This window comes from Populus alba, chromosome 14 (assembly GCF_005239225.2).
Source record: "Populus alba chromosome 14, ASM523922v2, whole genome shotgun sequence".
Lineage (NCBI taxonomy): Eukaryota > Viridiplantae > Streptophyta > Magnoliopsida > Malpighiales > Salicaceae > Populus > Populus alba.
The window spans coordinates 1213300-1349948 of NC_133297.1; the positions used below are offsets into that span (position 1 = coordinate 1213300).

Consider the following 136649-nt stretch of genomic DNA (forward strand, 5'->3'; position numbering starts at 1 on the left):
AGTTCCAAAAACTTCAATTTAACCACACAACATAACTTATTAGCATCAGAGCACTTCCAAACTCAAAATAAAGAAATTAAAACAAACAAGAGAAGCCATGATAGTATCTCCCAAAATCTTCAAGAAAAACTAGAAAGAAAATGTAACGCCTGTAAATAATCTTCCAGTCACGCTCCTCACCATTCAGCTGCAATCATCAAGCTCCTGGCCCCGGTTCTCCTACACATGTAAAATGTAGAATTATCAATGTGATAATTTATTTTTTTCTTTTAGAATAAAAATAAAAAATAAAATAAAAACTAGCAACATAAGAAAAGAAAAAATTTATACACATGTTAATAATTTTCCATGAATATTTTCTTGATGCTGAAAAATATTGTTTGTCATAATTCAAATTCAAAAATAAATCAAACTGAAAATAAAAGCATTAAGTTGTTGTCAAGTAAATCTTATTTTTAATTTTAAAGTCATCTCAAGAAATTAATTACAATTTCAATAATTTAATAGTGAAAATTATTTTTAATGTTTTGAAAGGAACAATCAAAATTACTGTCAAATAAAACGGGAATTACTTGAATTAAAAAGATTCTTTTTCAAAAAAAAAAAAAAACTATACGACCCAAATCTGGAAAAATAATATACTTTTTAGTTTTTAGAGAAATTGTTTTAATAGATATATTTTTTGATATGGGATCTTTGCATGATTATCATATTTATTAAATCTAAATCATTAAATCCAAATTGAACAATCATGATTTGGTATACATTAAAAATTATGTAAAATCATTAACCCTATCCTTAATACACCCATTAATCATAATCTAAATATAATTATTGTACTTTATTAATAATTAAATTTTCATAAAAAAAGGAATAAAAATAACTATTTGAATGAACTAAATGGAATAAAGAAAGAAGATTTTTTCCTTTCCTATTTTTTGTTTTGTTTTTCATATGAATGAAATAGTGTGATTTTCTCGAAAGGTATAAAAAGTTCACTGAATTCTAAAAAATTAACACCAAAATATAGGAAAATTTCCAATCGTCAACGCACACACTTGGACCAAAACTTTTGCATAAAAACTTGAATATTCTTCGTACACATGTTATTCATTTTCCATTTCTTGCATGGCTAGCACAGTCACGGTATAATCATAAACCGTGTAATCCCTCAAGGTTTCATGACCTAATTGGTTATTATATTGCTAATCCAATTACCTTGATCTTAATTACCTTTTCACATATTTCTTTGCCCTGATCTCCTTGCCATCTATATAATGATTCACCTCCTATCAACCTTCCCTTGTCTCGCGGCTCTACACCATATAAGAAACCCAGAGGGCAACCTTCAGCCGAAAGGATGTCTAAGCTTACAGCCCTTTTCACCATAGCCCTTCTCCTCAGCTTTACGCTTACTTGTGCTGCTCGTCCTCAGCCGGTGCCAGTCCTATCCGATGAACCTCTGGTGAAAACCTAACTTGGTCTTTATGTTTCTCAGTCATCATGTCAGTCACCATTTTTATTTGTATTGATAGACTCTAATTATACGTTTCTTAATTTGTTGTGATTTTGGACACTTGTTTTTAATGTGATACGTAGGATGTCATGGCAGATGAGGCTGCGGTTGTTGAGAGCTGTGAAGGACTAGGGGTAGAGGCATGCTTGGCGAGAAGGACACTCGCAGCTCAAGTGGATTATATCTACACACAGAAGCATAATCCATGAGCAAGCTATAGTGTAATTGTAAAATCAATAAAGATGGAAGTTGAAGTACATCTGCTGGTGATGATATATTAAGAAATATATCCTACTTCCTGCTATTTGTATTACAGTCTCAAAATTTTACTTCATTGTGTTTACTTTTCTCTGTGATCAACTCTGTTACGAGGAATTAATTCATTACCAGAATCAGAACAAGTATATAAATCAAAGCTATATTTTAGCATCACAGTGTGCAATCTATGTGTAATTTCTTGCTACTACCGATCTGTGGTTGGAAAAGGGCTAATGGCTGCTGAGAATTAAAGTTTCATGACGATTACATGTTTGGGAAAGCAGATAAAAACATAAATTGTTTCGGTAAGACTTGTGTCACCCCTATGTGTTGGAAAATTCCAAGCAAATATGTCCTAAACAAGTTTTAAAACCTAACTCGACTATCAACTCGATGATTCACTGGCATAAAGCCTAGCCTAGGTTAGATTTTGCTTTGAATAAGTTTTTTTTTTTTTATCAAAACAATGTTTTTAAAAAAAAAAACAAGAAGAAGAAAACACCTTTAAAAACGATGTCTTCCAAGGATTCTTGGAAAAAAAATATATAGCTTGGGCTGACCGCCTAACCCATGTATCGACCTGTGTCCATATAAACGACTGTGGTGCCTTCAATTTCCAATCCCACAATTCCAAAGCATACAGAGAGTCTTGAGTCTTTCGTGTTTTTTAGATATGATAAAGGAAGCTTCATAGAATATTATGAGAGAGCAATGACCACTTTCTTCTTTAGAAGAAAGGTAAGCAGGCTCTTTTAGCACAGGTTTTGGGTGTTCTCGGGCCAATGAAAGCAACAAGTGCTCGCAAATGATTTGCACTTATTCCAGAATTCACACAGCTTGCAATGCTAATTCCTATCAGGTCAGCGCGATCACATTATCTTTTGTAGTAGAGAACACTCTTTCCACAATCCATATCTATTTGTAGCAAAAGTTGAAAGCAGGGTGTAAAACACGGAAGTAAAGTTTCAGCAGAACTTACAGGTGTTCCAATCAGCTTCAATTATCACTTTCAAGTGCAGCTTAAAATAACACCAGCAGCTATGTTTGAACTTCTACTTTTCTTGTAGATGTCTGACAGCGTCAACCAGTAACAATAACAAAATCTGCATTAGCAGAATATAATGGATTGCTGTAAGAATCACTTAATTACCTTCTCTCGACTGTGTTAATGGGGTAGCAAATAGCATCAATAACTACCCGTTTGAACCCATCAGGACTATTCCACTAAAACTCAGGATCAATGGAGGGGTAAAAGGTAGTAAAATCACCCATTCGAGGGTAATTCTCTGCCCGGAATGAATGCCTTTTTTTTTTTTTCTCTAGAGTGAAATAGAGGGAGTCTAAATTAGTTTAGACTTGCGCTTCTTTCAAGAAGAAATACAAATAGACGAGCTTAAAATTGCGTTTAGTTAATGTGTCAAAATGAAAATGATAGAGATAGTAGAGATAAAAAAAACCTATCTCCCAATTTTTTTTGTTTTAAAAATATATAAATTCACTCTAAAATTATCCCGCATACAAATTTATTTTATATTCCTCTAACAAAACATGTTTATATCCTTTTTGTATCTGTTACTTCTATCCCAGGATACTAGGATACTAATCAAACACAAACACAAACACAAACACAAATACTCCATTGGGGACGCAGAAAAAAAACTGCAAGTCCGAATACACAGCAGAACAGAAGATGAACATACATACCTGAACTTCTCTGTTGCAGTAACTTCCTAACCACAGGAAATCAACAGATCACTCACTACTTCTATCCTCGGGAAATGATCCAGCCACCAAGTTCATCTCAGCATGCTTGATCTTATTTAACACAGGTAACTTGCTGTAACTCTATTGGTATAGTATGAAGGGGAGAAAGTAAAGGCTTTTTAGCAGTTCCTAACACCCCATCTCTCACTCTCTTCACGTTAAGAAATTTATTCTATTTTCTTCACAGCAATGGTCAAGGAATTAGCATAGTTTGCATAGACTATGTAAACAAAATGCATGGAACTGTGGCTTCCATGTATCAACATAAAACCAGGCACATTGAAGGTGAATGTTCAAGTGTCAGAAAGTATGATTGTAATTTGATGCATCAAATCTGATTTCTTTTTATTGATCCTTTTTTTTTTCAAAAAAGAAGGGCAATTCCATTATAAGAAGCTATCAAATTTAATAGAAGAGTGCAAAGAATTGAGGCTAAAATCACCATCACAATGAGTATGCTCACTTTAATAACATTTTAACCAACAGGTACAAAGATATACATACAAGACCACTCTATTTCCACAAGAAGAGCTACTTCATGAGGGGAGGAAGAGCCCTGTCAGTTTAAGCAGGTAAGAGAACCCTAGTGCCACCCAGAACATGTAAATACAAGGCAAGGCATACAGTAACAATAATAGAGGACTTAGCCCCAACATATCTGACTACTTCGAGTCCCCTGTCTACTATCTCTTCCTGAACCACATTGAGACTTCTCTTCACCCCATCTGACATCTTCCATAGCATGAATTCCACAATACACCTTATCGTTTCAAACGTCACCCTCCCAGTCACATCAAACACAAATTTCCTATTACTTGGCACTGACAAAGTAGATGAAACCTTTCCAACCCATCCATCACTTCGAACCCCGTCAAAAAAGTTTCCATCTTTAATACATGCTTCTCGATTGAGAAACTCATCTTTTGTCGCACTCAGTACTTCACCCTGTTCGACAATTGAACAGGTGGAACCCGATTTTTCACTCGAACTTGTGGTCAACACTTGGTGAGATGTTTTCACAAGCGTTTCCACAGCACCATTACAGAGAGAAATCAAAACGTCCTTCACATTGTTTTGATGCTTTGGATTTGTCAAGCCAGCGAAAAGTTCATCATAAGAATTGATCTTCAACGTCTTATCCAGATAAACAGCAACCGCCGAGCTCACAAACTTCTGTATGCAATCAGCAATGAGCTCCCGAAACCGATCATCACAAACCACACCAACCCATCCAGGCACATCCGACAAACTCGACCCCATTTGACCCCCACCACTCGAATAAAACCCCAAAACCAAATTCCTCGCAAAACTACCAACCACAACAGAAACAAACCCAGCTCCTTCATTGGAAAACAACCTCTCCATCACCTTATCAGAAAAATTCAAATTCCCAGAACCTAACCCTACTGTGTTACCATCTTCAGACTCCAAATTATACCCTCGCAAAACTCCAATGGTCAAAGCCTGAGTAACTCTCATCAAAGACTCAGAAAACTCATCCGATTTCGCAATCTTGGAAATTTGCTTTAAACTATTAGGGATTTTATCCGAATCAGATTGCAAAAACTCCTTCAAATCCTTGGAGACAATACTAATGGTCTCCGTGGAATCAGAAACCATTTCGGCAATAGAAATCAAAGCCCCCATTAGTTTCATAAATCTCCTCTTTTTCCTTACCACAGCAGGCAAATTATACAACCTGTAAAACCCATAGCCAGATACACCAAAAACTGCTAGCAGAATTAACAATTTTTTTTTCCTCCTAGAAAAGTGGAAACCACTTTTCACCAATTCAAGATCCATCGCTTCCGCAGAGGGAACCCGAGGGCTTGAATTGTGAAACAGGGGAGAGGATAATGAGCCCAAAGATACAGACCGAGATGGTAGTTTATATAACCGAGGAATCTAGGGTTTGTTTTGGTCTCTTATTAATGCTTTTAAGCGTTGTTGCAGATATTTTGCCATTGGTAGTTGAATCAGTAAAAGATGAGTAAATAAAACCGTACGAAAATGGATGAAGTTAGTTGCACATAAGAAATTGAGACAGCTGCAAGAAATTAATAAAGGAGTTCTTTATAGTTACGCTAATAATTATTTTTTAAAGTATATATTAAAATAATATTTTTTTATTTTTAAAATTTTATTTTTGATATATTTTTTATATTTTTATTAAAACAATATTATTTTATTTTTATTTTTTCTAGATATTGACTTGACCTGTATAAATTTAAAAAAGTTTTATTTGGTTTACTAGTTATTAAAAACTTAATCAAATTATTTGTAGTTTACAAATCAATATTTTATTATATTTAATTAAAAATTTAACCAAGATTTAATTTGAATTATGTATTTCTTGAATGAACTTGTGAAGCAAAATAAATTTAACAAAACTAAAAAAATAAAAATATATATTTAATATTATGATAATAGTTTAAATAATAAGTTCTTGAAAAACTATAAATTATAGTTTTGTGACGATAAATATTTCAAGAAAAAGTTTTAAATGAAAGTAATGCAAAACCAAATAATTTTAAAATTATAATTAAATTAAAACATAATTTTAATTATATCTCATCACACTAACGTGTTCCGAGGAACCTGGATTTGATTACACGGGTGAGGGAAGAGAGAGGGCAAGTGTGGCAACAGAACAGACAAAAAGGGAGTCGATGTGTAATGGGAGCTGATTGGCTGGTTAGGGTAGACTTTGAATCTGTTGAGGATTTTTTTATTCCTTTTCTTTTGTGGAGTCGTGGGAGGTGCTTATGTTTAGATTATTGATGAACAAGTTTCGGGTTAAAGAAATGATTTGCCACGCTGTCAGATCCTATGGTGCATCAGGCTATCAAATGGAATCAATCGCGTTGGCAAGATTAATGAAAATAAAATAGAGAAAAAGTATTGGGTTTGGACTGTTGACTTTGGACGATTTCCACGGCAAATTTATTATTATGAAGCCATCATCACACCGTTGTTGTTGTTGATGTGTTATCAATAGGATTTATACTCCCAACTACCAACTCCTTTGTCTTTCCTGTACCGTTTGTGTTTGATAAATGTTTTATAAAACACAATTTTAAGTGAGAGAGATAGTTTTTGTTCTTGAATGTTTTTTTAGAAATTTTTAGCATTGAAAGAAATTGATATTTTTTTAGTTTTTTTCAATAATTTTAATGTGTTTATGTTGAAAATTAATAATATATATATTTTTAAATATTTTTAAACAAAAAAAATATTTTGTGTTACATTACCGGATACGCAATTAGTGAGTTATAAAATCTTGTTTGAGTAGGATTTTATTTTGGATTGATTATTTTTTTTTATTAAAATGATATTGGTTCAGACATTTTTAAAAAAATTGATTCATCATTTTCTTATCAAAAAAAAATTAAAAAAAAATCATTAACAATAATCAAAAGAGAAATTAAAAGATTAAAAGATGAATGTAGACCAAGATATTTAACAACACAAGACATTAATTCAATTATGTTTATTGAACTTGTTTCATTTAAATTGATAAAAGATAAGTCCACACCTTAAAAAACTCATGACCTAAAAGATAAATGCAAATGAAACTAACTAAATAAACCTACGTCATAAAAAAATATATTATGCAAGGCCAAACACATCAACAATATTAATTTTAAAATAAATATTTTTATTTTAAAAAATTAAAGCTAATTTGTTCAAAACAAGAAAAAATATATAAAAGAATTAGAATAATAGCCTGGGAAATCAAACACAAACAAAGCAATTCAAAATATATATTCAAAGACCGTGACCTAGGCCATGCAAAGATCATGCAAAGTCGATTTCCCAACAAATGATCAAATATTGAAAGATGAAATAAAAAAAAAATTCAACTGCACAAAAGGATCCAAAATAAAAAAAAAATAATAAAAAAAAACCCATTAATTAGAGGGCGAATAAGAATTTTCAATTGAAGGTTGAATTGAATTGAAAAATAGTTTTAACAAAAGGAAAAACAAATCAAAAGAATGAGAGTTAAACTGGAAAAAAAAAAAAACACAACAAAAACTTTGATTGAAAGATGAAATTAAAAGTAAAAAAAACTTTAACAAAAGGGTCAGGGAAAAAAATTAAAATAAAAAAATAAGGATCGAAATGAAAACAAAAATATAAGAAAATGTAATTGAAGGACTAAATTGAAAAACAAAAACTTCTATAAAAGGAATAAGAGCTTAAAAGAATGAGGACTGAAAAAAAAAAATGAGAAATCGTAATTAAAGGACTAAATTGAAAAAAAAAACTTTATAAAAAAAATAATAATGAAATGATAAATTAAAAGAATGAGACCAAAATTGAAAACAAAAAATAAAGAGGACAATTGTGTATTTGACCAATTGAGAGAAAGAAAAGAAGGGGGAAAAAAACATACGACCACCAGCGATAATTCGATCACCATACATCGTCACGTGTTAAATCATGTGGAAGAAGATATGGTGGCGCATTCAGAGAGACGACGAAAGACTATATTTGGCCATCGAGTGGCGTCACATATGTTGCCTAAAAGGTATAGACGACACACACTTGTTAGCACGTATTGCACTTGTGTTAGCAGCTTTTGTGATTTAATTATTAAAAAAATAGTGTGAAAATGCCGCCTAAAAAATGTAGATGACACACAAGTGTTAGCGCGTATTGCACACACTATCAGCTTTTGTGATTTAAATATTTAAAAGATAATGTGAAAATACCAACACCCCCAATGAACCTGGTAATTTCAAAAATTACATACTTCCAATGTACATAAATAATGGAAAAACCAAAACAACCATTGTCCAGCAGCTCAATATTTTTTTTATTCTAATAGCAAAGAAGTATTTTTATTGTTAAAAAACTAAATAAAAATTAAGAAAATACTCAGTCAACAACTCGATATTTTATTGATTCATAATGATAAAAACATATTTATATTTAAAAAATTAGAAAAGACACCATCATTCCCGAATAATATTTCAATGACCAATATACTAATGAAACAGATGAAATCACCCTGCCCCCTAGACTTAAATTTTTTTTCACTCTTGCTGCATTGAAATTCCTACGCACTTTAGAGTTTCTGTTGATATTTATATTGAATTTGTAAATTTTTCCACATTTATTTATTCGGGTATAGCATATACTTTTATGAATATGAGGAACTCTGTCAATTAACTCGTAGTCTGAGAAGTGATGTATTCAACCTTCTTCCATTTCTAGGTCACCTTCTTCCATTTCTAGGATATCTCATATTCAACCTTCTTCCTTGTTGCGAAAAAGAAATCAACAGGAATTTAACAACACATTGCAAATTCTTCGATTAAATTTCAAAAACGTTCGAAAGTGCTAACCACCAACTCTTATGTTTTTGGTTTTTTTGTTGTAGCATTGCCTTGGTAAACGATTGACATTAAAGAACAATTAAACCATAATTTGATTTCATATTAGATCAGAATGCAGGCGGAAGGATGAAGTCTCTCCGAGTGTGCGTGCGTGCGTGTTTTAAGTCATTTAAAATTACAGCTCGAACTGTTTATATTACATCGGAAAAGGAAGGGGGGAATGGGCAGATTTCATCAACAAGAAGCATTCTTTTCCATTGCTGAGTCATTTTTAGTTTATAAAACGATATGTTTACAATCATCTCAAAATCAATCAACAAATCATTTCTCTCTATAAAAACCGATTCAAACAACCATCATGTACAGAAAGAGCACCAAACAAGAAGCATCATAGAAGCCCTCCCACCCCCCTCCCCTATATGGTTCACATATATGCAGTGAGTTGTCCACGTTCTCAGCCCCGGTGTTCATACCAGATGACTTCACAGTTTCATCTAGAACCCAATCAGCAAAGCTTACGCCAAGCTGAAGCATGAAATAGTTTTATGTTGTTTTAGTATCAGTACCTTCTGAAACTCTCTTAGATTTTACTGGTATGCTGCTGCTGGCATCATCTTCAAGATCGCTAAAAGAGATGTCTTCTTCATTCCCCACAGGAATTATGGTCTTGTAACCACCCAAGTCAGAATCTTCCTCATTTAGCCAGTCATCCTCGTCCTCTTCGTAGTTTGGAACCACTGTTCTCAAAGATGAACCAATCAGCTGCACATCCTTATCCTCAGTTTTTATCACTGTTTTCTCTTCAATAGCAGACTTATCAACAAAGTGCATCTCCGTACTCACAATTGGGTGCTTCACAGTCTCATAATCTGTTGTCATGATAGTGGTCTGTGCAAAATCAAATGTCCTGGCATGCTCAAAATCTTCATGCAGAGCATTATCACCATCTTTTACACGAGCAATTCCAAACCAGTCAGGATCTGGCTTGGTTTGCTTATGCAGCTCCTGCATCCACATTGCTCTAGCTTCCATTACCTGCAAGTAGTGGGTGTATGCTTGTAACTACAGAGCTTGTGGATTTCAAATATCTCAGGACAACTATGCTAATGCCTAATGCCCATAGAATAACATCAATCATTAAATAAAAATGCAGCAACATTTCTCCACAGCTGCACAACGAAAACATTCCCTTTTATTAAAAAGCTATTGCAGCATATGGCAACCTATCCAGGTTGATCTTCCCCGTGTCATTTGCAAGACCAAAAATTTAACCAATTACCAATAAAACCAATAAATCCTGAGAACTTGATATGAAATGCACTATTAATTTGCCAAAAATAATAACATAATCTTCCTCTTACCTTTCCCTTAAGGAGCAAGGTCATACGTTTTTTCTCTCGCTGTACTTCATAAATTCCCTGTCCCCTTCAAATACATATCTATACATATACTGGATACAACTGCCAGCATACCTAATCATCTCAAAATGTTGCACCAGCATACAACAGAAGATAACAATTTACTTCGAAAGTGTTCCCAAGACTCCACCCAGCTATACTTGGAAGAAACAATCACAGCTCACAAGTATCACCGATGTGTTTATTAATGTATTCATACATTTCACTAGATTGAAGCTTCAGTGCACCAAATTTATACCACCCAATGGAGACTCAATGATTGATCTTATTTGACATGCTCGTAGATGAAGAAGTAACATTGAAGATACACTGGAGCAAAATATACAAGGATTGCATTTCTAAACACTGATATTCAACAGATTTCTATTATGCAATAAGTAAAACCATGAAAACATAAATCGATGATCATTTTGTCAAATTCTCTCGTAAGAACATGAGAAAAAAATTGGAAGAAATATTAATTTTTATTTTATTTTCAATAGAAGCAACTAGATTGGAGGTCTGATCTTATTCATTGATAAAGGATGTGCATGCAATAGGGAAAAAAAGTTTCACAAGGTCAACAAGTATGAAGTCATATTGATCCTACATATGGAGGAGTCGAGAAATATTTAAGTTGAGAAGTTTTCAATTAATTTGATTGAATAGTGGAAATTTGTAACCTATGTTACAAATTTTCAACCAAAACTAAAGTGATGACTTGAGTTCATAAGGAATTAGAAACTTAACCGGACTAAAAAAATATTACCTGAGCTGTGGACAAAATTTCTGCATCATGCTTGTGGAGTCTAGAATGCAGAAGAACAAAGTAAACTTTCCAGAAGTAACTCTCAGTCATATGGCAAGGGCAAAGTTCAATTCTGAGAGCAGCTAGTCTGGGAGCAAATCGTTCAATAGCCAAAGCATGCTTTCGTTGAGTATCAGACAAGTCAAAATCTAAAACAAGGTGAAAAAAGAAGACTATATTATAGATGTGCATGTAGCATAAATCACATAAGCAGAGATCAAGCAGACTATCACTAAATAAATATAAATCAAGTATAAACACATCAAAAGTAACAATTAAGCACACATAAAGTGACAAGATGGAACTTAGCCACCAAGTTATGATTGAAACATGTGAAAAACCATTCTAAATGAATTTGAGGCAATTGAACCACATATTCAATGTACGTGATCATATTCGAACAGCAGAATTCTTACTACAGAACCACTAATTCTGAGTCGTGCAATGTTTTGATATGATTCAAATTACAGACAATGTTAAAAAAGATGACAACAAAGCACTGCTTGCTTCGACATTCCATACAGCACAATCAAATACACAACCAGACCCATTTATTAACAAATTTTCCACATACAGTTCAAATTACAGATAATGCTAAATAAGATGACAACCAAGCACTGCATGCTTCGAAGTTCCATACGGCAGAATTGAACACACAACCAAGCCCATTAGTTAGCTAATACTCCACTTACCAAACAAATTCCATTACTTGTTTTCGTACACGAATCGAATCCACACAAAAAGATATAACTCATCTGTTCCATGCCCGAACTTTCAATTAGAACCCTCTCTTACTGCCAAGAACCAACTTCTTACTGAGGCAATAATACATGAGCAATGCCACCTCTAATGAGAACTCAATCTAAGTCCATAGGGCATCACCATTTGCAGCACATTTAGCACAAGAGTATAGCATTATGCAAAGAGAGATATATAATCCAATTAACAACTAGTAATGCTCCAATAATTAATCACAAAAACACAAAGCAAATAAAATAAAATAAATGAAATAAAAAAACACTGAAACCCACCATCTAAGTCCTCTTCTTCATCAAGAGGAAAATCCAACCAAGTTTCTGGATGCATAGCGATATTCCTCGCAAATGCCAAAACCTCATCGGTAATCCCTACCGCTCCTTCTAGCTCCCAATCGTCATCATCACCGTCCTCGCCTCCAAAGTCCTCCGTCTCCAATTCCTCCAAATTCTCTCCTCCAAGATTTTCTCTCCCATTTTCCTCCGATCCAAACGGAAAATAATTGGACGCCATTTTCGACATGTTCCTAAACCTTCCTCCGATCTCGGAAAAATCGTGCCCGGTCCTCGAATCAGACGGCTCTCTTTCCTCGCAAGATGATGCGGATCGATCGGAGGGCTGTGATTGGTCCAAATTAGAGACTGACTGATCCGGTGGAGGCGCGAGAAAAGAGGCAACACCCCAAAGTTGACGCGTTAGGGTTTGCTTCAATTCTGTAAGATCCTCCTTAACGCCTCTACGCTCTTCTTCTTCTTCTTCGACCTCTGATTCCTGCACTTGCACTTCGTTGTTGATTCCATTTTCTCTTCGTCTTTCTTCTTCATTACGCTCTACTGGTGAGGAGTTGTTAGGAGTTTTAGATGCGACATCGTTTTCAGAATGGTCGTCTTCATCGTCGAGTCTAAGGGATGTAGCGATAGAGCGAGCCAGCCATGACATGGCTTTGGTTTGGGGAGGAGGGGAGAGGGGAGAGGGGTGAGAAAGTGATTGGTGGAAAGGTAAGGGGTCGTTTTAAAATTAAAAGTTTGGTTGGGGGGAACCTAGTGCTTCAATCGTTCTCTCTTACATCCAAATAGATTTTCTCACGATGGAAGGGAATTTCCTTTATTTCGTCGTAAGAAAAGTGGAGTTTTTTTTTTTTTCTTTCAAAATAACACATAAAACATGTGCTTTCAAAACAAGATTCACTTTTAATTAGTTAGCATAAGAGATAATAAGTAGAATTTATTTATTTTTTAAATTTAAAATAGCTTTTAAAAAAATTACTAAAACTGCCCCTCTGTATTTCTATATTTTTAAGAAGTTTTGGGTATCCATATCTTATTTTTTTAATATTTTATTTTTATTATGCTACTTTGAAGATAAAAACTCAAGAGAAATGGTCCTTATATGTTGACTATTAATATTTTATGCCTCGGGTAGTGAATGAGGCTGGAAACATTTAATTTATATTAAAAAAGAATTAATTGAAACGAGTTGAATCAAAGGAATTAAATAGATGAATTCTATTTGGTTTTATTTGGAATTAATTTATCTCAAAGGAGTTAATTGAAATCTAACTATTCCTTCTCAGTTTGATTTCTCAATCAACATTCTAAATTAATTTTGGGTTAATTTTTATAGATATTTTTATAAGAATATATCGGGTCAATATTTTGGCTTCTCAAGTCAATTTGTATAAGGCTCCGTTTGTTTGCAGTAAAGTGGTTTCCTTTTGGAAAGTGAATTTCGGGGAAAGTGGTTTCCTGGAAAGTGAATTCCGGGAAAGTATTTTCCGTTGTTTGGTAGTGTTATGGAAAATGAACTGGAAAACATTTTCCAGTGTTTGGTTGTGTTATGGAAAATGAACTGGAAAATAATTTATTAATAAATTAATTTTTTTTTCAAGTTTATCTAATATATATAAAATATTTAATCACTTACAATAAAAAAATGAAATCTAAAAAGTATAATGATGATTTTTTTTTATTATATCCTATATTCATACATAGCTTATTTTATAAAATATAACTATATATATCATATCATATTATAGAGAAATAAGCTTGTGAAATATTTTTTATGTAAAACCTATTAATATATTTTTTTTAATTTTAAAAGCTTAAAATAAGTTTTTTTTTTTCATATGAAGAAAGCCAAATTAATTTATGGTAAGAGTTATATATTTGGGTTTTTTTTATATATATAATTTTTTTTTAAAAAGATAAATACATACAAAAATATTTATTGTCTAGTGCATAGCTTATTCTACATTCAACACTCAAACATTATATAATTCTTAAAGAAATATAAGCTTACCATTTTCAATTGCTATTACTGTCAAAATATTCAATTGTAGTTATTAATTCCAATTCTTTTATTCCCACTGGATTTGGTTTCCCTCCCGGTTTTCCCTTTCATTCCCCTCATTTCCCCTTTAATTTCTCCTCTTATTCGGTTTCCCCTCTTTCATTTCCCCTTTCATTCCCCTCATTCCACTGTCAATCGATTTCCCCTCATTTCCCCCTCATTCCACTGTCAATCGATTTCCCCTCATTTCCCCTCATTCCTCCAATTTGTCGCCAAAACACATGAACACTAACAGACAAAACATAGCATACTGAAAATGATCAACTACACGAACAGGGTCCCCAGACTTGGACAACAACTTAAATTGGTTCATCAAGATATTCAACACCCATTTACGAGCATGGCCAAACGCCTTAATCCGCGAAGAATGGAGGATTTCTGATGTGAGGTTTCGACGGAGGAGGCGCCAAGTAGGACTGTAGAATGAAGAGCTGATGTTATGCTGATTGCTGCCAAGCACTCTGCTTGTAGCAGGAGCAGGTGGGCGGTTAGCAAAAACTGCCCCTTTCTGGATCAAAGCAATGTAAGCAAGGGAGCGATCGGCTATAAAGATGGCGGGGCGAGAGCCCATGTGGAGGGTGACCATCAAGGATCTGCTCCTCAGTCCCAGTTCTCCCCCCCGACAGTTTCCCCTCTCTTTGTTCTCTTTGTTCGAGAAACAAGATAGGACTGGTTGGGGCCGAATGTGCAAGAAAAATTTTGTTTTTAATGGCTTGCTTGCTTGTGATAAATTTGGTTGGGTTTTTTTGTGAGATTGTTTGAATGTGACGAGGAGATGAAAAATCAAACTGGGTATGAGAAAAAAATTGAGAGGTAGCTTACCCAACAATGATGGATTGTTTGCGCAACAAATACAAATACAGAGAAATTGTTTTCTTTGGAACAGGCAACAAATAAACAATATCAAGGTTTTTTTTGTTATAATTCTTTCAACTGTTTTCGGACACAGAGAGGAGGAGAGGGGAAGATGTGTTTTATCCATAAAGGAAAGTGTTTTCCTTTTGAGAAAGAAAGGAAAACACTTTCCTGCGGGTAAGAGGAATTTATTTGTTGACCGGAATTCACTTTCCTTTGACTGACATTCTAAATGGTTCCCAAACATGGGAAAATGAGGAAACTGAATTCCTGGAATTCAGTTTCCTTGAAACAAACAAGGCATAAATATCAATTATTCAATGCTCACCTCTATCCATGCGTTCAGGGTGTTACTTCTTCTTCTTTAAACTTTTTCCCTTGTACTCAAACCACATTCCTCTCTATCAGATCTTAAGCAAACCTCTTGTTACTTACATTATTACTGCTGCCAGCAATAATTATATTTTGTTTATTTTTATATTTTAAAAAAATTATTATTTTTATTTAATTTATTTTTAATATTTTCAAAACATTTTAATGTATTAATATAAAAACTAATTTTAAAAAAATAAAAAATATTTTAAAAAATAATTATAATTTAATTACCTTCTACTTGCCGACTTGTAGTGAAGTAAAAAAGTGATATATAGTATTTTTTAAAAAAAATTATGGTGATATATAATTTAATTACCTTCTACTTGCCGACTTGTACTTGCAATCAATGCATGGTGGCTTGATTTTATCCTGTATGTATTGGATATAATATATAATATAATATTTATGAAGCCAAAACTTGGGCAGGCTACAATCGGTCCTCGTGGTCACATGCTGGGCTTACTTACTTATCTGGGTTACTTTGTATGGCTTATACCACTGCCTGGGTCATGGATGGTACGAAGGGGCCTGAGCCTAAGAAAACAAGAATACATACGACAATTTAAAGGTCACACCCGCCACCTCTGTATTGTCACAAGATAAAAGATAAAAGGAGTGTTTATAAATGTGACAGTGCTAATATTTAAAAAACATGGTTTAAATCATGTTTCCGGACACTGTCAAAAAAAAAAGATTCTAACCCGACTTAAAATCATGAGTTTATTAGATCAACTCATGAATTAATAAATAATGTGTTATTTATTAAAAATACTTTATATATATATATATATAAATTAAAAAAAAAAAAAAACATACTTTGAAGACAAAATTCATCGACAACAGGCGTGGACAGGTAATCTGAACTTGCCTACTCCTGTTTATCGCAGCAAAGGATAACATTTAAGTTCAGCACGCAAGGTGGTGACCACAAGCTCTGTATGTACGTTGTCACAGTGTTTACTAGTAGACAGGCTAGAGGGTTTGAGATTTATTGTGTAAAACAATGTTTTTTCACATTTTATTAACCTGACGACCTTCTTGGTGTGAAGCTTGAATATAATAATTATCGTCCACCTAGAAAGAGTTAAGACTCCAACTAAACTCGAGACACAATACAACTAATCCTCGTGGGATCATGCTCTTGCTTGTCAATAATACATTTTTAAAGCTCACACACCTACATATCGACAATTAGGTCAAGACAAGAAAACAACGAAGCTTCCTTGCATTTTTCGATCATTGATAGGCTACGCCACATTGAAATATCAAGAACATGGCCACGAAGGATCTTAGAAAACGATACTCCCATGCCTTCGAAGTTTGAACCAAATGATTGAATGAATAATGTTAGCTGAAGTTGGTCACAGTTCGCTGATCCAGAACCTAGCTAGTACGAGCTGGTAAGTTTCATTTCAAATAGGTCGTTTCTTTAGCAATGTCGTTTCAATAAATAAAAAAAATGGATCAATGCACCAACTTGTAGGTTGTCGTGCACCAAGCGCCATGCCATGCACAGAGCTTTTAGGCTGGTTTCGAGTACAAGTTGAGCAATGACCTGCAATACTCTGTATAGGCTATACACAGGATGCATGATTCGATCGGGTATGGTGGTGGAAGCTAGGAACTTGGCCTTAGGATGTCCACAGTCAATTTCTTTTTATAAAAAAAGCGAAGTCGACTGCTTTTGTTATGCTGTCGCTGTTTAGTATTCTCAAATATGGAATTCCAAAGACTGGCTAAATCCCATTGTTCTACACATTAATGTCCGGATAATATTGGTTTTCACTGGTTATTACTTATTGTTTTTTAAAGTAAATTTTTTTAATCTAAACATATATATAAAGTACATCATTGCCTGCTCTGCTTTTTAGGTTACAAGATTTCGTAGCGATTTTTTCCACTCATTTTTAATTTGTGCATTTGTTTTTGGGCCAAGGTGGGTGTCCGTGTGCATGCACTCGTGACAACAAAAGTGGAATCCAATGCCACCTAGAACCCTTCTTTCTCAGCTCTCACTTATCCACGTCCTGGCAGGAAACTGTACTTCAAGGCAGGCAATTTGGCAGATGTTGCGCGCTTTGATGTTTCCTTGAAATTTTGGTGACTCCTGGACTAGGCTTTTGCCCAGATGATCCAAAACCCGCATGCATTTGCTCCACCGTCTCTCTAATTCCATTGAAATCCACCAATATCAGATGTAGAAATACATTGCTCGATGAACAGCAACATCGACTTCAGCAACCTTATGACAGTTTTACTTAGCAAAACCCAAATTTAAGTTCCAACAATACTTCATGTGCCCATTCCCATCAAGCAATGTGGAGAAATGGAAGGGAAAAAGGCATCGAGTCATTCAAGAAATTAACTGGTACTCCTCTGCTATTACTATTCTTGAACAGAACTCAAAAGCGTGCGCATGCAAAAAGGCAGGCTTTAATTTAATTGCAGTGAGGAACTGACATCAAATTAATGTCTACGGGTTAAGCTTTTCCAACATACAAACACAGCTACAAACTAACAAAGGTTAAAACTTTCAAGAAAAAATACAGGTCGGAGACCTGATTCAGGTGTTTACTTCCACGATTCATGAGCTTACTCGGAAAGCAGATTGCTCACAAACCCTGCAATGTCTGAGTCACAGTAAACCATCAATTTAAACTGTAGAGAAAAATGCACTTAACCCTTGCAAAAACGCCATAGAACCCTTAAAACTAAGGGCGGAAAATATGGGGATCAGAGGGACGTTGAAAATTAGCTTCAACTACAAGAGAGAGATGCCAGGGCCCATCTATATCCGTTCCCTGTATCGCCCCACTTAACCCCTGCAAAAACTACATTACAGAGACCGAGTTCAAAGTATTGCTATCTTGACTATGGGGATACAATGGACAAGCGAGAGATCTGATCGGCGGCGGTTTGGCATAAAAAGAACAGCCAAGTTAACAACAACATAACCTCTTTGGTTATTATTAGATAATTTTGGTAAACCACCAGCTCATAGACAGTGGATCAATAACTAAACAATAAGCAATTAGCCTAAATCCACACTATGATGCTTCTTTCATGTAAAATCAATACAGTGTATCAATGATCTTTGATATATACAAGCGAGAGAAAAGAATACCTTAAAGTAACCCCATTTTGCATCATCTAATCCCGCCAGCTCAAGCCCCTTTCCATCTTGTGACAGTGGAAACGGATGGTATATATCACCAAATACTCATAGCTCTTCACTGTATTGTTCTCGTAAGCTTACACTCAGAAATGACAATGGTTGATGTGTAATTTAGACTACACAATTTCAATAGTTCAACCGACCGCTGCTTCAACTCAGGATTGCAACCGCTCTGTATTACAAGTAGTAGTTTGGCTGCCAAACCAGCCTCCACAGCGAGTGCAGTGCATTCTTCTGGTGCGAGCATGCAAACAGCCCATAATATTGACAATGCAAGCTGCATGCAAGCCTCCGAAACCCTCATCAATAACTTGACCACATTCGGTATTGTGCTGGCACAACCCTTCAGAGCCAATCTCCCCTCGGGAATGCTTGAAAGAACCTCCAGAATATAAAGTGCTAATTCCAAGCACTCGCTATTCAAACTTGGCAAAAGCTCCACCAATGGAGGAACTGTCCCAATGCTTACAACTGAGCCCCTAACTGATTCATGTGAACAAATACTCTTTAACAAACCAAGTCCAGCCAATAACCCGTTTGGGTGCCTCTTGTCTTTCACCAACCTCAACAGACCAACTAAAAGACTCAGGCTCGACAAGTTTTCATTCTCAAAATCACTCCCTTCCATCAACATTTCTATTAATCGGGTAACATTGATCTTGGTCTCGATAGAACCCTCATTCAACATATCCACCATTAAAGAAATCTTCGCAGGTTGCCTCAAATTCGACTTGGATGCAAAATCAATATCCAAATTCACGAGAATTCCAACTGCTTCAGACCCAACGGCATGAGTGGTAAAGGGGCCCAATAAAGAAGACACCAAGGCAGTCCCACCATTATCCAGCACAGCCTTCCGTGCCGTAGAATGTGCGGCAACAACCTGCCTGAGTTCCTTCAAAGTTTGCACTCTAGCTTGACCCTTAACTTTCTTCAGATTTTCCAGAAGCTCAATAGCCCTTCCTTGCACATCCTCTGATCTCTTCTTCATAGCCAAGAACTTCTGCGAGAACCAGCTATAAATCAGATGCTGCATAGTCCTGTTCGGCGTCACCGTATCATCCCAGAGCTCTTGCATTGTAGTGGGGCACGTGCAATGACCTAGAGAGAACCATTTGAGAATGTTGGATCTCTCGTAAGTCTGTCCTGTGCAAAGCGTCACCGGGTCTTCCATTGGGTCCAGCGAAATTGGACATATAAACACTGACGGTACTTCTATTGATTCAAGCTCTTCAATCATCTTCTTCAGATCCAATTTCTCCGCCACACCAGCACTAACTAAAACACCACCGCCAACACCGTCCAAAACGCCATCCTTAACGGCGGTTTCTAGATCTAGAACTTGCCCTCCAACGCCCACATCTAGCTTTACATTTCTATAGCTATTTGGCTTATACATCGGCATTTTTAGCAAAGAAAAACACTAACCACAATCCAACAAGAAGAGAAAATAAATCCAACAAAAGGCCCTAAGATGTCAAAGGAGAAGGCAAGGACTAATTAAAACATTAAGACCCATCACGTCCACGAGACAAGAAACGTGTGGGGAAGAAAAGGAGAAAAGGGATATATGGCATAAGGCATCTCTCTTTATCTCTTTCTATCTCTCATTGACATACACAAGGAAGAGTGACTATCAAAGGGGACAAATTTTCAACATTGTATCCTTTACCTTTGCCCTTTATCTGATCTCTTTCTCTAGTTAATACAGTCAAAGAAACATTCTTCCTCGTCATCATCAAAGACATGATGAACATATTATCTTCTTCTCTAACACTCAAGCTTTCTCACTCAACTCACTGAGAACCTCCCCTTGAAGCTGAAAAGCCAAAAAAGAAAAAGGCGAAAACTTCAACAGCCCATCAAGTACCTGAAGAGCTCAACAGAAAGTGAGTGTTGAAAAGCGAAATTATAACACTAAAGACATGGAAGAATGGGAAAACCAGGAACCATACCTAACTACAGTGCAGCGATACAGGGTAGAAGAGTGATGTGAAGGAGAAATGTAAATAAATAAAAAAGAAGCGACAGGGTAGAGTAGTAGCATATATCTTGAGCAGACAGTCTTCTCTAGTCTGTGATGCTGCTGCTGCTGCTGCTGCTGTTGTGTAGGGCAGGTAACAAGAGTATGAAATTATCAAGCACCCTTGAAATTTTCGCTAATGTGGGTCACCACTCACTCAAAAATCGAAGCTCGAAAGTAGTAAATTCGAACACATGCAGTGTACATACAATCCACTTTACTATTTGAAAAAGGATTCGTATTGCTAGATTAATATGAAATTCACGAGTCATTAGAGCAATTTTTAATGTTACGATAATATATTTTATAGCTTAGCGTCTGTTTATCTAACGTTATTTGCTGTGTTTTAAGTTAAAAAAACATTATTTTTTAGATTACTATGTTTAATAAGATTTTTAAGACAATTCTTGAAATTGCGGTCCCACCCTTGTTTGGATGCACCAGCAAACAATCCGTATTGGCAGTCATGAGTCATGTGCCCTTCAAGTTGAGGCGCGTATCCTACAGCCGCTCCGCTTTTAAGTTTCTAACTCCAAAATAGAAGATGGGATGAAAATTTTTGTCACACACAGTATTACAAGCTGGATTAATTTTCACATTATTTATCACATATATAAAATTATATTAATTAATATTTGTTTGAAACATTTATTAAACATTCCTAACTCATCTAAAATCCCCATTCTCTTTAGGGTGTCATTAGGGAAACTTACGATGCTCTCCTTTTTAATTTTTTTAAAAATTAAGTTTTATTTCATGCTTGCTTGTTAGAGTGTTATTGTGGTTGTTTTTTAAAGTATTTTTATTTAAAAAGTATATTAAAATAATATTTTTTTATTTTTTTAAAAATTATTTTTAAAATCAGTGCATTAAAATTATCTAAATACATTAACAAATATTAATTTAAAATAAAAAAATTTAATTTTTTTAAAAATATTTTCGAGACGAAAAACAAATAGGGATACAGCTACAGTGACACATTGAATACTTTAATGTTAAATTGTTTTTCTTATTTTTAAATCTGAAATTTGTAAAATCATTATTCTTTAAATATATCCTTTTTATATCATGTTAACAACCACACGTCACACCAAAACTTGTCGTGAGCTGTATTTTTTTATATCAGATAAAATATTTAAAATATTTTTGCTTTATGCTATACATCATTATTATTTAATTATATCTTTTATTATTAAAAACAATATTTGAAAGGGTAAAAGAAGAGCAGTCAAATCCACGAGACAAGAAACGTGTGGGGAGAGGAAAAAGAGAAAGGGCATAAAGATAGGGTCTGTGGTCAAAACAGTAAGTCTATCCCATCATGATCACATCAGCAATATAATCTCCGACTCTAATTCCAAAGTGGTGAGTGAAATAACTTCTTTTCAAGCTCAAAGAAAAAGTGTGAAATCATCAACTACCTAAAGAACAATCAAAACCGATTCAAAAAGAAAAGGAACGGTAACCCCACAGCTCAAATTCACCTCGCATTAATATGACGCTTTGGGATTACGTTAAAGGCTGTGTTTTCGAGAATATATATTAAAATATATTAAAATAATTTTCTATTTTTAATATGATGCATCAAAATCATTAAAAATTTTAATAATATATATTAATTTAATAATTTTAAAAGGTAAATATACATTTAAAAACATACTCAGACACAATTTCAAATGAAAAAATAAATAGCTTTAAGAACAGAAATTACTGCTCTCCTAAACCCGGTTGAAAACACAAAATTTGGACACCAACTTCCAAAAGCTCCATTTGTTTGTGTCTTTTTGTGGAGTGATACGGTGTAATCTATGTTTTTACTGTAATTATAGATTTGAAACTATAAATTTAATTGGAAAGTATTGCTTGAAACCTTCATTAAAAATATATATATATAATTTATAAACTTTTTAAAATTATAATCACAAAAATTAACATAATGCAAAACACACATTACTAGTTTTATAGCACTAGGGTAAAGAAAGAGAGATTGATTGAAATTGAGCTTCATAATTTGTTTTGTTTTATTTTATATTAGGATATCTTGGTCTTGTAATTGAAGTTATGGGTTTTGACATTTTAACTTTGATTAAATCGAGTCAATTTTAGATTTTACTTCCAATAGGTTATTTTAGTCTCCTAACCTAGGTCATGGATCCTTAAACATTGAGTTTTTTTTTTTATTGGGTTGTCCCACTCTTTGTCTTTTGACTCGGGTTGCATTTTCGGTTGCTTGAAATAGTTGACTCATTTTTTTTTTAAATTGATCTTTTTTATATAATTTTATCTTTCAAAATCATGTTTGATTGAGAAATAAACTTTATGATTTATTTTGATTTGCTTTTTATTGAGCTATCCTCATTTTATGACTCGAGAATAGTACATAATGAGTTAGCTTGTGTTGACTTTTCTCATTTTTGTATCATTCTTAATTAAAAATTGTACGGATTTTACTGATGAATACTGGATTCAATAAATTTGATTAAGAATTGAGCTTCATAATTTGTTTTAAATTGTTCTTTATGAGATTATCTCAATCTCATTATCATATTCATGAATATAGCAGATTAGTCCATGTAAAATCATGTTGTGTTTTTTTTTATTTATGTGGAGTTATTTCGATCTCATAACTCATGACATGAGTTTGGTGTATTGACTTAGGTTATTATTATTTTTATTATTTTTAACATGTTTTTTTTTTTGTTACTATTGTCCTTCATCATTAGACCTGCTGATAACCAGACTTTGCAATCTTGTTATAGTTTGATTTTTATGGGATTATCTCGGTCTTATGAACTGAACTGCGAGTTTGACAGGTAACTCGGGTCGCTTTTTATGTTATTTTTTTAATTTCATCATTTAACATTGGCTTGATTGGAAATTATGTTTTATGATTTATTTTGATTTGCTTTACATGCGGTTATCATGGTCTTATAAAACCGGTTCGCGAGTTAGATATGTCAACACGAGTTGATCAAAATCAATTAAATATATTGTTATGTTAACATGAAAAAAGATGTAATTCTGAAAAATATTTCGAGTTAAACTATTTTTTTACAAGTTATCTGAGTTGTTTTTAAACCCTCGAAGTCATCTGGGTTATATGTGGTTAGCTCTCAAATGGTTTATTTTTTTTTTCACTATAAAATATATAAGTAACACCTGAAAAAAATTCTACATTAATTTTTTTTTTACCCAAACTGCAGTATAGCATGGATTAATTATCTAGTTTCCTAAACCATATTTCATTTGCTGCATCCAATCCGAAAACTAACACCAGAAACAGTACGAATTACTAATTTTTTTTAGTTCAATTTATGAATGAACAAATTAATTATATTTTAATAAAATAATAATATTTCACTAATTCTTTTTTTAATATAGGTGCTAACCTGACCCGGAAGCAATAAAGCTACTGAAAACCTAGCTGTTCGACTTAGTTTTCACGGGTCGTGATTTTATTTAGTTCAATGAAAAACTTAATAAGACTATATGTATCTTAAATTTTATGAGTTTTATAGATGTTCGTGATTATAATAGTGGTTGTAGTTAAAATATTTTTTTTATTTTTTAAAAATTATTTTTAATATCAGCATATTAAAATAATATATAAAAAATAATTTTTAAATAAAAAAATTAATTTTTTTAAAAACACAATTTTAAACATAATTCCAAACACTGCATCGTCCGCAGGTTCGACTGCAGTTAATAGTTATGTATCTTATGCTCTTCTCTCGGGACAGGTAGTGTAACCAGACCATTGATGGAGACCTAAAAAAATGTGTGAAATGGAATGATTCATGTATTTGTCATGGAGATGCCTGGTTTTTATCTATTTATTTAGTACCTCGCGAAAAGAGAAGAGATCAGTGAGCCTTGCGATTCAAACCATCGGCAACTGTGCGCCGCACGTGCAGTCGCATCGTCAGCCACCTCGATATCCAGTCTCTGGATCAAGGAAATTCAAAGAAACCGGTCTCTCCGTGCCGGGGATTCTTGGAAGATAAATAAAAAAAACGAGCCCTGCTGCTTTTTTAATCTCCTGGGGAGGGGGGTCTGACTGGGACCGTGCCCATCGGTTTGGAAAATATAACCACAGTAAATCAATCCAGGAGGGAGAAGATAAAGATGCGAAAAAGCAACAAACTGAAGAAATTAGACACATAAATTATAGTGTTGTTGAATTTCTTAAGCTATAAATCAATCATGTGCATGACTGAATTGACTGGTAAAAGAACTTTGCATCATTAAAAGAGATATGATATCAAATTCATCGATTTTCCACGTCAAAATAGAATTAATGGAAGAACATAATCATAGTTTATAATCCATTTCTTGCTATTGCGATTCTTGATAATGAGTTGTAATTATCATTGATTAAATCTTTATTGATTATTTGGTAGTTTCAATCCCATGGGGTCCATCCATGGTGAATTATTCACATAGAAAATTATATAATAAAAAACCATAAATAATGTTTTTTCCAAATATTTCATCACTATTTAGAATTCAAGTTATTAAAATTATTGACTTTTAATTCAGTAAATATTCGAGTTATTTTAAAATAATGTTATTTTAACATTTAAAAATGTTCTTTCAATTTTTTTTTATGTAAAATCAGATTTTAACCAAATTAAAAAAAATTTAAATTAACTTACTAAACTATTTAAATTTAACTAAATTAATTTTCATTTATTTTTTTTAACCCAACCCGAACCCCATGCCGAGAGAGGTCTGATTACACTGTTTAGAATAATTTATTAAATAGTATTGATTTCTGTAAGAAAAAAATAAGGGAACTGGAAGTCTCGTGGGGGGTGGGGCCCACTGAGAGTGCCAGCTCAACTTTTAACAGGTTATCCTGTGTCTTGACTATATACGGAAGCCTTTGCGGTCTCTTGTTTGACCACTTTTGCTTGCTTTTTTGGGCTAAATCGACCATGACACGTGGCCCATGGGAATCGTGCGTCCTCTCTCTTCGTGCCATCCTCTGCCTCGCAGTTAATTATTGTTTGTTTAACTAAATATTTAAACTTAATCTAAAATAATTGTTAATGTGAGCAGCAGCTGTAGCAGTGGAGCTGTGGAAGAATTGTCTAGTAGAGATTTGACGAAAATTCTTTTGAGACAGTATACAGGTTGTCTTCACTGTTATTGCCCACTCGCTTTTCCTCTCCCATCTTTTTAATTATTGGATCATAAATCAGAACTAAATTATCGTTCCTAAATATTACATCATATTTATAGCCTCTTGGACAGAACAATAATTATTTTTTAAATAATTTTTTTATATTAAAATATATATTAATAATATAATTTTTTATTTTTTACAAATTATTTTTAATATTAACACATCAAAATGATTCAAAAACCTTAAAAATAAATTAATTTAAAATATAATTTTTTTAATTTTTTTTTGAAAAATAGTTTTGAAACATAGAAAAAACCAACGCAATTTGAAGTAAAATGCAGTGAAATGCCTTGTATTTACCGCAGTTACATTCTACATGGAATAAAGTATTGCATTTCAAACTAATCAACTCAGATTATATCGGGGGATTCAGTACATGTAATTTTACACTATTTAAAAAATAATTAATAGCATTTTATTAGTTATTTTTTAGATTTTACTTTTGAAAAAATAAAGACATATAACTAGAAAAGATAAATCATACATAAAAATATTATTATTATTATTTTTATAAGGCCATAAATTTTATATTCTCTTTCCTTTCCATTCTCGTCTTTTAAATTTAAAAGGACTCTATTCTATGTTTTTTTTCTCTCTTTAAAATAAACCTAAAAAATTAACAAATCTCACTAGCTACTCTCTCAACACGTTAGATTTTCCCATCTTGCTGGAAACTCATCTATGTAATAAATTTCCATCTATCCATGATAACAAAACTCTCTACAAGACTGAGCTGAAAGCATGAGAATTAATACTGTAAATTTCTCCTGTTATTTCAGCAAGTGCCGAATCATTTTGGAGAATTGAAGTGTGAGAAATCCCACCAATTCTAATTACCTTGAGGGGTTGATTTTTCTCATTGGCCCACAGTTTCTCAAGTGCGAGGAGGCTTGCCATGTTTACTGTGCCATCTCCATCCCCATAAACAACGTCCGGCTGCTCGTCAAAACCATTTTCCCCGTAGAATAAGGTCTCCGGTGTCCTAACATCACCCCCGATTATACATGTGATTGGAACCTCTGGGGCAATCAATTGCTCCATTAAAGGCAAAATCCGGGTTGTATAAGGATAAACCCCTCCGGAAAATCCAATGTCATCAAGAAATCGAGTGATTTCATGGGCTGAGTAAGTAGCATTTGGCGTGATAACAAGTTTTCTTTCACCAAATACTTTTGCATTAGGCAAAAGCCATGAGTTGCTTTCTGAAGTCCTTTGCTCTTCTCTTACAAGCAATGGATCAACAAAGGGCAGTCCTAGTGTATACCCTGAAGCAAATGTAACCATCTGCACCACTGTACCACCCCATGGAGTAGAAAGTGCAACAAAGTGTTTGATATATTTTTTACGCCAAGATATTGGGTTCTTGTTGAGAAGCTGGAGCACAAAGAGACCTCCTAAACTGTGGGAGACAATAATTACTGGCTTCCCTCCATTGTTTCTGGTTGCTTTTTCTACGAGTTCTTTCAAGTCCAGCAAAAACTTGGAACCGACCTTTGATGGGTGCCCTTCTGCAGCCAAGCCATACCGAAAATCATATGGGGCTCCAAATAGTGTTTCACCACTAACATATCCAATTTCTTCTAAAGATTCCACTAGTGGAGCCATGTATGCTGTGGCTCGCCTGCAATTCATGTAGGCCAAGCTAACCATGTTACAGAAATATATTGTATTGGTTGTTAAGATTTAAATTAGGATTGAAGGCAGCAGCCAATTAATTAAATATATCATTTCACACTCAATTAAATAAACTTTTTTTTACAATTGATTATAGAAATTAAACCTTGAATACTAATGTAAGTAGACGATATATGCCAATTTCAACACACCAAAATAAATATACAACACAAGAGGCTTACTTGAGACTGGGGTCGAGGTAGAGAAGGGACTGAGTGGAGCCAAAATGTAGCACTCTGGTTTCAATCCCAGGAGCATTACGGTAATCATCAGTATCTTTATCATAGAAGAGCATCATACGATCAGCAAAACATTGAGTGAATGGTGCTAACAGGACCCCGGGGTCAAACCATAGCCTGAACCAACCTCCCTTTTGCTTCAAGATTGGGTACCAATGGCAGAACAGGCTCGAGGGCTTGTAGCCACTGGTTAGTCTGGCCTCTAGTTGGTTTCCACCATTTCCTGGTACTAAGATCACGGGGTGGAGATTGCTGGTTGCTTGACACACGTAGAACATCATGGACATACAAAGTATTCCCAGCTTGAGCATCAATCTCTTCATGTCTTGTTTTCTACTAATAAGTTTCGAGCAAGAGAGTGAGATAGAGGAATGGCTAGGTCTTTATGTGCTCACATGACTTGCAAGTTTCAGAACCTTGTAATCTGTCCGAGGACCTTGAGGTGGAGAATGTGACACGTTGTAGAGTAAAGTATCGGTCCTGATTTATCCTCCGATGACCTCTCATTATTTTGTACAAGGCCCAAAGGGAAGCCCATCTTGAAAACAAACATGGGCTTGATCGAAGGAAAATGCAAACACTTGCCTACATGCCCAATTCACATGAGCCTACCCATGCAAGTTGAGGAACGTTGCTGGATTAAGGTGGAAGCAATTTACAAGCCTCGCTGATTTTTGTAGGTGGTGGAAGGTGGAAATGAATCCCTCATATTCATATTCATGTTTGAGGCTTTATTATTGATTTTGATTCAATGATTTAGATTAATTTAGGAAATAAAATAATAAAGAATTAAATTATTTCTATATTTATCATAAACTAAATCATGACCATTTAAATTAAATTAACTGTGTAAAATTAATTAATCAATACGATGTTCATATTGTTATGTAAACATAAAGAAATCTCAGTCCGTGTAGCTTCTAGGTTATGTTTTTCTTTTGTTTATATTCTTGGTGAATTAATATATGTATAAAAACTAAACACAAGACAACAATCTTTCATTTGAAAAATATTGTATAAATCACCAATTTATTTACTATTATATATTTTAAAAAAATATTACAGAAATACAAAACGCTTAATAAAACATACTATTACTATAAGACATTAGTCACTAGTCAGCTTGAAAACATGTACCGATAATTTATGTTGTTATTAGTGTTTAATTATTATTTTGAGATAAAAAAAATAAAAACATGTTTAGTTAAAGAATAAAAATAAAAATATAAAATAAATTTATTTTTTAAACAAGTTTCTGTATTAGACATATCTTTTCCATTTCAACCACCCCGTTTTTTCTATCCAAGAACTTTCCTAATCAACGGAAGCTCCATAAAGATGCTAAACTTTGACAAATTACCCACGCAGAAAAATCGGTCTGCTGTCTTAATCTCGTTTACCTAACGACCACACATGGCTCAGGCAGCCAATCCATCGGCTTAGTTCTATGCTCAATACCATGGGCACATCTCTCATCAAAGAACAGAACCAACAATCTATTTCTGTTCCAGAAAGAAGGAGCAGCAGCATTTCATTTCCCTTTGTTGTCTCTTTCTTGCACGTGGTGTTGTTTCCGAACATGTAAGCAGTTCCGAAACGACGATCTGTTGTTGACAAATTAGACGGATTGAAGATTTAGAGTGTGTTTGGTATTGCGGTAGCTGTTGTGGTTGTGGTTTAAAAAAAGTTGTTTTATAAAAAGTACTTTTAGTTGATGTTGGTTTGAAAAAATAAGTGTTTGGTTAAAACTGTGGTTAAAATTGAGGTTGAAAAAAAAATAGTTTAATGTGTTTGGTTAAGAATGCTTTTGAAATTGAGATTATAAAATAATTTAAAAAAATATATATTAATATTGATGGTTTTAAATTTAAATATTGTAAAATTAATTACTCCTATTACATCATGAAAAAAATAATACTTTATATAAAATATTTCACTACCAGAAAATCGCTAAATACCAACGGACATACCGACGGAATTTTTTCTGTCGGTATTTTTCGGCCGAAATCACCGACGGAAAATATTCGTCGGTAATTCGGTCGGTAATTACCGACGGAAATAGTCCGAATTAATGAAAACTGGGGCCCGTACGCGTGAGGGGACCTATTTACCGTAAAAAAAAACCGACGGAATCACCGACGGATTTGAAATGCCAGATCCGTACTAGTGACGTGACGGGTGCACCGTTAAAAATACCGACGGAATCACCGATGGATTTGAACAGCAGGTCCGTGCGGTGACGTGTACCGACGATTTTGCCGACGGATTCACCGACGGTATTAATTTCCGTCGGTAAGTTCGTCGGCAAAAGTTAATATATGGCTCCTCTGCCGACACTCTCTCTCCCATTTCTCCTTCTTCTTCCTAATCCTAACCCTCCCCATCTGCAAAATAACCAGCCCCCCTCACCCCAAAACAAGAATTTTTCTCATCTCAGCACAACAAGTTGTATTTGTTTTGTGGTCACAGCATCCGTGTTCTGATTTACCGACGGATTTTATCATTTTTTGTAAGTAATTCTATCTTTTAAAATTTTAACATTTAAATGTTAATTTTATTGTTTTTTTAGTATATGTATTATTTTTTTTTAGTAGATGTACATGTTTTATTGTTATTTCTCAAAACAAACTTGTAGTATATGAATGTATAATTTTATACTTGTTATGGTTTGTTTTAGATTTTGTAAGATTGTATTTTGTTTGAAAATTGTTAAAATTTAATTTGTAGAATTACCGAATTACATGTTGTGTTTTGAAATAATTAAGAGCTTGCTTAATTAATGGGTCCTTTTTATAGAGGTTCGATAGAAGTCATGGATGATCGTTCATGAATGTATCTAGATTCACCCCAAGGATTGCGGAGGATGGATTATTGTAACGGGGTTCAGGGTTTTATTAATTTCGCAACATCTATTCCCAGAAATTTTACTGGAGGCGGTATTAGGTGTCCATGCAGGAAGTGTCAAAATAAAAAGTATCTGCATCCAGATGTTGTAATGATGCATCTTCTACACAAAGGGTTTGTGGAGGATTACGAGTGTTGGTATGCACATGGAGAGGTATTTGTTAGTAATAGGAGAATGAGAGAAACGGTGGTCGGGTCAACTTCTAGTGCTAGCAACGTGCATGAAGCGGCAAATGACAACACTAATCCTTACAGAAACATGGTTATGGATGCAATGAGAATGAATCAAGATAATGTCAATCAATGTCCAATCGTAGAAGAAGAACCTAATGCAGAGGCAGCTAGGTTTTTTGATTTGTTGAAAGATTCTGACGAACCATTATGGGATGGCTGCACAAACCACAGTAAATTATCGGCTGTGGCACAGGTGTTCACCATCAAGAGTTGATTGGTTGTCCGTTTTAAAAACGAAACCACGTGGTCGTGTCGAGGTTGTTCAGGATGAGAACGAAGACACAAGTGTGCGACATGAAGTCTTTCAAGTTCGTGAGTTGGTTGAACCATATCGAGTTGCTCCTTCGATTGAATTGGAAGAAAATTCAAATTTTCGAGTTCTCGATGATAGTCTTGTTGATATTGACGGAGAGGAGTTGAATGTTGTTCTCAGCTCTAGCGGACAACCAAATGTCGATGAAGAAGATGATATCCATATTGAAGATTGCGATGAAGATGATGACAATTCAATTGACGAGGAAGAAGAAGAAAATTCCGACTAATTATGAACATGAAGCCCTATGTAAAAACATTTGTCTCATGTAATTTAGATTATTGATGATGTATTTTGTAAAACAAAATATTTACTGTTTAAGCAATGTGGTTATTGTGTTTATGTGATGGACAGTTTATCAGTTAAGTTTCTGCAGGAAGGTAAACAGGCAATACAAAGACAAACTTTCCTGCATAATGCCACAATCACCGACGGCCATACCGACGGACTCACCGTCCGTCGGTATCTCACAGAGAGTTCGAAAATATTTACAACAAAATGCCACAATCACCGACGGCCATACCGACGGACTCACCTTCCGTCGGTATCTCACAGAGAGTTCGAAAATATTTACAACAAAATGCCACAATCACCGACGGCCATGCCGATGGAAAAACATCCGTCGGCATCTCACAGTAAGCTCGAAAACATAAAACCACCATCGACGGTATTACCGACGGCGTAGCTCCGTCGGTAATTTGTCGGTTACCCATTTTACCGACAGAATTACCGACGGACCGCGCGTTTCCCAAAGTGCGTTAATTAATGCGCCCCTGAACTTGTCTGATTACCGACGGAATCACCGACGGACTTCGAAAATTTTGGAGGGCTTTTAAAAATTCGGGGCGAAATTCGAAAAATACCGACGAAATTTTGACCTTGTACCGACGGATTTGTAACCTGTTACCGACGGATGTGAATTCTGTCGGTGGAGTCCGTCGGTAAAATTGACCTATAAGTTCCACCCCGCCGCTTCGCCTCATTTTTTCTTCTTCTCCCCGCCGCTTCTTCTCTTCTCCTGCGTTTTTCAGCCTAGATTTTTCATTTTTTCCCCCTCAATCCTTAAACACTTTCACCTTTAATCTCTAGCAAGATTTGGTGTTGTAAATCTTCATTATATTAAAAGGTATGTGTTTTTTTTCTAATTTATTTTATTTTATTTTATTTTTAGTTGTTTTTATTTTTGTTGTGTTGGTGTTTTTTGTTGCAATGTAGATAAAGTTTTGAATTTGACACATTATTAAGGTATGTATATTTCGTTCCCTTTTTTTTGAATATTTTTTGAATTTGTTGAATATTTGTTAATTTAATTGTTGAATAATTGAATTTAATTGTTGAATTTATTGAATATTTTTGTTGTTGTGTTGTTAGAATTGTTATTAGGTAATTTAACTTAGAATTAGTTAAAGTTGAATTTTTTGAATATTTTTTGAATTTTTTGAATTTGTTGAATATTTGTTAATTTAATTGTTGAATAATTGAATTTAATTGTTGGATTTATTGAATATTTTTTGTTGTTGTGTTGCTAGAATTGTTATTAGGTAATTTAACTTAGAATTAGTTAAAGTTGAATTTTTTGAATATTTTTTGAATTTGTTGAATATTTGTTAATTTAATTGTTGAATAATTGAATTTAATTGTTGGATTTATTGAATATTTTTTTGTTGTTGTGTTGTTAGAATTGTTATTAGTTAATTTAACTTAGAATTAGTTAAAGTTGAATTTTTTGAATATTTTTGAATTTGTTGAATATTTGTTAATTTAATTGTTGAATAATTGAATTTAATTGTTGGATTTATTGAATATTTTTTGTTGTTGTGTTGTTAGAATTGTTATTAGTTAATTTAACTTAGAATTAGTTAAAGTTGAATTTTTGAATTTTTTTGAATTTTTTGAATTTGTTGAATTGTAATTGTTAATTTGTTGAAGTATAATTTGTTGAATTTATTGAATTTATTTTTTGTTATATTTTTTATTGTTTTGAATATAATTATTGATTAATTTGTGAATTGTAATTGTTAACGTTGAATTTATCTTAGGATTAATAGTTGAATATGTTGGAATAATTAGTATAGATTGGTTCGATTGGTTGTGGCTATTGTTAATATTTGCAGGTTTGTGGATTTGGATAGTATCTTTTTTAACTTTTGAATTTTATTTTACAATTATTAATATAAAATTGTTTAGATGCGCAAAATGAAAACCAGAGCTGGTCGTCAAGTCGAATCAAGTTCGTCTAGCAGCGATGATGATGTTTCCTTAGGTGCCTCTCAAGAAGAGGCACCTACACCACCTGCGCCGTCAACCGATGCTGCCTCTTCCAGCGATGTTTCACATCGCAGACGCGGCATGCCTTCGAAGCAGAATCAATTTACCCGCCAGTTCGAGGCACAGTGGAAGGACGATCTTTCAATGTAAGTTTGTTAATGTTTTAGTTTTTTTATATAAAAAAAACAAATTTAAAACATAATTTATGAAGTAATCACAAATTAATTTCATTTCTTTTCAGGTTCACAAACATTGAGGCCGCCCGATTAATATCATCGGCGTTTAAAGCGTTGATGGAGATTCCATTGTTTCAATGGAGTCAGATATCCAGACATCCTGAATGGATGCCTCAAATCAATGCATGGTTTCGTAGATTTGAGGTTCGTGTTAATATATAATTTTCAGCTTATTTCTAATTATAAATTCATGTTATAATTGTAAATAAATTATTAACATTTTAAAAAATTATTTTTTTATATACAGCATCGATTCTGCTAGGACGATGAACATGACAGTGTTGTGAGGAGGGTGTGGGAAAATCACGCGGCAATTAGGTAACATCGAAAACAATACGACTTTTTTTTACATAATTATTTATGTTTTGAAATGTAATTTTTTCGTGCGTGAATTAGGTTGCGTGATTTTTGGTATGACGCCCAGAAAAAAGCAAAAAAAACAGCGAGGGATAAGGGGTTACAAGGCTGGAACGATGTTGCGGTTTGGAGGGATTTCAACCCAATATACATCCCGGAAGATATATGGCCGCACTATCTTCAGCACGTGACGTCTGAGCGGTTCACTCGACGCTCACAGTCCGGTGCCGACAACCGGAATCGGCAAATTCATGGCTCGGTTACAACGCACACCGGCGGCTCCGTTCCGTTTGCTACACATGCGAAACGGATGGTAAGATTAATTTAAATGAAATATATCGTTCAATTAATTTGTTGTTAATACATTTTTTTCATTATATATAGGCTACGTCTCTTGGACGTGAGCCGAGCCCTATGGAGCTGTTTGTGGAGACGCACGTGCGGAGTCATGACCGCCAAAAGGGGACGCAACAGTTCGTTGACAACCGTGCTCAACAGTTTGTGGTGTGTTTGTTTAACCATTTTATTTTGTAAGTTATTATTATGTTTATTGAATTGAATATGATTTTTTTTTTCAGGAGACCTATAATAATCGGTTGAGGGAGAGATACGGGGATGATCCTTCGACCCATCCGGAATTCGATCCGGATTTGTGGATGGAGGCTGGATCGTCAGGTGGACCCGATAAAAATCGGGTTTACGGGCTCTCCAACACTACCGCTGCCAAGTTGCGGTCGACCGGTACTGCTTCAACCGGTGGGAGCTCCCAATCTGTATCGAGCTCCCAATCTAAGGAGTTTGTGGCCTTGCAGCAAAGGTGCGACCACCTATCAGAGGCGTACACACAACTCAAAGAAGAGCAAAGATTGGCGAACGAACAACACAGATTGGCGGACGAACAACGCAGAGCAGAGTTTGAACAACAAAGAGCGGCCTATGAAGAGCTTCGTCAAATGGTCATGAACATGACACAAGGCGGAACATGTGCGCCTAATCCTTTTTGGCTGCCTAACCCCCACCCTCCTCCTCCTCCTCCTCCTCCTCCACCTTTATATTAATTTTTTTTTTTTAAACACATTCATTTTGTAATGAATATTATTTAACTTTGAGTTTTTGTTGCTTAATATAATTTTTTTTTGCATAATTGGTTTGTATTACTATTAATTTATATTATTTTTTCTAAATAATTAAAAAAAAAAATTACACAGGGATTTACCGACGGAATAAATCCGTCGGCATTGGACAGTGTCTGAGGTATGACATCCCATCACCGACATACTCACCGACGGAAATAATCCGTCGGTATAAAAATACCGATGAATTTACAGACGGATTTATTCGGTCGGTATGAAATATCACCGACACTTTTGCCGACGGAGTTAGTCCGTCGGTATTTACATAACACCGACGGAATGTATTCCGTCGGTATATTCCAAGCGGGAAACTTTTTTTTTTTGGCGCGCACAGGCCGTCGGTAAAACCGTCGGTAAATGTGTTTTTTTTATTACCGACGGATATAGCGACGGAATGTGGAATCACCGACAAAAGGTATTCCGACGGGAGTATTCCGTCGGTAATATAGTCGGTAAATAATTTACCGACAAACGTTCTGTCACACACCGACGGAATATTTCCGTCGGTAAAACTGTGAAATCTTGTAGTGTTTTTTATTATTCCATTAAACTATTTATAATTTCATTACGTACAAAATTCATTCGATAAAAACTATAAAATTGATATTACTGTGCGAGTGAATTTAATTCACTTTATACTAGTTTTTCGAGAAAAAAATATTGTTTTGTCAATGAATTTAACTCTCTAAACTATTTTTTTTTTTTAAAAAAATTAATACAATTAAAACTTTCACAAAAAAAAAAAAACACCCGTGAACAGTGCAGTGAATTGCACTGTTCCTATTTTTTATAACGTGCAGAGAATGAAAAGCATGTTTTCGTTGCTTTTTCTTTTCAGCGTTTTAAACGCAAAAATTGTGTAGGTCCCATGAACAGTAAACTGTTTTTTTATATTACCAAACGGCTGCGTGCTGCGTTTTAAATAAAACGTAGCAGCAGCCGCGTAGACGAACGGAGTCTTAGTTGTCGGACGGGGATGATGAAGAATCTGGATCATTGGATTGTTCGATTATGAATCATTGCATGAATTTAAATCGACAGTAATTTTTTTGATCAACTCAGTGAGTCAAGCTAGATTTAACAAGAGAAGAAGTAAATAATTGACTAATGGTTTCTAGAAGCTATATACAATGGGTGCCCGCGGATTTAGTTGAAGCTGGCTAGTCATTAATGCTCACGTTTCCTTCTCAATTCCATAAATTGTTCGTTGAATTAGGCTTCCTCACCGACCCAGCTCGGAATAACTGGGCATGCAAAGTCTCATCCCATCAATTTATTATGCAGCCGGTAGGGCACCGCCACATAACTAGCCAGCTCGGTTCCTTCAATGATTCAGCTTCCGACTTTGAAAGCAAATCCAGTTACTTGGCATTCCCTTTTTTCTGTAGAAAAAAGAAAAGAAAAAAAACTATATATGCTTTATTTACCCAGCATTACTCCTGAGCATCAAGACTTCGCAGCCATTAAAAACACTCTTTTTAGCTTCACAGTTTGCATGAAAATTTATTATTTCTAGACTATACTTTTAAAACCCTGCTTAGAGCAAGCCTTGAGTCATCATGGGCGGAAAGGAAAATGATAATTTTTTTTTAAAATAATTAAAATGATATTATTTTGATAAAAAATATATGTATTTTTAAAAATTAATGGGTTGATAACTTATTTTTTTAGCAGATTAAGTCTAAATTGGATCAATCGAGTTTTTTTTTTCTTATTTCTTTAATATGTAATAGTCTAGGTTATAAATCGATGAGATTCTAAGTTACTTATTAAATAGATATAAGTTTTAAAATAATTTAATATATTAAATTCCCTTCTTAATACTTTCATGCTTTAGATTTTCCATCATGATCAAGATTATTTTAAGCTCAAAATTAATAATTTGGTATAACCAGTACATTTTAATACATTATCTGTAGCATGAGAGGATTTATCTCAATTAGCAGAAATTATTTGGTACAATATCAGATAATACAGATGAGACGGGAGTGTATGGCAAAGGGATGGCTATTAATTAGTCCAATTAACTGTAAACGGATAAGTCTGGGACACTTGATAGCTTGCCATGTAAGCCATATCCTTGTTATAGAATACAAGTTACAAAGACAACTCACCAATCGGACTTATAGATGTCCAACTTCAGCTGCCGTACGGCAACTAAAATTTCTTCATGTATTTTTTTAGCGTGTTTTTATATTTTAAAAGTATATTTTAAAAAAATATTTATTTTTAATATTTATTTTAAATTATTTTTTATTAATTTTAGATAGCATATACATAAATGTTAAAAATAAAAAAAATATTATTTCAATATATTTTTAAATAAAAAACACTTTAAAAAATAATAATTACTATAATACCAAACCAAATTAAATCTAAAATATATGAGTTATTGGGTAAATTAGAAATTCATATATTTAATTCAAGTTAATTTAGAAATTATTTTATCAATTTAAGTTAATGATTTTTATTAAAATAATAATAATATTATTATTAACGACTTAATCAAGTTTATATCAAATTCAACAAGGTTAACTAAATCATGAACTCGTCATGTTAAGAAATTTTGGTGCTAAATTTAGCTAGGTTTAAACTAGATTAAAAGAAATAAACTAAATTAGGAGTCAAATTAACTGAAGAATATTGGGTTTAATTCAGTTTAAAACTTTGAATTTAACAACTATATGAAAAGTCTATTTTCAAGGTGGTTATGAGAAATTAGGAAACAACGACTATTGTCCAAATGAATATTCATCCATTAGATGAGTCAGCAGAGAGGCAGGCAAGATGTGGAATGCTGATTACAAAATTCAAGGATAGAACTCGTGTTTAGCCAACCTTTTCCAGCAACTTGTCCGTTTTAGTCTGCTTCATCTACTCAATTCTCCTCACGTTCTTATCCAGAGTGTGCGTTGAAAAAACAGAAAAGAAAATAAAAAAGTCTAAATCCAACGCCTGCCTTCGTTTCATACCAGCAGCCTACTTGTTTTCATCGATCATCTCATCTAGATATATAACCCAAACCCCACCAAACCTAACCCCGCTGCCAATTCTCCTTCTCCCTGTCTCTCAAAATTTGCAACGATATTTTTTCTTTACAATTTAATATCCCATTTTAATTCACAATCTTGATCACTTTCCAGAACCATTGTTATTAGCTAGCTAGAATCCAACATGAAGACAAAAGCACACAGCCAAAGCAAGTTCATGCGAGTCATTACAATCCCATTAAGAGTTTTGTGTAAGGCAAGGGATGTTTATGTTAAGAGCATGACAGATTGCTCGATGGGGATGAGGTATGGCCCTTCCATAGTCTCGCGAGCAGGACAGCACCCTCCCCTGCCCAGGAGTTTCAGTGTTAGCTCATCAAGGTCTGATCATGACGGTGAAGATTACAGAGAGCTTGTTAGAGCTGCTTCTGCCAGGAGCTTAGGTCACAGCAATGAAATTGAGATGTACATGCAGCTATTGAGGCAGCAGCAATCATCGATGATGATGGGGTCCAAAAAGGTGCTGCCAAAGAGTTGCAGTGTTGGAATGGGGTTCATGGGCAAGATTGACGAGGACAAACCATGTGTTTTTGAAGCAGGTGTTGCTGATGTAAAGCCACAGTTGGGTCCAAGAAGCAGTAGCTGTGCTGTTGGAAAAGGAAGGGTTGCCTTTTGAATTGTTTGTGAGGGATTCACCATGAGGAGAGGTAAGTTCAAGGGCTCTCCCTTATGGTTAGTTTGGCTCAGTTCTTCCCTCCTGCTGTTGATGCTTGGGTAATGGACTCTAATGATCGCTCAACATGGAAATATTTGAATTCTGGGTTTAAGGCTTTTGTGGTAGTAGTACTTAGGGAATATCTGCATCTTTGTATATTCAAATGAATGAAATTTGAATCCATATTGAAGAAAAGAAGAATGAGGAACATCATCTCATTGTTTATTTTCAACTCCATTCCTCCTTAGATTCTCTCTTATTATTATTATTTTTTTTTTTATCATTCTCTTATCAAAATAAATAAATCAGAAAATATTTGCAAGTTAAATAACTATTTTTAGGATATTTTCTCTTTTTAACAAATAGTTTTTTCAAATGAAAATGAAGAATTCCATCTAGAATGAGTGAAGTGGCCAGTTGGAGATAATAATGATGACGTGGGATGGTGGTGAAGGATGATATATGTTTGTGATAATTGTGATATTAAAGTGAAAATAATAAGAGTAATGACAAAGTAATTGATGGTGTCTCAAAATATGATATGTCTAGGAACAAAGTTATTTGGTGTTTGAATAATGATTAATTAAATGTTTATCTTAATACTTCCTTCAAGAAGTACATAATTAATGATAAAAGTCTTAATACCTATAAAATAATTTCTTTCAATGGGATTTAAAAAACCCTTTTGATGATAAAACATGTAATTTTAAAATGAGATTATAATAAACAAAAGAAAGAGCTTTAGATAATTAAACAAAAGAAGTTATGAACTTTTTGTTTTGATGGAGTTGATGGATTGGAGTCATTTGGTCCTAATAATATTAATGAGAGATAAAAATCTCCAACATTTATTAATAAAGCATTTATATTCTTTACAGACCTTTAATAATATGAAAATGTGGTAGGCCATTGGAAGACTTTTTATATATCTACAGATGTAGAATGATGACTATACATTAACAATTCATATTAATAGGCTTAAGATAAACCTTTATGGTTATGATATGAATCTTTAACAACTTCCAGACCAATATGGTTTGATGCATTGAAAAGTTTAGGATATATGAGTTTGTCAATTGACCATCATGTTGACTTTGGGTTAATACATGGCTAAACCTAAATATACAAATTTCTAGATCCACGTTAATTTGAGCTCAATAAATAACTGGATCCAAGTATATTGAGTTTGACAAATTGCTGGACCTAAGTACTTTTTAGACCTATATTGATTCGGGCTAAGCACATGGCTAAATCCAAACATATTTTTCAAACCCAAACTGACTCGTGTTCAACACATGATCAAACCTAAATATATTGGGTCCGACATTGTCAGACCCATGTAACCTTGGATTCAACATATGACTAAACCCAAATATAATGGGTATGACAACTTACTAGACCTACATTAATTTGGGTTCAACACATGACAAAACCCTAGTATATTGGGTTTAATAATTTGTTAAATTCACATTAACTTGGGTTTAACACATGACTGAACATAAGTATATTTGATTTGACAACCTGCTAGATTTACATTTTCTTGGTTTATCACCTTATGATGGGTTCATGTTCTTTCACAAAAGATCAAAATATTAAGTTAAAAAGTTTAACTCATTAGTAATGATTGATATAGAGGTTGCACAATGCTAGAAGTGGTGTATATGCACGACTGTGATAATAATAGTGATAATGATTAAGCATTAATAGTGAGAGCAGTGCTAGTTACAATAATGATAGTAATGATAATATTGGAGTACTAATGGTGATGTTAGCTAGAGTTATTGACATGGAAAATTATATTTTCTTAAATATTCTTTTCTATTTAATTTTAAAAAATAAATAACATGCTTAATAATTTTATTTCTTTCTATTTTTTTAGGATTTTCATTACTTTTCTTTTATTTTTAGGTTTTCTAGTTTGTTTAAGTTGTTTTTTGATTTATTTACAGAGATGCAAACCTCTTCAAAAGACTGACTACTTGAAAATAAATACTCAATAATAAAATTATGAATTAAGGTTTATGTATGATCTCTTCTTTTGAAAATTTTATGTTTTTGTGCTTGAGTATTTCCTTTATTGTTTTTGTTCAAGTTAGTTGATTTAATTTTTGGTGGTTAGTTGTTGTGTGTTGTTGAGTAATCATGCATTGAAGATGTAATCGCAAAATAAAACATGCTCGTGCAAGAGATGATGGAGTGTTTCTCCCTTAAAAAAAGACTTTTAAAAATTAGTGATAGAACACATGTAAAGACAAATGCAAAATTAACTCACCAGTTAGTAGTGATAAAGTTGCAAAGACAAGTTGAAAAGTAATCATGTCAATTAACATAAATGAAGGAGAGAAAACTAGGAATGTAAGGGGAGTGGTTATGGATTCATGACTGGTTTTGAGTGTCACTTTAGATGCATGAGCATAATATGCAATTTCTTAAACAAGATGAGTATCATGAAGATTTTGACAATCTCGTTTATGATGATAAATGTGTGTGTGTGTGTTATATATATTGATTAGTATTATTTACCAATTTATATTGTTTATTTTGATGATGATTATGTTAATAATTACATCATATACAATGAAAATAATGATAATGATCATGATGATATGATTAATGATGTCTTTATTGATAATTTAGAGGTTAAGTGCAAAAAAAAAACATAAAAAACATGGAAGCTTAACAAAAGAAAATTATTTATTTAAACTATGTTAATCTTTTTTATTACAAGTTTATTGTTCTCATTAAGATAGATGTGTTTAAGAGTTACGTGGATATAATACATATTGATAAAACAAGTTTGAGGTTTCCAATCTACTATTTTATAAGTCAATTGAAACAAAATAATTTGTTAATTATTGTTTCTTATATAAATTTTAAGATGAATGATCAAAGTTGATTTATAAAATTGTTATACACTTGAAGAAAAAAAATAAAAAAAGTTAGAGATCCTTAATTGGGCATCCACGAAATCGAGACAAGAGCAATTTAAACTTAAGGATGATTTTTTTTTTCAACCTAGAGAGATTGATGTAAGAGGTTTTTATGAAAAAATATTTTTATTATTTCCTATTTTGTTTAGGAAATTAAATAATATGCTTAATAATTATATTTTTCTAATTTATTTAGGAGTTTTATTACATTTCTTATATTTTCAGATTTCCTAGCTTGTTGATTTTTATTTTTATTTAAAGAGTTTTAAAAATTTATAGAGAGATAAATTATTCAAAAAAATATTTAATAATAAAATTATAAACTAGAGATTTTATGTGGTTCATTCTTTTAAAATAATTATAATCTCGTGGTTGTTGTTCTTTTTTTTCATGTTAGTTTCATCTCTATAATAATGGTGAAGCCTTGATAGTTGAAAGGGTGATAAAATGATGGTGGCAATTTTAGTGATTTTTAAGAGTGAGAGTTTGTAGCTGAAAATTTTCCTTTTAAATTATTGCAATCAACAATTGCAAGAGGTTTATATATATATATATATATAAAAGTCTCTCCCTGCGTGCATGGATTCTAGAATACAATATATCTAATAAGGTGATAGTGTTAAAGGAGTTGATCGTTTTAAAGAAAATATATTATTTTTCTTTAAAATCTTTTTCTTCAAAATTAATACTATTAAAAAAATATTTGTTATCTCATTTTTTTTGTTAGATTAAACAGTAAATAAAATAATTGAATCATATTTAGATTTATTAGATTGAATGATCATATCAAGCAATTCCTACAAGATTTAATTTAAAATTTAAATCATAGAGAGCTCATAGGACCATGTCCAATTAATAAGTTTAAGAGAAACCATGCAATACAATTATTATTTTTTATTGGATTTTTTTTTAAAATATAAATATATAACTATATAATTAAATAGAATGACTTGATAGGAGATCATTTTTTTATCCATATCAATATCTTTGTTTTTCAGATTAATCTTTGATTACAATTGATTTTTCTTAATACTTATTGACATATATGATTATGATTAGTTTTATTAAACATAAATGTTAAGTTTTTAATTCATGTTTGAAAATTTCCTTAGTTTTTTCTTTAAAAAACTTAACACTTGTAATTTTTTTTTTCATTTAATTTCTAAAGAGTAGTAAATACTGTTGTCCGAATGAATATTCACCAACTAGATGACTCGGCAGCGAGAAAGGCCTAAATGTTAATCCCATTGTCCAAATGATATCCGGCAACGTGTCCTTTTTAGTCTGCTTCTGCTTCCATCTGCTCACTCTCCACATGTTATTCTCTCAGGTTTTCTTCTCCTACGTGTCTGGAAAAATAAAAATAAAAAAGAAGTCTAAATACAACACCTGCCGGCTGCCTTCGATTATACCTGTAGCATAATTGTTGTCATCATCTCCTCTACATGTATAACCAAACCCCATAAACCACACCCCATTGCCAATTCTTCCTCTCCCTGCCTCTCAAAATTTGCAACGAATTTTTTGTTCAAGTATCCCATTTTAATTCACTCCCCTGCTCACTTCCCAAAGCCCTTTATTGTAAGCTAGCTGGCTAGAATCCAACATGAAGACTAAAGCACAGAACCAGAGCAAGTTCATGCGAGTCATGACAATCCCAGTGAGAGTTTTGTGCAAAGCAAGGGACGTTTATGTCAAGAGCATGACAGACTTCTTGATGAGGATGAGTAATGGCCCTTCCATGGCCTTGCTAGCAGGACAACACCCTCCCTTGCCCAGGAGTTTCAGTGTTGGCTCATCAAGGATTACAGACAGCTTGTTAGAGCTGCTTCTGCCAGGAGCTTAGGTCACAGCAATGAAATCGAGATGAACATGCAGCAATTGAGGCAGCAGCAATCATCGATGACGATGGGATCCAAAAAGGTGTTGCCAAAGAGTTCTAGTGTTGGGATGCATGGGAAGGATTGATGAAAACAAATCATGTGTTTCTGAAGAAGTTGGCGTTGATGTCAAGCCACAGTTGGGTCCAAGAAGCAGAAGCTATGCTGTTGGAAAAGGAAGAAATGCCTTTTGATTTGTTTGAGAGGGATTCACCGAGTTAAAGAGTTCTTTATGGTGGTGATAATAGCAGTTCTAGTGGTGGTTAAAATGGTGAATTGAATATACAATTACATGTATATGGTAATATATCTATTCAACTGTTGATTGAAAGGAAATTTCAAATAGGAAAAACATTTTCCTGCAAGTATTTTTCTATAAAAAACCCCCCTCAATTCCTCCATTAAAGTCCTTTTTTCCACACAAGCCAAAGGATGGTACCATTAAGCTTAAACCCACTTGGAAATCACAGAGGTAAGCATTTGGCGGTATTATAAGTAAAATTCATAAGTAGACATGACCTACAGTTGATAAAAAAGACATAAATTTTAGGAATTACTAATACAAACGATTATCCAGTTTTGATTGGATATTAAAAAAAGATGATTATTTAAAAGATTAGCATGTAAAGTTCAGATAAAGTGCCTAAATGATTAGAGAGAGAAATTTGACGAATTATATTAATACAAAAATAAGAGATCCTCTAATGCATATAACTTTCTCGCATGTTGGGTCGACCTTGTTTTGTTAAAATAATGTAATGCATGACAATTGACTAGGGTTTATGGACTGATGGCCCAGTTTAGCAACAGAAGCTTCCTTTCCAAGAGAGCTTCAAGAACAAATCACTATCAACCAGTTAACACCAACATTTCTTTGGGCACTGATGATGGAAACTCAACATAAACGGGCCTATTTTGCTATTTGGTACAACGATCTTGCATGGTGCGAGGAAACAAATTGCGAGTTGTGCTGGATAACCCCATTCTCTATAACTTCCATCCTTGCAGACAAATACATGCAAAGGGAAACCAGTTGAAGGTTCATTCAACTTTAATGTATTAATGGAAGGAAAAATTGTGTATAGTAGGACTTGACGCAGGTACGAAACTTGATTGCACAAAGCTTCCTTCTCACTTATCACGCAATTCTCTTTTTGGAAGCAAATCAGGTCTTCTGAATCTCAAACCCAACCTCAGGCCTGCAACGTAGGAGCAGAGAACTATTAGCAATTTGTTTGATAACTCTTTCACTCACTATATATTTTGCAACAGAATCGAGTTTATAACCATTACCAGCATTTGCGTGTGTGTGTTTAGTGCAAGTGCCTGCAAATGAATAAATAAATATTCGTGCATTTATATGCTCCCATCGTATTTGAACCACTTCAATGATGTGAACATCTAATCATCTACCCCCTCCCTTATTTAAAGAAACGAGCAGCAGTATTAGGATCAAACCATCGACACATACCTCTCCCATAACTAGAGACGGAAATAACACTTTACGCTGGGGGGGGGGTAAATATGTGTTCCCTTCATACTCAGCACCATTACTTGTCTCCCAGCCTCCGACCACCTAACTGTCCCCTTGAACCCACCTCCCAGTCACCCACTCGCACCAACCCTCATCCCACCCCATCTCTTTCACGTCATTCTATTAATAAAGGCTCAATGCTACCACCCCCAGTGGGATATCCTGCCTGTAAGAGAGCCCCTTGAAGCATGTGGATGGTGACATGTTTGTGTTCAAGGGATTGGGTGAAACAGGTAGACGCTCCAGTTTCTTAAGAATACTATACTTCATGGACGTGGCAACCATGATGGAGAAGCTAAAGACGATGTGGGTTAATAGTAAACAAAACTTAGCATATGTTGCCCATTTTGGAGGGAAGACAGAAAAGCAGTGAATAACATCCTTAAACCGAGGGTAGGAGCTGAGAGATTACGGAGCGCAAGTGGAAGAAAATGGGTGCAGCCACTACACAACAGCTTTTATGTGTTGACGTGTGAGAGACAAAGAGGAGAAAGCAAAGCAAGTGACACAGATACCAATACTAAAATGTGACTTGACATGCAGAGAGGGCATTGGTTGAAGAGGTTTGTGTTGGGGTAACCTGAAAACTCACTTTGATTGAAGACCACTTTGTTCAAAGGATTCTCAGTTGAATTAAAATTATGGGGGTGGTTGTGCTAGTTTTTGCAACATCTCAAGAGATGGACAGGTCCCACAGGATTGGCTAGATGATTGATTAATGTGCCTAAATGCTTGCAACCTAGGGATCTTGGTACCAGTGTCTGAAGAACTCTAGATTTTTCTCTCTTATTAGAGGCTCGACTGGGAAGTTGCTGCATTGTGTTGTGGCACCATTGGTTAGATTCGTATTTCTACTCATTGAGATATCATAAGTCAGAAGCATAAGGTGAGTATTATGAGAGGTTAATTTTTTTGTCTAGAGGGGTAGGGAGTTGAGGCAGTTGACATCTTCTCTTCTTAGTCCAGTTTTGATTTGCAATTGGTAATTATTATCTTAATAAAATCTCCCACCAAAGAACAAGATGTTGAAAAGAGAATGACAAAGCAAAACAACAAACTTACCAGTGGAATTTCTTGAGAAGAATTTCAGGATTTCATCAATAATTATGACCTACACGAAAAACAATACATTAGAAGTACAATAAAGGGAAAACGAGCTTAAGATAATTGAAAGGCATTCAATCAGGCACTACATTCGTACAACAAAGCAAAAAAAAATAATCAAAGATGCAAATGGCTTTACATTGTATAAATTCAGGAAAGGTAACCTTTCTCTATTTTAATTCATCCAAGGATGGAATATATAAGCAAAAGGGGCATAGCAGTGGCATCAAGTTCATGAGAAAACTGACTAAGGGGTTGCCATGATCCTAGCTTGTATGCAGTATTCTTAAACTATAAAACCTCCCAACCCAACTTCCATTAAAATCTTAGTCCAACGGTGCTTGTGCCACATCTATGAAGAAGACAGAAGCATGAAACATAAGAAAACATATCACCCACGATGGAACCTTGACAAGATGTCATTGTTTTTACCATATTAGAAGGTAAAACCAGTACAAGGCAATGTGGTTCTGAGCAAAATTCCAGCAACTATATTCAATGTCTCGAGAATCTCATTGCATACAAAATTATAATCAAAACACACATTCGTATCAGCAAAGAGGAAAACAAGTTCTGAAATTAGTAAACTGGGAAAGTTAAGATTCACTACATACAGGGAAGGAAAGATACAAGACAACTTTCCACTCAGCCCAAGATAATGGCGTTACCTGAAACAAGATATGTTGCAAATTGTTCTATAAGCTCCTTATGGTTATGGGTAAAAATAAAATTATTAACTCATGGGATGGCAAGGAAAGAGAACTTACAGAGAAAAGAATAGATAGCGGGTGCACATACAAGATCAGTATATGAAGGAGCATAGTCAGGACAATTGAAGCAACAAGCCATAAATTACTCCAGGGAGGGATAACACTGTAATAAAAGGGGAAAAACATTGCAGCACCAAGTCAGTCCAAATGCAACTTCTATTTTATTTTTTGATGGTGAAAAAGAGTGGGAAAGGAAAAAAATAATCAATTAAATGGGAAAAAAAGTGATCAAATTTGACAAATGTTGATGCAATGTAGAGAATCTAATGACAAATGTTGATACTAAATTTTAATGTATCCAACTTACCATCAAATTATACACAATGCATTCTAAGCAACTGAGCAGATTGATGCAACTAAAGCACTAAATGTTCACTAACTTCGCAATTAAACTGGATACTCACAGAAGAGATTGATTCTCACTGAGATTATTCAAAGCATTAAACATCTCAACAACAACAAGCACTGTCATGGATACAGTTGATGGATGCCTATCATCAAATATACTGCACGGGTAAGTTGTCTCCCTTGTTGAGCAACTGTCAAAATTCATCTGCGATAAATGAATACATAAAAGTTCTGACATGGAATATGAAGAACATGCACAGCACTAGTAAAAGTGAAATATATTTATCTATGCTGAGCACAAAGAAACCAAAACCCAGACATTCCATGCTAACTGAAAAAATGGCCTAGTACTAGTCATTTAGTTTTTTTCTATTAAATTTTTTTCCTGAAAGGATCCCATCAATTATTATAAGCACAAAACTTGACTAAAAAAATTTAGTATCAACTTCAAGTTTGGCACCACGAGATTTTCAAGGAAGAATTAATGATGTTAATCTCGAAATAATGAATAATAACAGAAGAAGAGCCGCAGAAAGCTGGAAATATTCAAGCCTCTAGAGAGGGACTCAAAAGACTGAAAGTAAACAAGCACCTGCAGGGCACTGATTATGGGAATTGTCTGGGCACAAAATTGCACCTTAACTTCTATTAACCATTGCCTTGATGATCAGATCTCCAGATCAAATTATATAAGGAGATTGTGCCCAGAAAAGACTCAACTTTCACCTATCAGAAAGAACACCCAGTAAACAATTAAATCTTACCAGTTCTTTGTATGCTACTTTGGGACCCGTATCAGAATATACAAACCACCACACGAACCCCGCAACGGTGGCAAGGCCAACATAAGCTGCATCAACCAGATACTGCATCAAACACTGCTAGAATTCGAAAGCATTCAGCATTAAATTTATTCAAATTCGAATCATGCACATTATAATCAGAAGAAAAGGTTAACTATTTCTCCTTTTCCAGAATTGCAAACTGATAAGGACCTGAAGATTGTGATTCCTACATAGTACATTATGAGCTTGAGGATGAAATGCAGAAATCCCTAATTATATATCATACCAATCTAAGGCGTCAAACATTTTTAAGACAAAAGATCCTGTAATTTTTTAAAAAACATTACCCTTAATTGCCTGTACTAATTTAATTAGTTTCTCAAACACTTGATTTAATTATTCAAAGAAAAGTTTTTATCATTCATAAATTGTTCACTATAATGTGAATTTCACTATGATAGTGATGCATTCATGTCATATGCAGGTAAAATACAACCTTGAGTTAATCACTTTGCAGGGAACATGAAATTATCAAATCATACAAAAGTAACGCATATGATCAGTAAGATAGCAATCCACACGCAATAGGTTTATCATTCATTATATATTACCTCCAATTACCAAATAACGAAAGAACAACCAACCACTAACAACTGCTTCGTTTACCTGCACATTAAATTGAAAAAATTGATATTCAAAACTGATAACTGGAAAGAGTGACACTGTGAGAGTAGAAACTACAACTCACCTATAAAAATCTTATAAAACATGGAGTCTTGACTAGTGAACATGTGCTCAACTTTAAATCAAAGATATGCACACAGAAAAGGGAACTGTCAAACCAAACTATCTAGCCTTTCATTCCATTGTTTATTCGTTTCTTTTTTCTTTCTTTTCTTTGAGAGGGAGGGTTATCTAGCTCTTTCTTTATTCTTCAAGGTAATTAAAATTAATTAAAGAGGTCAAGAGGCACAGCCCCTGTCTACAAGAAGTCTACTGCAGAGAACAATCTTAGGAAAAGGTGAAGAGGTGAACAACAATTATAAATATGTGAGGATGAAAGAAAATTAATGAGCCTGTTTGTTTCTGCGTTTCAAAAGTGTTTTTGAAAAAAATTGAAATTTTTTTAATTTTTTATTTACTTCAAATTAATATGTTTTTAGTGTTTTCAAATCATTTTGATGTGCTGATGTAAAAAATAATTTTTTAAAAATAAAAAAACATTATTGGCATGCATTTTGGCACGAAACATTATTTGAAAAGCAACCGCAACCACACTACCAAACAAGCTCATGTAGGTCAGACCATATCAATGGATGTTCCCCTCCTTCAAAGATTCATTACGCCAATCTCCACAAGCATCAGGCCAAACCTAACGTAGCTTCCCACCTCCTTGTAATACTCATTCATGCTTACTACTAACTATTTCAAAGCTTAGTGGAGAACTTAGCAAGGAAAATATATAACAACAAACAAAACTCTAAACAATCCAGCAACCCAAAATAACCACCTCATGTACATAAATGGCATTGATTAACAACAATTACTGCTACTTAAGTGTTCAAATTATCACAATAATATCCGTGGAGCACCTTTTGGCCATAGCACCCACACCCTAGCCTTATCATATGGCATATTAGTATATCACAACATAATAAGTCCTAAGCTTAAACAAATTGTCTATTATCCAGCCCACCTAATGTTCATTACTTCATTTATGCCAGCCAATCTATTCATCTTCTCACTTTTATTGAGGGGTTGGGTTGCATTGCAAAATGCACCAGATGAGTGCTGGCAACCATCATACAAACAAAAAAACCCACCCTGTTAGACAGATCTATTAAATAAACTAACGCTTTCCAAATCATGAAATCAATACCTTTCGAGGTTTAGCCTTCATTACATCAGAATCCTGCTTGTTGAAACCAATAGCAATGGCAGGCAACCCATCAGTAACCAAATTGACCCAGAGCAGTTGGACCTGGATGTGATAAACAAAAATAAAATTACAGCTCTTTCAACTGACCAGCATCTTCTACCCAACTCAATGTAGAATTATTTAATCCCAAGTAATTCCATATCTTTCTTTATTCAAAATGAGTGCACTATTGAAATATTAAAGCAGTGAGCTAAAGCACTCACAGGAGCAAGGGTATCAGGTATTCCAAGTACAGCTGCCACAAAGATACAAACTACTTCACCGATATTTGAGGAGATCATGTATCTAATGAATTGCTTTGTATTATTGTATATAGCCCTTCCCTCCGCAACAGCCTGCTTAGGAATTAACTTGTTAAGAAATAGAATCGCACAAACAATAACTGAAAACTTAGGTACTTATTGATGGGGATCCACCCCCATCAACCTACGCTTGGTGCAAGACAATTCTTACACCTCCAAGTAACATTTTATATTATCAAATTTTAACAGACCAATTAAATTTAATACATCATTCAGAGAAGTCACAGGTTTCAATTTTTAAGTTAATTGGATACAGTAGATGCTCTAACCAACTGTTCGGTAAAAACTTGTTTACGATCATAGGATATCAAGTTCAATTTGAAGAGCTATATATATGGAGTAGTTGTCTTATACTGATGACTGGAGAATTGCTAACATTCAATCTTAGGACATGTATATGTTATAGTCTAGCTGTATAATATGCCTTTCTCGATAACAAAAACAATAGGAACCAGCAGCTAGTACAGAAATATCAATAAGCAGCAGAACTACTGCAGATAAGAGGGGGCGGGGGCTCCTATACCGCAACAATGGAAGCGAAATTGTCATCCGCCAAAACCATATCTGAAGCACTCTGAAACAAGGATACAGATGGTCAGAAACTTAGGGGGTATTTGTAGTTAATAAAAATATTGGGATAATGAAATAACAGAATCTGATAAAGCATGCGCCTGCTGATAACAATTTATCATGTTTTACACTATTAACTGGATCAGCTAACACAAATCTTCTGATATTATTCATGTAAAACTATGAAGCTGATCATTAAAGTTGCACCACCACATGTAGCTTCCCCTTTACATTAAGAACTGGAAAAAAACTCTATGCACTGAGTCATTCAGGTTACAATTCTGCAGAAGACATTTTTTTCTTAATAATAAAAGAAGTTCATTCAGGTGACACAGGAACCGAATCAACTGATTAAGTTCCATCAGCTTGTTAAAATTTGTAACCATATATAAATTTATATGTGCATGTGGAGACAAGGATCGTAAAGAAGAGACATGATTTATGGACACCACACAGAAACAGTTTATCATCCATGAATGTACAATTGAATGCATCCATACAAGGTGGCTCACCTTTGCAACTGCTGTTCCAGATCCCATGGCAATTCCTATATCTGCTTTCTTTAGTGCAGGTGCATCATTGACACCATCACCAGTCATTGCCACCTAAACAAGTCGAGATCAATGATCTTTAACATAGATGGGAAAGTAATATAACTACATGAAAAAACTAAAAGCAGAAAACACCACACCACATGTTTGAAATAAATCATAAATGTAAATAAATCAAAAGTCCTACAGTCACTCAAAATTACATTAAACAGGAAATTTTAGTCAGCTAAAGCACTGCAACAAACATAAGCTTAACCAAGGTGTGCTATTATTTTTATGTAAATATCAAAGCTAATGTGTCATCTAATCCTCAGCTTCATATTCCTAATCCAGAGCAACTGTCATTTCATGTGTCTGCTTAACAAGCCCCAGGTCCTTCACACCGCAATTCAGATGTGCATGTGCTTTCTTGTCCTGTATTCCATCCAGGATAGAGATACCATGTCTATATTTAATGCCTCAACACCATACTCTTTTCTATTGTTTTATCATTGCCTTGTAACCGTCCATGTTAATTGAACAGCTTCTTACATTACAGTAACCATTCTTTGTTTCACAATGGAAACTGGTTCTTGCTATCATTTCTAATTGTTCTCAGTAACTGCTAGCACAAGCTTTTCACAAATCCAATTATTTATCAGGATCTCATCTTTATATCACTAAGAAGTTATTAATCTATATTGCATACAAAAAACTGGATCTTGCCAAACATATTCTGGAAAAACAATACATTATTTAGAGTTCTAAAATGTCCTTAATGACTTGGCTTTGATAGGTTACTGGCTTGTGATTTATCCTCACATGGAACCCCACATCACCTTCTTAGACTAACCTATCAAGATATCCCACGAGAAGTTTTGTCCATTGTACGACTCTTAAAATGGTAATTAATTCTTTTTACTTCTAATTCAAACTTTACCATCCAAAACTTACAACCCATAAAACAACACAAGTGTTTGTTTCAATAATAGCATAGATATTGTTTGAAGCTTAGCTCATGCATTGCACACATATATTTGCTTGTATAAATATAGATATACATTCTGCTGAAAGAAAATACTAGGTCTACCACTTCATTTTGATGTTGTAAGGCCTCCACCAGCATCCTTTTATGACTAGGTTCAACCCTAACAAAACAGAGAAAAGAGGATGTTACCAAACAAGCTTGTAAAATTCCAACAAAATAATAAACATTTGTGTGTAGGAAAAGACAGCAAGGTTAAGAAAATAAGAAGATGCCATGACGCTTAATATACCAATGAAATGTATGATAGTAATAAAATACAACATCAACCATGCCTGGTAAAAAGTGCCATGCGTTGCAAAGCCAGTGTTTGCTGCAAAGCAGGAAGCTCTTCGAACTCAGAAGCAGTGTATGAGCGTCCAGCAAAATCTTCCAAATGATCAAAAGCACCAATCTTATGACAAAGTGATTCTGCTGTTGACTGAGGAAGTAAATGTATTAGAAAGGCAACCAGAAAGAAGAGAAACTGTTACTTATACCATATTACATAAATAATTGTTGCTCAATTTAAGTTACCTTGTTGTCCCCAGTGACAACTATAACACGTATACCAGCAGTCATGCATGAAAGCATAGCATTTCTCACTTCCTCTCTAGGTGGATCAAGCATTCCAACCTTTTATTGAAGAAAAGGTGAAAATGCAAAGAAAAAGTGAGAAGTGGAAGAAGAAACCCAAATTTCAAAAGTGCAGGAATTCTGAAGCACAAATAAAGAAAAGCAGGGGGGTTGCACTAGCGCACAAGGACATGTAGGCCCACAGGGTGCACACAAATGGTCATGTACCCACAACCATATGTAATGCAGTGCAAAAGAATAAACTGGATCTAAGAGAAGGTTCTAAGAACATAAAAGCATAAACATATGATGGGAAACCGCATAGATTTAAGAGTGTAGTCACAAAATTTCAAAACTTTAGGTCTATTTTTCCTACTCATGTTTTCTGATTCAAAGGATGACACAAGGTAAAAAACAAATCAGAGGCAGCTCTTCCTTATTTATTCAACCACCTCCTTCCAGCAAAAACCTTTGTTCACCATGAAATTTATTTTTACACAAGTTACTTCATCTCCTCGTAGTACAAATGAAGGTAGCTAAGAGAAATGCATATAGATAAACATAAATGATCAAATGAAGGGCATTAAGAACAGACATCACTTAATCTAGTGTCAAAGAAAGCATACCAACCCAATAAATGTAAGGTCCTTCTCATCTTCAAAGGAGAGAGTCTGTTGACCAATGGGCATCTGTTTGAAAGCTAGAGACAGGCACCTCAATGTTTCTTTTCCTGCAAAACTGATCAACCAACATGGCATTCATACTGCGAACAAAAATGCCTGCACCGTGGATCTTAAATATGATAGTCAAGCCATTGGCTCTTCTTAGAAGAATTTATGAGAGCAGCGATGGTTGTGAAAGAAATTAGTAAGCATGGAGTGAAAGTCAAACTTTGCTAAAAACACCACCTTCGTGGGGAATCACCAATGCGGATGATTTAGCTCTATGGAAACTTGGGGAAGATAAATATATAGAAGGGCGGTGAAGAGAAGGAACCTAAGGAAAATGACTAATAGGGGAACATAACCCCACCTTGTGAAATATAGCCAATTAGATTAACCCTTCTAATAAAAGCCATGAATATATTTTTATCTTCTGCTAGACAGCTTGCTATAAATCAACTCAAACCCCAAAAACTTGCATGGTATAATTTAGAAATTACATGAACTAAATCTCTAAATGCATCACAAAACTTCAAATATGTTGTCAGTCCATAACATGTATTCTTCACACATCCTTCAAATGTAGTATAAAGATATCCGAAATGAATGCTAGCACCAAACAAATCCTAGAATGAAACATGTGTGCTTCCAAGTCTTACAGAACAAAAATTCACCATATTGCACCAAGCAATTGGGGCTCAAGTAACATCCACTAAAATTTTAGCATCATTTCTAACCTGTGGAACCTTGACTCTAACTCATCTCGGACAGCAACAGACAATGGAACGGTAGAACCATCATCATTGCAAAGAATATTGGAGCATCTAGAGACAATACTTTCTGGAGCACCTTTTGAAAACATAATCTTTGTCTGCTTCCGACTACATAAGACAGACATCATTTTTCGATCACGAGAGAATTCCAAAACAGAAACCTATAAAGCATCAAAATGTTAAGCTTGTGTCAGCAGTCAGATTTTTATTTTAATGGACAGCTTAAAAGTGAATGCTGCAATACAGAATATAACCTATTTCTCAAGGTCCATTTTCCGATATCACCTCCTAACAGCCAAATTTAAAATGTGAACAAAAATTTTATACAACCAATGGCCTTAAGAAACTTGTAATATTTCAAACAGAATATTAAAGAAAAATATATCAATAAATGAGAAATGGTGCACAATATGCCTTGAAAAACAAATAATTAAGTGCAAATGAGAGGACATATCCCATAATAAGTAATAGAGTATAGAAAAAAATGAAAAAAGAGCTGGACATATAGCATATGAAGTCAATTGCTTCACAAATCAACTGCCAATAAACCAGAAGATAGCATGTAGACAATCTCAAAATCAAGAAGAATCTGAAACAACAAATAAACTTGTAGCTCATAGGTATTATTACAAGTAAGAGAGGGGAGATCTTGATTTCTAATCACACCTTTGTCAATCCATCATTGATCTCACAAAAAACAAATCACAATCCATTTAAAAAATATTTATCATTCATGTTCTTCATTGCCATTCATGTTCACCATTCTTATACTATACAAGAGAAACTGAATTAACTTACTAACTCAAAATAAGGAAGAATTGCACAACATCCAATTTACAAAAACAAACCTTTTTGAATTGGCTTTCCCAATACTGATTACAGTACGACGCGCGCTCATGCTTGGTCAGCATATGCAGTGCAGAGGGCATGGAATCAAAACCAGGAAGGCCAACCTGGAAAGATGTGGCAAAAATAAACGACTTTACCCCAAATTCATTAAAAAGGTGAGGAGGGGAGATCATAATTGGAGAAAAGGGGGAAGGAAAAAAGTGAATAGCTATGGTAATGTCTAGCTGCTCTATAGAAGGCCCAGCTACAACAGCCAACCTTTTCTGCCAGAACACGAAGCGCCACTTCAGTGGATTCCCCAATTTTTTCATAGATTCCCCTGTCTGGATTATATTGTAAGATAGACTCATTGCAAACAGCCGAACACATTGCAATGTGAAGAAGACAAGGCAACTGTGCTGGAAATTCAATCTGCAGAAAAAATCAAGGTCAAAAGGATGCATCACTGACAAAAAATCCTAAAGGATCACACAAACCAACTAATAGCATGTTTCCATAAGGAATAAACACTGCAAGTGTATTTCTTTTAAGTGAGACAGATCGAATAAAATGGCATCAGGGGGGCATAATTTATAGAGAAAAAGATGTGAGCAAAACAAAGAATTAACTCTGCACCAGATACTTAATTTCCAATCCAATTTTCTGACAAAACGGACAAGGAAGAACAACCCCCCCCCCAGCTACTTTTAGCTTGCGGCAGAAGGTGTATTCAATATTTTGTCATGGTGTGTTAGCAAAATGTGACAAAATACTTAAGCTTCCATGTATAATCTTCATAGCTCGTTGAAAAGACCTAGCATTCTGATGACTCGTATCATCATTCCAACCACAATTCAGGAGCAGCAGGGCTACAAGGGATCCAGGCAACATTGTGCTCAAGTTTGTAGTTTAAATTAAAAATAACTACCACTAGCAATGGTGGTAGTGAATCTGGCAACTCTTACGAGAAAACAACGACAAGGCAAAAATAAAGATCAAATAGTGAGACTATCCCATTGAATGTTTTTTCCCTAGTCCGAAACATCTGCTGCTCATACAATCTGATTCAATTATAAAAGCTGAAATCAACATTCGATCAGTCTGGATTACATCTCCTGATATACAATTCTTCTGTATATGGAGACCCTAAATCTATGCATGCCAAACATCACGCAAGCCAAGCTCAAACTAGAAGGCACACTAGACAACCACAATCGTTCACTTCTCTGCACATGGAAAACATTACAAATTCTCGCAACATTTGACTAACCCCGCATAATTACCTTTCTATGACAACTATTTCTTTTCCATGGTGGTTACAAGAGCTTGAAAAAACGAGCTGTAGAGATAGTTTTACTCCAAAACATTTTTTTTTTCTTTTTTTGAAATGAAAATGGGTGCCCAGAGGCCTGAATCCTGTAGCCAAGCAGTTACAAGACCAAGGCAGGCATGATTATCAAAGTAAAGTCAATGAGTAAAAAGGCGAAAGTAAAACAAGAAAGAGTTAGAAGGGACTAAGGATTGAGGTTTAAAAAAACAACCCAACCTTCACTTTTCTTCCTTTTTCTTTTTTTCCCAAATAAACAGAAAACAGAAAACACAACAGGCCTTCATAAACTGTTTACAGACCTTTAAACTAACCTTCCACTATAACCCAGCAATCAAAAACAAAATAAGTACCTGCAATCCACTGCTGCCAAAAATCATGCCTTCTGGAGCATAACTTGTCCCACTTACACTGTATTCAGCAATAGTTGGACCACGATGAACAGAATGAACAGCACATATCTGGGAAGACAGAGTAGAAGGAAATTTATCATTTATTAGTCAAGGTATTTAACTAAGAAAACCAAGAAAAAAAGTGCAGCCAGAAAATGTCTTGAATCAAATGCTGTGACAAAGGAATGAATGTTGCTGTTTTCTCCCACAGAGTATCAGATACTAAAGAATCTTCTAACCTCTATAGATCTCAGAGATCGTGTCCCTTGAAAAATTATATACAAAGAAAAAAAAAATGGCCTAGGATTCCTGTTACCCTCTGGCTAATTCAAACATCGCTATCATCACTATTTTCTCTCACTGAGAATTAGATGATAAAGTCTCCTCGACAGATCTCAGAGATCAAGACCCTAGAAAATTATGTACAATGACAAAAAAAAAACGGATGGCTTAGGTTTCCCATTATGCTTTGACTCAAACATCGATATTGTCCCTTTGACTCATAACTTTGCATTCAGTATTTACATGTTTTGAGCTGATTACCTTTGAGACTGACATCATATTAGTTGTCAATGTTCCGGTCTTATCACTGCAGATTACAGTAGTGCAGCCTAAAGTCTCCACAGATGGCAAAGACCGCACAATGGCATTCAACCGAGCCATACGCTTTGTTCCAAGAGCCAAACACCTAAATGAGAAAGAAATACAATGAAGTTTGCTAATCTTCCAAAGTGATACGGTCATGTTATACCAATAAAAGATTAAATAAATGGCCTTGAGAAAGCATTCAAAACTTCTTTATCTAGAAATGACTTCATTGTGTACTAGACGGAGGGTAAATGTAGAACTTTCAGATTAAGCAATTAACTTTCCTTCTTACTATAGATAAATTAGTTTTTCTGGCTTCACCATGGTTCTATGTTTCAGGAGTTTTCAAGGTGCCTCCTTAGTGGATATGCAGGAGGATCAGAAAGCTCTTTTGTGTACTTAAATTAAATTTCTTTTTTTAATATATACACGTGCACACACACATCATCAGAACCATTCAGCAAGCAGACACCTACGTAATATTTGTTAAGATCATAGAAGCCATGTAAAGTTCATGGAAAATTTATTTCACTGAAATAAAATACAAAGCACTCACGTTGTAACGACTGCTGGAAGCCCTTCAGGAATTGCTGCAACCGCAAGGGCAACTGCAATCTAGGCAGGCACATCAAGTAGTTCAGAGTAAACAGTAGTGGTAGAAGTGGATCATAAAACAGAAAAGTAGTTCAAAGGCCACTAAAAGAGCAATTCAGCTACCCAGATACAAAGTACGATATGGATTATAGAATTAAAGTAATATTAATAATAATATGATGATGAGGTTTAATTTACTTATTTTTCACATAGTGGAAATGAAATTTAAACCAGAACCCCTTGTGCACATGCATGTCTGAGAAGACATCCCAAGAGTATTCAACAGATTCATACTGAAACAAACTTACAAAATAGGGGTGATAGTTTCAAGTAACTAAGTAGTTGAAAGTTTTAGGGACCTTTCCAATGCTGTGGTAAAATTATGGGGTTATTCCATTGGTGGGACTATGACCGCGTAATTATCCACAAATACCACAGTAGAGAAAAGCAGATATGGTTTCTATTCCGACAGCAAAGAAAAAGATCAGATCCCATCCACAGAACAATACCTTGAAATAGTGGATTGCACCACGCAAGAACCCGCCATGAGAAGGGTCACGGAAGTGACCAATGTTTACAATCCACACAAGTATACAAATCCCTGCAATAACCTAAATTGCACAAAATATTCAGCATGCAATTCATTGCATAATACTTCAAGGGTATCAGCTTATGTTTGCAAAGAAATAAGAGTTCCCGGTGTCAATTAATACAAAGGGAAAATTTCTGATAATCTATGGAACAATGCCAACCAGACGGTGTTAAACAGCAGATAGATAAGAGATGATTTCCATTAAAATTGTATTTCCTAAACCATTACCAACAGCCAAACTTTGTCCCTTGGCATGAAAAAGAAGGAAAAACTGGATGTGGATCAAGCAGTCTTAATAAATCCTGCAATAAATGCAACATGGCTTTGCAATCTGACATGAAAGGAGCATTTTCCTCTGTCATTATAGATAAGCCCAACCTAGACCAAGATTTCAGAATATCTGCAGTTTAAATCCATTTATCCAACTTTAAGATGGCTATGGGAGAGGGGATCTTACTATTTTTTTTCCTATTTTTTGACAGGTATGGATGGAACTTTCCTTTTCTTTTTCGAAGTATGGGATGGCAGAACAATTCTGCCTACCATTTTGAGTTCCACTTAAGCAAAAGCAAAATATAATGTTGCCATGCACAAAATGAGAACGGCCAGCTGATGAGCAATACCTTAGCCAAAAAAGTGCCAAATTCATCCAACTTCTTCTTCAATGGAGTCGCTTCCTGAAAAGAGTTGCAGAAACAAACAGCATACACAAACACTGAATATGTATAATTTCAACCAAGGAGTTCTCTTCTAGTAGGAAACATTAAACCATTAGACACAGAACAACTAGAAAGATACATAAATTACATTTTCACCAAAAAAATGTGTGTCATGAGACAAGATCACTCATATACATCAAGAAAACACCTAGCTTACAAGAAGTATTGCCAAAAGCTCAACAATCTTACTATGGCACTTCATCCTGTCTAGTTATAGCTCATCAGCAAGTCACATAAATAGGGTTCAATCCAATTACATAAAGCACAAACTTAAAGACTCTAGAGGAAGTCGTGGGGTGAAAATAAGACATCTGGGAAAAGCAGGACAAGCTTAAAACAAAGTTAACAATTTACTTGCAGATCAGATATTTATGAAAAGACAGAAAATTGATAGTGCTTACATCATCTGTCCGCAACATGGAATCACGGATGTTCCCCATTGCAGTATTGGCCCCAACTCCAACAACAACAGCTCGTGCCCTGCCCACAACCACTACTGTACCCTGGAAATCAAAATACATTTATTCAATGGCTCTAAAGAAGAAGAAGAAAATAATGGTTGAAATTTCCAGATGAAGAAAAAACACTCAAACTATGGCTCATTAAAAAAAAAGAAACAACAGAATGCTCCTGATATAAAGTATTTCCTCCAGATTACATAATCAATATTTAGTATAACATGGAGCTAGCTCAGTCCATTTAATCAATACAAGGGCCGTAGTAGAAGTCATATACAATATAAACAATTTACAGGAAACAGTTATCACAAGAGAAACAAGGGCAGTAGTAGAAGTCATATGCAGCATACCCAATTTACAGGAAAGAGTTATCACAAAAGAAACAATAGTTACATCCTGTATGTGAATTTGATGAAAACTGCAACAAAGGTAAGAAAATACCGAGAAAATAATATTTGTTTTGTCTTGGTACACAGCATTTGTTGCTATGGTGGACTCAAGCTCTTTTTCAACAGAACAGCTCTCACCTGGAGTCATCAAACAAAATCATCAGTTCAATCAAATCCTGGCACGCTTCAAAAATAAGTAATTAGAGAGAATCCCAAATGAAACATAGAAGAAAAGCATTCCCTGGTCAATTATTAACATAATTCACCAAATTCATCAATGTAAATGACAACAAAATAAACAAAAAGTCAACTCAAAATTGTATGATTATCTGTAGTAAATAAAACAGAAACTGTATGCAGCACCCATGAAACGTTGGGAGTACAAAGAGGCATGGCTTAGATGCTTAGCCTATAAAGAATGATCATGGGAGTGTAAGGTGTTTGACCTTGTCCACAACAAAATGCTAGAGGAATGTAACATATCGCCTAGCCCACAAGAGTGGCAATGCAGTGTATGGCACATGACATGGTCTAAATTGAAAAGGATTGAGGTGTGTCAATGCATGGCCTAGTCCATATACGAGTCACTATATGAATGCAAAGTAGCATGGGACATATATAGCCAAGTAGCATGCGAGTGTAAATCCACACTAGAATGGCAATGGAAGCACAAAAATCAAATTAATTTATTTATGAAGAAACCCATATTGGCGTCCTTCAGATTAAAGAATAACTTAATCCTTCCCCTGTCTGGGCTAGATGAATGTAATTGAACAAATCCTTTGCATTATCCAAAGAAAAGGCTGTTGTACCAGTGAGGATTGCTTGATCAACACGTAACTGATTACTTAGCATCTCAATCATTCTCATGTCAGCAGGAACCTTGCATCCCACTATTTTAGAAAACAAAAGAACCTCATGTCATATCCTCAGCATTTTCATTCACGATAATAAATAACTAACTCTGATCACTAGACCATATGATTAACATACCACTGACTTCCACAATATCGCCTGGAACAAGCTCGGTAGCAGGAAGTATGGAAAAACAACCTGTGACAATAGATGGACAAAAAGTTATAAAAAAACCCAACATATCTAGTGAATCAAATATATAATTTGTGAACTCTCAGCCAAACAGATGGAAAAAACATGTAGTATGGGCTTAAAGTAACAATTGCAAACAGCACGACTACCCACTCGTATAAGTATACAACTGTCAAATCAAGAAGTTTAGGTTTGGATTTCAGTGGGACTTGCAAAATTTAAGCCAGTAAAATAAGTGATGATGAGAGTATACAGAAAATGACATGCCTTGAACAACATATGTTTAGTCAATGAAGTTCAATACATCGAAAGTTAAAATACCACAAACACTCTGCACTCCAACAAAGAGGAATCTGACCAAGTCAAAAATTGAGGAACCCGCGAACTTACATGAGTTCAACCAGGAAGAACAGCTCCCTAAAACAAAGAAACACAAGGACAAATGTTCTTCATTGGGGTTCTTGACTACAGGAAACCCTTATTCAATGAAAAGGCAACAAGAATTTGACATTGCTAGTTTTTAATTACCCCTCAAGAGTAAAACGTATACCTAGAAACCAACCAAGTACAGCCCCACCCATTAAATGGTTAGGAAAAGGTCTAATGCTAAAGCGGCTAGTGATATCATTGAGAGAACCACAGTAGCATTGTCATAGCTAAAGGACAAACAACTATATAAAACTTTATCCAAAGCTAATAATCCCAAAAAATTGACAGAAAAATATCTACAACGGCAACAAAAAAGCACACACAATGCACCAAGAAATTAATATCATTATAACAAGGCCAGCATCACAACCATCTGGTTGTTTCTTTAAATTTTTGGTTTACCATTTCGCAGCACAGTAGCAATATCAGCTTGATAGGCACGTAATTCCTGCAAGCAAGAGGGAGATAACCATAATCAACACAATAGACCAATAAGCACCAACATTCCTAGGTGAAAACAAGAGATGCACAAGTAAGTACATTGCATTCATCCAATTTCATTCAAAGCTTAAACAGGCAGCTGCCACAAAATGTGTAAAAGGACAAGCAGAGTGTAGAGAATTATGTAAATTACATCATTAATAGATTGTTATTTACTAGAATAATTAAAAATCATATCTATAGTATCCATGTCCAGATGCCAGCTACTGTTTATTTGAATCATAAGAACTCCATAACTCACCTCAAGAGCCTTCTCAGCATTTGTTTCTGTAATTACACCTACAGCTGCATTTGCAGCCAAAATCAACAGGATGACCTGTGCATACAACAAAATCAGCATAGACATACTTAGACCATCAACCAAAAAATAAGTATGTAGACATGGAAACCTGAGTGATAGAAAAACCATATATATGAGTTGTATGTTGTGCCAACTACTACATACCATGCATGCCAAAAAATAAGAAACATATAGATAAAACACCAAAATAAATTCCGGATCACATCAGCCTGTTTCTTTGCATATTTCCATCTCCTTGTAACCAATAAAAATTATTTGGCCCATGATACCTCATTTTATATTGGATAGTATTAATACAGCGTCAACAATAGGCCAACACTGAGCATACCATCCTAAACTAGAAAATTGCAGTTTCCATTACCAATATAAATGTTGTTATTTTTAATCATTGATAAGGAACTCATGATGATTTGTCCATATTATCATCTCTTGTGAAAGCAGAATCGTATCTCTCATTTATTATTTGAAAAAAAAAAACTTAATTTGATTCACATGAATGAAACTTTGGTTTCCATGCAGCATGTAATGAAAGCATCTAAAATTTCAAAATACAAAATCATAGTCGTTGTATATATGAAACTAAAAAAATGGACGGATGAGAAGTCAATGAATATCATGCATTCAAAGTAAAACAACAAAAGACCTTTTTAAGAGAAGAAGTTCTTATTTTTACAAATTGAAGAGCAGGGATTCTCATATTAACCTTTTCTAAAACAGTAAGGATCCAGAGTTGACGCATTTCCTTAAAAATGTCTGATCTTTCACTAATGAACACTGTTCAATGTATGTCAATACTGAAACAATATACATATGCAACCTGACTTTAATTTAATCCTGACAAGGATGAAACTTATGGTTTTCCATGCATATCTTTCACTAATGAACACTGTTCAATGTACACTAGCTCGGTTTGTTGGCATGTAAAAGCAATCAATTCATTTGAAAGAAGAGAGAAATCATATCTTACAAAAGGCTCCAGAAAAGCTGCCAAGCCTGTTTCCCCATTAATCAAAGCCAAAACAAGAGAAACAGCAGCAGCAGCAATCAATATTTTAACAAGCAAATCATCAAACTGTTTTAGAACCAATTTCCAAAAGGGAGTTCCTGCATAGAGAGAAATGTGGAACATATAAGCCTCGAGAAGGTATTTATTTTTTCTAAATAAAACCATCCATTATCACAGATAGCTTAAATGCAATACAAAGCAGAATTATTGACCCTCAATTGATGTCAACTAATCAGGACGAAACAAGTTGAGTATCCAAATATCATTGCCAATCAAGAATCTTCAACAGGATCACATCCATGAATGATGATGCATTGAAGAGACACAAATAAAGAGTTCTCAAGAAACTCATCTTGTTGTCTTGAATAGACGACTCCCCACATCTCAAAATTCCATTTATTTCCTCTCTAAAACCCAACCCTCCAAAGGGCAAGAAAATAGCCCAAACATCAGCCAAAGCCTTATTCAGCACCAATAACCCCATTTAAAGCTTATCTTTGACCAATTTGTGAAAGTCTCTTGCAATTAACTTTGACCCAATACTGCATCAAACCATCAAAAACAATAAGACCCAACCTAATTGATGTAAAACAATTATCCCGAGAGTTTATGGACTGGATTGACAAGGCCAAGTCTGAAAAGAAGTTTGCAAAGAAACCCGAAAGCATCTGATATAAAGCCTGAAGTTATTGTTTTCATGTTTTATATATTTTTTTCTAATTATTTTTTTATTTTAATGATTTTTTTCCTACTTAGCTTAGGACTTTAAATTTAATTAGTATTTTACTATTTATGAAACCTTATCTATAAAGGATTTTAGGACTAATATAAATAAGGATGTTTAGTTTACTTTATAGAGATCAAGACTATTATTCAGTTTTAATAAAAATATCAGAGAATTTTCTCTAAATTTCTCTACAGCTAGATTTGTAACTTTAGAGCTTGAGAACCCTAGTTTTATCTTTGTTTTACGCTGCGTCAGGTGATATCAGAACGTATCAACATCCAGATCAATGGTGAACCGTGAAGAGAATCGTGGAGAAGGCGATGGCAGGCATCTCTATGATAGTGATCAGGGATCAGGGGATGCAGGCTGTTTGAGATTGGCTAAATCACCAGCAATGATAACAACTTTAGAAAGGCGAGTGCAAATTGGGTTTGGCGACGTTAACGCCATATTTGATGACCTTACAACCAAGCAGGCTTAAGGCACTAAGGTTGCGCGCAAAAATGAACCGAGGAAGAAGAGAGGCACGTGCCGACGATGGCGCCTGCGTAATTACAGGCATGGCCAGTATGATTACGGGTATTCATCTAATAAAGATCTATTTCGGCTTATGAGAGGCACAAACAGGAATTGCAAAGAGGAGAGAAACATGCTTGGAGACTTACCTCGGGCCGATCTTAGACCTATTCTTAAAATTTCACCAAGACAACAAATTGTCTATGTGAAGGGTGTTAATGAAGATAAGCTTTATAGGGGTTATGGGACCATGTCAGATCAAGACAAACAACGACAACCCGAGAGATAGAAATCAACTAACGTGATTCAAATTAGTATAAGCAAGACCGTTTGATGACAAGGATGTTTAGTGAAAACTAGATGGAGATTATGGAGAAGATTTATATGATGATGAAGATCTTGCAAACAAGGACATGAAGGACCTAGTAATTTCTATCAAGTTTTCTAGAGGTATTATGGAAGATTATTTTGGCTTTCCTTTAAGTACAATAGTTGAAGTATTTAAAGGACATGGATGACGTTGAACTCAAGTTTGAAGCAGAAAAATGTGGGAATGCACCACAAGTGAACTTCATATGAATGGAAAGAATAACATCAAATATGATTTTTTTCCTTATTATACACGCACCATATTATATTTTGAAAATCACAAATCAAAGACATGCTACTTCGTGAATAAGTTAGCTGCAATATTATATTTTAAGTATTTGTTCCCTTGGCGTGGAAAAGTTTAGTTTATGACAGATAACTAAAGGACAAATTTTTCTCAAATGGAGGAGACTGACGTAAAACAATTATACCAAGAGTTTATGGACCAGATTGACGAGGCCAAGTCTGAAAAGAAATCCGCAAAGAAACCTAAAAGCATGTGATTTGAAACCCAAAGTTATTGTTTTCCTATTTTAATTATTTTCTTAGTTAAATATGGATTATAATTATTTGTTTCCTACTTAGCTTAAGACTTTCAATTTAGTAAGTATTTTACTATTTAGGAATCCTTAGGATTCTAAGACTAATATAAATAGGGATGTTAGGTTTATTTTATGAAGATCAAGACTATTATTTAGATTTAATAAAAATATCAAAGAATTTTCTCTAGATTTCTTTACAGTTAGGTCTATAACTTTAGAGCTTGAGAACCCTAATTTTATCTTCGCTTTATGATACATCACTGACATACTTTGACTGCATCAGATATGGGCAAATTTTAAAGCAAGGTTGTTGTAGGCCAACCCAAACAACCTCCAGGATCAACAAGCAACTATAAAAATTTTCAACCTTTTCAATTAGGAAGTTAATAGTATCACTGCAGTCCAAGAAACTCTCTCTCTCCATACTTTTCTTCCCTTCATTCCCCCATCTTGATCATATTTTAGTTTAATTAGTTCAGATTCCATATTAACTCAACCATCCTGAACAAGTAGTACCTAAACAATATCCATAAACTCAACTCAACTAAGCCTTAAACACAACTAAGTTCCATGATCAAACATGAAGGAGAGGAGCCAGCAACTATACAAAAATTCACATGTGACTAACATACAATACAAAAGGCAAACAGATGAACCAGGAAGTTTCATATGATTAACACAAATGCAGTTTAAGCATTCAAAATCTAGGGAAACCAGTGATGTGTGCCATGTACTTACTTGTCTCTTCAGGCAGCACTGCAGACCACAAGTGAAGCGTCCAGCCAGAGGACACGAGCCATTCGATGGAAAAGAAAAGGGGGTTAAAATCCATAATAAATTTTAGTTTTTTTTTTTTTTTTTGACAGACAGGAAAAGAATCCAATATCACAAAGATGAGGATAGTTGCTGAAATGGAACATTTTAATCAGTATATGTTTTGTAGCACTACATAAAGATATCAAAATACTCGCAGATTACGAGCACTTGAACAAAATAACCAACAAACATTTTAAAAGTAAATGAAAAAACAAACACCTACAAGTGAACAATCTTGAAATGCAGATTCAACTAGATTAAAAAAAATCAGAGTCTGAACATACCGTTTTTACCATAAATTTTTGAATGTAGCGCCACCTGCAACAACACCACCAACAAAGATAATACATCTTAAGACTTTAACTTGAACCCTAATAATCAATTAGAGGGGGGGGGAAATCCAAGCCAATTTGTTTCACTTGTGCGCCAAGAAAATTCAGTTCAAAACAGAGAAGCACGCATACCTGAGAATCGTTGAGCCCTTTTCCAGGGTCAACCCCGAAAAAATCCAAAACCTAGAGAGAAAGCAGCCATAGCTTGTTACAACTTGATCCCCTCCATTGTTAAGCCAATATTGTAGCGTAAAGGAATCGAGAGAACGAGATTAGTTACCTCGGTGATGGATCTAGCGTACGCGTCTTCCATTGAGAGTCCGGGAAATTGAATCTAACAAATTTTATTACAGTCTCTACTACTTTTAAACATTTCTATAGTGAACTTGGCTTCGGTCTGAGATCTTAAGGGTCCAAATTTACGCATTTAAGTTAGTTTTTTATTTATTTTAAATGTTAATTATAAACTAAAATTAAAATAATCAAATTTTTATTTATTATTGCGAAACATTTTTCAAAATATTTTTAACTTTAAAAATAAATCAAAATATTTTTTAATATATTTTTTATTTATAATATTTTTTCAAATTAAATATATTTTTAAAACATACAACACAAAAATAAATAGTACCTTTAAAGTATGATTGTGCTAAATTAATTTAAATTTTTTTATTTAAAGATTTTTAAAAATATTAAAATAAAAGGTTATGAATTAATTTATTAGATTGATTTAATTTTTTTTCTATTTAGTTTAATTTCAAACATAGCATATCTGAAATCAATAAGTTATTAAGTTAAACCTTTTAACCAAATCCGTTTTAATAACATTGCTTTAAAATCAAATTTATAGTAACGGATAAAAAAATAAATTATTTTATATTTTCCTTTTTTCATTAATTAAACAGATATCACGGTCAATTACAGCTCCGTGTACATTTTCTGGAGAGCTCCGTACCGTGATTAAGGCTGCCTTGATTCTTTAGTGGACGTTGAACTTAAGCAAAGCTAACTGGCACTCGTGAGTGGGAGTCGAAAAACGAATGCTTGAATTTGAACGTAAAGCAACAAAGCCTGCAAATGGGCTAATTCTGGGGCATGAAATTAGGGCAGTGATGGGCAGTGTGCTTGATGTTTGTTATTTTGTCAAATTTGCACAAGGTCAACGGGAGAACCCAGCCCATCAGAAGGAATGGCAAACTCTGCCGTTAGTTGTTAGAAAGCCTTCATGTGTTGCGTGTGTTTGTTTGTTTGGGAAATTAATTTTTAAATATTTTTTATATTTATTTTTTATTTAAAAAGTTGATTAAAAAAATATTTTTTTGTTAAAAAAATTTTGTTTGATTTTATAAAATTATTTTTATTTTATTTTGGACAAAAAACACTTTCATGAAATTACAGACAAATTAAAAATATCATATTATTTGCTGATTGTGTTAAATTTGGTTCTCAAAATTTTGATTGTTATATATTTTGTTTGAATTTTTTTCTTAAAATTTGATTTTTATAACTTTAGTCTTTTTTTTTATGATTGTTATATATTTTTTTTCTTATTATTTTTTTAATTGAATTTTTTTATCAATCAAAATTTGTTCTTATTCTTTATTTAAAATAATTTATGAAATTCTAATTATTATTATTTTAATTTTATCATCTTTTAATTTTTTTATATGTTAAATTAGATATCTATTATTTTGATTATTATTTATTTTATTTTATTTAAGATCATTTATGAAATTATTTTTTTTTCAATTCCATCATCATTCAACTTTTTAATTTGTAAAATTTATTCCTTATTGTTTTAATAAACTTGAAAAAAAAATATATTAATAAGATATGAATTTACTTTTAAAAAAAACCACTTTCCATAAATAAACTTTTTCCTGCAAATAAACCGGGCATCTAGTTGAGTTCCTTTTCCCACTCTATTTCATGAAATCTAAAAAATTGATTAAATCAAAAACAATTTAAAAACTAAGCCAAAAAAATTGAATCAACCAATTACAAAAACCTAACCCCCCCCCCCCCCCAACTTTCCATCTGCATCTCGGAGCCCCCGAGCTTTCTCTCATGTCTCTCTCTTGAATAAGTTTTGTTTGGTGCCAGAGAAAACCAAGGAAGGTGAGATGATCATGCCAAGGTACAGATGTTATCGGAGGGCAGTGAACCATGACATGAAGGTAACTGTTATCTTTTTTTTTTTTATTATTATTATTATTAACGTGGATAAAAAATAATTTGATTATTTTTTTTAATGAAAATAAAGCAGAAATGAAAATACTCGCCCTTTTTTTCTATTATCTATTGTATTGAATGCTACGTGTTAAATATCTTCGCATCAGGACATTAAAAACAATTACACGTGGATATCTAAAAAATAATTAAAAAAGGAAAAAAAAACATGGGTTTTTGAAAATTATGTCATACCAGCTACATAATTTCTTTTTTTCTAAAAAAAAAATATGCAGGATTTTCTAACTCAATGTTTTACAAAAAGAAACCACGATTATAAATTGAAAAGTCACTTGCGTGTTTAATTAAATAAATTAATAATTATTTTTGTTGATAAATAAAATAAAAGGTGTTAATATCTTTATTTACTTGTTGTGGGTTTGATAATTTATTTTACGAGGTAAAAAAAAATTGTAGATATTATTATAATATTTTTTAACATCAAGTAAAAAATATAATTAATAATTAAAAGCTTGATGTTTGCATATAAAAAAACAAAATAAGATTACATTTTACAAGTGTTAATAAAAGGACGTATAAAATCTTACATTATTTTTTTAACATGGTATAAAAATATGATAATATTGCGAGCAACATCGTTTACTTTTAGCTATGTATAATAATTTATTTTAAAAAGATATATAAAAAAAAGATAAAAAAAATAATGTCATGAATAAATCAAGTCTAAAATGAAGATATAAAGAATAAAAATAATATTTTTAAAAAGTGTAGAGAAAAAATAAGAGAAACTGAAAAAATGACATTGAAATTAAGATTAAAAACAATGGTGATAGAAAGTAGTGTAGAGTGATAAATATGTGGAGAAAAAATCTAATATTTTACAAAAGGTTGGATTTTTAAAAATTAGATGGTAAATTGATATTGAAGAAATATTACATGAATAAATTGAAATTAAAATAATATCAAAGAAGTTGAATGTAAAATACAGGTAAAGCGTGCACCTTTTATTCCTATGATTTTAATTTAATATTCTCAGGGGACATTTTCTTTCTTTTATTTTCACCATTGTTAAATTTGAAGTGAAGTTTTTTATGTCCTAACGCACTCGCAACAGTACATGGATTGAATTTACAATTCTCGCATTATAATTATTCGATACTCTTAAAACACGAGAAATAAACCTAAAACCAAGATATAACAAAGAGAGAAGATAAAATGGATAATTATTAACATGAGAGATATTTTTTTTTTATCATTTTTATGGACCATATATGATTATCTTTTAAACCATCTATATCAAATTCTCTAATGTAATTTAATTTGACTATAATATTTAAATTAAATTCAAATAAAAAATAAATTTATAAATTTATAAATCCAAGAACAAGCAAGATAGCATGTTTCCCCTTGATAAAAGAGGAAAGAGTGAGGAATAAAAAGAGACAGGTTGACAGTTGGGTCGGAGAAGCTAATTTAAACATTAATTTATTGTATGCATCATAATAACCAGAGGATTTATTTTTTATTTATTTTTAATTATTTTTTTAAAATTAAATTTTATTTAAAATTCAAAATAATTCTAGATAGCCTGTTCATCTCTCCAGTATCTAGTAAATTTTCCGCATAGCGCGCAGTTCATACTTCATACCGGTCTCTAGAGAACTGGGCCAGAAAATGGAAGTCTTAAAATTGTAGGACACCCAGAGGCCCAAATTAAGGAATCATGGACTTTTGATATTTATTCTTCCAAAATATTTTATATCAGGAGAGGCCCGAGCGCAACCTCGTAACCTAAAAAACACTGTCGTTTGATAGACAAACCGGTCCAAGGACGAGCCGGTCCAGGTATAAACAATACAGAAAGAATCGGTCACCTCGCTTTAAACCCTCGCAAAAAACCTAAGACGTACTGCGTCGCCTTCTTTCATGTTTTCGTCTCCCTCTCTCTCACAGCTTCATCACATCCTACTAACTTAAACCCTAGATAATATAATTCGCCGATTTCTCTTTTGGCTTTGAGTTTAGCCTTTTAGAAATGCTAGGAGCTGCTTATAGGAACAGCTCAATCGAGTGGAGGCCGTCTCCAGTTGTATCCCTAGCCACCAGCGCCGACGAGTCTCAGGTCGCTGCTGCCCGTGAAGACGGCTCACTCGAGATTTGGCTCGTCTCTCCTGGCGCTGTCGGTTGGCACAACCAGCTGGTACATCACTGTCTCACTTTGACTCTTTATTTGTTCTATGAAAGTAACTTAATTAATCAGCTAAAAGCTTTTTTTTTCTTTTTTCTGCGACTTATTATGTGTAGACGATTCACGGGAACCCTAATTCGAGAGTTTCGTCACTTGCGTGGTGTCGTGCTGGCTCGAAAGGATTGCCATGTGGTAGATTGTTTTCGTCTAGCATTGATGGTTCAGTTTCGGAGTGGGATCTTTTTCATTTAAAGCAGAAGGTGAATTTTTGCCTGCATTCTCTGTTTTGAAGACTCTCTATCAATAGTTTTGATGTGTAGTTTTTATACTTTAAAAAATATGCTATATGAACCATGAATCAGTGATCCTTAATACTAATAATTAATGATTTTACAATCTCCATAACTTTCCTATATTTTGTTGAATTCGTTGGCAGAATGTGCTGGAGTCAATCGGGGTCTCAATTTGGCAGATGGCAGTGGCGCCTTCTAGTAATTCAGCTACTCACACAGAGCATAAGCCACCGCACCTTGGAAATGGGTATTTAAATGGTAGACACAAAGGTGGTGAAGAGTCCGAATACAGCAGTGAGAGTGAAGATGATTCAGATTTGGATGAACAACGTGAGCAAATAGTTGTTGAGGATCCATGTCTGGCAATTGCTTGCGATGATGGGTGTGTTAGGATATACACTGTTCCTGAATCAGATGGGTTAACATACAATAAAACGTTGCCCAGGGTCAGTGGTGAGATATCCGCACCTCTGTGAACCCCCTGTCAAGTTGTTGCTTTCCTCTTTGTGATGAACTATTTGCTCATTTGATTGTTTGCAGGGCGTGTTTTAAGTGTGACGTGGAGTCCTGATGCGAGTAGAATATATTCAGGCAGTAGTGATGGGTTAGTTTTCTTTGCAACTTGTCATCCATGTGTAGCTTAGTGAATCTTACTTCAAGACCTTCAGATGTAATCTTAAAATTAGCTAACAGTTTCTGGAGTATTGTAGTTTTTTTCTCTAAAGCATTTTTTCATGATATTCATTTTAAATATATACCACCTTATGCACGTCAGCATTCTTGCAGGTTTATAAGGTGCTGGGATGCTAAGCTGGGTAACGAGATATACCGGATTACAGCTGGGCTTGGTGGTTTGGGTAGCGGACCGGACCTTTGTATTTGGTCTTTACTTGCCCTGAGGTAGATACAGAAGGATTCCTGTTTGTTTGTTCAATGTGGCTAAGCAGGTGCAAGATTACTTGAGGTCATGCTGTAATTCTTACAGCATTCTGATAATTGTTTCTTATTTCAGATGTGGGACCCTTGTTAGTGCAGACAGTTCCGGTGCTGTTCAGTTCTGGGACTCTCAACATGGGACACTTTTGCAGGTGCATACTTCTCACAAGGGTGATGTGAATGCTTTGGCAGCTGCACCTAGTCATAACAGGGTTTTCTCTGCTGGATCTGATGGTCAGGTACAGATATATTTCTTATATTTGAAGTCCAAACTTGCTATAATTTTCTAACCGTGTCACTGTCCTTTAAGAGATGCAAATAATAAATTCAGTCCTTGAGGTTTCTAACCTCTATTTTATAGTACTATGTAATACTCTTATTGCTGTTATCTCACAAAAATGTCAGTTTCCATCCATTCAATTAAAGTCATGTGAGTTTACTATTTGGCTAATGTTTTGCTACACTTCTGTTTGCAGGTTATTCTTTATAAGCTTTCTAGTGAGACAGTTGAATCTGGTAATGACATATCTTCTTCTAAGATGTTGAAGAAATGGATCTATGTTGGTTATGTAAGAGCTCATACACATGATGTTAGAGCCTTGACAGTGGCAGTACCCATTAGTCGAGAAGGTGTGTGTAGTATCTTTTACCTTGTGCCGTACTTGTCATGGTACTTTAGTATGTATAAGTACCATGCAAGTTGCAAATGCTTATGTGTATGCTTCTTCTTTTTTTGCCTTTGATTCTGCATTTTAATGTTTCTCACTTACTGACACCGCATGCTTCTAAATGACAGATCCTTTGGCTGATGATAAAATTAAAAGAATTCGTCATAAAAAAAAGCCCATTGATTTTAGTTATAGTAAGTGGGCGCATTTGGGAGTTCCTATGCTTATCTCTGCTGGTGATGACACAAAGCTCTTTGCCTATTCTGCTCAGGAATTCACTAAGTTCTCACCCCATGATATCTGCCCAGCACCCCAAAGAGTGCCAATTCAGTTGGCTCTTAATACTGTATTCAACCAGAACTGCTTGCTTCTAGTCCAGTCATCTTCCTGGTTAGATATACTCTGTGTTCAAACAAAAGGTGGATCCATGACTGGTCCTGGTCCATCAAGGGGCCGTGCATCAACTGATATTCTAGCTCGAATTAAGACTAAGGGATCTCGGAAAATTATTTGCAGCACAATTTCTAATGCAGGGGTTCTATTTGCTTACTCAGACCATGTTAAACCCAACCTTTTTGAATTGAAGAAGGATGTCAGAAAAAGTGCGTGGACTGTTAATAAAAGGTCTCTCCCTCAGAAATTGCCATATGCACATTCCATGGTTTTCAGTGCTGATTCATCTCAATTGATGATAGCAGGGCATGATAGAAGGATATATGTAAGTGTTTTTCAGCAATCATCCTTTTTCTTTAACTTATGTGTTACTGGAAATTTCACTAATGTCCTAATTTTCTTGGATCTTATGTGTTGAGGCAAGATTTAAATAAAACCAATCAAATTTGTATTTCCAATTAGCTAGTGCAAGACACAAGGTGTTCATGTTTTATGGTAGAACATCCTGCTTAGTTCTGGTGAAAACATGTGCCTTTGTCTTTAACAAATTTATTTGTTACCCTCACTTTTCCTAGATCAAGCTGTTGAGGTGGATGGAGCTTGAATAGATCATGTTGTTATTGACCTTTTTTTAACACTCGTACTTGCTTTTTGGTGCCGCAGGTGGTGGATGTGAGCAGCACAGAGCTAGTACATACCTTTACACCACGTTGTGAGGAAAATGATGAGAAATTACCACCCAATGAGCCTCCCATAACAAAAATGTTTACTAGTGGTGATGGGCAGTGGTTATCTGCCATCAACTGCTTTGGAGACATATATGTTTTTAATCTGGAGACACAAAGGTATGGAATCTAGCTTCTTAAAGGCTCTTTAAAGTGCAGCTTTATTTGCACTTCAAGCCACTTTTTCTCTGAATGTTGTTTAGTAGCTACAGTATGTTCCCTTCCTTGCAACCTGTAATTTACTTGAGACCCTTGATATTCAAGAAAGTTCTTTAGAATGTGGGTCTGTGGTTTCTTATGTTCGTGGAACCTATTGCTTGGTTGGTTATTTTTATTGGATTTAAAAAACCTGATGAGTCACATGCAGTGATCGCAAGTCTCATGGTTTCTTCTACTAGACTAATTATATTTTACTCTGGTAAAACAGGCAACACTGGTTTATAGCAAGATTGGATGGTGCCTCTGTAACAGCTGGTGGTTTCCCCCCTCAAAAGAACAATGTGCTCGTAGTCACAACCTCTTCAAATCAGGTCTATGCATTTGATGTGGAGGCAAAACAGTTAGGAGAATGGTCATCGCGGCATACATTTGTTCTACCGAGGAGATACCAAGAATTTCCTGGGGAGGTCATTGGGCTATCGTTCCTGCCCATGTCAAGCCCTCCTTCTGTTATCATTTATAGTGCCAGGTGCTGCTCTTCTCTCCTTGTTTGTTTTCTCAGTTGTGATTACATCAATGGATTGGTGTGTAAATTTGTCCATCTTTAGTCACCCATTTTGTTTTTGAGTAGGAGTGAATGGGCGTCATTCTCATCCATTCATTCACACACTTGCTCTTCCAAGAACAGTTTTCCAAACATTATATTTGAGGGGTGTAAATTTCAACCATGGGATACTTACTGGCTTCGTAGGTGTATTTTTGTGAGGTTTGGTAGGATGCTGGCTGGGGAAAAGCATTTCTGAATTAATTCCTTGCAATTGTTTTTCGCTCTGTTTATTCTCCTTCTTGGGATCTATTAATGATAGGTAATTGAAGTTTAGTTTATTTCAAGGGTAAAACAGCTTGCTCGTAACTCGTGATTGATTAAACTTCAATCTTCCATGGTTGGTCTTTAGAAGCATGCATGCACAACATTCTTGTGCTAACTATTTTGATGTTAAACATAATGTTTTGAGATTTTGTCTATGATGTAGGGCAATGTGCTTGATTGACTTTGGGATGCCAGTGGATCGAGAGGAAGATAGTGACTTGGTAAACAGCCAGCATTCTCCACTGAAGAAGTTACAAACTACTCCCATGAATGGGGGACTGAAACGTAGGTTGAAAGAATACCAACCAGAGACCAAACTTAGGAAAAATTTTGAAATTCTTGCTTTCAGAGATCCTGTTTTATTTATTGGCCACCTTTCTGAAAATTCTATCTTGATCATGGACAAACCATGGATGGATGTGGTTAAAACTTTTGATACCCAACCTGTCCACAGACATATATTTGGGACGTAACTGCCATGTGAAGGGTTATTAGCACGATGGAGAATGAAGATTTGGCAATTCGATCCCATGCTATTGCCATCACAATTTTGTTTTCTTACAGTAAGAGGGGGTGGAGCCGTGGAGGCGGGATTATGGGCGGTCCCATGTTGTTCAATGTATTTCTTAAAATAATTGCTTTTTAACTTGTTAAATTAGCAATTTTGTCTTAAACCATATTTTATCCTTGTTCAATACAAGGGTTTTGATGTGTAAATTCATAGATCCAATCCAGTAGTGAATTCTTTTTTTCACTTTTCTTTTGTATTCTTTCATTTTGGACAACAGTAGTCAGGTATTGAGAATCAAAATTATAAATGTTGCGCAAAAGGAAATGGACAAATGGACCTCGCATATCTATTCTGTTGCAGGGGTTTGCTAAATTATGTTTTCTTTTATTTTATCTTTTATTTTATATTGACTTGTTGCTAGGTAGGAGTTGGAGAAGCATTGTTTGGTGGCGTGGCCAAGCGCTCGGTTGGCTGCACTACGCACTAAATGTTAATACTGAACCCCATTTCTCCATCTCCAACCCTAGGAGTTGAAGCTTTTACCACCGCGTAGCTGGCTGCGCCACGCACTAAATATTGACACTGAACCCTATTTCTCCATGTCCAACCCCAGGAGTTGATGAGCTTCTACGCGCTTTATTTCTGCTAATGGTCGAAGGGGCGTTAGAAAACTTGGCCAATATTTTAGTTTTTGTCCATATCTATTCGGGATGATTGATAGCCATTGTTCCAGTTTTGCTTCTATCCTTGGATGTACTTGCTACAGAAGCCGGCTTCAGTTAAAATGTTAGTCATTTATCTCAAGTGGAAATCGCAATAGGCTATTAGCAGCTGGGTGCTCTTTTTAAGTCAAATCTAAATGCCTGTTTGTCTAGGCGATTTTAATTGATATAAAATTTTTATGGTAAATCAATGCAATGCAAAGCAATATATATTGCTGTTTAACCGTGTGTACTCATTCATCCACGAGATCCAAAGCCAGTCTTATGATGTGGATACGATTTAGTTGCAACTATTCCAATTATTGCTGTTTGTTGCTGAGAGCATGATAAGTGCGTCCAAAGAAGTTGCCTGGCCACTACCTCCTGATTAATCAGTAATCACAATTGCTTGTAAGTAGGTGTAGGGCCTGAATTCCATATGAAAGATTCCTGTACTCAATTCCTATTCCTTCTTGATTTCAACTACCTGCAACAGGGTCTGATTGCCAAGAATACTTGTCTATTAAAGCTACAATATTGGCCTGTCTCCTCCAATGATTCTAGCCTTGTTTCTTTAGTTATCTGATCATGCAATTATCCTATAGTTGGCATGGCATTAATCTAAACAGATGTCCTGTGCTGTCAACATATTTTTATGAAGTAGAAACCATAATAAAGGAGGTTTGGCAGGACATAAGGGAGGGCCTTGTCCTTTTCCTAAAATCTAAGTCTTTTTTCCAAGATATGAATTCTAATTCTGAGGACAGGATCCCCTTCAATAAAGATTTGAAGGAAATCCACCAAAACAAACTCAATAATTGAAACCAATGCTGTGCATGGATCACATTCTTAGCAGGTAGCTATCAAGGGGTGGTGGGGTGCTGCTTCTTTAGGTCTTTTTTGGTGGAAAATGAGACTTCTCTTTTGGTTCCTTCCATCTGAAAAAAATTGTCTGGCTCGAGTCTAGAAGGGTATCGATTGCCAGTTTTTCCAACCCTACCTACGTTTAAAGCTAGGCCGGTAACTACAGAATAGGCAAAAAGTGGGTCACTTATTGGCCTCTAGGATCATTGTGCTTGGTCACGGCCCTCTCTTCTCAATCTGTGCATGTGTGTGTGGTTGTGTGGGGTGCAAATGGACACCCCTCTCATCAATGCCAAATGTTGACACTCTGTTCTTCGACGGACCACAATCTTTTAACCAAGCTTTTCTTCTTGTTTCCGCCCTTCTGACCTGAATTTCCTGGTCAACTAAACTTCTTTAACAATACAACTAGATCGACAACAACTAAAGCTTGAGCCTCCATGTTAGACATATTGCTTTCTGCTTTCCATATTATGTTATATTCCTCTAAGCAAGCTGGTAAATTTGATTCTGCATTCGTAAAAGTACATGAGGCCAGAGGCAAGACTGCACAGGAGACCTATTAGTTTCCTTATGTGATCACTACAATAGTGACAAAAGAAGAACAAGAAAAGGTGTCTTAAAGACAGATAACTAATTTTTTTTTATGTTCTAATGTTGTTTCCCACTGCATTGACAGGAGCAAATAGTAAAAAGGAGTAGAATTGGACAAAAACAAAGGAACAAAATCCATTTGAGATCCAATGACCTTTTTTTCTTTCACCCTTCCTCCAATTCTCTCTCCAGAGTCTAGAGCAACTGCATTGGCAGAGACAAAAGATGCCCATCATTACAATTTCTCATTCCATTTTCTTGCCTGAAAACCACCTGCCAATATATTAATCATTAGAAATTTGAGAAAATAGAACTGTTAATGAATCATTAAAGTTCATAGTTTTAGATTAATGATTATCAATTAGGAATTGAACAAAGTCTGACCTGGTTCTTTTGAAGCTGCCTTCTCAGCATGTGAGGATTTAAAGAATCCAAGATGCTTCTTGAGTGAAGATTTCCCCTGTAATGCCATGGTATTGGTCATTTGTAGTGGTGAATTTAGAAAAATATATATGGAGCAACTGCCCCTCTTTTACACTATATACAGATTCGCCCCGAATCACATACATATTATTTGAAAAAGGTGAAGAGAATGCTACTAAGAAATGGGAAAAAAAATCTGAAAAAAAGGGAAAACCGGCAAGTACCTTAAAATGTGTAGCAGAAAAACCTTGGGAGAATTCAGGGACATGCTCTGTTGAACATTCATTATTCACTTTCTGCATGAATATCAAGAAGCCATGTCTAAATATATAAGAATGTGTTTCAATATTAAATAAGTGAGAGATGAAAATTATATATAATTTCTTTTGAACAACTTGCCTTGCTCAATGCAGGGGAGCTAGCAGTGTCATCAAGATATGAATACTGTTGGCTTCTACCATGTTCTCCGCTCTTCTTTTTGTTTTTGCTCTTCATGGCTAGTTTATCACAGCAGAATTCGCCATCTTCACAGTAATGAGGAGGTCCAGAGGATGCATCAGAAACCATAGACAAATCCTCCTCTTGTTCATCCTCTACTCTCGCAAAATCCCCATCAACAAATCCACCGAAACCCTGGTATTGATTTTTTGAAATAGAGGATTGGTATAAGTATGATGTCCAACCAGATTCGCACCCACTACCACTATATTGAGAAGCTGATATGTTCATTATCAGTCCTCTCTTTTTGAAGCCAAACCCTAAATGGGATTTCTTACAAAGGCTACTTATTACTAACAGTAAATGACCATGCAAATCTGCCCTCTTTACTCGACGGTTCTTCTCCATATAAATAGAAGAGAGAGTAGAACGGGGCTAAGAAAAAACCAAAGGAATCACATTCAAATCCTAGACTGTTTTTGTCCTTTGCCCTATCCTTTCGCCCCCCTCTTGTTGTATCTGTTTGTGGATCAATCAGAATTGCCAGTTGTATATGTATGTATGGGAGAGTGACAGAGCAAACCACACCTACTGGTAAACTTTTGTGACAAGGGAAACGGTTAATGTACAGCTTACCCTACTTTTGACCCTAAGGAAACTTGCTTGAATGGGGTCAATATTAGGATTTAGGCTATTAGTTTAGTGCCATTTCCCTCTTCTTTCTCTCTCTTTGTTGTTTGATATATTTATGGCAAAATTTGATAACCATAGTAGCATTCATATTAAACCTGACTCGACTTATTTTTTGGTTTGACTAGGTCTTGAAAAAACTTAATATAAAGTTAACTAAGCTGATTTAATAAGTTAATTTATTGATTTTTTTAAAATAATATTTTTTTAATTTATTTTATTAACCCGGGTTAAGTTAACTGAAACGGAGGATAATAATGGAGGTCTCACATCTATCCTATGTTAACTCTCCAACATTGTACTTCTTAATTTAGATGATATTTGTTAAATTTAATGGATTTATTAAAAGAAATTCAAAATACCCCTAGTCTGAATAATGACAAAAAACCCACATAAGATCGAATAAACTATTTCTTAAGAACCCTAAAACTTGTAACTAAGCAAATAAAATGATCACAGAATTTTTTGACACATACAAATTCAATCATGAAGACACCTCCTATTCAAATTCAACACCAGCAGACTGTAGAATCATGCTCTGGCTGGTTGTGCCTCTAACGATCTATTAAAGAGTTGTTTGTTCCTACGATTTGTCCCTTTTTTAAAAAATTAATTTTTATTTATTTTTTAAGGTTGATTTACTGACGCCAAAAATAAATTTTAAAAATAAAAAATAAATATTATTTTAATATATTTATAAAAAAAAATTTAAAAAGCCACCACCGCTATAATACAAAACAATACCTAAATTTTCTTCATCCAATTTGACACAATTTTTAATGCATACAATTCCATGAGTGTACACAACAAATTAGAGAAGAAAAAGAAAATGTCCCCACGCTTGTTAGTCCATGTTGCTTTAATCACTCACTCACTCTCACCTTTATCTTGTTAACTTCTCTTAGATAGGAGACTTGGTCTTTAGGCGTCTAAAGATTCCAACTCGCGTGCCTGACCACGTCTGAAGTTTTTAAAGTTCGTCCGGCATTACGCATCTTAATATTAGGTTCACGAGTTAAATGGGCTAGTTTAAATCAATTCAATATAATGTTTATTTTAAAAAATAAAATGATTTTTTTTTTTTTTTAATATAAAATTAAATCAAGTTTTGAAAATATTAACTTATGTGATTTAATTTAAAACCCAACTTAAATTAGTTCTCGAATCAACAAATCATTAAATAAATATGTCGAGTTATGCTAAATTTAATTACAATAAATTATATTTGAATTTAATAATAATTTAAAACTTCTCATCAAGAATTAAATAGTTTTCACTTACAGTATGATGTAATGACAACATCAATAAAAAAAAAACATGTGAGCACAATAAGCCTAAGCCCAACGGAGTTTCATCATTAGTTGGGCCTAGCCTCATTTGAGTTTTGTCCTAACAAAAACCTTTGTTTTTTTTTTTTTTAATTTTTTTTTTTAAAAAAAAAAGAAATATTAAACTTTCTCAACATCTCTATCCATCATGTGTTATTTATTGTTCGTGAAGAAAACCAAGATGAAGTGAAGTTTTTTCAAGCTTTTTAAACAAGGAGTGCAATAATGAGAATGTTGATGTAGAGATGGAAAACGGGCGAAGGGGGCTGGCACGACTAGCTTTCCATGGCTCAACCAAATATACATGACGTAACTTGCTTGATGACAAAAAAAAAACTATCCCATTTTAAGGTAGAAAATCGTCGGTCGAACATTATGCTTGATGTTCTTTTCGTAAATTGTTTTAAGTTTTATTTTAAATTTTTATTTAGAAAAAGAATCATAAGTACATTTGATCATAAATAATTTTCAACATAAGATAAAAATTTTGTTATAACATATTGTCAAAGTCTTGATTTTATTAAAAGTTAAATTTTTTAAAAAAATTTAACTTATTATTCTAATTTATACTACATTTTTTTTTCTGAAAAAAATTGCTTTGAATAATTTTAACTAAACATGTTTAATAAATTCAAATAATTTTAATTCATTTTTATCTTAAATTATTTATGAAAAATAGTTTTTGAATTATTATTCAAAATTATAAGCTATAATTCTAAAGTCATATCAAACTGCATGATTTACAATATAAAAAGAATGTATTGATTTTAGCCGAACACTTTTGTCCTCTCAAAACCTATGCACGTCTTAATTTTCATGAAAGTGGCTCTACACAAAAATATCTCTAGCTTGAAGGTGCTTATTCTTTATTTATTTATATATATAATAGAAAAAAAACTACATCACTAAAAAGATATTATGGATCAAATCACGAGTTTTTCTTTATTTTATTTTGATCACCAAATTTTTGTGTTAAAAGATTTCATTTGTTTATAGCCAAATTAAAAGTTAATTTCTTTATATTTGTTTAGGAAAAGCAGGATAAAAAAAAAGGACTAAAATAAAATTGGAAAAGAAAATAGGTGGGAATTTTGAAATTGGATTAAAAGTTCACTTTTTTGTCTTCTAGTTTTTAAATGATAAACTTTAAATCCCTCACCATCACAAAAACACAATGTCGGTCCAATTTTTTTCTTTTTAGTTGCTAGTAGACATATATAAAGCTGAAGAGGTAGATGACTTTTGAGGTAGATGATTACAGGAATCATAAAACTTGATCAATTGAAAAGATCAATCATGGGGCCAAGTTAAGATCTTCGTCTGATTCAAAATGGTCCCATGCACTAATGCGCACATGCCCTTTGTTAGTTTGTGGCCCTCTGCCAGTCCATGATCCGTAATTCAAGTGTATGGACTCCGTTCGTTCAAGACTTTTTCGTCTTTTCCATCTTGGTTAGTCGCTCTACTTTTGTTACATTTGGTAAAAAACATATTTTTTTCTAGATTTAGTTTCCCCTCTAGATTCATAAGCAAATATAATAGAATCTCTCTATGAACTATTAGATTCTATACACTCAGCTGCATTATATACAAACCTTACCATGTTGATTACTTGTTTGAAAGGTTTTAGCCCTACAATCTGACCTATAGAACAGTATCCCACTGTAGATTCCTCGTGTACAAATAAAAAAAAGCACTAAAGATGGTCCCAGCAACAACAGAAGGTCAAAATCCTGCCAGTGGCGACAGTGTGAATCGTGGAAACACCGCCATCTTTCTCAGACTCCTCCGCCGTCCCTTGCAGGACGAAATCTCCACCTCCTATCTTTTTCACAGCTAAAGCAAGCAAACGAGCCCGAGTCTCTGTCCATAAAAAATGAAAGTCAAAGCTCCATCCATTAATGCTTTTGTCTTTCAGAGAAAACTTAAGCCATTGTTACAAAAAGGTCGGCCCATGTTCATGCTAATAGTGATGAATTCCTCCCCGATGCTTTTGATTTATACGTCTACATCACTCTGTCACCCTTTATTTATTTATCTCCTTCCCTCTAAATGATTGGAGAAAACAAGAATGTAAAGTCCACAAATTCCACCAGAAATTTCCAAACTCGTGCATATCCTAATCAATCTTGTGGCGCATATACTTAATCATATTCATTCGTGTGTATTGTCTATCGGTTGCTATTAATTAGGATATCGAGGTTTGTATCAAGAATTTGACAACAATTGTCTCCAAGAACTATTGTAACATGTCCCCACTACAGCTATTAAACACTGTCTAATGCCCTGTTTCACGAGTTGAGCTAAATTTAGCTTTTAAAAAAGACATATTATCACAAAGTTGTTCTAGGCTTTCTTAAAAGTAATTAAATTGGATTTTGACCGGGTATATCAAGTTGTGAGGTAATTTGTTAAATTGACTAGGTTATATCAAATCAAATTCTAAATAGTTTATTTTAAAATTCAATTCAAATCATCAATAAGGTCAATGAATTAACATGTCAAGCTAAACCAGGTTTAATAACATTAATCGACACGTTCTCATGCAATCAAAACGTGCTAGCATAGCTAATACTTTTTTTTATTATTGTAAATTCAATTCAAATCATCAACCAGGTCAATGAATTAACATGTCAAGCTAAACCAAGTTTAATAACGTTAGTCGGCACATCCTCATGCAATCAAAACGCACCAACATAGTTAATACTTTTTTTTATTGTAAATTCAATTCAAATCATCAACCAGGTTAATGAATTAACATATCAAGCTAAACCAGATTTAATAACATTAGTCGGCATATCCTCATGCAATCAAAACGTGCCGACATAGCTAATACTTTTTTTTTTTTATTGTAAATTCTTGATGAGTCCAACATAGATATTGGAAATCTTTGTGAACCAATAATGCGAGCAGTGTACACTAATAGATTATCCGAGTGCACCTAACACACCAATTAAGTGTCATTCTCATGAGTGACCGTCCATTCCTTCAACAGGAGGTCCAATGCACGACTTGGTCGGTTTCAAACTGACATTAGTAATGTTAATTAACCCAATTCTTGACTTGTCAATGGTGATTTACAGCTGCGTTATTCTTATCAATCAAACCAAACAAAACAGTAACTATAGGAAGATAGTGGGATATGTTCTTGTTCTTGTTTTTTTTTTATCGACATTTCAAGATTAAAGGCATATGTAGTAGTGCTGACCAGCTCGAGATCTTGAAATCTTTGGTCCCATCAATTTGGTGTATCAACAACTTTTTATAGCTCGGTCGGTGAGGCTAGCCTAGCCAGTCCGATGAGCTGCCATTCTTCTGCTCAAAACAGCATGGTTTCGAAGAAATAATAATAATAATAATAAATTCTTTCTCTCTCCTAGAAATCTGGATAATAGATTCTGAGGTACTTCCGGTTGAGAATTAAAAAAGGAAAAGTACGTACCATTTGATTTAATTCAAAAGTTTAAATAATTATAGGATATTTTAAAATATAATTGATGTATTCTCCAATCTAATTTCTTAGCTAGATGAATCCCAAATTTGTAATTGAAGAGATTTAACTTTATGATATATATATATATATATATATATATAAAAACTTTAACACAGGATACACGGACAAGTACACCACCACTACGGTGGGTGAGGCTGCGATGGAAAAGAAGAGGCCATCCGGATACAACTCGCGATGTTTTAGGTGTCCCATTTTACGGCTTTCAAACAAGATAAGATCAACAGCAAGGGACGACCATATGTCACCATATAATTTCTACAGATTTCTAGCCAATCTACGGTTAGGATTTGCTGATCACCCCTTTAAAGGTACATTAGATTTTCGATATCCAAACTGGAGGCAAAATTATTTCGCCATTGGAGAGGTTCCTGTTTAGACTTGAGTGTTGTCTGAACATGGTAGGAATCTTGTTTGGGCAGCTGCAATGAATTTACATGATTGAAGTCTTCCATCAATCTGAAAGAGGACATCCCCTCTTTTTGCAGAACTATGTAAAGCCGCCTTCATCGGTCTGAGCTTTAACCCCACAGCTGCACAACCACATGTCGTTCATCTATTCTTGTACTGTGTGACAGCCTAAGTGAAGAGAAGACGGTTGATTTGAAACGATCTGTCTGTCTGTAAATCAAAAGACTAATCAAATTACTATTCTCGAACAAGTTAATAATTTTGTAATTCGACTCGAATTTTGAATCGTGTCAAGTTTCGATTCAAATCTATCATGTAATTAATTCTGGAAACTTAAGTGAACTTACAATTTACATAACCTCATCAAAACATGGTTGAGGCTTAGTCTTTATTTTTTTAAAAAAATAACATTAAATTTATTGAGGAGCCGGTGTCAGGTATCCAAGCTGTCAAACGTGTGCAATCGATCTCCCTTGCCGAGGGTTTTCCCGAATAAGTTTAGAATTGCACGACTGTTATCTCAGGTCCATTCAGAGTTAGAATCACCGCAAGAAAGACTGTGTAGCCTGCAAACAAAGTGTATTCTACCAGACACAGGATACTGTGCATAGAGGATGTAGATTTTAAAGCAGGAGACTCGGGTTATTTTTGGGCTATTGTTGGTGATTTAAGTCAAAAGTTCAGGTCATTATAATTTTGATAATGCAAAAGAAATGAAGAAGCCAGAGAAGACCCGGAGATATAAAGTTATTGAACCCGCTCGGTCTAAAGATAGATTATAGCGTGGACACGATAACTAAACTAGTCAATCAAAATAGTATTCGGGTCAATTGGTTGCAATCATTTGGATTTAACCGGGTCAATTCCCATTATTTTTTAAATCCGGTTTGAGCCAAGTCCTGTGCTTGATTGGGTGTACCGACACTATTTAGAGTTGCTGTAGTCCCACCTTCCATTTAACAAGAGACGTCTATCACTGCAGTAACAAAAACTAAGAAGGAACACAGCATCTTATATGATCTGGAAGAGAATACAAATGATAATTACAACACCTTGGAACAACCCAGTTATCAAAAAAAGAAAAAAAAAAAAGAGAGAGAGCTGAAGATACTAATGAATCTAAGACTGAAATTAAGATCAAAAGCAAACCATTGTTTTTAGTGTTTCATTCCCTTGATCCCGCAGAGAAAAATTACAAAAATCAAAGTCAAAGGGCGGGGAACAACTTATTGAGCTTGCATGGAAGTGCATAGAATTCATCATTTCTAACATCTGAACTGTATAAACTGAACTTCTCCCACCACTTCAGGCCCGTGTCGCTCGTTGTCTCGTCGTTTTCTTTTGCCAGCGTGCAATCCAAGAACAACGCCACCAAAGCAGCCACAGTTGTGTGGGACATGAAGATGACAGTCACTATATCATGAAACTGCAATTCCAATGAACAAAAGGGGGAAAAAATCATAAAAAAAGCCAATGGTACTCTAGCTAGGGTTAACAAATGTATAAAGATCATCACAAGAATCCCACCCATCTGTATCTGGCGTGCACATGAACATTTTGATAGTATTCTCTGAAGTATTGTGGTATCGAAATGCCAACGAAGAAGGAAAACCCCAGTATGAATTTTGTTCTGAAACTATTTAGGTTACAAAATTGGAGAAAACCAAGGCCTGCAGAAGCTGTGTGTAAAATTTAAAGGCAGGTAGTATTAGAACTGGATTTTCTCTATGATTATCAGTAATATTTTATAAATACAAGACGGGAATTCAATTATTTCACACATGACTGTATTCTCGATTAAATGGTATAAAAATCTACTTACAGGTATAACCAAACAAAACACAATACACAGCAGCAATGATCGGCAAAGGTATAGATGCGAAGAATGCTCCAAATTTTCCTGGACAAGGACATCAATTAGCCATGCATCGCGAGAAACACAGAAGTTGAAAAACAAAGGAGGCATAACCTCTACCTAACACAACATTCAAAAATTAACTTTGACAAGAAATTTAAATTTGTATACCAAATAGAGAGAAGAAAATCATGAATCCAGCTGATATTTGAATTACTCTCCGGCTTCCTACTTTTGTCAACGCCAATAAACCTGCATTTTCCCTGTTCAACTAGCTTCGTTAGGACGTTAAATTTCCAATAATAGATGAATTATACCACAGAGACGTCCAAAGAACAATGCTGACAATACAGTTTATAAATTTGATATTTAAAATATTTGAAAATGTTTCCTTTAGCATTCAGAAATAAACGAAATCGGATGCTGTTGAAATACATGCTAAATTCTGGCTAGGTTTTATGTGACAAAAAAAAAAAAACTAACATGTTTGGTTGGAGATATAAAACAAAAATATAAAATAAAATATATCTCAAATATAATTTTAGAATAAAATTCACATGGAAACACGTCTCTGTTTTTCGTGTCTCTAGTAAATATAAGACTATATATAACATATTAATCCAAATAAGAAAACATGAATTTAAATTCATTAATTACACCGAAGCGGTAAAGCCTGTCACACAACCAAAAAAGCCATTGAGTAAAACCCCGATTCCCTGAAAATTCAAAAAGAAAATTTATTTAATGATTGATTAAAATATTCCAAAACACAATAAAATCAAGTTTAATGAACAATTGGAAGAACATCATACCAGCCAGCCAACACCACGGCTCACAACTGAAGGGGGCACAGGAGTGGCGCTTCCATACCTTGATGTTGCATAAAATGTACCAGTGGACTACAGGTGATAAAAAGATGGTTTATCACACTAACCCTAGCTAGCTCTTTAATCAAAAGATTAGCCCGGTAAAGAAATGCACCTCAAATAGAGAAACTAAAGAAGCAGCTGTCATTGCAAAAACTTCACCAGCCTTGAATGTTGGGCTTCCCCACTGAAATGGGTAAGGAATATATATCCTGCATTTAATTATATATTATCATATAATTAAAGTAAATCATGCACAAATAATTCACTATAGCTCAAATTATACTTTGTAATGGGTTTTTCTCTCTCTTAAAATTAAAAAGTGATTGGAATAGACAAGCACCTATAAATAGGTATCATGCAGCAACAATATCTAAGCTTAAATGTAATATGAAATAAGTGAATGCTTAAAAGTCGGATAAAGACACTTTTAATTATATATATATATATATATATATATATATATTAAAATAATATTTTTTTTTTATTTTTGATAATAGCCTATTAAAATAATTTAAAAACATGTAAAAAAATTAATTTGAAACTAAAAAAATAAAAATTAAAAGTGTGATTGAACCACAATATTAAACACAACTTACATATATAATGGATAAATGATTTTTCATGGTACTAAAAAGTTAAGATCAAATATTGTTATTAAACTCGGTCCAACTTGAATGGTTGATTAGAGACCCGATCAACCCGTCTCCTAGCTGAAGTGGAGAGTGTAAAAAAACAAGTCAACTCATAATTGACTCAATTTAACTTGGTCGATCAAGAGGGTTAATTCAAAACCCAGTTAAAAGCCAGATTTATTATTTTTTTGAAAAAAAATCTAAAAATATCATTTTTTTATGTTTTTTTATTTGAACCGAGTCAACCATTCTAACCTATGAACCTGATCTTATGCCGCAACGACTGTCGAATTGGGTTAAAAAACCATGACAAAAGGTGCTTAAAAGTTAAGCTAGTTTCCCATTGTATAGAGTCTTACATGGGCGAGGCATGAATAAGTCCAACACGATCAGTGCGGCAAGTCATTTGAGTGATTTCAGATTTGTCATTATACACAGTACTTGCAGTTAGAATTTCTGCAAATAACCATGTGATTGCAGCTGTGAACAACACTGCAAAACGATCACATATAGGCCTCTTTGACTGTACATAACGAGGAAGATACTGCAAAAGCATAAACATATTACCAAATCACTTGGCATCAAAGGAAATTAAGAAAAAAAATCAAAGCACTAAGTGGTAATGCCCTTAGTTTCTGCTATGATGCAAAGAATTAATAAATATATAAATAAATAAAATAATTTTTGATACTTACTTGTGAGAAAAAAACCATTATTAGCATGCCTGGAAGCCCAATCTCAACACATTTCGCCAGCTAAATGAAAGGGATAATAAAAGAGCTTAATTCATTAGAATTTATGCCAGAAATTTGTGCAATAGATCGAGTAAAATATAAACTATAGGATTCAGAATGCAATACCGTGGGAAAGCCTAGATAGTAGAGCCCAAGTCCAGCAAAAGTTACACAAGGAACAATAGAAATAGGACTAAGGAACCTTGAAGAACCAAAAAAAAAAAAAAAAGGAAAAAGAGTCCAAGTCAAATGATGCTACAACCTAAACGATGATTTGAATTTATGGAATAGTGGAATTAAAAAAAAAATTCAGGCTCCGAAACGAATAAATGATTTAATGGGGGTGTTTAGGAGCAACGTCTAATAATATTTTTTTTAACATTTTAATATTTTTTTATTTTAAATTATTTTCAAATTATTTTTATGTACTGATGTTAAAAATAAAATTTAAAAAATAAAAAATATATTATTTTAATATATTTTATAAAAAAAACACTTTTAAAACTACTATCGTTATTCTAAATACCCGTTAAAAAAAGGAAAAGAATAAACCATTTTTACTAGAAAAATATAGTAAATTATCATTTTGTTTTAGTTGATTTTGTTAATGGTTAATCAAATAGTTATTCTAAATGTTATAATCAAAGAACTTTCAAGAACTTACCTCACTGCATTTCTCCATAAACCCAAAAATCCCATAATTATTTGAAAACAACCTGCAATAATCAGAGCTCCTTGTATTGCTCTCATTGTTTGTACAAATCTCTACATTAAAAAAAAAAAAAAAAAAAAAAGACCCAGTAAGACCAGAATGCAATAAAAGTCAATTGAAATGAAAAGAAAAACCAGCGTGAAGCTTCACCACATTGTTATCCAAGCACGAAGTATGTCTGCCAGCAAGGACAATTGAGGTAGTCGGAATCATGTATGCATATGAACCCACCGCTACCGAAGGAAGACGGGTACCGAATAAAGTTTGAAAAAGTGTGCTCAATCCTGAAGTAAAGAGCAAGGTCTGTATTACTCTAGCCTTCTCTGCCTGTGACAATATTTAAACCAGATCCGTAACACTAAAAAATACAAGAAAATGTATTGAGAAATACAAAATATACATCTTAATGTCTGTGTTCCTTACATCTCCACCACCCATTCGAGGAACGATTATGCTCGGTATCATAACAGTCATGCCAAGAGTCAACAGATAATGTTGGAAACCTAATATGAGAGCTTCAGCTGCACGCAGTAAATACAATGGTTGATTTTCTTTTAACACGATTAAGTGCTTGATCGGTAGCGCGGCCAACCGTTGACCGCGCAGTTGGCTATGCTATCAAACAAAGTTTAAATAAAGTTGAAATAAGGAGATTATAGAGCATACGCCATGGAGGAGGACTATTTATGCAGTATTGGACTCCGGGTAGTTGCTCTTTAACTGGATATGGTTGCAGCTCAGGTTTTTTGTTAGCGTCACCTCCACCACCATCACCTCCACCTCCACCTCCTCCACCTCCACCTCCTCCTCCTCCTCCTCCTCCTCCACCTCTGCCTCTGCCTCTGCCTCCACCACCAGCACCAAAACAAACATTGATGCCACCACCGAAACAAGTATTGCAACTTTGGGCCATGTATTTATTTTAGACACTAGCACAGAGCAGGATTTGCCGAGAGAATGTATGTTTTTTTCAAACCGTTGGTAAGCAGAGAGTGCAATAAGTTGCTAAAGAGGGAATTGTAAAAGCATCGACTTTTGTTTTTCTTTGTTGGAAGGATGACTGTTACGTTTTTGCATTAACTACTATCAATTATGTGAGGCATTAAAAGTATTTATTAAATTTATTAATTGCTTGAATTCAAAATTAAAATTGATTAATAAATGTGCAATCATAATCTTTTTTTTTTCTTTGTTGATAGGTGTCTTCGAATCATAATCTTTAAGCAATAAGAGAATAATTAATTCCTTAAATGATCATCAATGATATCTTTTGTAATAATAGATTATCCTAAATTTCTGGTTATTGTAACATAAGTTGCTTTTTTTGCCGTCTTCATGATTTATGTTTCTACTTCATGTTTTTTTATATAGAGAGATAATTATGAATGTTTTTAATAGAGTTATTATATCATAAGTTGCAAAGTTTTTTTCTTAAAAAAAAACAAATAAAAAGGTGATATTTTTAACTATTTAAGAAAGAATATAAGAAAAAAAAGGGAGAGGCCATTGACGTCATAGTTGTGGAACTTGAACTAGCATGGTATCAACCTGACTAACCCAACAGGTACCGTTTTAGAATGAAAAAAAAATCTGATTGATTAGATAAAACTAGGATTGATCTAATCAAAACTCTACCCCTAATTTGTTGTCTTCTTTTTTATTTTTTGAAAAAAAAAAAAAAAAAAGTTGACCCTGACCTGAGACAAGGCCCTGTGACCTGAACTCGGGCCTTGAACTCTGAACTCGGATCAGGTTTTTCAACAATGATTGGCACAGCCTCGTTGTCTATTGGCACAGCCTTTCCGTTTTTTTCATGTGAAAATACTAAATTTATCCTCAAATTTCAAAAGGCTAATCCAGCAAGACCCATCTTCTACACACCCTCCATACTCTCTATCTTCTTTCCTCAAAGGCTAACGTCTCAAAATTCCGGTCCGCTCCGCTGCATCTACCACCATCACCCCAGACACCCGCAGCCCATGAGAATTGCTAGTATGAGGACAAGCCGTGAAAATCTGTCGGGCTTTGCAAGCCCACTATCAATTCTCCCATTCATCTTATACCCGTATAATTATACCCAGATTATACTCCACCAATTCCAGTCTTCAACCAATCATGTGTCTTGCTTGGATTGTTGGGATTTTATTGGAAAAAGCTTAAGAAACCTAGACTACTTCACCGAGGGCAGGCGCACTACCTGTTTGATAAATCGACCGCATGGATCTTCACAATGGCACAAGCACATCTCCAATACTGTAATTAAGCGTGTTACCATGCTTGCTGCCCCCATTTTTCTTTATATATTTTATTAATTAAATTAGCCCATCATAATCGAAAGGAGATGAGCAATGGAGATGTATATGAAGCCATGGAAATTACTGGTAGGCTTCGGGTTCTTGGGAATGGTGAACATCTTCTCTGTAAAAATCGTATCCCACGTTTCTCCAGTTCATTAATCACCCCGGAAGCTCCATTAATCATTCTATTCATATATTGATTGTTTTGATTACTAAAGCAATAGAAAAAGACATCGATATGTGACACAAGAACTCTTGAGTTCTAGCAAAATAATGGCAAGGATGATCGAAATCATCAAACCATATCACTTTCCTTCTTCCCCACATCAAAATACTATCAGAAAATTGCATCTTTCATCTAATTCATCAACACTCACCAATGCCTATTAAGTTGTTATCCTAGATTGTGTAGAAATCATGAACTCAACGGCATGCTCTTCACAATCTTTTTTTCCATTGAAGCGGTACTATGACCACTAGGTGATATATGGTAATTCTGTGTCGTCAGTATAGTTCAACAGGAGCATAAGATGCCACACAAACTTTAAAATGGCAAAAGGAATTGTGAGCAGTACCAATAACAATCGTTGATGGTATTAACATATCTGTGTCCTCAATTTCTAGAGAATATTTCTAAACACTTTGGGAACTTATTCTCTCTATACAGGCATAAAGTGTAACAGGAACTTATGGTATGGTGTAGCTTCAAGTAACCTTCCAAAAGTTATAGAACTCTTATACTTTGCTTCTTGGTATGAATCAGCAACATCTTGCCGCTTCACAAGCAGGTAAATCCACAGGGTAATTGTAGAGATACTATTAAGTAATTCTATTCATTAAAATCATAATAACTACACAGCACAGTTATTCTAACATCTCCACAGAAACTTGTGAAGTTGCCTGCACTATACAATAGGATCAAATGATGTCATCGTGTTCATACGCAAAGTTCGTAAATGTAGGCCTTTAAAAGAAGGAAAATGCTATGCATGCAAAGAAATCATACCAACACTCCCCACAAGTGCATGCAGCAAGAGTTTGTACCAAGATTAAATGATTGACTGGGAATGAAATGAGTAAACACCACATGTGTTTGTATGAGTTGTTTCTAAGTAAACCATTGCTCATTATAAGGCAAGAACAAATTCGATTTTAGTTGGAAACTTATAATTCATCGAAGTAAAACATGTTCGCGATCTATCTCTTCACCAAAGAGAACTTTTTAAATAATGAGAATCTCAGAAAAGCCCCTCGAATTAGACAAGACACAAGGCAAAGTCACATACCACATTCTCTTGCACAATATATCAGAAAGCACAAATTCTATTGCTGGAAAATGTTAATAATACCAAAGCGAAACATGTTTATGATTTATCCCTTTGTCACAGACAACATTTTCTGCGACGAGGAACTGAGAAAAGCACTTAGAACCTTAAACAAGTCACATATATAATCATTCCTAAGACAAAGTAAACTATCTATATCTTCAAAACATCATATCCCTTTATGTTTTTTTATCAAACTACCCCTCATTGTTCCATATAATTTTCACACAATTTGACCTTTATAATAAAGTATCCGATATGCCATTCCTTCACTACAGGCTACAGCATCACAGCTTCAATGTTTCCACTGCTCCGTAAAAGACCAATTCCCAAACCCAGCAATCAACTAGCTTAACGATAGCCAGCTCTCAAACATTCACGATCTCTACATCCCAACAAGACAAAGCAAATGCAATATAAGCAAACAAAAACAAATAAAAACTTTGCAGGCCAATTAACAACAGGGAAGGGAGTCGTTACCAATCCAATTACTCCAATTCCTTCGAAGAAACACTCGAGCTTTGATTCCTAGCCATATCACCACCATCACCAGCCTCTTCTTTCTTCATCCAAACCTTTGCATTATGTCTCTCCTTCCACTGTCCATATCCACTCCCATGCCCTCCTGCATACCGCCCATTTTCTCCATTAAACCTACCATAACCTCCCCTATACTGCCCATTACCACGATAACCACCACCACCACCACCTCTGTAATTCCAGTGACCTCTATTAGCATAGCCACTGTAGTCTTTAGACTCTCTATTACTAATTCTACCATTAATAACCTTATTTGGCGTCTTTGATTTTTCACTCTCTCTCTTAACTGAAAGATCCCCTATTTCTTTCTCAATCTCCACCGTCTGATTATTCTCCTCCGCCGCTTTTTCAGCCTCTGCCCTGCACTCCACCCGCATTTCCCTCTTTCGCTCACAGCCAACATTATTCTTTTCACTTTTCACTAGCAGCGCTTGCGCCCCACTCCCCGTCAACCCCCACTCCTCCTCTTTTGCCCTAGCTTCTCCTTTCATCCCCTTCCCCTTCCCCTTCCCCTTCCAGATCTTCTTCGTTTTCATTTCTTCTCTCTTCTCGTTCACATTTTCTTCAAGAACAGCAACCGGCAAAGCCTTCAATTCCTCGACATTTGTGACAATTAAATTCCCCGTCACCTTCCCCTGCTCCTCTTGTGCCCTGGCCTCTCCTTTCTTCTTCCCCGTCCTCTTCCAGCTCTTCTTCTTCGTTTTCATTTCTTCTCTCTTGTCATTCACATTTTCTTCAAGAACAGCAACCAACACAGCCTTCGATTCCTCGACATTTGTGCCAATTAAATTCCCCGTCACCTCCCCCTCCTCCTCTTGTGCCCTGGCCTCTCCTTTCTTCTTCGACTTCCTCTTCCAGCTCTTCTTCTTCGTTTTCATTTCTTCTCTCTTATCATTCACATTTTCTTCAAGAACAGCAACCGACACAGCCTTCGATTCCTCTACATTTGTGCCAATTAAATTCCCCGTCACCTCCCCCTCCTCTTGTACCCTGGCTTCTCCTTTCTTCTTCTCCTTCCTCTCATTCCCCTTGCCCCTCTTCTTCGTTTTCATTTCTTCTCTCTTCTCATCCACGTTTTCTTCAAGATCAGCAACCGACACAGCCTTCGATTCCTCGACATTTGTGCCAACTAAACTCCAGCGGTGAGATTCCCGGTTGGAATTTCTTCGAATTGATGGAGGAGACACAGACACTGAAGGTGACAGTTGCCCTGGCTCTGCTACTTCGTTGTGAAGCTTCTTGTGGTCGTGTTCCTCTTGCTGTTCTTTCTCCGTTTGTTTCCTCTGCTGTTCTTTTATCCACCGTTCTTGGAGCTGACCCAGAGTCACGTAATTTGAAGGCAGATTTGCCTGTTTGGTGGCGATGTTGTTTTCCATGGAAATTTGAAGAGGAGAGGAAAGGAGATTTGGAAGACTGCCATTGTAGCAGTCTTATACCAACTTAACTTACTGAGAAAGGAGATGATGGTTCTTTCTTATTTCCTTAATGGTCCTTATAGTCCTAGTAAATAACGGCACTGCCCTCACGAGTCATGCCATGTCGTCTTCGCTGATTCCAAATGTCAGTGGGTCGGTTTTCTTATACATGCAGGGCCAAACCCTTTATTTTATTTAGACTTAATAGCATGGTTGTTTAACTCCACCTGGGATCAATCCGGCTCGGATCATTTCTTAAAGATGAAGTTGGTCGAGTTGGTTCAGATTATTTTTTTAAAATTAAAAAATTAAGAATCATTTTTTTTAAAATATGTTTTTACTTAAACTAATTCATGTCCTAAATTAAATAGATTAATCTAGGTTTTACAAGTATGCTTAGCATTATTATATTAATAGTTTTTGTTTAGACATATTTGAAAGTGTGGTTGCAATTACTTTACATTTTAAAATGCATTAAAATTATTAATTTTTATTTTTAAAAAATTATTTTTAAAAATTGATATATCAAAATTATTTAAAATATACAAAAAAATTAAATTTTTAGTTAAAAAATAATTTTTTTAAAAAAAATATAAGGTTGGACCCGTGTTTTCAAATACACATTTAGTTCAGGAGAGTAAAATCATGGCCTTTAAACTGTTCTGGCTTGATGGATTACTTATTGATAAAAAATTCTAATTTTTTAAAATACTTAGTTTTGAGTTATTTAAATAAATAAATAAACCTTAGTTAGAGGCCTGATCAAACTTTTTTTTGAGCCCTTAATATAAGTGACATGTGATTCAAACTTTGAATCAACTCAATTTATGCATCGAGTGTCTTGATTATGAGTAAAATCATAGCGGGTTATACCTCACGAGTGCCTAGATTATCGAGTTATTAGATTAACCTCTAGTTTTATTAAATCAACAATGTTTTATTTTTTTTAATTATGTTAATTCTGTTAAATTTAACTTTTAATTAAATTATTAAAAACTCGGCAAAAGCAGGTAAGTTTAATAGAGTCATGTCTTGTAAGAAACTCGGCTCGAATGAAATCTTGAATCCTTAAATATCTCGTATCAAACAGATGGGAGGGACCAAGTTTAACTATTGTGAGTAAAACTGGTGACCACTCGAGAATCCTGGTCCCGACTGAACTGGCCCACGTTAGCTTCTCTTTTTATTTGCATAGCCTGTGTGTGCCTTGTTTGTCGTATCATATTCAATTCATTACTCCACAAGCAAGTGGGGCGGAAAGCAAGGGCCCCGCACTGCAATTATTTGTCTTTTCCGGTACTCTTCTATACATTTACACTCTTAACCCTAAAATTAGAAGATCTTAAATTCCAGCCTTCTCTAAAATTGTTTCCTTAATTTGGCCCCCTAACTAAAATTCGTTGCTCCACCCTGCAAAATCTGATGTAAATTTTGGAATGATCAGAGATCTCACAACCTAAACTAATTAATATAAACAGACCCCTTAAACATCAAATCTTGGCTCTTACGTGTCAAGGCTACCCTCGTATTGTACATGAAAATGGGCTAAATCTTCCGTCCAGATTTTGGTTTCCTCTGATAATATTTTGCGGAGTTTTGATTGTTTTATAAAATATTTTTTATTTAAAAAAATATTAAAAAAATGTTTTTTTATTTTTAAAAAATTATTTTTAACATTAATATATTAAAATATTTAAAAATATAAAAAATTATTAATTTAAAATAAGACAAAAATCAATAATCATCACATTACCAATCCTAATTGATGCCTCACGTTCCGTTTCCTTTCTACGCACAACCTCTCTCGATTTTTTTTTTTATAAATTTCCGTGGTGCATGATGAACATTGCTGCTGCTAGGAAATGAAAAAAAGCATTCAACTTTATTTATTTATTTTTTGAAAATTAGTATAATTAATTAAAAAATTAGCAAAATAATATTTTTTAAAAGAATTTAGTAAAATAACACAATTTATATTTATTAGAATTTAAATAAATGATATCAATTTAAAAATATAACAAATCATAAATATTACATTTCTGATAAACATAAATCATGGTGGGATAGATATTACATTTTCCAAACACAATATCATATCATTTTTTAATTTCAATATCTTTATTCGCATTTTCTAATTGCATTTAGAAATAGTTTTAAGTACAAAACTATTTTATTTTATCAATATTTTTGTATTGCGGTATTCCGCCAATATATATATATATATATATATATAAAGACATTTACGCAAGCCAAAGTAAATCAACGCATATCGAAGCCAGTGCAAAAAGAAAGCCGTAAACTATAATTCTATAGTTTATTCTAGCCATAAACTATTGACCAATGAAAGACACAAGGTTTCTTTTCATTTTTATATTTTGATAAATTGTTTTTATTTATAAATATATTAAAATAATATTTTTTTATTTTTTAAAATTTATTTTTGACACTAACATATTAAAACCATCTAAAAACACTAAAAAAAAAAAATCAAAGTTAAAAAAATAAATAAAAAATGCTAAACAGCACCTTAACTTCACTGGTATTCACTTATCCTTACTTGTGTATCTAGAGATTTTTTCGAGTGTTTTCATGTAATTAGCCCACTTAAATTAAAGTTTTATTCCTCCATTTCCATTGCTAAATCAGTTGCCTTCACCTGTGATGTTGCCCGTATAATATGCGTAAGGGTAAAGAATGCTTTTATTGATGAAGTTTTAAAAAACAGAAGGGATCAAATCCTCCGATTATTCTTTAGATTTTTATTCTTAATATCATACGAAAAAATACACCCAATCCTTCAATTTCTTGCAGACTTTTAGTGGCTGTTTGTTTACAACGGCTGCGATTACTTTTAAAGTAAATTGTAGCTTTTAAATGCCTGGTAATAAAAAACCATAATATACTATTCATGTGAGCCCAGCTAAAATTGATTAAAATCGCAAATAGTAGCTTTTAAATATTTTATAATAAAAAAACATAATTTACTATTCATGTGGGACCAGTTAAAAATTAATTAAAATTGCATGTTTGTGAAATACAGCTTTTTATTTATTGCTTCTGTGCAAACTTACGGACACAGTGAAGAGTTATAATTCACTCTCCTACTATTTCCGCCGAACGAATTTCGATCTAAAATTAAATGTATGTATTGAACCGGGTCTGACCTGCTTAAAAAAAAAATTTTTTAATTTTTTTAATTATTTTATTTAAAAAATTATAATGACATCGCTCAATAACATAACATTTTACAGAATTTGATCGCAATTCTAATTTTATTATTGACAGGTCTGACCTAGTTTTAAAAAAATTCAGTTTTTATTTTTAATTGTGTTTTACTTAAAAAATTAGAAGGGAATTGTTTGATGACGTAGCATTTACAGAATTTGATTGCAATCCCAATTTTGTTCTTGATGATATTTTTACCTAATATTGTTGCGCGTTTAAGAAACCATGGAAAATATAATACTTATTGGATAGATTTTGTAAGTGATGAAATTGCATGTAGTTTAATAAAATAATAAAAAAAATATTTGATATCAATATTATTAATTTCATGATGTAATAACAGTAGTTAAATCTATAACATTTAAATTAAAACCATCAATATATATATATAACCTCAATTTAAAAATATATTTTTAACCAAACACATTAACTATCTTTTATTTAACCTCATTCTAACAATAATTTTAACTAAATATATATTTTTTAAAATTAATTTTAATTAAAAATATTTTTTATAAAATTAACTTTTTAAAAATTATAAAAGCTATCAAGATACCATAAACTCATTTTTTTGTTGTTGTATCTCTTTCATCACTTCTACGTGGCTACAGATCATACCCTGTATACTTTCATGTGAATTTCTTATGAGCAAGAGAACGCGCCTTGGCATCACTCTCTCATTTCTAAAATCTCTCTCACCTAGGGAGATGAACCTATTCAGCGCATGGTTAAGTATATTTTTGAAATTATAGATGTTTTTTAAAATATTTTTTATTAATATTTTTTTTTATTTTTTAAAAATTATTTTTAAAATTAACACAGTAAAATAATTTAAAAACATTTTAATTCAAAACAAAAAAAATTCATTTTTTTTTCAAAAAATATTTTTAAAATACAATACCAAACACGCAGAAAGGGGCAAACAGAAAAGGCACCGCTGCAACGCTAACAGGGAAAGAGGCACACCTGACAAGGGCAAACATCCTCTTTTAACAACATTTTTTTTTATTATCATGGTTATAGATATTCAAACCAGCTTTTGTATATCTCAATAAATTTTACAGTTTAAAATTAATAACAATATAAATATCTAGACTTAACAGCATTATTGCCTGAAAGCCACGTGTGATCTTTTATTTGCCCTTTTGTTTTGCCAACTTTATGCTCCCAAAGCTCACTCATCCTACATTACCGGGCAGAAAAGAAAAGGAAAAGGGATGCACTCGTCTCCCAAATCAGAGTCTACTTTGGTTAAAGCGATGCAAAAAACAAAAACGGCCAAGCCAAACCTGATCGGTGTAACCACGCATGGCAGCCAACTCCACACGCGTTATAGCGAGAAGGGCTTTCTGATTGGTGTCCAAGTGGGAAAACCCAGAAGTCTTAAAACTGACTTTGGGGCTCAGGTGTCCAAAATGTCTATGCATGCATGGAGCCCACTGCACGCAAATCCCACCGTACAATTTCCAAGTGTCAACCTCCTTGCCTCTTTTGCTTCATGCTGCCTTTCTCTCATTGGCCACAACCACTTAAATTTGCCCCAAATCCCACCGTACAATTTCCAAGTGTCAACCTCCTTGCCTCTTTTGCTTCACGCTGCCTTTCTCTCATTGGCCAAAACCACACTTAAATTTGCCCCGAAACCCATCAATCACTCTCTCCGACCAATTTCTCCCCTGCCTCTAAACTCTCTGCATCTTTAACAATTAGAAAATCATACAGCATTTTCTTCTAAAACACTCGGGGCTTCTTGGCTCCTCTCGCTTGATAAGGCAAGGTAACCGTCGGTAAAAAAAATCATTCAAGCATAAAGAGAAATTACCTACCATGATCAAAACTCTGAGTCCCTGCTCTAACACGGCAAAAACAGCAGAAATTATGTCAAGGTATAGGCCTATAGCTCCAAAGCCTGAGGGTCCTGTGAGTTCAATGGATGAGAGTTCATCCATGCCACAAGTGCAGGCTAGGCCTACCAGAACCAGGAAGAGAGGTAGAGCTGCCGTATCACCACTCACCATCAAACGACCAAGAACCCATTTGCTGGGACTCTCTTCTCCTAGTCATGCAACATACTCTGCCAGACATCTCTCCTTGCAGGGTTTTGCTCATGGAATTACTCAGCTTCCAGTTCCAAACCTGGTTGGGATCAACTGCGGCATGGAAAATTCAGTTACCGTGTCATCAAATCTACTAACACTTCCACTTCTTCAGAGTCCAACAGCTCCTGTTGTTGAAAACCAAGCAGCGGCTCCTGAACTTGGTTGCCAGGAACCAAATAGAGACAAGGTCATAGATTTGAACACCGTGGCTGAAACTTCCGAAGAGAGGGATCCCCTACAGCAATTACAGGAGCCTAGCACCAGCAATGTTATAGCACCTCAACCCGTTCGACCGGTATGCTCAAGCATAAGCGTTGCCAGCATCAATGAAGACCCAAGCTTCATCCCACTAGTGAAAGTTCCAAAGAAGCAAGAGGAAATTGAGGAAGAGGTTGAGTCCGAGGTCTTGCCAATAGTGATAACTGATTCCAAAAACAAAGTAAGGCTAGCAAATTCTGCTTACAAAGAAATGGTGGGTCAGCCAGAATGTTCCTGGCTTGGCTCGATGATGACTTCTGATGGACGATTTGCAGGCAGCTCATGCAAGAGGATATGTGGGGAGGTGGTACTTCATCTCTCTGATTTGAGAGTGCCAGAATCTTCAAATGGGTTTTCATGCCGGGCGAGGATAGAATGGTGCAACAAAGTAAAAAGTAATGTGATCAATACTTTCTGCGATGTTATCAGATTATCCTGCGAGTCCAAGGATTACCTCTTTAGGTGGAGGTTCCACATTCGAACTAGCAAGGATTCTCTGTCCAAGACCGATGCTTAACTGTTTTGTTGTATACAGTGGTTTACTAGAAAGCGCAGCCATGGTAGATGTATACATAAGACGTCAATAGTGAATGTCTAAATGCTTATAAGATCTTCCCTTCCGTTTGACTCTTCTTGGGACAAGCGGTGGTTAGAATATCTCTGTCAAGATCCCTTCTGCTAAACAAAAGATATTTACCACGCAACTCAAACAAAAAGTTGATTGCTTTCATTAGCAGGAACAGCGACATGCATGACACATGAACAGATATCAGACATGATAAATTAGGATATGCTTACACATTTTCAATTGTCACACGAAGAACTGTGGTAATTTACGGAGTATTCATCATCGGTTCTTGATTCACTTGGGCCCTTCCACTTGAAATTGTCAGCACACGATTTAAGCTGAAATTGGAAACGAAAACAATTCTCGTATAAATAGCGTCAAGAAGCAAGCAAGAATATACAATGCCCTAATCCTGAACAATCATGTTCTAACACATTAAAAGAGTCATCTAAATGTCAAGATTTTGGTGGCTGTTAGATAAAACAGAGCTACCAAAGAGAAATCACGGGCACCTTGAAAGGGAGTTCAAAGGCTTGTATGAATTACCCTCCATCCTTTGACAAATTATACCACCAAGTTAAAAATCTCACCAGAAGGCTGTTAAAGTCAAAATTTCTCAGTAGAGGGCTCTTAAAATTCCTAATCCTAACAAAAGACAGATATATAAATTGAAAAACATTTTGCAGTAGCTACAGAGATCATCCCTAGTTTTCTAGGGAAAGCAACTATTCATCCTCGAGAAAATGGATTGCGGGGAAAAGAATACAAACCTTGAATAATTAATCCATTGCTTTTCTTTCTGTACTTCTCCATAGCCAAACAGTTAAACCAGAATTAGGGTTTAGGTTTTAAGACAACGAAAACAAAATAAATACGAAACTCACACTTGCACGAAGGTATTGCTCAGGAATTTCAAAGATCACGCAGACCTTGGTGGGATCGACCTCAATTAGGCGTTTCAAGAGCATAATCGTTAAACCCGACGCAAGAGGACTGTAATCTAGAATCTAATCCACGTCGGATTTTTAATTAACTAAACTAGATTTTTAATGATTTAATTAACCCAATTAAATCTAGTTCAAATCTCGGTACATCAAAATCGAAGAGTTTTTAAAAAGAAAAGAATAAAATGATGCTAGTTTAATGAAAATAATCAATTCGAGTTATCGGTAACTAGCAAAATTAACCTAATAATTCGATAATCAAACCTTTTTCTAAATCATTTTTTAAACGGAGTCCGACAACTGTACTAAAACGAACCATCTTCTTGAAGATAATAGACCCGACCGGTGGTTTAGAGCACGAGAGCTCGCCATTTTTTGGAGCTTGCTTGATCAGGTTTCTTCAATGCTAATTGAGCACAAGCGCCTTCTGCTGATGAGCTTGGGTCTCGTCGACAATCTTTGAATGTTTGCGGAAATGCTTTGAGAGGTGTGTCAATTTGTTTCCGACCAGATTTACTACGAGTTTCGCGCATTCTCTGCTGGCGCATCTCCATGCTGCCACGTCCGACTTCTTGTTGAAATTATTAAAGAAATCGGTAAGTTAGATTTTTCATCCCGTAGATTTAGCAGTACTTCATTTAGCATCCTCCGAGAGAAGTGTTGTATATGCCTTTTTCTTTCTGATCTCTCCGCATCCACAACTGCGATGCGTCCCGATTGATGTACACAAGCTGGTTGGATTCTGCAAAACAGTCGCAGATGGCCACGTAAAAAAAAAGTTTAATAATTAAATTAAAAAAATTAAATATTAACCAATTAAATTAAACAAAAAAAATTATTAAAAAAAAAATATATAAAAATTTTTATGTTAACTTATCAAATCAAGTTAACCTGTTAAATTTGGAATCCATATCGTATCAAGAAAGTCTAAAAAACTAAATAAAAAAATTAATATTAACAAACTAAATTAAATAAAAAAATAATAATAATAATAATAATAAAGGCATAAAAAACAAAAGAAATAAAAAATAAAAACAACTCAGCATTTCATTGTGGATTATAAAAGCATCTCCAATGGAGTTGCTAAATGGATAGCCAAAAAGAAAAAAAAAAAAAAATATTTTGGTTTTTCTTTACTTGTTTTTCATACTCCAAGGGGAAAGCCAAATGAAATGTTAAAATGTCATTTTCTTTTCCACAAATGTTATTCCTACATGTCTTTCAAAAGAGCTAAAACTAACAAAGTAGGACCAATAAAAAAAATAAACCAATTAAATCTAGCCATATGGAAAAAATAACAACATTAAAATCATTAAAAAAAAAACAAAATACTTATTTATTCCTTTAATAGAATTGACTTTTCAAATGACTTTTTTTTATTGGAATACATATGGTAAAAAAAGCTATATTTATACTATTCAAAAATGTTATTTTATTAATTTACCTCTTTGAAATAGCATCTCCCATTGGAGATGCTCTAATATGCAATATGCAATGAAATACTAATGCGTTTTAGTAAATGTTACTAGTTATATGACTTGCGCAATGTTGTAGGTCAATTTGTTTTTGCATAATAAATATAAAAAAAGCTATGATCTAAAAGTGTTAGGTTTTTTTATAAAACCTATACTCAAGAGTCTTGGATTTTGCTGCAAGGCCTGACCCAAGAGTAATATTTATAATATTAATAATAATATTAAACTTGCATCACTCAAATTTAAGTGGGTTTAGCTGCAATACTGAATCCAAGAGCCTTGGATGTGAATCTAGCTACAAGGTTATGTCATAAAAATGTGATAATTAAATAGATTAATTAAAAGAAACAAATAAAAAAACCAATAAGAAAAAAAATTAATAAAAAAATAAAAATAAAATTAATTGATTTAACCTGCCAAATAAAAAAAAAACCTAACTCTCGACTTCATGCCTGACCCATTGCCATCCCTGGAGCCAAGCAGTAACTGATGAAGGACGTTGGTTTCTTTCCTCCATGGCTCTATCTGGGACAGCAACAAGGTTAGCTGCTGATATAACACAGAAACTGGGATGACTGTGAAGGATATCATGACTTCATTACGCATGTTGTCTAAACTAAATTAAATATAATTATCAGACCGGTACGAGGCTTCATCCAAAAAAGAGAATTATGTTGGTGGATCATAGTTATCTTTCCGGATCATAAGTTAACCTGAATCTATTATTTTGTTCAAAATAAAATCATTTCAGTTTTTTCTTAAAAAAAATTCTTAAAAATTCCGTAGCCGTGTTTAATAACTACAGAAACACATTTTCGGAACTGGTAAGCACAGATAAAAACTTGTTTTTTACAGTATTTGACTGCGATGTTGGTGTGTTCTACAAAGAACTATTCTCTTTTCTTGTTAACCAATAACCGTAACACTTGTCTATTAGCCCGTTGCCCATGAGAGTATCCAGAAGCTGCAAACAGGTGTGTTCACAAAACAAGCTTTCAATAGCCATGGGTGCAGAATAATGTCGAGTCAATAGCTGGCGGGGATTCAAAAGCACACCGGCTGTATATTCCTAGTTTTACTTCTCTCCATTTGTATGCCAGTTTTTATTTAGGTAGCATCGAGAGCTACTCTCCAAATTAATCACTGTTCGTCCTCTTCGTTACTCCCTTTATGCTTTCTCATTGATCAAATAGCCCAGAGAACCTCCCATCCCAGCATACTATAAACTAGAAACCCTTGTGTCTTTTTCTCTGTCTGTGAATATCAAGCTCAATGGCACTCCGTGAAGAGGATTCATTGATATCCGAGCTGAATTTAGCATGTTCTGATTTGAAAACACTGCTTCAAGCCTCTTCCAAGATTGAAGATACCTTAGAAAAAATGGATAAAAAGTTCGATGTTATAGATGAAAGTCTCTCAACATCCTCAAGAAGAGTAGCTCCTTTGCATTCTTTGGCCATGGCTGCAAAAGCCCTTGAAACCAGAATCAATAGAGCTGTCTCTCCTGCCCTTGCCCTCCTTGACAGCTTCAAGCTCTGTGAGTCTCTCCAACAGAAGCTCCTCGAAGTTTCCTCCCAATTATCTGCAGATAAAAATCCTAAGAAACGGCTAAAGCTCTTGTTTAAACTTGTTGATTGTGTTGATAAGCTAAATGCAGTCGTAAACACAATTAGTGAAGGTGGTGAGCGAGTGATTCAAAAGCTGCAAGAGGTGGTGGAATTCTTGAGCAGGACCAAAGCCACGGATCAGTACAGGGCGTATAGATTAAGAGAGACTTTGGTCACACTCAAGGTTCTTTACCAGACAGAGATTGATGCAATGAAGTTTGATGGGTTGCTTGACGAGGCTTTACTCAATTTGCAAGATGAGCATGAGAGCATACTGCAGAAACTGAAGCACCATAATATTGATGAATCCCAGGGGATAATAAACCTGACATGGCTGATTCTGATCTGGGAACAGAGCTGGAGATTGAAGTCCTCAGACAAATTTCGGAAACTCTAGCTGTCAATGATTGTCTGGACATATGCATTGATATCTACGTCAAGGTATGTGACGAATAAACTTCTTTTCTTAAAAAGTTTGCTGACCTCTAGAAAGCATTGCAGAGAAATATGAAGCCATGCTTATTTCTAACTTGAACACATCAAATTCAAACAATTCGATGTTTTAATAAATCATTCATAAGATATCACGGTAGTAATATATAACGCAAATTGCTAAAGATCTGGCAACTGAAGTCTTATATATTTCTTCTTCTTCGATAGGTGAGATATGTAAGAGCAGCGAAAGCATTGATGCGGCTAAACCCAGATTACTTGAAGACATACACTCCTGAAGAAATTGATGAAATGGAGTGGGGCACTTTAGAGACAGCGATAAGCCTTTGGATTCAACATTTTGAACTTGCATTGAGAACAGTATTTGTGTCCGAAAAGAAGCTTTCAAACCAAATCCTGGGAGGGATTTTGGATGGAGCTGTCTGGCTAGAATGCTTTGTCAAGATTGCAGATAAAATCATGGCAGTCTTCTTTCGATTTGGAGAAGGTGTTGCAAGGAGCAATAAAGAGCCCCAGAAGCTTTTTAAGCTCTTAGACATGTTTGACTCCTTAGAAAAGCTTAAAACGGAGTTCTCTGAGATTTTTGAAGGCGAAGCTGGTGCTGATATATGTACAAGATTTAGGGAACTAGAAAAACTCCTCGTCCATTCTTCAAGCAAAGTGTTTTGGGAGTTTGGTCTCCAAATTGAAGACAATTCAGATGGTTTCCCTCCACCACAAGATGGTTCAGTCCCAAAACTTGTAAGATACGCCATTAACTATCTTAAATACCTTGCCTCAGAAACTTATAGTGCTCCTATGGCCAAAGTTCTTCTCACAGAAAAAACATGGAAAGCTGGAATTTTATCGAAACCTGAACCTGAAGAGAACTTACTCAGAGATGCAATTATCAACATCATGGAGGCACTTCAAAGGAATGTCGAATCGAAAAAACTGCGTTACAAGGACAGAATCCTGCCCCAAGTATTTGCCATGAACACATATTGGTACATTTACATGAGAACAAGAAACACGGAACTTGGGAAGCTATTAGGAGAGCAGTACTTGAAAATGAATTACAAGGTTGTTGCCGAGGAATCAGCTTACATGTATCAAATGCAAGCTTGGAAACCTCTTGTGAGATTGCTTGACAAGGAAGAATTGAAAAGAGAAAACAAAAGTGAAAATGAGGATACGAGGGCTTTGATCAGAGAGAAAATGGAAGGTTTCTTGAAGGGCGTTAGCGAGGTTTCACAAAGGCATAGATCAGGGTCTTACACAATTCATGATGTTGATCTGAGAGAGCAGATCAAAGAAGCCACTGTGAAGCTAGTGGTTCCTGCTTACATTGAGTTCTTGAATGCTTATTCAAGTGCTTTGCCATCTAAATCATATGTTAAACCTGAGGCAGTCCACGGATTGTTCAATCAGATTTTCAACGGCAGCCATGGCAAATTGAAGCGTCGTGATTCAAAGCACCGGACACGTGGAGGGACTTCATCTTCCTTCGACGTTGAGAGCAAGGATTTGAGAAGGTTAGGGTCGTATACTAGCGACATGTAGCTTTTTGTTGGGATTAGGATTCCCTTGTGTTCTGTTTTGAGTGTAAATTTATAGCATATTCAAACGTTAACGTACCAAAAAACACACAAAAAAGGCATATTAAAATATGAAGCACCATCTCTTCCAACTGTGACTAGTTTCTAATTAAGAGATGTTGCGAGAAGAGTTCACCTGGTCAAGTGGTTGCCTCGGTAGGTTAACTTTCAGATTTTTTTTATTTTGTCTAAAATAATGTTTTAAAGTTTTTTTTTAAAAATAAAATGATATTGTCTGAGTTAGAGCCGAGTTGAACTGCTAATCTATGAATTGACTTAACAAACACAAGATCCAAGCTAGACCATGTCTGATAACTATGCAAAATAATTCTATGCTTTCTACGAATGCAAGGGAGCACTAGAATGGTGCAGTTTGTTGCTATGCATCATTGCATTGCCGTTCGAAAGGAAATAGCAATGCCATGTTTCAACGAAATCACCAATCCATTATTTGTGGCCTTGTCAAGCAAAAGATTTGCCATTAGATAAAACTTCAATTTTGGAATCAAAGTTCAAGTTGAATGGGAAACTTGACCCGATTTGGTGTTGCTGGTTAGCCTAATTTTGATTTCTTTATGGTTGCGGTGATTTTGGTATGACCAATTGTCTTCCGTCTCTGCATTCTGCCATCTTTCAACTTGTTTCCTGCCATATTGCTTGGAAGATGACGGAGATACGAAGGCTTTTCTCACAGCACTCTTCACATTCTCTCCTGCTTCTCAGAATTTGTGAGGACAGGAAGTTGGAATTTTATCTTGTGGCATATGATGTGATGATACAGCATAATTGTAGAAGGGTCAGGTTGTGTGCTCAAATCCAGCTTTGCCAAATTATAGGCTTGATAGCGTTGTCTTTGCTAGCAGCTATACTGAATTGTCTTTGCTTTGCCCCCTGGATTCAAGTGATCACGAGACATGCATATCTGCGGGTGTTCAGTCAAGTCTTGCCTGTCTTAGGAACCTTGCATCTAAAAGGACAAAAACCAGCGATAACTGAGAGACTCTGGAGGGTAAAACAATGATGATCATCGAAATCTAATGGAAGTCAATAGAAAGCAATAAGAACCCACAAATTACAGAGTTTAGCTCACCATATCACATACTATAACCATACAAGTCTTCTCATCTCATGCGAGCATCCATAATAGCACAACAAAATCCAAATACAACAACAACAAAAAAGCTGACACACTTCAATGAGAAATATGAAATATCATGATTTTAATCTAGCTCATAAGCATAAAGACATTTGGACTGCGGGGAAAGTGTAATCCATGAGGGTGACAGCAACATCATAAGGCAGGAAAATGCAGGATGAACATGTATCGTTCAGCAGATTATGACTCGGCTGCAACTTCTCTTCCATTAGTTTTGTTGTTCATGGAGTCCTTCTCAATATCACCCTCAAGTTGGCTCAAGTTTCCCTTTTCCTTGATAAGTTGGTTGTGGTGGTGTTTGCAGTAGAGGCGACCTTCATGTGCAATGTAGTTTGATGGGCTAATTGTACATCCTCCGTGGATGCATTTGAAGCAGCTCTTGTGGTAAGGAGTTCCATTCACCGAAACCTTTTAACAGAAAATTTTAGTAAATGATGATTAAGTAAAGGAAAAGTATAGAACATGGAAACAAGTTGCGTCTGCTCGTTTTGTGAGTTGGGTATTTTTGAAATGTGGCAATCTTTACCTTCTCAGTTGGATAGACTGTGTTCTTGCAGCCGAAACACTTTTCTCTGGTTCCAGCGAACATGGTCGAGACTTTAGTTGACACAGGTTTCTGTTCAAAACAAATCATGTTCAAAACCAAAGAGAGGTGGTAGAAACTCAATTGTAAGCCGTAAGAAAGCATCTGAATGTCAGGAATATAGGCAAAAGAAATTACCTCACCATCAACAGGTTTCTCTGGCTTTACAATTTTTGGTGTCCCTGCAAAGGAAGTTAAATGCGAGTAAATCAGTTTGTATTCCAAAGGGAAATGAAGAACTTATGCAACACTGGCTTCCTAAAAGATTTTCTTTATCTTTTACCCTCAAAGCTTTTGTCAAGACTGCCAGTTCTTTTGAACAGTTGATCAAAATGCGGCCTGCAGTAGAGCACCCCTTCAAAGGAATTGTAGTTGCCAAGCTGCAAATAGAACCATCTGTCAACAGATTGCATATAAGAACTACAACTTGATTGATTATATATCTTCAACCATCTCTCTCTCAATAAGAACTGCTGACTTCGCTTAACAGTGGACAGATCAGTGAGAATGAATCAAAAGAAGAACAGCTGGAAGAAATCATGTCACTTCAGAACAGTAGAAAAGTCAGTTCAGTGTACCCTATAAGGAGCTCCTCCACCTGAAATGTTCGCTTCAGTGAATTGAATTTGGAATTGCTGGCTGATCTATTTTTGGCACTGTTAGTTTCTGCAGGGTTTTGGTATCTAAAAGGTGATATCGCACTGCTCATAATATTGCAGGGGTTTGAATTTGAACATTAACATGATAATCCAGTCATCCATGATACAGAACAAGTCGAGGTCGGTATGCAATTATGAAGGGTGGATAGCTAAGACCGGGAGGACAAAACTAGAACCAAGAAGCTACAGAAATGCTGGGAATTCATGGAGCTCAATCTGTATTTAGTAGAAGCAACCAAGCATCCAACTTTAACATTTGCTAAATACATGGATCTACCAAGTTTTTGATTTCTTATCAAAATTCTCACATCATACCTTGAGGGTTCCTTTGCAATGATGGCATCGGAAGCAAGCCTTATGGTACGCACGGTTGTCGGCTGTCAACTTGTCGACAAGATAGACAGTCTTGTCACATGCCATACACTTCTGGGTTGTTCCTGCAAATGCCATGGCTTCAGAATTCTCACCCAGACGCAACTGTAGTCTCTATGCTTCTATCTCCTCCCTTTGTTTTGTTTCTGTTTAGGGACTAGTGTGGAAGAGGAGTGATGAGGGGAAGATGAGGAAGAGAAATGATGAACAGGTGTAGTGGGCTGCAGGATGCTGCTGAGACCAAAAGCAGTGTTGTATAATTGAAGTTAGTGGCAAATGGCAATCATTTTGTCCAACTTTGAAGCACCTAACTACCGCTGTCTATAGATTTTTTTAAATTTTTTATATTTTTTTGCCTGTACTCTTAACACTCGTGAATAAACCGGTGAAAATCTGGAATCCTAACCTTGTTTTGGTGGTGTGGTTGGATTTTCTCCAAATGTTTACCCTCATTTGGTGAAATGTCTTGTCGAGATTTTCCTTTATTGTTTGTGATTTCAAAGGCATAATGAACCGTATTGATGTGCATTGATATGAAGGGTGTAATTATTAATTTTATTATTGGATCAGACTCCTATTTTTTTATCACGTCTCATGAACTCAATTCTATGATGGGTGGAGGTCATTTTCATGTTTAAATTAAGCTTAGAAATTGTTGCTTGGGATTTTTCTTATTCTTTCTAGATAGGTTTTCTTCAAATTTTACTTTAATTAAATCTTGAAAACCCTAATTTTTTTTCTTTGGCTATAAACTGCATCAACTTACTATAAACTAAAAAACGAAGGGATCTGGTGTTATTAATGTGGTTAAAACGCACAAGCAAGGGTGTATGTGGGCTGTCATAAACTGTTCAACAGTAGACTTGCTGCATTATAAAAACTGTATAATTCAACGAGGCACGAAGTAGTATATAGTATAGTATATTAATGCACCAACCCACTTAGATGAGCTTTAATTATTTGTTAGACGGGCGAATGAATATAAATAGTTGGACTCCTTCCCTGCTAATATTATCCTACAAATATCTTTGCTGTCTTACAGATATGAGCCACAGGATTAGGGTTTTGCTCTCCGTTAAAAATTTGAAAGGAAAGGGAGAGGGGACCATGAAAGCTGGAGGCTTGGACCGATCCTGCAGGGTAGTATACAACTTTGTCGTATGCTGAGAATTCAAATTTATTTAAGAATTAAGGAGCCTATTTTGCTTGATTTTCCAGTGCTTTTGACAAATGACCCGGCAAGGGAAAACAAAAGGGTGTGCTAATAATGGCTGTGCACTCTTGTTAAAGCACGATCCTCAAGTTGATAAGGAACGTGTAGATAGTAGATGTTTTTAAAAATATATATATATATATATATATATATATATATATATATATATTTTTAGAAATGAATTAAAATAATATTTTTTTATTTTTTAAAAAGTTATTTTTGATAATAAAACAATTATTTAAAATATTAAAACTTTTATAAAATACTATTTGGAATGCAATTCAAAACAAAACAGGAGAAATAACAAAAAAATAAATTTCAGAGGGTGTTTTAATAAAGTTTGCATAAGAATTGAACTTAAACCTTGTCCTTTTTCCCCTGAAAGAAGAAATTATAAAGTTTTTTTTTTTTTTTTAAAGTTTAAAATTAGAATAATATCTCGCTTTTTTAAGAAATTGGAGTTTGAAAAAAGGAAACTGCCAAATACAATATTTCCCATCTAGAAAACTGGGAAATTCTTACAATATACTGAGTTTTTGAAAAACATATTTTAAAATTCTTAAATAACTCTCTTAACAATTTTTCTACTTTTTAAAAAAATAAAAAAAGACACCAACAATCTAATTTTTTTATATATATTTTCCGCTACTCTTCTTTAAGAATTTAACACTCAAACATTCTCCTTTTTGCCCTTTAGAAGAAGAAACTAGAAAGTCGTTGCTTTGGAGAATTAGAGGGTCCCAAGGCTTTCCCACGCCAGCACTTCACCATCCAATATCTAGCTGGATTTCTTGCAGCTCACATCTTAATCCCTCCATTATATCGTCTTCGAATGTCTGAGCTTCTGAATAAGGTGGGCCTGAAGAAAAAATCATGCACAATTTGTACAAATATCTGTCGTAATAAAAATGTGGTTAAATCATAAATTTATAGGTTGTTGTAGGTCCATCATTTGATTTATAAAAATATGCACCATAATTCAAAAATTCAAAAATTACATGTGATTTCATAATTATCACCCACCCCTCATAGGAATTTATCATGCTAACAAAACTTTAAGTGTTATGATATTTTTAAAAATATTTTTTATTTAAAAATATATTAAAATAATATCTATTTTTTTATTTTTTAAATTTTATTTTTATATTATTGCATCAAACAATATGAAGAAATAAAAAAAATAATTTTTAAAAACAATTTAAAATACAAGAACAAACAAATTTAAAACAATAAAAACAAGAGTCTAAGATATAGTTATAAAACCTAGTTGGGTATTGGAGTTTTATCTGAACTTAGATTATAGTTTAAATTTTTTTTTTTAAAAAAAAAACATTTTTTTTTTAAAATTTACTGGACTGAATTTAGAACTATGATCTAGATTTAAATATATGGGTGTCGAGTCATAAAAGGGACTTCCCATGCCACGCAATCCAAAAATGCATGGATGCCCCCACAGTCTTCTTCCCCAAGCTCTGCTTCAACTCCTCGCCCACCAAGCCGAAATGATAGAGGCTGTACTGCCAGCGGGTAAAGTGGGCTAAGGATTTAACTCGGTCCCAACTATCTATTTAGAAAAGAGTCGTTGAGTGCACTCACATGCACTCACGATTCACGAATCATATGATATGCAGTTAAGCCTGGTCCTCACAGAATAATTCCCATGTGAAAATGCTTATCGAATATGCCGAGTCGCTTCTCATGTCTAAATCACCGTGTGCCCTAAATAATCAGGTGGACCACTTTTATCTAAAGCTTAATAAACCAACGTCCAAGTTGGTTCGGGGACCCATGTAGCCTTGGTTAAAAATCCTCACTGCCTGTATTTGTAATTTGCAAACAAGTTGCACTAGTTTATTTTAGATTTGTATTTTCAGGATTATTAGCCAACTTTATAATTATTTTCAGGGAAAATATCTCTTATAATTTGATTCTTTTTTTGTCCCTGTTGCTACAGAAAAATCTCAAATTGAACAGTTGGAATTAAATTAATTACATATCTAAGTCTTTGGGATACACGAACGGGCATTTGGTCTAGTGGTATGATTCTCGCTTTGGGTGCGAGAGGTCCCGAGTTCGATTCTCGGAATGCCCCGTTTTATTGATTATTTATACATATTGCCCATATTTTTTTTTTTTTGAAAAACAAGACATTTCTTTGGTAATTTTCAAGATAAAACCCTAACCCCCCAGAAGGAACGAAATCCTTCCTCTCTAATCCCATCTTCCTGTCCTCCGAGTAAGGTAATTTTCAAGCTAAAACCCTACCCCCAGAGGAGCAACGAAATCCTTTAACTCTCTAACCCCATCTTCCTGTCCTCCGCGTAGAATAAGCACAAAATAAATAAAAAAGAATGGCGTTTGGGCAAGTGGTGATTGGTCCACCGGGATCAGGCAAAACCACCTACTGCAATGGCATGTCTCAATTCTTAAGCCTCATCGGAAGGTAGATTTTGCGTTCAATTTTCCAATCGCTAGAAAAGAAACGGTGATGTTAGTAATAGTGTTTTCTTCATGTTAATGACTTTATGCAGGAAGGTTGCTGTTATCAATTTGGATCCAGCAAACGATGCATTGCCGTAATCTTTCTTTCTTTGAAAACCCATTTACAATAATTCTTTCTGTTGTAGAAATACTTGGTCATTGCTATTTCCTTTACAGGTATGATTGTGCTGTTAACATTGAAGATCTTATCAAACTAAGTGATGTAATGAACGAGCATTCCCTTGGTCCCAATGGAGGTCAGCCTGCTTATTTATTTCACACCCTTGTCATTAATTTCTGCTAGTAATTGCTTAATGCTGATATCGTTTGCCTTTTTTACCAGGTCTTGTTTATTGCATGGATTATTTGGAGAAGAATATTGACTGGTTGCAATCCAAATTGGAACCTCTGTTGAAAGGTTAATGCAGTACACTATAGGCGTCAGCCGTTCTGTTTTTCATGCTCTGCTTTGTTTGGGACATGTTTTAACTTTGATGTTTTAAAACCCACTAATTGAACCTTGTTTAGGACATGTTTGGTCTAGTTACAGTGTTGAAAGTGTTGACTCTGTTGCAGATCACTACCTTCTTTTTGATTTTCCGGGCCAGGTGGAATTGTTTTTTCTCCATTCAAATGCCAAGAATGTTATCATGAAACTCATTAAGAAGTTGAACCTTAGGGTATGCTTTAATTTACAAGGCTTTCGTATCATTTTAATTTGTTAACCGCTCTATTTTATCATGACACTATAATTGAATTTCTCATCTTATGCAGTTGACTGCCGTGCATTTAGTTGATGCCCATCTTTGCAGTGATCCTGGAAAATATGTCAGCGCATTGCTTTTGACACTATCAACAATGCTTCATTTGGAACTCCCACATATCAATGTCTTGTCTAAGATTGATCTAATTGAGAGCTATGGCAAGCTAGGTGTGGCTCTTTTCTTCCTTTCCTGTTTTGAGGATTGTGTTATTTTAACAAAAAACTGTAAGAACTGATTGCATGTCTTTTAATGTGCTGCAGCTTTTAACCTCGATTTCTATACAGACGTGCAAGACTTATCATATTTGCAGCACCAACTTGATCAGGATCCCCGTGCTGCTAAGTACAGGTCTATATTTCTAGAATCCATTTCGTGAATTATTCAAACCACTTATGCTTGGTGCATTGAATGTGTGAGTTTTACCTTGCCAGCAATCCTACCCTTTTGCTTTTTTGTCTACTTAGATTTTCATAATCTTTGACATTGGGAAAATAGTGTGTGATTCTATTGGTGGTATTTATTTAAACATAAGATAATACCCATCAAAGAGTTTGATTCGACATCTGGCCACGTGTTAAAATACATAAAATGGTGCTTTGTAGGAATAATGGTTCCTAATCTCAGAACCTAGTCTGTGAGATCATCAATCTATGCTAGGCTATTAGAAGGTCTATAAACTACTGCACCATTGACAGGAGAATACTGTCACTTTGGATAATCATATTGGTGTAAATACCTGCTTAGTTGTTAAATGCAAGCTGTTAAAACTTCTTGTTGCAGGAAGCTTACAAAGGAGTTGTGTGATGTAGTACAAGACTTCAGTCTTGTCGATTTTACAACTTTGGACATTCAGGCATGGGAATTTCTCTTCTCTCCACTACTTGAAGTTTGTATGAAATGTTTATAGCGTGTTCTTAGTTAGACACTTCTTTTCAGGACAAAGAGAGTGTAGGGAATCTTGTGAAGTTGATAGACAGGACCAATGGTTACATCTTTGCTGGCATGGAATCCAGTGCAGTTGAATTCAGCAAGATTGCAGTTCGCCCTGTTGATTGGGATTACTACAGATATCCTTATTGTTGTTAACGTTTATTGTATTAGATGTAGTTATGTGACATGTATTTTTCTTGTTTAATTGTGCTTTCTATTAAGTGTTAGTGACCCTGCCTTGTTTATATCATTATTTTTTTCTGAAGCTCATCAACTTGTAGGCTCAAGTAAATCCCATGCATGTTCATTATGTATATAATTGTGCTTCTCTATTTTAATAGTTAGGAATTTTTCGTATTTTATCAGAAATTATGATCTGGCCGCATCAATAATTCATAAGTTTTTGTTATGGCCTCAGTAATCAGTAAATTATTGACATAGAATGAGCATTTTTCCTTGACCAAGCAATCCACAGTTGCAGCAGTGCAAGAGAAGTACATGAAGGATGATGAAATTTTTGGCAATGACATCTGAAAACCTAGTTTGGTGAGATAATTATCTGCATATTGAATTTATGTCCCAATTTTATCTCGCTTGTGAATGTTTCTTATAGAAAGTTTTTGGCTGCTGTCGCAGGGGCTTTAGGTTTATCAGTGGGTAAGCTACAATTCTATTGTTTACTTCCTCCTCCCTCCACTATCATCCATGCATGGTGTATATAATGAAAACTGGGAACTGACCTTTTTGTGGAATGTACAATTTAATCCTCTGTTACATGCCGCAGAACTCTGGCTTGGGAGTGTAAAAGGAACAATCTATGACGGTTGTCTTCACTATAAATATGTTCTTAGTCATTGAGATTGTAATGCTTTTGTTTTTGCTAGCAATTAGCAGGTACTTCAACGTATTAAGAGTTAATTTAGCATGATTTTTGAATTATGATTTTTAACTTTTAAGTTGTAAATTTCTTATTCAAGTTAAAGTTATTTCTTGACAAGTATACTTATAAATCTTTATTTTCTTAAGTTGAAAGTAAAAAAAAAAAAAGTAATCTTAAAATGATTTATAAAAATCAGGTCAAACATAATCCAATTTATAGTGAAGTATTATTTGTATGATTTGACTTAATTCGTTCTCTTTAACATATCACGAGGAACTGAACCCACAGCCTCCCTTTTCTAGACTTGTTTATTATTTACACTCTATACTAAAAGTCAAAAGCTTTTCACTGCTGATTTTCTCTCTTGATGGGCAAAATGGCATGTATTGGATGTTAATAATGTTATTTTTTATGGGAGTACATTGGTTATTATTTGAAAGGAAGAGGCTAGATGATATTTTTGTATCTTCTTTGCACAGTGGGATTATTTAATTGTCTTTGAAAAACAAGAAAAAAATGACTTGGATCAAGGGGTTTTTTAACCTTTGACTTGATTTTTAAACTAGCAAATAATTTCACTACCTTTAGAATTTAAAACAATTGTATTTGATTTAGGGGTTTTTTGTTATTTATATATGATTATTTGGTAGTTATTGAATGTTTTTAGAGACAATAAGGTAATTTGATAAATAAACAAATTAAAAAAAAAAAAAAAAAGAATTGGGTGAACAGTGCTAGCTGCCTTCTGGTGACGTGTGTCAGCTACCTTCGGGCGTGTGTTGTGCCATTTGGTCAAAATCATGATTCCAAGGCGGCTTTCAAAGCATCTTGGCATCACCTCCACAAATCAGCGATGTATGTAGCATTATGATGGTTAGTGCTGTGGATATGGTTTTTTGTTTTTGTTTTCCTCTTTCCTACTTGATTTTTGTGTTGGAATTTAAAAAAAAAAATAGCCCCTAAAGTTTTTTTATGGTTAAGATTCCATCCCTATTCTTTATTACAATTTTTAAAAATTAGAATACTTTATGAAATTAATTTTTTTTTTTAATTTCATGTATGTTCTCTTTGTTGCAATTTTATTATTTAGAATAGTTATTAAATTAAGAATTTCTTTCAATTTTGCTTCTTTAAAAGGAATTTTTTTTTTATTAAATTAAATTTATTGATTTTATCATTTGGCATTTAATTTGAGGCAATACATGAAGAAATTTTGTTTTTTTAATTATTTTTTAAAAATTGGTATTTTTTATTTTTTTTATTTTTATTTTTATAAAGTTATCATGATATCATGTATCGGGTCATGAATTCAATAAATTCATTAGGTTTGATATGAATTTTTTTTTACTTTTTTTTTATTTTTTTCTGATTTTGTGTCAATAATCATAATTTTTTTAAAAAATTATATATCATTTTGATATTTTTTATACAATAAAAAAATAATAAACCTGCAACCTAGTACGGAATATCTATGCAGTGATACTGCTATGGGCCCAAGGATGGCATAGCATAAATTATGATTGGTCTCCGGAAAAGCATACGCCATTTGCAAGAAGCTAGTGTGAGATTCAAACCGTAGAGATGCGGTGCCAAAATGGCTTGCTCGTAAACTATTTTTTCTCTTTCGTTTAAGAATTTTCGTATTCTAATTTATTTTTAATTTAAATCCTCGTGGTGGGTCAGCTTTTCGCGATAGACATAACATGGGATGATGACATAACGAAATAATTCTATAATAATGTTAGGTTATTTTCTTGATTATTAATGATTGGGATAGAAAATACATGTTCATATATATCTTTTCTATTCCAAAAAGAATAAATAATTTATTTTTATATATCTTTTCTATTCTAAAATAAATATGTTTATTTTTATTTATATTTTTATTTTCATTTCTATAATCAAATATGTTCTGTTTTTTATGTTTATCCATTCTTCATGATGTCTGGGAGCATTTTTATTTATTTATTATTTTATGTGTTTTTTTAAAAATGTTTTTATTTGAAAATAAAATAAAATAGATATATTTTTAATTTTTTTATGGCTTTGATATTGTATTGATGTAAAAAAAAAAATAAAATATTTTAAAATAAAAAAATATTATACATGACGAACCACAAATCTGTCCTAATACTTATCTTTCCAGGAGATAAATACATCGTATCTGTAAGAAGTTCCTGCCTCGTCGTTTAAGTTAACTAAAGCGCGTGGCTTTAATGTTATCTGTGGTCTCTCAAGCGCGTGGATTTGTTTTCTTTGAAATTTGATACACTGGCTCCTTCTAGAGAGAGCGCGTGAATTTGTTTTCTTTGAAATTTGATACACGTGCTCCTTCTAGAGAGAGTACTAAACGACGATGCAGAAAATTTCCAAGGGCAATCTAGCCTTGACATTTTGAATGTACCAGGACACAACTTACAAACCGTCATGTAGACTTTTTTAAACAAGTATATATTATATATATATATATATATTTTTTTTTTAACGTTTTATCTTGCAGTAGACAATGTTATTGCACACACCAGCACTGGCGATGGGGATGGATCGAATGTGCGAGGGCGAGACTATGCACTTAGAGAGTAAAAGGATTGAAAATAAAAGGCAGCTTGATAATTGAAATGGAAATCCATATAATCTCATATGATTATCTTTTTTTTTTCAAAAACAATATTGTTTCATTTCGAATAATCAAAACAATACTATTTACTAAATAAACAGGTTGATCCATCCGTTTGTGAGTTGATTTAGCCGACTCGCGACTCCGACTTGGAACCAGATAAGACCCGAAGACAAGTGAGGTACCAAAGCAGGTCAGGAAATCAATTTTAGGTTGAAAATTATGGTTGGAGCTAACTATAAGTTTCCTGTCATTATTTGGCAATTAATTAGTGGGCCAAAGTATGCAGCACAGGCTGCGAGCAAACAAAGCGTCGTTGTTCTTGTTTATCGTGTTGTCTTGACGATAACGTGAAAGTCATTTCCGTCCCGTGACCGGCCTTTCAAGTCTATCTTAACTTTTCACCCTTTTTTTTTTTTTTTTTTTTTTTAATGTTGTCTATCTACAGCTTAATGTATGCTTAATAGATTTTTTATGGCCTGCCATTGATAAGAAAACGAGCGAATAAAATAAGCAATTAGAGAGTCTAGAGGGAGTTGAACCCTCACAATTTATGAAGTCAACAAATTTTCCATACTTTGCATCTATATATATATTTTTTCTACCTCTCATCTGGGTGCCAACAACCTTATACTTGAAAGTTGAACCCACTTTATTTAGCAAGTACTTTTCAAGAGAGGGAAGGGAATGAGAGGGTTCATGAGGGAATATTCAGGGATAATTATTTTCGATTTAGTTTTTATAAAAAAATTAATTAAATTAAAATTTTTAAAAAAAATTAAAACCAGTTCAAACTGACCAATTTCGGTTCGTTTTTTTAAAAAAAACTTGTTCAAACCGGTTTGGCTTGTTTTTTTTTTTTTGGGTTCGATTTGATTTTTTCAATTTCAAGTTTATAAAACCAAACCGATCGGTTTTTTAAAAATTTTAATCATTTTTTTTTCATATTTTAGTTTTTTTTTTATTTTTTTGGTTTTTTTTTCCTTAGCTCTGGAAATAGGAAGACTTTCTATAAATCTCCTAACCAAGTTAAAATATTTAGCGGGAATGGTTTAAGTTTAATAATTCTTTTGCTTTTGTTGACTTTTTTTTTTTTTTTTTTATCTAATCCCAAATGTATCATTCCTACTTAGAAGGATAAATAAAAGTGTATGTACAGTTAAAATTTTATAAATTATTATTTTGGGACCTTAAAAATTTATTTATTAATTAAAGTATTATTTAATTGGATTGAACAAAAATATTATTTAATTGAGGCTATTAATTTATTAAGGTATATTATAGGTCATATTTTAGTAATCACAAAATTAAACTTTACCTTTATTTCTCTGGCTAAACAAATAGAGGATTCATAATTTTCATTTTCTTTCATTTATCTTCAGATAAAAAATATGGTTAATATCCCACCTTTACTTCCCCTTCCATACCTTGCCTTTACTTACCCTCTCCTATCCTTTTCTCACCAAACCAAATAGTATTAAGGCAGCGATGGTTAACTCCTAAGAATTATTGTAAAGCCTGGATTAATTTGGAGTATGTTTGGAAATATAGTTGTAGTTATTTTTTAAAGTGTTTTTTATATTGAAATATATCAAAATGATATTATTTTTTTATTTTTTAAAAATTATTTTTAATATCAGCATATTAAAACGATTCAAAATATACAAAAAATAAATAAACATGTTAATTTTTTAAAAATAATATTACTTCCATCTACTTGTTACAAAATAAAAAATGTTTCGTAGCTTCAAATTCAAGTAACTACATAAGCATTTCGTTCAAAATAATATCCCAAGAGTATGGAACTTGTCGGTTGATCGATCTTTTCTCTCGATAAATTAATTACAATTTCTTTGGGATACAATCTAAATTAATTGATTCTTAATAATAATAATCCGGTTATGATGTGCATATATCAAGGGGAATAATGTAGATGGTTCACTAATTAATTTTCCCTCCATCCAGTAGTATTGTGGCCCTACTTAGCTGCATATTGCTCATGAGGATCATGTATTTATGATATTTTCTACTCCTACAGAAATTTGATGCAGCTGATTACGCCAACGCAGCAAGGATGATCATATGAAAGTGATTGAACCATTTTTTTTTAATTTCGTTTTAAACACATAAAATGAGTTTCATGGTTTTCTAAGTTGTTTGACGGGCATATAAAACTCGTGATTTAATTGAAAATTTTAGTCAGAAGTTAAATGGGTTAATCAGAATCAATTCAAAATAATATTATTTTAATATATTTTTTTAAAAAATTAAAAACAATATTATTTTATTTTTTTCTAAATAAAATAAAATTTTAATTTAATTTTGACCGGCCACTCATATTTGATAAAGTTAACTCTCATCTTATTTTTTTAACTTGGCACAATCTATATCCCAAGTCAATTCACTAACCCTTCAAACACTTAGATGTCTTAGTTTTCTATCACAATAAATAAAATTCCTTTTATAGTTATGGAAAAATTTATACCAAATTAATGAGATTTCAAGCATGTTACAAGAATTAATCCATTTAAAACAAGCATCGCTTCTTTGACCATTCGCTTCTAATTGCTTTTAATTATAAAGGGTTTCTTGCATTCTCATATATTTTTCACTAGCAAGAACATAGAAGTTTGCAAATGTCAGACTATATAATTATACACATATGAAGAAGCTAAGTCCAACTTAATGAATATTACAAAATATTTACATATACAATTAGAGAAGTTCAATAAGTTTTATTTGACATGTTGACTAAACCTTATGCTTACTTCTCAAGTAATCCATCTTAATTTCTTAATAATTCTCATATCATGAGATTAGTGGGGATTTAACCTTGAGACTCCCATGCTTACCAAAGATACCACGTCATGTGGGCCAATATATATTAATTAGCAGCTATGTATTGATTGATTAATTAATAAACCTGTAAAATCAGGCAGCTAGCTCGCATTAGGAATCAGGATGGTTTAAACTACGAAAGCGTTGATTGAAACTTCTGTGGCCCATATTGATCTTGAATTGTGGAGAAAGAAACTCTTGATATATAATTGAGGTGATGATGCTTGCAACATTGACTATAATTAACAAGGCCGGGTGAGGATATTTTGAAGGTGTAAAACGTGTAGTAGTTGAAATGAGATGAGCAATTAACATGGGAGAATAAGAAAGAAATAAAAAATAAAAATCAATGTAACAATAATGATAAATAAAAGCATAGTCCAATTCCACACTAAGTTCAATGTTTTTCCTTGTTAATAATTTCATTGCTCTAATTTTATTTTTTTGCCTTGTCAATTAATAGTTGTTGTTCGACCAACAATGCTTTAGCATTCCATGAGAAGATAATATATGTTTTTAATTAGGTAATATTTGAAAAAATAGTTGAAATTATATATTTTTAAAAAAATTTATTTAAAATTAATATTTTTTTATATTTTTAAATTATTAGGTAATGTTTGAAAATGCAGTTGAAATCATATTTTTTTAAAAAAAATTGTTTAAAATTAATATTTTTTATATATTTTAAAATTATATTGAAGTGTTAATGTCAAAAATAATTTTTTAAAAATATAAATAAATTTAATATATTTTAAAATAAAAAATACTTTAAACCATAATTATTATCTCTTCCCCACCATAAATATCAAGGCTCGCATCACATTCTATTATATTTCTAATAATGTACACTACCCAGATTTTGACCTAGAAAAGGGTTCATCTTATTGGATTGTATAGATTACTAAGTTAATTTACAATTTATAAAATTAATTTAAATTTATTATTTTTATTTAAAATAATATTATTTAAATTTATTTAAATTGATTTTTAATCTAATTGGATTTCTTAGTGTTAACTTCCATCATATTATTTAGTTTAATCATGTTAATATTAAAATAAATCGATTCAAATAAAACAAGGTAGTTAAACTCGAATTCATTGGATCAACCCACCGGAATCATCGAGGTAGAATTCAACACCTCTCTTTCAGACGACATTTTCTCCATCATGCTTTGGAAGGAATAAATTATAACTCTTGCGTTACCCCCTCTCCACGAAGTCAAACGACACGAAATTAAATGATCAAGGAAGCTTCTGTGGGGCTTTGTTTTGTTCAAACCTTTTAATTGACTAATGGCATGGCTAGCAGCTTGGATCTGGTCCTCTTTAATCTAACTATAGACGACACCTTCTTTCTCCACTACAATCACATAAAATATATATAGCCAGTCCAAAGCTTACCTCTCAATCTAAAACACACCTTGTATACCAAAACAGGATTCAGAATTTATGATCAGATGTTGAACTCATTCATCTGTGGCAGTTTCAAGAATCAATTAGAGGTAGAAGAGGAATCATGGAACAGCCCTTCTTCAACACCAGAAAGATCAAGCCCTTCTGCAACACCAAGAAAATCAAGAAAGAGTTCCAAGACTAGCAAGAATACCAAGAACCCATATTCGTCCCGTGGCCTTGACAAGTTCTCTACACTTCTAGCTGAACTCGAAGAGAAAAAGCAGAAGATATATTCACAGATGGGGCCTGAAGATGTACCCATGGTTCGTTTCGTCTACTCAAGTTCAAACGATTGTATTCCTCTTATAATCAAGGTTAAAGATCAAAAGCAAGACAAGCCCGGGATCAGTAGCGCTAATGATATCAAAGAAAACCCCAACACTCGCAACAATGAGGGCTTGGATAAGTTGCCAATAGAGGCACCAGTTGAAGAGAAACAATTCGAGCAACCAAGAATGGAAACTGCTAAAAAGTCCGAGAAGAAATCTCTTACATGGAACATGAAGATGCACCGATGGCGAAGACCCTATTATTATATGCCAGTTGCTCTCATCTTGATTTTGTTATTGTTGGTTCTGTTTGGGCGATCAGTTGCTATATTATTGACCTCTCTTGCCTGGTATATAGTCCCTGCGTTGGGTACAAAAAAAACATCACAGAAGAAAGATTATGCAAGAAGATTAAGTGAGCCCAAGATGATGATTAATCATGGGGTATCTTCTCCCGCGAGAAAGGGTACTGGCTCTACGGCCGATAAATGGCCTCGACAACATGGGCAGCGAAAAAGCTTCTGAAGATGGTTCGGTTCGATCGATCAACCTCATCTCTCCATTTTTTCTTTTCTTTGCCTTTTGGGGTTTAGATTTTGCTTCTTTTGTTAATAGATGCACAGAATTTTTGGTTCCAATGTTAGATGTGTTTTGAAGTTTCAAACCCTCCTTGGAATTTTCCATAATTGTAAATTAATAACACTAGTATTAAGGGTTAGGTTGATGTAAATGTAGAGCTCCCATATATACCGCATGTTTCTTTGTATTTGGATTGCATGGTGTTGTACGTACTTCTATACATGGTCATCTCCACTGTTAACTTAAACCGTAGGTTTGATTTTTATTCAAGCAAAAATCACGGCTTTGTAGAGACATTGATCATCAATACTGCAACATTGACACTCACTCAAAGGACCAGAGACTTGATCAGGGCTGATCTTGTTAGCAAACGGGTCTGCAATCTGTTCTGTTTATTTCAATTTCTAGCTAAATCAGGCCATGAAAATGCATTTTTTTTCTTCTGAATTCTTGAATCTCGAAGTCGATTGTTTGTTAATCTTTTTTATTAGATTGAAGAAGTAAGTTTATTCAAAGTCTGAGCAAACCAGCTACAGTACGATAACACCTAACTATTAAATTAGAGAAAAAGTTAAAACCTGTTTAGAAATAGAATTATAATACTTTAATTGAAACTTCAAATTCAAATATGATATTTTTTTTCATTTATAACACTGAAAAACTAGTTTTTCAAATTCATACTAAATTTCGAAATTATATTTTTAGATTTTCTCCACAGTTTACTGTTTTTTAATTGAAGAAAATACATATGCAGGCAATTTTTAGCGATATAAAAAATTAAAATTTATTTTTTAAAACTTTCATATTTAGTTAGTGTCATAGATTTAATTTGTTTTTATAAATCTAATATAATGATTTCTTAGTTAAACACATTTCTCATTTTTTCTCAATAATAAATAAACATATTTCTCTTCTTTTCTTTTTTTATTGAGAAAGAAAACTAGGAATGAAAACAGACCCAGAGGACCATGATAAGAGATCCCAAAGATAGCATGACGCTGTTTATCTTCTAGAAATAAATGATCAGCTGGCTATTGGATCAAGTTTCTGCGTACAGCCATCAATTACATTTATGAAACCAGTTAGCTAGCCAGGCCAAACTCTGTGTTGCCTCGTCAAAGAATATCCCCCCGCGCGCAGAAGAGTTTTCAAACTTCTTGTTTTCTCTCGACCAGACCAGTTGAAGTTAAACATGGGACCTCCATTGACGATCTCTCAAGAACACAATACCTGATTTCGAGCCCTTGTGCGTTTTTTCTTCGGAGAAATAACGGTCTTCCAATTTTGTGAGGTGCAGACACGGTGCCTTGTAGCCAAAGATTTCCCTGGTCTGGAAGGATTGATCTAGCCTGGGTGACAAGTCATTGCAAAACACTTGACCCTAACCATCGAGTATTTAATTAAATGAAATTAATCAAATAATTAATTCCAATCTTCTTCGTATACTAGTGGTCGTGGCTAAGGTCAAAAATACTAAAGTCATTCTAAAAAAAAAGTCAAGCGGCTGTTCTTTAGGTTATTCTTCTTTCAGCTTTTTACCCAGCGGGTTACGAATTAATTCCCCTTTCATCCTTGTCATAAGTTGAATTTGATCGGTTTTGATTAAATAAATTAGATCCTAGATTGATTGTTGAGTTAATCCAAGTTATACCTAACCAATTTTTATTTGGTTTAAGTTGAAACTTGATAGGGATTGCTATTTTTATTTATTGAATTAGATATAAAAATATTAAATTTATTGTCATTGAATTTTAAACAAATTACAGTGTTAGCGTTTACTTTTTTTAAGTGGTTTTTTTTATTTAGAAATATATTATAATAATTTTTTTTTTTTTATTAGCATAACCAAACAATTTAAAAATATTAAAAAATAAATTTAAAGTAAAAGATATTTTTAAAACACTAAAAAAAAATCTGGCTTAGCCTCACGTATATGCTCAAAAACAATTATTTATCTTCCTTGTATAATAATTCGGATCTATCGCTACGTATCCTACAAGATTAGACTGTTAGGCCAGGTATCAGGCGTGATAAAGGGCTTGGCTTGCTAGCCAAGGCACGTGAGCCGATAGCGGAGTAGCCTAGGTGCTCTTTTCTTTTTAATATTTAGTATTTATTATTATTTTGAATATTTATTTTATTTTATTTTAAATTTTCCTCGTAAAATCGTATACAATACATATTTTTGGCCACTTGATGCGTTATGTTGGAGAATTTTAAAAATAATATTGAAATCAAAAGATTGGGATTTAGCATGCAAATTAAACTTAATATTTTTGGGTTGGATTTGGATTAAATAAAACATAATGTTTAAATAAGATGTTGAATGAAAATGGTCGAGTCTCATGAGGCTTGAAGCTACCAAATTAAGTAATATTATTTTATTTTTAAAAATTACGCATGATAATCATAAAAGGTCTTAATTTTTTTTAAATAATATTTATAATTTTTTAATTTAAAGAACTTTCATGCTTCTAAAGTATTGACAACAACAAAATATGCACTGGTTTCATGTTCTGCTAACAGTCTATCCTATGAATTAAATGAATGTTACCAAAAAAAACTATTAATCTTTTCTAAAAACTTGAAAATTGATTCTAAAATTTAATAATTTATTTATTACCAATTTAATGTCAAATTCATTTGCTTCTTTTCTATAATATAAATATTTATCAAGTTTTATTTCAATTCATTGAAACTTTAATCTGAGTGAATTAAAAAAAGTTCAAATAGATTTACTAAGTAAAATCATAGTAACATGATAGCTCAATATAGGTCTGATTTTATAACTATAGTGTTAACTGTTTGTACAACAAATTAAGCTTATGTGAAATGTTAGCTTTTAGAAGGTGTTTTACGTTGTTTTTTATTTTTAGATGTTATTTAAAAATATTTTTTATTTTAAAAATATTAAATTAATAATTTTTAATATTTTATAATGATTTTTATGTGCTAGTATAAAAAAAATATTTTAATATATTTTTAAATATTATTTTAAAAAAACATAATACTGCAATTCCAAATAACAAGTACATGGTACAAATATATTGGAGAAGGGAACAAAAACTTATAAATTCTTGGTATGACGATGCTAGCCCGATATGTAGATATTTTTCAACGTTAGGCGTCCCCATTACTCGTGCCCTGACTTTGATTGCAGCTACAGTTAAGGGACTTGGAAGTCAATGTTATTATATTAGCCAGTGGAGCAAAATATTCCGATATTAATTATTACCGTAATTCACTCTAGAGAACCATTAATTCATGCAGCCAATAACAGAGTTGTTGTTCTCTGACCTTGAACCTTTTCCGGCGTGTATCATCATCAGCTCTGAATTGAGACGTGTGAGGTTCATGCCTGGGAGCTTCATTTCTGTAGTGTCCCCTTGCTGCCGCCGCCGCCGCCCCCTTAATTTCTACTTTCTTGTACCTGACTTCTTGAATTCCGGAAGAAGCCATCCTTGCCCCGGTGATCTCATAATCGGCCTTCGATCGAGATCCCTGCTGAACAAAAAGTGTGGCATGTTACAGAAAGGGTGACGACATTCCATCAGGAGTGCTTTTTGACAACCAGAAGAAGCAATAATTCAACTCAAACTGATCATTTAACTTGAAAAACAGTTCCACCTCCATTATCATGTTCTAGAAGATGAGCAAATAAAAGTTCCGTACGCAGAAGTCAGAAAAAAAAAAAAAAAGAGGATTGGATGTGGGAAACGTATACGAGTGAAATACGATCTCAAATTATCTCATTGATGTTTTCACTTTCCCCAAATTTGCCACAAGTCCACCAATGGTACTGTTTGGTGTGTGAGACCTCAAGAGAAAAAAATGTATTAGCAGAGGGATTTTGTCATCAGGTTGATTGGGTTTAGTATCCGTAGTTAAATTTGTCATCCCTCTTTCTCATATGTGATTTTGCCTCTCTTGTTTTTTATAGTGCTTTTTTATTGCCTAAAAAATGCACCGTTTCGGTACTCTATAAATGGGCTGACGCCGGGCTTAATCAGCCCAATTAAGGTGACGATAAGTAAACGTGTGCGTACACCTGGTAACTATATGAAAAGACAAGGAGTTCCCTTGTTGATGACGCGGCACGCGGTGATTGCCGGTAAAGGCCTGAATAAAAATAGTATTATCCGCAATCTACAAAGAAGGGCGAAAACTGTAAAAACAGAGTGACATTGGGCTCGGCAGAGAGGGAGGGGGAGAGATGGGTCTATCGTGCCTCGCCTGCTTCGACGGAGGAAACAAGAAACAGAGACGAGAAGAAGAGAGATTGGCCTCTGCAGAAGCTCGTGCTAAAGCAGCCGAAGCTGCCCAGAAACGGTAATCTAAACTGATCCTATTAGATACATACTGTTTGGTATTCGTTGGATCCTCGACTCCATTTTTTAATCTTCTTTTTTATCTCGTTTCAATGAACAATTTGCATAAAATTTTGCTGGTTTTGGTGGATTTTATATATGATTTAGATGCTTTAATTAATTTCTCAATTGCAAGTAGTGGGCTATTAATGCCAATTCAAAATTTTTCCTATGAATTTATGCTTAAGTTCAGAAATTTGTACTGGTCCCTGTATTCAGATTCTGAGTTGGACTCTAAATCAGGTGGTTTAAAACAATGGGGGGTTGTATTTTAGGATTTGAAGCCGGAGTTTTGTTTTAAATAATAAAAAAAAGTGTTGTTGGCCAAAAATATGGATTGCTTTGGGCTATTTCTGATCTATGCAATGCTTCAATTGAGTGTGTTGCTTTGTGACAATAGTAAAGACTTAATCTTGTTTGATTTAGCGCTTCCAATCATTGGTAACATGTTGGCACATGAGGGTAGGATTTCTCTAGGATGTTGTGATTATCCATACTACTGGAAGAGCAAGTTTTTTGCTGCTCGGAAAACAATGATGATAATCTCACTAAGAAATGAACTTGAAGCAATTCAAATGATCTTAGAAGGGTTTTTTTCCTTCGTTTATAACATTTAGATTATTACCTTGTTAGCAGGCAAGAGCAATTTGAAAAATCTGCAGCAGGAAGAGCTGCAAAGGCGCAGCTACAGGGGATGGCAAAGCAATCTGCAAATTCTAACCAAGGCGAACCGGTTCTAAAGGTTTTATGTTTGAAATGTTTTTCATTTTCTTGGTTGGTTGTAATAAATGGCAGTAATGCTATAGCAGTTAAATTTCAAAAACCCCTAACAGAGACATTGAGGAATTTGATGCTTCCCCTTTTAATGCCATTGTTTTTTTATTAATCTGTAGCCAAGATGCACTTGCTCTTTGATATGGAATCTTTAAATGGGTTCTTAACCCAGTTGATATAATTCTATTTTGTCAAGGGAACTAACACAACATGAAAGTTTGACCATCTCATTGGTTGGTGATAATGATGCAGTGGCAGATGAGTTGAAGCTAGAATTTGTCCTTGGTACAGCTGCGGTTTTTTTCTGTAAGTAAGTCAATTCTAACTTTGAAGGTTTCAAGGGACATTTTTATGAATATAAACATTATATGTTTGATCTTTCCTCATATAGATGAATTTTTGTTTCCTTGGCATGCATCATTCATTAATACAAGTCTAAGTCACGGGCAATCTATGAAGACAAGTCTCATAATTGAGGAGTTAAATGGTGATAATATAGACCTGAGCAAGGCCTGTTTAGAATTTCTGATTTTGATGTTTACCTGTGACTAGCATGTTATCCTCCATCCCTAAGAAATTCTGAGTCCATGAGAGCATACTGGCTGCAGTTTTGTAAAATCTTCTCTAGAGCATATCACCTCAATTATTTCTATTAGATAGCATTTAGTTAATGTCAAAAGATGGAGATAGAGGAGACAGAGAGGACACGTCTCTTGTACTTTCTCTTCTACTTTCTTTTGAAAGTAGAAATTTACTTCAAAATTATCTTGAAATTCACTTCAAAACTATCTCAGGGACATGTTTATTTATGTTTTTTTGTCTCTTCAACCACACGTTTCTGTCTCTTTGGTATCTACTCATGTCTTGGAACATTAACCAAACACAATCTTAGTTACTCCTTTGTTTTTTTACAAAACGAGGAGTTTCTCTTTATAGTTCTGGAAATTGATTCCTAGTTTCTCACCAGTGTTTTCAACCGTGCAGTTCATTTGATAGAATTCAACCACATTCTCTGCCTTCCCAGTTTCTCACCTTCTGAAGGCGCTTTGTCAATAACTTTGCAACAGATGCTGTATCTCAAATGTCAATATTTATCGCCATTTTTTTTTTTTTACTGTTCTGATGATGGCATGTTGTACAGAAGTAATGTGGAATGGTCCGATTATACCATGATAGTAGATCACCCGTGATGTTAATGTTGTTATATCGGGTAGCAAGAATCTTTTTTCCCCTTTTCTGAAGAACATAACAGTTAGTTGAGCTCTTATTGGAGTATAATGGGTTTGTTTTTGCTTGAAATCTTGAGTATAATGTCATCATGCCATTGAATATTTTAGTTTCCTCATTGAGATTTTTGCTTTTCAATTTTTGTCATTATGACATGGTCCAATTTATGGTAGGAGGGTTAATTTGATCAAACTCACATGGTAAAGGAGAAATTTTTAGCCATGTATTCTCATTCCTCTGAACCGCTGGAAGTCATTATTAGATAAACTTTTGCAATAAACAAAGTCGCTCGAGGATCCAGCAGGATTGCTATACAATTTAATCAAATGGGTTGATAACTAAACTATGAGTGGAATAAGCGCTAGGCATGAGTCGCTAGGCCAGTGTGCCCTTGTCCGGATATTGTGCATAAAATAATTGAAATAGACATCACAGAAAGCTTTGAATGGGAGCTGACAGCTTGAGTTCATGTGCAGCTTGAAAAAATTCTGCCGCTTGTTTTAAAGAGCCTTCCATTTTTGAAATCAACCCAAGATTTAACCATGCTTCATGATTTGTGGGGTCCAATCTCAACGCATGCATTAAAAAGCTTCTGGCGATGGAAAATGACTGAGTACCAAGCTTCATCAAGACTTCTGCAGTTGCAACAATGCTTGGAACATAATCCGGTTCCACCGACAATGCAATCGAGAAGGAAACAAGGGCTTCTTTGTGCAGTGATTGAGCTTCAAATAACATTCCTGCAAAATCATGAGAAATCGATTTTTTTAAAGCTACCATGTTTAAGGACATTCTTTGTGTAGACAGACGTCTACAGAAAGTTGTGCTTGACGTGTCTAAGTTACAGGGACAGTAACCAACCTGTCACGTGCCAACTTCTAGGAGAGTGAAACTCCATTAACTTGGCTTTGTCCACGCAAATTTTGGCATCACTCCATGAGCCAATTTTTGTGTAAATGTCTGCCAAATCTTGCCATGCTGCCAGTTCCAAGTTTCTTTCTGCAAGAACCTGCAAAGGAGGACAACATTCAGCACATTTTTCCTCCAGAGTTGTTGATTACCTAAAATTGTAGCATCACTAAAGCTAGTGAAATTGATGTCAGGATGATTTGAGATAAATCTTCAAAGTTGACATATGGCACAAACTAACATTATCTATGCATATCCAAAACTTGGCATACTACTGCTAAATTTTTGACATTTATATTTCTTAAATTCATCCGACCTTATATCTTAAACCTGGCTCATGATTATAGATGAGAGATGAGAGATGAGAGATGACAAAGGACATAAGAAGACATACCTCAGAATTAAAGATACGCGCTTGTTCAGGGTTCTTGGCTTGGCTATCCCGCTGTGCTTGAATAAGAGACAGCAATATTCTATATGTTTCTATTGCTTGCTTGGGCTGTTCCTGAGCAATTTGTAGTATAGCCTTCAACCTAAGAAGTTCAAATTGATCTATCCTCCCAGCCTCATCCAAAGCAATCTCCACAACTGTTTGAGCATCTCTGAACCGTTGCTCCGCGGAAACTACAAGGGCCAGTAACTTCCAACCTTTTACTGAGTTTCCAGCCATCATTTCAGTGCACACAATTGCATTTTCAAAGGCAGCACCCAGGTTCCTCTGCAGTATGTTTTCCAGCCCAAGGCTGTACATCACTTCTGGATCCTCCTTCCTATTTAATGCTGCATTATTTAGAGAGTTCAAAGACTCTTTATGTAAAAGAACTCTTTCAGAATCAGACAAGGAAATTCTTGCAGCATTCCCATGGCAAACACCAAGGAACATGTGTGCCTGGCCAATGAAATGTTGATTTTGATGATCAGCCAAGTCAAGAACCTTACGAGCAAAATTTATGCCTTCATGGGCATGCTTCGAGTCTTGGGAACACAACTTCGCTCCCAACAAAAAGGAAGGGATATGTGGTTTGCTCTTTGATTCTGAACAACCAGAAACTTTCTTTAGCAGGTTCAGAGCTGCTTCGTTCTGACCTGCAGCACTGTAACAAAGAGCAAGAAGGTACCATCTCTCAGCTCGGTTATAGATACCTGGAAGGGCCTGCTCCACATGCTCAGCTAATAACTCAAATTGCCCCACAATTGAGAGTGCATAAGTCAGATGGTCCATGATTTCTTCATCCCGCTTTATTTCCCCACAAGCCACCTTACTCATGAGTACCAATAACAAGAGAATTGCTTCCTCTATGTTACTCTGGGGTCTAGCAAGACCCCATAGCTGTAACTGAGGGGGAAGTGTTGCTTCAACAGCACTATAAAGTAACATAGAAGCTAATTCCTTTTGCACTCCAGCCAACTTCTGTGGGTTCAAATTCCATGGCCTGATAAGAACCCTACGATATGAAGCAATAGCTTGGTCGAGCAAGCCCGCCTTTGTCCACAGAGCAGGTAGCAACTCTAATGCTTTGTGAAACATCTCCTCCAGCTTGCAGTCTTCACCAATGCTTTCAGGAATCCCATTGGGTAGTGCTGATTCAACTATGTCCAAAATAATTCCGCATTCCTTTGCAGCCTCTAATGAATGGAACTAGTATCAGAACCATTTGAGTTTTTGGATTGTAAATACAAACATTCCATCAATATCAAGCCAGTGAAGTCCCATGTGTGGGGTCAAGATATGTTTTATGCCAAAAACAAGTTATGTAAAGACAAAGCATCCAATAATTCAAATTGCATAATTTTGCCCATCCAAATTTTCCCATTTGAGATATAACATTAGCTTGCTAACAAGATTAAAAACAACAAAAAGAATTATACCTCTATACTGCGCAAGTTCCTCTAGTGATTTAGCTTTTAGCAAGATTGCTTCAACAAGAAGACTCACTGAATGCATAGACATCGCACTTGGAGGCACAATTTCACCTTTGGAACGCGGCTTTCTATACTGAGTTCTTTCAACAATTGCCTTAATCATTTTGGGTGTCAAACCACTGATGTCAATACCCTGGAATACCTGAAGGGCTGCATCAAAGTTCCCTCTCTGATATTCAAGTCTCCCTAACAATGCCCTTGCTTCCTAAATCACAGTCAAAGATGAGAACATCAAAAGAGAAATTTTGTATTGTTGGTGGAAGTCATTGTTAAAAGTTATAATACACGCACCTCATAATTCAATGAGAGAGCCTCTTTGAGAGTAGATTCAGCTTCATCCACTTGGAAATCGTCAAGTTTAGACTCCCGGTCTCCGGTTGTCCTCGACGAAAGCCCACTCGCCGAGAAATCCCTTGTTGCCAGCGACTCCGGTGACTGCGGTGGTTCATCAAGTTTGAATTGCTCTCCTGAGCAAGCACACAACATCTTCTCCAAATCCAACGGCGAAATTCAAATTTCTTTTGGCTAAGTTGAAGAAAAAATATCAGTCCTCACCCAATTCTTTCAAACATAAAACACACTATTCAAGCTATACCATGCCATTTATGGCACACGACATTACGTCTCTCTCAAACAACAACGCATACATATCCTTAGCAAACAAAGATGACCCATTCAGTAACAGATCCCCAACAACACAAAGCAATACAAAGAAGCCCACAAACGCTCCCAAAAGGACAGAGAAAGCATTGAACGAGACAAGCAAGAATGAGACCAGTGCATATAAAAAACAACAAAGAATTAAATACAGAAGAAGGAAATGAAAGGGGCGAGGCATACAAGAGGGCAGAGCTCTGAACTTACCAATAAACAGAATCAATCCAGTGATGTTTGTTCATTTGCAGCATTCGTATCTATCTTTATACCATAGTTATTAAGGCCTGTTTGTCCATGCCAACGTGAAACTGTGGTTGGAATCATCAATTTTTTTATGCCTTTTTCATTTTGACCATTCTTCAAGCGCATGTTTGAAAGCAAAATAAATATTATTTTTCAAAATATTTAAAAAAATATATCAAAAATACATGTCAATTATAATTTCAAACCAAGGTCATAATAATTGAGTAGACCAACCCCTGTCAATTTAAAAATTAAATTTAAAACCAGATCATTTAAAGAAAATATCAACTAGTTTTTGGCCAGTTCTAATACGGTGAACCTGGATTTCTAACATATTCACATCAGGTTGACTCTGTTCTATTTATTGTGAAATCTGGCGTTGAACAAATTATAAAAATCGAATTAGCAATGAGCTGACATGTCAAGTCAAGTTACTCCTATTTTCTTTAATAAATCAAGTTTTTCTTTTCTTTTCTTTTTTACTAGTAGTATTTGTTTATTTTGCTGAAGTTGTTAGGTGTTACAGTTACAGGTTGATTTTGGCAGTGCAGGTATGGGCCAAGAGACCTTTATTGCAGGGGCATTGTTAGTTGCAGGGGAGCAGGTTCTTCATAGATTTTCTCTTCATTGTATTTTATTTTATTTATGTTTTTATTTTATATATATTTAATATCATGATATAAAGTGTTTTTCAAAAAAGTATTTTCTTAAAAATATATTAAAAAACTCATATTTTTTTTTATTTTTTATATTAGCATGTTAAAATAATAAAAAATACTAAAAAGTATTAATTTAATATTTTTTTAAATGTAAATACAATTTTAAAAAAAAAAAAATAAACGTTGCTTTCGTGGACAGGGATTTGGAGCACACCTTGATCTGGGGAAATACATGCCACGAAACTCCAAACATGCCCTTGTGTCTTTTCTGGAAAGAGTCCTCTTTTACTATAAAATTGAGGGAAAGTTTTCATGCCCGAGCAACAAAAAAGAACTATTTTTTCAAAGAAAAAATTGTGTTCTATCAGTAATGGGGATACGAGGTGTTTTTTTCTAAAATAATTTTTAATTAAAATTATATTTTTTATATGTATTTTTATTTTTTATATCAATGTATCAAAATTAATGAAATGTATTTAAAAATAATAATAATTTATATTTTTTAGATAGAAGATATCTTAAAAAATAAGTTAACCGCCAAACAAAACACAAAATCCACATGCAATTTTGAATTCAAACAGTTTTGGCGTTTTATTTATTTATTTTGACTGAAAACACGTGCACTTCTATAATGACTGGGCCCCGGAACACCCTTCCCTGGTGATGTTTTACAGCGTTCTGGTATGTTTTTAAACTATTTTTTATTAAAATCAATAGTTTTAAAAAAAATAAAAAAGAAAAATCTAACCGCGTTTCAAACAAACAACTTCTTATCAACAGACCAAAAAGTCGTCTTTTTAAATAATAATAAAACGACCCACTAATGACCCTGCAATCCGAGTACTGTCATCGATTCGCGGGTGGAGGTGGTCTACAGTTCACTATTCGAGATTGGAGGTATTGTTTAGCCAAGATAATGCTATATTACTTGTAATGCTAGTTTTGAACAGTGCGATAATATATAGTTTTGAACAGGAAAATATAATTGGTCTATATATATACCTATATAATTACATTTTTATTTTTTTTATTTTTTTGCTCTTGACCTGTTTCGGCAAGCTTTAGGGACAACATTCCAAAAAACTTTACTGTACAGAAGAATTTTGCTGAGAACATGGTTATGAGAATTTCTCACTGGTCCAAAAAGAATTACTTAAGCGGTTTGAATTGGTTTGAGTTAAAAAAAACTTTGTTGATTGGATTAAAACTTAATTCTAAATCTATTGATATTTTCTTAAAATAATATTATTTTGATTCTTTAAAAATATAAAATTAAATTGAATTAATCTTGAAAGATGCTCCATTATGACATGATTCGACTCAAATCAATTTTATAACCCGAATGGCAAGCTTTGCACTTTGGATTTTTTTAAAAAATCTACTAGTTTAGGTGGTAGTGTCGCCCCTTTTTTGAGTGGTTTCAAAAGCATTATTTTGCCTCTAGATTCCAAGTTAATCGGTAATCACTCTAGCACCTCCACGGTGCTCAAGAAATTGGCAGGGAACTAATCCGAATGTCAAGCACCATGATTGGCGGATTAGT

At 34.2% G+C, this 136649-nt stretch overlaps 16 protein-coding genes, 2 non-coding genes and 1 pseudogene across 25 annotated transcripts; 9 read left to right on the plus strand and 10 right to left on the minus strand.

The window, feature by feature from the left end:
* The first annotated feature begins 1004 nt into the window (after window positions 1-1004).
* LOC118036982 (uncharacterized) lies at window positions 1005-1831 on the plus strand. Its single transcript, XR_012167802.1, has 2 exons — window positions 1005-1465; window positions 1600-1831. It is a non-coding gene; the product is annotated as an uncharacterized protein (transcript).
* Window positions 1832-3978: 2147 nt separating this feature from the next.
* Window positions 3979-5545, minus strand: LOC118036977 (protein PHLOEM PROTEIN 2-LIKE A10). Its single transcript, XM_035042849.2, has one exon. It carries the CDS (start codon window positions 5339-5341, stop codon window positions 4103-4105), a length of 1239 nt encoding a protein of 412 aa, XP_034898740.1. The 5' UTR covers window positions 5342-5545; the 3' UTR covers window positions 3979-4102.
* Window positions 5546-9112: 3567 nt separating this feature from the next.
* On the minus strand, window positions 9113-12954 carry LOC118036967 (uncharacterized). Its single transcript, XM_035042841.2, has 3 exons — window positions 12120-12954; window positions 11050-11237; window positions 9113-9918 (listed from the first exon to the last, which is right to left on the minus strand). The coding sequence occupies exons 1-3, from the start codon at window positions 12781-12783 to the stop codon at window positions 9427-9429; spliced, it is 1344 nt and encodes a 447-aa protein (XP_034898732.1). The 5' UTR covers window positions 12784-12954; the 3' UTR covers window positions 9113-9426.
* A 5408-nt stretch (window positions 12955-18362) lies between these two features.
* LOC118036949 (U-box domain-containing protein 30) lies at window positions 18363-20710 on the minus strand. Of its 2 annotated transcripts, none has more exons than XM_035042829.2 (2): window positions 20554-20710; window positions 18363-20417 (listed from the first exon to the last, which is right to left on the minus strand). In XM_035042829.2, exon 2 carries the CDS (start codon window positions 20001-20003, stop codon window positions 18654-18656), a length of 1350 nt encoding a protein of 449 aa, XP_034898720.1. In that variant the 5' UTR covers window positions 20004-20417; window positions 20554-20710; the 3' UTR covers window positions 18363-18653. The 2 variants fall into 2 exon arrangements, with proteins under 2 accessions (XP_034898720.1, XP_034898714.1); XM_035042823.2 differs by having other exon boundaries at window positions 18363-20468; window positions 20554-20702.
* A 5753-nt stretch (window positions 20711-26463) lies between these two features.
* On the minus strand, window positions 26464-28171 carry LOC118036941 (lecithin-cholesterol acyltransferase-like 1). Its single transcript, XM_035042813.2, has 2 exons — window positions 27666-28171; window positions 26464-27430 (listed from the first exon to the last, which is right to left on the minus strand). The coding sequence occupies exons 1-2, from the start codon at window positions 28043-28045 to the stop codon at window positions 26530-26532; spliced, it is 1281 nt and encodes a 426-aa protein (XP_034898704.1). The 5' UTR covers window positions 28046-28171; the 3' UTR covers window positions 26464-26529.
* Window positions 28172-38031: 9860 nt separating this feature from the next.
* Window positions 38032-39104, plus strand: LOC118036932 (uncharacterized). Its single transcript, XM_035042801.2, has one exon. The coding sequence runs from the start codon at window positions 38342-38344 to the stop codon at window positions 38831-38833; it is 492 nt and encodes a 163-aa protein (XP_034898692.1). The 5' UTR covers window positions 38032-38341; the 3' UTR covers window positions 38834-39104.
* Window positions 39105-42826: 3722 nt separating this feature from the next.
* Window positions 42827-44047, plus strand: LOC118036924 (uncharacterized; annotated as a pseudogene).
* A 286-nt stretch (window positions 44048-44333) lies between these two features.
* Window positions 44334-67500, minus strand: LOC118036916 (calcium-transporting ATPase 3, endoplasmic reticulum-type). Of its 3 annotated transcripts, none has more exons than XM_035042779.2 (34): window positions 67353-67497; window positions 67205-67255; window positions 67025-67058; window positions 66663-66680; window positions 63732-63868; window positions 62705-62779; window positions 62365-62410; window positions 61480-61539; window positions 61299-61379; window positions 60539-60624; window positions 60041-60142; window positions 59544-59597; window positions 58838-58939; window positions 58291-58349; window positions 57690-57834; window positions 57108-57215; window positions 55707-55859; window positions 55448-55552; window positions 54564-54760; window positions 53791-53902; window positions 53126-53224; window positions 52885-53030; window positions 52655-52712; window positions 51547-51639; window positions 50988-51038; window positions 50366-50497; window positions 50103-50204; window positions 48835-48889; window positions 48203-48288; window positions 47495-47643; window positions 47088-47193; window positions 46935-46988; window positions 46279-46327; window positions 44334-44881 (listed from the first exon to the last, which is right to left on the minus strand). In XM_035042779.2, exons 1-34 carry the CDS (start codon window positions 67383-67385, stop codon window positions 44814-44816), a joined length of 3006 nt encoding a protein of 1001 aa, XP_034898670.1. In that variant the 5' UTR covers window positions 67386-67497; the 3' UTR covers window positions 44334-44813. The 3 variants fall into 3 exon arrangements, with proteins under 3 accessions (XP_034898670.1, XP_073260304.1, XP_073260305.1); XM_073404203.1 differs by lacking the exon at window positions 44334-44881 and adding an exon at window positions 44915-46028 and having other exon boundaries at window positions 67353-67498; XM_073404204.1 differs by lacking the exons at window positions 44334-44881; window positions 46279-46327; window positions 46935-46988; ... (2 more) ...; window positions 48203-48288; window positions 48835-48889 and adding an exon at window positions 48922-50014 and having other exon boundaries at window positions 67353-67500.
* A 3632-nt stretch (window positions 67501-71132) lies between these two features.
* Window positions 71133-76249, plus strand: LOC118036906 (WD repeat-containing protein PCN). Its single transcript, XM_035042770.2, has 11 exons — window positions 71133-71462; window positions 71567-71710; window positions 71887-72196; window positions 72284-72347; window positions 72530-72643; window positions 72756-72918; window positions 73156-73309; window positions 73476-74065; window positions 74404-74585; window positions 74893-75153; window positions 75659-76249. Exons 1-11 carry the CDS (start codon window positions 71298-71300, stop codon window positions 75966-75968), a joined length of 2457 nt encoding a protein of 818 aa, XP_034898661.1. The 5' UTR covers window positions 71133-71297; the 3' UTR covers window positions 75969-76249.
* Window positions 76250-78063: 1814 nt separating this feature from the next.
* Window positions 78064-79538, minus strand: LOC118036899 (protein SOB FIVE-LIKE 5). 2 transcript variants are annotated; one of them, XM_073404525.1, is made up of 4 exons: window positions 78988-79538; window positions 78813-78884; window positions 78550-78625; window positions 78064-78427 (listed from the first exon to the last, which is right to left on the minus strand). In XM_073404525.1, the coding sequence occupies exons 1-4, from the start codon at window positions 79432-79434 to the stop codon at window positions 78411-78413; spliced, it is 612 nt and encodes a 203-aa protein (XP_073260626.1). In that variant the 5' UTR covers window positions 79435-79538; the 3' UTR covers window positions 78064-78410. The 2 variants fall into 2 exon arrangements, with proteins under 2 accessions (XP_073260626.1, XP_034898649.1); XM_035042758.2 differs by having other exon boundaries at window positions 78064-78438; window positions 78988-79536.
* A 6565-nt stretch (window positions 79539-86103) lies between these two features.
* On the minus strand, window positions 86104-90681 carry LOC118036890 (putative nucleobase-ascorbate transporter 10). The gene is made up of 14 exons (XM_035042748.2): window positions 90435-90681; window positions 90192-90289; window positions 89919-90095; window positions 89721-89821; window positions 89183-89258; window positions 89018-89077; window positions 88682-88866; window positions 87803-87899; window positions 87634-87720; window positions 87479-87537; window positions 86993-87084; window positions 86789-86866; window positions 86494-86645; window positions 86104-86392 (listed from the first exon to the last, which is right to left on the minus strand). The coding sequence occupies exons 1-14, from the start codon at window positions 90679-90681 to the stop codon at window positions 86174-86176; spliced, it is 1728 nt and encodes a 575-aa protein (XP_034898639.1). The 3' UTR covers window positions 86104-86173.
* A 2689-nt stretch (window positions 90682-93370) lies between these two features.
* LOC118036885 (uncharacterized) lies at window positions 93371-95364 on the minus strand. The gene is made up of 2 exons (XM_035042733.2): window positions 93871-95364; window positions 93371-93775 (listed from the first exon to the last, which is right to left on the minus strand). Exon 1 carries the CDS (start codon window positions 95304-95306, stop codon window positions 93879-93881), a length of 1428 nt encoding a protein of 475 aa, XP_034898624.1. The 5' UTR covers window positions 95307-95364; the 3' UTR covers window positions 93371-93775; window positions 93871-93878.
* A 4660-nt stretch (window positions 95365-100024) lies between these two features.
* On the plus strand, window positions 100025-101792 carry LOC118036871 (uncharacterized). The gene has a single exon (XM_035042709.2). It carries the CDS (start codon window positions 100398-100400, stop codon window positions 101442-101444), a length of 1047 nt encoding a protein of 348 aa, XP_034898600.1. The 5' UTR covers window positions 100025-100397; the 3' UTR covers window positions 101445-101792.
* Window positions 101793-104782: 2990 nt separating this feature from the next.
* On the plus strand, window positions 104783-107937 carry LOC118036863 (exocyst complex component EXO70I-like). The gene is given in 3 exon segments (XM_073404459.1): window positions 104783-105829; window positions 105832-105962; window positions 106182-107937. Coding segments are annotated over 3 exon segments (2109 nt in total). The 5' UTR covers window positions 104783-105186; the 3' UTR covers window positions 107517-107937.
* Window positions 107938-108572: 635 nt separating this feature from the next.
* On the minus strand, window positions 108573-110657 carry LOC118036878 (LIM domain-containing protein WLIM1). Its single transcript, XM_035042721.2, has 5 exons — window positions 110265-110657; window positions 109574-109670; window positions 109429-109472; window positions 109234-109323; window positions 108573-109115 (listed from the first exon to the last, which is right to left on the minus strand). Exons 1-5 carry the CDS (start codon window positions 110397-110399, stop codon window positions 108888-108890), a joined length of 594 nt encoding a protein of 197 aa, XP_034898612.1. The 5' UTR covers window positions 110400-110657; the 3' UTR covers window positions 108573-108887.
* Window positions 110658-113554: 2897 nt separating this feature from the next.
* On the plus strand, window positions 113555-113626 carry TRNAP-UGG (transfer RNA proline (anticodon UGG)). Its single transcript has one exon. It is a non-coding gene; the product is annotated as a tRNA-Pro (tRNA).
* A 33-nt stretch (window positions 113627-113659) lies between these two features.
* LOC118036849 (GPN-loop GTPase QQT1) lies at window positions 113660-116648 on the plus strand. 2 transcript variants are annotated; one of them, XM_035042689.2, is made up of 12 exons: window positions 113660-113977; window positions 114066-114110; window positions 114193-114272; window positions 114359-114433; window positions 114592-114695; window positions 114790-114946; window positions 115040-115127; window positions 115560-115632; window positions 115716-115846; window positions 116183-116255; window positions 116346-116371; window positions 116406-116648. In XM_035042689.2, exons 1-10 carry the CDS (start codon window positions 113886-113888, stop codon window positions 116241-116243), a joined length of 906 nt encoding a protein of 301 aa, XP_034898580.1. In that variant the 5' UTR covers window positions 113660-113885; the 3' UTR covers window positions 116244-116255; window positions 116346-116371; window positions 116406-116648. The 2 variants fall into 2 exon arrangements, with proteins under 2 accessions (XP_034898580.1, XP_034898574.1); XM_035042683.2 differs by having other exon boundaries at window positions 116346-116648.
* Window positions 116649-128486: 11838 nt separating this feature from the next.
* Window positions 128487-131934, plus strand: LOC118036828 (uncharacterized). Of its 3 annotated transcripts, none has more exons than XM_073404594.1 (4): window positions 128487-128676; window positions 129351-129456; window positions 129741-129798; window positions 131192-131934. In XM_073404594.1, the coding sequence occupies exons 1-3, from the start codon at window positions 128561-128563 to the stop codon at window positions 129753-129755; spliced, it is 237 nt and encodes a 78-aa protein (XP_073260695.1). In that variant the 5' UTR covers window positions 128487-128560; the 3' UTR covers window positions 129756-129798; window positions 131192-131934. The 3 variants fall into 3 exon arrangements, with proteins under 3 accessions (XP_073260695.1, XP_034898555.1, XP_073260694.1); XM_035042664.2 differs by lacking the exon at window positions 131192-131934 and adding an exon at window positions 130473-130787 and having other exon boundaries at window positions 128488-128676; XM_073404593.1 differs by lacking the exon at window positions 131192-131934 and adding an exon at window positions 130473-130787 and having other exon boundaries at window positions 128488-128676; window positions 129741-129794.
* On the minus strand, window positions 130917-134775 carry LOC118036818 (protein NPGR1). The gene is made up of 6 exons (XM_035042656.2): window positions 134412-134775; window positions 133839-134072; window positions 133494-133752; window positions 132019-133250; window positions 131577-131724; window positions 130917-131455 (listed from the first exon to the last, which is right to left on the minus strand). Exons 2-6 carry the CDS (start codon window positions 134031-134033, stop codon window positions 131145-131147), a joined length of 2145 nt encoding a protein of 714 aa, XP_034898547.1. The 5' UTR covers window positions 134034-134072; window positions 134412-134775; the 3' UTR covers window positions 130917-131144.
* Window positions 134776-136649: the final 1874 nt, after the last annotated feature.

Bases quoted from the DNA above. Each gene is read 5' to 3' on its own strand.
- LOC118036977 (XM_035042849.2), bottom strand. From the start codon at position 5,341: ATGGATCTTGAATTGGTGAAAAGTGGTTTCCACTTTTCTAGGAGGAAA.
- LOC118036967 (XM_035042841.2), bottom strand. From the start codon at position 12,783: ATGTCATGGCTGGCTCGCTCTATCGCTACATCCCTTAGACTCGACGAT. The intron at 11,238-12,119 runs GTGGGTTTCAGT...ACCTTGTTTTAG, and splicing joins TGAAGAAGAGGACTTAGATG to ATTTTGACTTGTCTGATACT. The intron at 9,919-11,049 runs GTAATATTTTTT...CACTACTTGCAG, and splicing joins AAATTTTGTCCACAGCTCAG to GTAATGGAAGCTAGAGCAAT.
- LOC118036949 (XM_035042829.2), bottom strand. From the start codon at position 20,003: ATGCCGATGTATAAGCCAAATAGCTATAGAAATGTAAAGCTAGATGTG.
- LOC118036941 (XM_035042813.2), bottom strand. From the start codon at position 28,045: ATGAAGAGATTGATGCTCAAGCTGGGAATACTTTGTATGTCCATGATG. The intron at 27,431-27,665 runs GTAAGCCTCTTG...CATGAATTGCAG, and splicing joins TACCTCGACCCCAGTCTCAA to GCGAGCCACAGCATACATGG.
- LOC118036932 (XM_035042801.2), top strand. From the start codon at position 38,342: ATGAAGACAAAAGCACACAGCCAAAGCAAGTTCATGCGAGTCATTACA.
- LOC118036916 (XM_035042779.2), bottom strand. From the start codon at position 67,385: ATGGAAGACGCGTACGCTAGATCCATCACCGAG. The intron at 51,640-52,654 runs GTAGACCTAGTA...CGACTTGTTTAG, and splicing joins TACAACATCAAAATGAAGTG to GTGGCAATGACTGGTGATGG. The intron at 47,194-47,494 runs GTGAGTATCCAG...CTTTTATTACAG, and splicing joins AGTGAGAATCAATCTCTTCT to TGTTATCCCTCCCTGGAGTA.
- LOC118036906 (XM_035042770.2), top strand. From the start codon at position 71,298: ATGCTAGGAGCTGCTTATAGGAACAGCTCAATCGAGTGGAGGCCGTCT. The intron at 74,066-74,403 runs GTAAGTGTTTTT...TTGGTGCCGCAG, and splicing joins GGCATGATAGAAGGATATAT to GTGGTGGATGTGAGCAGCAC. The intron at 74,586-74,892 runs GTATGGAATCTA...CTGGTAAAACAG, and splicing joins TTTAATCTGGAGACACAAAG to GCAACACTGGTTTATAGCAA.
- LOC118036899 (XM_035042758.2), bottom strand. From the start codon at position 79,434: ATGGAGAAGAACCGTCGAGTAAAGAGGGCAGATTTGCATGGTCATTTA. The intron at 78,885-78,987 runs GCAAGTTGTTCA...ATATTCATGCAG, and splicing joins GCTCCCCTGCATTGAGCAAG to AAAGTGAATAATGAATGTTC. The intron at 78,626-78,812 runs GTACTTGCCGGT...ATGGCATTACAG, and splicing joins TTTCTGCTACACATTTTAAG to GGGAAATCTTCACTCAAGAA.
- LOC118036890 (XM_035042748.2), bottom strand. From the start codon at position 90,681: ATGGCCCAAAGTTGCAATACTTGTTTCGGTGGTGGCATCAATGTTTGT. The intron at 89,822-89,918 runs GTGAAGCTTCAC...TTTTTAATGTAG, and splicing joins CGTGCTTGGATAACAATGTG to AGATTTGTACAAACAATGAG. The intron at 86,646-86,788 runs GTAAGTAGATTT...TTTTACACACAG, and splicing joins TGTTTTGTTTGGTTATACCT to CTTCTGCAGGCCTTGGTTTT.
- LOC118036885 (XM_035042733.2), bottom strand. From the start codon at position 95,306: ATGGAAAACAACATCGCCACCAAACAGGCAAATCTGCCTTCAAATTAC.
- LOC118036871 (XM_035042709.2), top strand. From the start codon at position 100,398: ATGATCAAAACTCTGAGTCCCTGCTCTAACACGGCAAAAACAGCAGAA.
- LOC118036878 (XM_035042721.2), bottom strand. From the start codon at position 110,399: ATGGCATTTGCAGGAACAACCCAGAAGTGTATGGCATGTGACAAGACT. The intron at 109,473-109,573 runs GTAAAAGATAAA...CTTCCTTTGCAG, and splicing joins TCTTGACAAAAGCTTTGAGG to GGACACCAAAAATTGTAAAG. The intron at 109,116-109,233 runs GTAAAGATTGCC...TTCTGTTAAAAG, and splicing joins CAGTCTATCCAACTGAGAAG to GTTTCGGTGAATGGAACTCC.
- LOC118036849 (XM_035042683.2), top strand. From the start codon at position 113,886: ATGGCGTTTGGGCAAGTGGTGATTGGTCCACCGGGATCAGGCAAAACC. The intron at 114,434-114,591 runs GTTAATGCAGTA...ACTCTGTTGCAG, and splicing joins ATTGGAACCTCTGTTGAAAG to ATCACTACCTTCTTTTTGAT. The intron at 115,128-115,559 runs GTCTATATTTCT...TTCTTGTTGCAG, and splicing joins CCCCGTGCTGCTAAGTACAG to GAAGCTTACAAAGGAGTTGT.
- LOC118036828 (XM_073404594.1), top strand. From the start codon at position 128,561: ATGGGTCTATCGTGCCTCGCCTGCTTCGACGGAGGAAACAAGAAACAG. The intron at 128,677-129,350 runs GTAATCTAAACT...CCTTGTTAGCAG, and splicing joins GCCGAAGCTGCCCAGAAACG to GCAAGAGCAATTTGAAAAAT.
- LOC118036818 (XM_035042656.2), bottom strand. From the start codon at position 134,033: ATGTTGTGTGCTTGCTCAGGAGAGCAATTCAAACTTGATGAACCACCG. The intron at 133,753-133,838 runs GTGCGTGTATTA...ACTGTGATTTAG, and splicing joins CTCTCTCATTGAATTATGAG to GAAGCAAGGGCATTGTTAGG. The intron at 133,251-133,493 runs GTATAATTCTTT...TCCATTCATTAG, and splicing joins GGAACTTGCGCAGTATAGAG to AGGCTGCAAAGGAATGCGGA.